The sequence below is a fragment of the Scyliorhinus canicula genome, chromosome 11 (genome assembly GCF_902713615.1).
Source record: "Scyliorhinus canicula chromosome 11, sScyCan1.1, whole genome shotgun sequence".
Taxonomy (NCBI): Eukaryota; Metazoa; Chordata; class Chondrichthyes; order Carcharhiniformes; family Scyliorhinidae; genus Scyliorhinus; species Scyliorhinus canicula.
In genome coordinates this window covers 100,181,757-100,320,302 of record NC_052156.1, presented here as the reverse complement: position 1 = coordinate 100,320,302, position 138,546 = coordinate 100,181,757, and the positions used below count along the sequence as shown (strand labels likewise).

General features: G+C 48.7%; 1 protein-coding gene across 7 annotated transcripts; it reads left to right on the top strand.

Annotated features, from left to right (window-relative positions):
- The first annotated feature begins 33,944 nt into the window (after nucleotides 1-33,944).
- On the top strand, nucleotides 33,945-112,108 carry nedd1 (NEDD1 gamma-tubulin ring complex targeting factor). 7 transcript variants are annotated; one of them, XM_038810890.1, is made up of 16 exons: nucleotides 33,945-34,292; nucleotides 48,249-48,392; nucleotides 50,333-50,427; nucleotides 50,591-50,707; nucleotides 52,772-52,912; nucleotides 55,025-55,254; nucleotides 62,902-63,103; nucleotides 69,919-70,129; nucleotides 75,546-75,689; nucleotides 75,786-75,833; nucleotides 85,511-85,719; nucleotides 87,374-87,451; nucleotides 98,645-98,786; nucleotides 107,703-107,853; nucleotides 108,119-108,185; nucleotides 111,006-112,108. In XM_038810890.1, exons 2-16 carry the CDS (start codon nucleotides 48,257-48,259, stop codon nucleotides 111,108-111,110), a joined length of 2,076 nt encoding a protein of 691 aa, XP_038666818.1. In that variant the 5' UTR covers nucleotides 33,945-34,292; nucleotides 48,249-48,256; the 3' UTR covers nucleotides 111,111-112,108. The 7 variants fall into 7 exon arrangements, 6 of the variants coding, with proteins under 6 accessions (XP_038666818.1, XP_038666821.1, XP_038666817.1 ...); XR_005462257.1 differs by lacking the exons at nucleotides 33,945-34,292; nucleotides 48,249-48,392 and adding an exon at nucleotides 49,220-49,431 and having other exon boundaries at nucleotides 50,338-50,427; nucleotides 107,703-108,001; XM_038810889.1 differs by lacking the exons at nucleotides 33,945-34,292; nucleotides 48,249-48,392 and adding an exon at nucleotides 49,221-49,431 and having other exon boundaries at nucleotides 50,338-50,427; nucleotides 98,666-98,786.
- Nucleotides 112,109-138,546: the final 26,438 nt, after the last annotated feature.

Below are 138,546 nucleotides of genomic sequence, written 5' to 3'. Positions count from 1 at the left end.
ATTTCATTTACCCATCTGTTGTCTATAAGTAATTCTGCAATCTCATAATTAAAACATCTGCGTTGTGAGACAGGTTAGTTTCACCCTACTGATGATTATTTGTGTCAGGGAAGTTTTAACCCTGAACTAATGAAACACCGGCTTGATCATATTTGTCATATGTATTTCAACTATCCTAACCTCCACTGAACACCATAAAACTAATATTTTCTTATTCTTACATACGTGATTTTGCACCCTGATTAAAATTCCTTGTGTATCAAAATTACCCTGGAAATGCCAATGATAGCCTTTGAAAAGAAAAAATTGTTAACCGTACTCAAACTATAACCTTTAAAGGCAATGCGTGGACAATTTGAAGCTTTCAAATAATCACAGCTCGTAACAAAACTTTTAAAGTCTGAATACAGAGACAGTGAATAGTTCTGAACAAAGTTTAGATGCCTAAAACTCCCTCTCTCTCTCTCTCTGTCTATCTCTCTACGTAACTCTGTCTGTCTCTGGAACTCTTGTCGCTCTTTCTCTTTGTCTAACTACCTCTCCCCGTCTCTATCTCTCCCTGACTCACTCTCTTTCGCTCTCTCAACTTTTGCTGTCTCTACCAGTCCCTCTCTCTGTCTCTGGGTCTCTCTCTCTCTAACCCTCTCACTCTTTCTCTAAAAATTTAAATTCTGTTTAAATTCTGAAGCAATTAGCTACTTTGTCGACTTCTCAACAATTACAGTCCATCAGAAATTGAAATTTTAATATTTCATTATTAAAATACTGAACAAAATTTTTCATTCTCCTTCGAAAACTTTATCTGTGCCATTCCATTTAAGTCAATTTCCACTGATTAATTTTAGAGGCATTAGCTATTCTTAGAGAGGTATATTTCTTTGTGCAGACGACCTGCTTGCTGAAATGGTTAAATTTTTGTACAGAATCGAAAGTGGTGGAGAACTTCGCATGATGCCATCTCCATCCGCTACGTGACCTCAGTCATTATCCATACTTTCTTTCAATTTTCAATGTTCGTTATTTAACCGGTTTTTGGAAAGAGACATTACTGGATGTTTATTTTTCTTTTATTTCAAATTAGTTGAATTACTGCCGAATTTATCTGGACGGCTTGAAACGATCTGAAGTTATTCTCGACATGTATCCATTGTTAAGTTTCTAACCGTAATCTTGTATTGATTTTCCTCCGCATTTTTTTGTTTTGGGAAGGGGGGATTAGTCATCCTCAGATATTCCTGAACAAAACTAATTGAGTGTTTTAGCCCCTTTCTGATCTTTTGGATTTCACTTAATTTGATTTTTTTCTCTCCTTGAGATATTCCGGGACAGTCGTTAGCCGTAATTGTTGGCAGTTTTGTGATGTCTTTTGCTAGTTTGCACAATCTGTACTGCCGCTATCTTTACCCGCTTTATTGCTACGCTTAAAGGAGTTAGAGCTCAATTCCTTTAAACCAGCCTGTCTTCCAAATGGTGTGAAGGTTTAATTTATGTCATTTGTGCTTCTAACTTTATTTGTCTTATCTTTACTTCTGTGTATCTCACCATTTTTCTCTGTTCCACAGAAATCACACCCATCTTTGATCATTGTTTTTTTTTGTCAGAGTATTTTGCTCTTCACAAACCAAAAAGAAAATGTTAAATTGACTCTTTTACTCATTTGGCCTTGATACCAGATTTATTGGATGTTACCTCACCGTCCATCTGCCTTGCCGAGTGACTCTAATTTTTGGCGGTCAAAGGTTTGACTACTCGTCTTGTCCACCGGCTCGAGCGGCGTCCAGCTCAGCAATATCCTTCCAATGTTAGGGGTGAAAATATTCACACAAAGGCCTGAGTATCAGTAACAAAGCAGTTTATTATGTCAGAATTCTGGGAGATAAGATCTGTGGACTCCGCAGTCCCTGACAGCACCTTATCCCACTAAAGCTTAAACTCACATGGATTAATATACAGATTCAAGGCGGATAGCCTAATGACTTGGTTCTTTTCCCATATGCGCATTCCTTTTTTTTAAGACCTTGGCTGTTTTAACTATTCCTTTCTCTGTCAATTTTATACCCAATTTTAATGCATTAGTTTTCCCCCCAGTGGCCATTTTCCTTCACCTAAATTTTTATGCAATTCTCCTGACAATTGTCTCAGTTGCTTGGATATTGTTCACACAAGGTTTGAAGCGTGCCTCCACTATCAGAGGTTGTATCTAACGTATTACCCATCTCTAACACTATTGGCAGTAAATGATCCTTGCGATTATCATTCATTTGGCGAAATGGTCCTGGACCACTTTATTCAATCATGAATTTAAATTGAGTTACCCTGCTCCGTTGGCCAATTCAGGCAGGCTCATCCGTGCCTGCAAGCCTACCTAACTACAAGGTTATGATGTCCTTGTTATGTTGTTGCCTTAGGGTTGATCGCGCACCCTTCTAAAGCAGGGGCACTTTTAGACAAAGGCAAGGATCATGATGATGCCGAAACCTCTTCTATAGCTATAACTGTAGGGGCTACACACCCTCCCTTAAAGCACTAGTCCCTGACTGTGCCTATAACTGTAGGGGCCACACTCCCTCCCTTAAGACACTAGTCCCTGACTGTGCCTGTGGCTATAACTGTAGGGGCCACACTCTCTCCCTTAAACGGGTTTGCCGGACTGACCTGGATTTCGTAGGAGCGTCCCTGAGCACTGGCAGTGGAGTCGAATCGCGGATGGTACAGCGGAGGGGAATACCAAAGAGGCAAACATTTTACTCACAATGGGGGCCCAATTCCTCCTTCGCTCCCGAACTCGATCAGTCGCTTATGCCGCCAGTCTCAGCGGAGACTCTTTGAAATCCCACCGCTGCCACCAAAATGTGAATGCGTCTCTAATTCACTTGTCTCTCAGTCCGGAAGAAAGTACTCTCAAACACGTTTGTACTTCAGAATATTCTTTATTACGATTGGGGCCGCTCTCTAGGTATTCCGGGGAACCACCTCGGAGAGTGCCAAAGTATTGCTCAAAACATCCTTTTTTTATATGTATTATTAGGGGGTGTCCCTTACATTCACTTGAGCTCGCCCCCATTACAAAGCATACATTTGTTATTGCCATAGTTCCAATACATGATTTTACAGACTTTGAGGTTATCTATTGGCACATGAGTATGTAGCAGTCTTAGCTTAAACAGCAGGTGTTAGCCATAGTTGCAAGCGGCTCCCACATTTCATACCCTGTCACCTGGCCACCTTCCTTGTTTCTCAAGGCTATTCAACTCCCTTATTTCAGCAAGTTCGTTCTCCTTCAATAACAAGCTTCTACACTTGTGATTTTCCACTAACATATCCCATTCATTCTGGCTCTTAAGCTTTGCTTCACATCTCAGTTCCAGGACATCACTGCAGGAGTTCACCAGGGTAGTATCCTACCCTGCTTCAACTGCTGCATCAACGACCTTCCTTCCATCGTGAGGTCAGAAAACAGGATGTTTGCTGATAATTGCACAATGTTCCGCACCATTCACAACTCCTCGGATACTGAAGCAGTTAATGTCCATAAGCAGTAAGTGTAAAATAAGGTTAGTGCCACACAAAGTGCCAGAAAATGACTATCTCTAAAAGAGAGAATCTTTTTTTTTTTTTTAAATAATTTTTATTGAAAATTTTTTTTACATGAAAGTATTTACCCCAACTAACTATAGAATATTACAAAATATTCCCTCTTAACAAATTTCCCCCCCCGCCCGAGCTCGCGCGCGCGTTGTCCCTCCCCCCTCCCCCCTCCCCAAAAACAAACAAAGCAACAATCAACATCAAACATGAACTGCGAACAAATTTGCCCGCATTACAACCGTACATAACCCACCACACCCGTTGTTGCCACCCCCCCCCTCCCCCCCCCCCCCCCCGGGTTGCTGCTGCTGCGACCTCTGTACCCTATCTTTGAGCCAAAAGTCGAGGAAAGGCTGCCACCGCCTGAAGAACCCTTGTACCGACCCTCTCAGGGCGAATTTGACCCTTTCCAACTGAATAAAGCTTGCCATGTCATTAATCCAAGTTTCCGCGCTTGGAGGCCTCGCGTCCTTCCACTGTATTAGTATCCTTCTTCGCGCAACTAGGGACGAAAAGGCCAGTACTCCGGCCTCTCTCGCCTCCTGTACCCCCGGCTCCACCCCAACCCCAAAGATCGCTAGTCCCCATCCTGGTTTGACCCTGGATCCCACCACCCTCGACACCGTCCTTGCCACCCCCTTCCAGAACTCCTCCAGTGCCGGACATGCCCAAAACATATGGACATGGTTCGCTGGACTTCCCGAACACCTGACACATCTGTCCTCACCCCCAAAGAACCGACTCATCCTTGTCCCCGTCATATGGGCTCTATGTAGCACCTTAAATTGAATGAGGCTAAGCCTTGCACACGAGGAGGAAGAATTAACCCTCTCCAGGGCATCAGCCCATGTCCCATCCTCTATCTGCTCTCCCAGCTCCCCCTCCCACTTGGCTTTCAGCTCCTCCACTGATGCCTCCTCCACCTCCTGCATTACTTTGTATATGTCCGATATCCTCCCCCCTCCGACCCAGACCCCCGAGAGCACCCTATCGCTCGCCCCCCTACTGGGGAGCAAGGGAAACCCTTCCACCTGGCGTCTAGCAAATGCCTTCACCTGCAAATGTCTAAACATGTTTCCCGGGGGGAGCCCGAATTTCTCCTCCAGCTCTCTCAGGCTCGCAAACCTCCCATCTACAAACAGATCCTTCAGCTGCCTGATGCCCACCCTGTGCCAGCTCTGGAATCCCCCGTCTATGTTCCCCGGGATGAATCTATGGTTCCCTCTTAACGGTGCCTCCATCAGACCTCCCACTTCCCCCCTGTGTCGCCTCCACTGCCCCCAGATCTTGAGGGTGGCCGCCACCACCGGGCTCGTGGTGTACCTCGTGGGAGGGAGCGGCCATGGCGCCGTTACTAGGGCCCCCAGGCTTATGTTGCCACAGGACGCCCTCTCCATTCGTTTCCAAGCTGCCCCCTCCCCTTCCATCATCCACTTGCGCACCATCGATACATTAGCCGCCCAGTAATACCCCGAAAGGTTGGGTAATGCCAGCCCTCCACTCTCCCTACTCCGCTCCAAGAAGACCCTCCTCACCCTTGGGGTGCCGTGCGCCCACACGTAGCTCATGATGCTGCTCGTCACCTTTTTGAAGAAGGCCCTAGGGAGGAAGATGGGCAAGCACTGAAATAAAAACAAAAACCTCGGGAGGACCGTCATTTTAACGGACTGCACTCTGCCCGCCAGCGACAGCGGCACCATGTCCCACCTTTTAAATTCCTCCTCCATCTGTTCCACCAGCCTGGAGAAGTTCAGCTTGTGGAGAGTCCCCCAGTTCCTTGCCACCTGCACCCCTAAATATCTAAAACTCTTTCCTGCTCTCTTCAACGGGAGTCTCCCGATTCCCTCTTCCTGGTCCCCTGGGTGTATCACAAATACCTCACTCTTACCCAAGTTTAGCTTGTACCCCGAAAAGTCCCCAAATTCTGCTAGCAGTTCCATCACCTCCGGCATTCCCCCTTCTGGGTCTGCCACGTATAGCAGCAGGTCGTCCGCGTATAGCGATACCCGGTGCTCCTCCCCACCCCTTGTCAGCCCTCTCCACCCCCCTGAGCCCCTCAGTGCCATCGCCAACGGTTCAATTGCCAGTGCGAAGAGCAAGGGGGACAAGGGGCACCCCTGTCTGGTCCCCCGGTGGAGCCCAAAATACTCCGATCTCCTACCATTCGTCACTACACTTGCCGTCGGGGCCGAATAGAGCAGCTTCACCCATTTAATAAATCCCTCCCCAAATCCAAACCGTTCCAGCGTCTCCCACAGGTACTTCCACTCCACCCTATCAAATGCTTTCTCCGCGTCCAATGCCACCACTATCTCCGCCTCCCCCTTCACTGCCGGCATCATGATGATGTTTAGCAGTCTCCGCACGTTCGTATTAAGCTGCCGCCCTTTCACAAAACCCGTCTGGTCCTCATGTATCACCCCTGGCACACAATCCTCTATCCTGGTAGCCAGGATCTTTGCCAGCAGCTTGGCGTCCACATTCAGGAGCGAGATAGGCCTATATGACCCACACTGCACGGGGTCCTTGTCCCGCTTCAAGATCAGAGAGATCAGTGCCTGCGACATTGTCGGGGGCAGAGCCCCCCCCCCCCCCCCATGCCTCGTTGAAGGCTCGCACCAGCACAGGGCCCACCAAATCCGCATATTTTTTGTAAAATTCCACCGGGAACCCGTCTGGCCCCGGCGCCTTCCCCGACTGCATATGCCCAATCCCCTTGACTAGCTCCTCTAACCCTATCTGCGCCCCCAGCCCCTCTACCAGCTCCTCTTGGACCTTGGGGAACCTCAGTTTGTTCAAGAAGCCCTCCATCCCCCCTCCCCTCGTCGGCGGCTCTGACCGATACAGCTCCTTATAGAAGTCTCTGAAAACCCCATTTACTTCTGGCCCCTTCTGCACTACGTTCCCACCCCTCTCCCTCACTCCCCCAATTTCTCTAGCCGCATCCCGCTTGCGGAGCTGATGCGCCAACATCCTACTCGCCTTCTCCCCATACTCATAAAACGCGCCCTGCGCCCTTCTCCACTGTGTCTCCGCCTTTCTGGTGGTCAACAGGTCAAACTTAGCCTGCAAACTGCGCCGTTCCCCCAACAGCCCCTCCTCTGGTGTCTCCGCATATTTCCTATCCACGTCCAGAAGCTCCCCCACCAGCCTCTCCCTCTCCTGTCTCTCCCTCCTTTCCCTATGTGCCCGTATGGAGATCAGCTCCCCCCGGATCACCGCCTTCAGGGCCTCCCATACCATCCCCACCTGCACCTCCCCCGTGTCATTAATGTCCAGATATCTTTCAATGCTCTTCCGGACCCTCTTACACACCTCCTCATCCGCCAGCAACCCCACATCCAGGCGCCACAGCGGACGCTGGTCTCGCACCTCCCCCATTTCCAAATCTACCCAGTGTGGCGCGTGGTCTGAGACCGCTATGGCCGAGTACTCCACTTCCCGTACTTTCGGGATCAGTCCCCTGCTCAATACAAAAAAGTCAATTCTAGAATAGACTCTGTGGACATGGGAGAAAAAGGAATACTCCCTCGCCCTCGGCCTCCCAAACCTCCAGGGGTCCACCCCTCCCATCTGCTCCATAAACCCCTTTAACACTTCTGCCGCTGCCGGCCTCCTACTCGTCCTTGAACTCGATCTGTCCAGCACGGGGTCCAGCACTGTGTTGAAGTCCCCCCCCATGATCAGGCCCCCTGCCTCCAGGTCCGGAATGAAGCCCAGTAGGTGCCTCATGAATCCAGCCTCGTCCCAATTCGGGGCATACACGTTAACCATCACCACTTTCTCCCCCTGCAGCCTACCCTTCACCATGACATATCTACCCTCTTTATCCGCCACCACCTCCGCCGCCACGAACGACACCCTCTTCCCTACCAGGATCGCCACCCCCCAGTTCTTTACGTCCAGTCCTGAGTGGAACACCTGTCCCACCCACCCCCTTCTCAGGCGGACCTGGTCCGCCACCTTCAAATGGGTCTCTTGTAGCATTGCTACATCCACCTTCAGTCCCTTCAAATGCGAGATTACTCTCGTTCTCTTGACCGGCCCATTCAGCCCCCTCACATTCCAAGTGATCAGCCGGGTCGAAGGGCAGCCCGCCCCTTTCCCCTGCCGACTAGCCATATCCTGTCACCTGCTCGCCCCGAGTCAGCCCTCCCTTTCTGACCCGCTCCCCATGGCGATGGCGCCCCACCCCCCACCCCTCCGGTCCTCAACTTCTCCTCCCTGGCCTTTTCAGCAGCAACCCGGTAGCCCCCCCCTTCCCCCCTCCCCCTCCCCCCCCCCCCCCCCACCCCCCTCCCCCCCCCCCCAGGCTAGGACCCTTCCTAGCCGCGATGCACCCTCCATAGTACTTCCGTAAGTCAGCTGGTTTACGCTGACCCGGCTGCCCCTGCCACACTCCGACTCCTCCCGGCATGGGGGACGTCCCCCCCCTTACCACCCCTCCTTGACCCCGCTCCAGCGCGGGAAAGGGAGCCATTGCTGACCACGCCCCTTACTCCCACCCCCCTCCCTCCTCTGCCCCGTGCGCGGGAAACCAGCGGAAAGCCCGTGCTTTCGCCCTGCCCCTCCCCGCCCCTCCATCTTCAGTTCCACCCCCGTCCCCGATCTCACACCGATAAATACAAAACAACCAAAAACCCCACAAGAAACACATACCCCCGGCACTCCCCCACCACCCCGCCCTCCCAACATAACATTATAAATAACAGAAAAAAGAGAGAAAAAACTGGTAGAGAGAAAAAAAGGGTCCAAAAATACGGCCAAGTGAAAATCCGACCAAAAGAAAGCCACGTGTCCAGCTTAAAGTACCAGAGCGGCAACGACCGCCAAGTATCCCCTGGTTCTAGTTCGAGTCCAGCTTTTCTTCCTGGACAAAGGCCCACGCCTCCTCCGGGGACTCAAAATAGTGGTGCTGGTCCTTGTAGGTCACCCACAAGCGCGCTGGCTGCAGCATCCCGAATCTGATTCTCTTGGCATGCAGCACCGCCTTCGTCCGGTTGAACCGGGCCCGCCGCTTTGCCACCTCCGCACTCCAGTCCTGAAAGATCCTCACCGTCGAGTTCTCCCATTTGCTGCTCCTCTCTCTCTTGGCCCACCTCAGCACCCTCTCCCGGTCACTGAATCGCTGGAACCGAACCAGCACCGCCCTCGGGGGTTCGTTTGCTCTTGGCTTCCTGGCCATTACTCTGTAGGCCTCCTCCAGTTCCAGGGGCGAAGGGACGGCCCCTGCCCCCATCAGTGAGCCCAGCATTTCTGCCACATACCCCGGGAGGTCCAACCCCTCCAGCCCTTCTGCCAGGCCCAGGATCCTCAGGTTTTTCCGCCTCATGCGGATATCCATCTCCTCCAGCCGGTTTTGCCATCTCAGGTGGAGTGCCTCGTGCACCTCCACCTTTCCCACGAGGACCGTGGCCTCCTCCTCCCTCACAGCCATCTCCTGCTGCAGCTCCCGAATTGACGCCTCTTGGGTCGCCTGTGCCCCCATCAGCCTGGTGGTCGTCGCGTTCATCGACTCCAGCAGCTCCACTTTCAGCTCCGTGAAAAAGCGCAGGAGAACGGCCTGCTGCTCCTCCGCCCATTTCCTCCAGTCCTCGGGTGCGCCGCCGGCCGCCATTTTGGATTTCTTCCCCCGCTTTTTTCGGGGAGCTGCTGCCGCTTTTTTTCCTGCCCCACTTCGGGTAACGACCATAAATTTTTCAGGGTTCTCCTCTGGGAACCTTCCCCCACCGGGAATTGCCGTTCCAGCGCCGTTAGGGGCCCTCCAATCGGCCCGAAAACACCTTCCTCGCAGGAGCAGCCAAACGTGCGACTTAGCTGGTCATAGCCGCAACCGGAAGTCTAAAAGAGAGAATCTAACCATCACCCTTTGACATTCAATTGCTGTATCCCCCGTTATCAACATCCTGGGGATTACCATTGACTTAACTGGACCAGCCATATAAATACTGTGGCTACAAGAACAGGTCAAAGGCTGGGAGTTCTATAGTGAGTAACTAACCTCCTGACTCCCAAAACCTGTCCACAATCAACAAGGCACAAGTCAGGAGTGTGACAGAATACTCTCAATTTACTGGATGAGTGCAGCTCCAACAACTCAAGAAGTTCAACATTATCCAGGACAAAGTAGTCCACTTGATTGGCATCCCTTCCACCACCTTCAGCAGTCACTCACTCCAGCACCAAAGAACAGTGAGTACCATCTAAAAGAAACAAAAGGGAAAATGCTGGAAAATCTCAGCAAGTCTGGCAGCATCTGTAGGAAGAGAAAAGAGCTAATGTTTCGAGTCCGATGACTCTTTGTCAAAGCTAACAGACAGAGAAAGTGGGAAATGTTTATTGCAGGGACTCTGATGCTAATTTTCAAAACCTCTCTGGTCACTGGAGAGGTGCATGAGGACTGGAAAACAGCTAATGTGGCACCATTATTCAAGAAGAGAAGTAGGGAAAACCAGGTCAGTGAGTCTAACATCAGTGTTAGGGAAATTATTGGAAAAAAGTCTGACACAGAATGAATCTCCACGTGGAGAATAGAGAATTAATCACAGATAGTCAGCATGGCTTTGTCGGGGGAGATCATGTCTAATAAATCTAACTGAATTTTTCGAGGAGGTGACTAGGTATGTAGTTGAGGGTAATGTAGTTGATGTCGTCTCCATGGACTTCAGTAAGGCTTTTGACAAGGTACTGCCTGGTAGACTGGTCAGGTAGGTGGGATCCAGGGCAATTCGGCAAGTTGGATCCAAAATTGGCTGAGTGGCAGGAGGCAGAGGGTTAAAGGCTGTGTTTGTGACTGGAAGCCTGTGTCCAGTGGTGTACTGCAGGTGCTGGGTCCCTTGCTGTTTGTGGTGAACATTAATGATCTAGATATTAATGTGGGGGGTATGATCATACGTTCGTAGATTACACCAATATTGTAGTGCTAAATAGTGAGGAGACAAGCGTTAGATTACAGGATGAAACAGGGACTGGTCCGATGGGCGGAACAATAGCAAATGGAATTTCACCCTGAAAAGTGTGAGTAGATGCATTCTGGGAGGAAGAATAAGACAAGGGAATACACGATGAACGGTAGGATGCTAGGAAATACAGAGGACCAGAGAGACCTTGGGGTACATGCCCAAAGATCCCCGAAGATAGCAAGGAGAGGCAGATGAGGTGATTGAGAGGACATGGAATTTTTTTTTCATAGAATCATAGAATTTACAGTGCAGAAGGAGGCCATTTAGCCCATCGAGTCTGCACCGGCCCTTGGAGAGCACCCTACTTAAGCCCCACGCCTCCACCCTATCCCCTTTATCCCCATAACCCAACCTAACCTTTTTGGACACTAAGGGCAATTTAGCATGGCCAATCCACCTAACCTGCACATCTTTGGACTGTGGGAGTAACCCGGGGCACCCGGAAGAAACCCACGCACACACGGGGAGAACGTGCAGACTCCGCACAGACAGTGACCCAGCCGGAAATCGAACCTGGGACCCTAGAGCTGTGAAGCAATTGTGCTAACCACTAAGATACCGTGCTGCCCCATGGAATATGGGATACTTGCCTTTATTAGCTGAAGCATAGAAGAAAAGAGCAGGGAGATTATGATGGAACTGTTTAAAATCATCATTAGGCCACAGTTAGAGTACTGTGTGCAGTTTTGGTCACCACACTAGGAAGGATGTGATTCCACTAGCTGGAGACTTTCAGCTATGAAGAGAGGCTAGTTAGGCTGGGGTTGTTTTCCTTAGAGCAGAGAAGGCTGAGAGGGGTGGGGGGGGGGGGGGGGGGGGCTGATTGAGATGTACAAAATTATGAAGGACAGAGATAAGGTAGATAGGAAGAAACTTTTCCCCTTTGTAGAGGGGTCAATAACTTGGCCATTATTTTCTGTGCCGTATGCTTTGTTGGCAATATCTTGTTTGTTCTCAATTCTATGCCTGGTGTTGCCAGTGCACTGCGAGTTTGGACTAGGCTGTGTCTTGTCGTGACTTCTGAATTGAGTTTCTTCATTGGCATGACTAATGCCCTTTTATACTACTATACTTTTCAGTGATCCTTGTTTGCTAGGTGAAACACAACTTGCCATCTTAGTTAATGTACTAAATGTTGAAGTCACATCGAGTGCTTGCAAACTGTAGTCTGAAAAGGTAGCTTCATATTTATGCCTGTCTTTTAATGGAACTTCAATATCAAGGCACTTTGGTTCTTCTAGAGGGTCTTTTTCTATAAAGTTTCAATGGGTATCAATGCTATTGTCAGCTTTGCGGATAATGCAGCGCCTGACAAATTGGTTAATTGACTCTTTCAGTTGTTGCCTATGTGGCATAAATGTCAACCAATGTATGCTGAAGTTGACTTAGTTCGTCTTGTCGTTCAGTCCATATTTGCTTGGGGTCTTTTTGATCATCTTTAGATAAGACTGAGCTATTCAACCTATTAAACGGAATTTTGGATAGCGTTCTTGATGCTTACATGGTTTTGATACAAGATTAAGGAACCACACCTCTATTTGTTTGAAAAGTTTGATTTCAGAAATAACACCCGCTGCTGTCCTTTTCATACATGTGAATTTACCAACATCTCATTGACCTTCCCCAGTTTCCTAGTTAACAAAAAGCTTTCCTGCTTTTCTTCCCAGAAAGGTTTCAATGTATTGCAGGTCTAGCTGCCTGTAGTAATTTTACTTGCCGCGCCCTGTTTCTTTAGGCCACGATTTACTGCCCCTGCCAGCGCCAACTGACTTTTGGCCCCTCTCCAAATTATCCTTCCCTATCCGGGACAAATCCCACCTCTGGCAGAATCGGAAAATCCTGCCCTTTGGCATTGTGGGTCTGTTGATCCCCTTTGCACGCTTTCATATGTCCTTCCCATAAAGATGTTCTTTGTTTCAAACTCCACCACTATAGAGTTTTTTTTAATTCATTTTTTATGGGATGTGGGCTTCACTGGTCAGGTCAGCATTTATTGCCTATCTCTAATTGCCCTTGAGAAGGTGGTGCTGAGCTGTCTTCTTAAACCGCTCAAGTCCATGTGGTATAGGTACACCTACTGTGTTATTAGGGAGGGAGTTCCAGGATTTTGACCCAGCAACAGTGACAAGTCAGGATGGTGAGTGACTTAGAGGGGAACTTCCAGGTGGTGAGGTTCCCAGATATCTGCTGCCCGTATCCTTCTAGATGGTCGTGATCGTGGGTTTATAAGGTTCTTCCTAAGGAGCCTTGGTGAGTTCTTGCATTGCATCTTGCAGCTGGTACATATGCTGCCACTGTTCATCGGTGATAGAGGAAGCGAATGTTTGTGGAACGGGTGCCAATCAACCGGACTGCTTTGTCCTGGATGGTGTCGAGCTTCAGTGTTGTTGGACCTGCAACTCTTCCAGGCAAGTGGGGAGTATAGATATTTAAATAAGAAAAGTTAACAAAGAGAGCGTTGGTCCTATAGGTGTGTCTGGGGAATTAATAATGGAAAATAAGGAGATGGCAGATGAATTGAACAGATATTTTGCATCAGTCATCAAAATAGAGGATACAAGCAAAATCCCAGAAATAGCTGTAAATCAGCAAATGCATGAGAGGGAGGTCAGGAAAATTACAATCACCAGGGAATTGATACTTGGCAAAGTGCTGAAGATGGAGGCTATCAAATCCCCAGAGCCAAAAGGATTTCATCCCAGATTCTTACAATAAGTGGTCAGTGAGATAATTGATGTATTGATTTTAATTTTCCAAAATTACCTAGATTTGGAAAGGATCTATTAGGTTGTGAAATACCAAATGTACTTTACAAAAAAATCTTTTTATTCTCACTTTCAACATTTTCATCAATAAACAACCAAAGAAAAAACAAAACAAAAGCAAATACAGTAACAATCTCCCACACACAAACCAACCCCCGCTCAATATACAGACCAAAACATCCACCCATACATTCCAGGTAAAAAAAAACACAAATTCATAATCAATCCGTAAACAGTGTAACCAAAGACAACAATACCGTCGACACCCTTCTCCCCCACTCAAATGTTCAATGGCAACCAATTCTCGGAAGTGCAGAACAAACAGTCCCCATGAATTGTGAAGCTCTTCCTTCATTCCCTTCAGCTGAGACTTCACCTTCCCGAGAGTTAAAGAAATATAAGTAGGTCCCCCCACCAAGCTGTCGCAGGATGGATACGCTAACCTCCACCCCAACAAGACCCGCCTCCGAGCAATCAGCGAGGCAAAAGCTAACAACATCTGCCCCTGCACCCAGAGTTCCCCTCTATGTCACTCACCATTCTGACCTGCCACCAGAGCCGGTCCAAACCCCTGATAAAGGCTTCTAGGGGCCCTGGTTCCAAGTTCACGGGCACTACCTCCGAGATGACCCTGAAAAACCTCCCTCCAACAAATCCCTCACGTAACTATCCTAACTGGGGGTCTCTCACACCCCCCTTCCCTCCTATCCACCATCCTCATAACTCCAGGCCCGCGCCGTCATTGTTACCATCGAGCCCCTCCCCGTCACAGAATCCTCCCATCCACTTTCTCCAGGAAATACCTCACCCAGCATCGGTCCCCTCCCCCAACTTTTCACACCTCCTAAGCCCATCAAAACCTGTTCAACCAGGCTCTGATGTCCGCAGCCCTCCCCCACCACACTCCCATTCACTGGCTAGCTTGAGCTAGCCAGTGAAGAGGCCCCTGCCCAGGCCTCACTCCCCTCCAATCATCCCCCCCCCGGACTGGTCCCAGGAAAACAAAGAAATCCCCTTCAACACACAACCCCCGTGTAAACATACAAACCTCAAAAAACCATCATTGCAAAAGAAATTCCCAACTCTTACCTTGTCCAAATAGGCAACTTCAACTCATTTAGCACATATAACATGCAGTGAAAAATAGAGCTCCATATACTCCTCCATCCTCCGACCCTCAGTCCAAGACCAATCCTCAGTCCCATTTCTCACTTCTGCCCCAATCCTCTTGCCTTCACAAACGTCTCCGCAGCTTCCACCGTCTCGAAATAAAAGTTTTTGGAGTTGTAGGTCACCCTCAACCTCGCTATACAATAACAAGAGCCGCACCCTGCTGTTAGACAGTGCCATCTTTACACGGCCGAAGATCGCTGGCCTCCTCACCATCTTCACGGTAAAGTGCTGGTACATACGTATACCAGCTCCAGCCCATTGCACCTCCCGCTTCTGCTTTGCACAACACAGGACCTTCTCCTTCATGCGTTACGTACGGAGACAAATAATCACTGCTCTTGGCGGCTCATTCGCCTTTGGTTTAGGCCTCCACGCCCTATGAGCCCGATCCAGTTCTTACTGAGAGGGATCTCCCCATGCCCCAACAGCTCCGCCAACATCTTGGCAAAATATTCCGTCGGTCTCGGGCCCTCCACCGCTTCGGGCAGCCCACGATCCTCAGAATGTTCTGCCTAGATTTGTTTTCCAGGTCCTCCGCTTTGGCTCACAGGCCTTGTTGGCCTCCACCACCCTCTGCAGCTCCTTACGCATCGAGGTGAGTTGATCACTGTGTTGTAACAAGGCCTCTTCCACTCCCTTCAGTTTCTCACCCTGCTCCCGTACCTCGGCTGATGTCCTCGACACTGCCGCCTTCACCGGGCAATCGCCTCCTCCACCAGCATCTTCAATGCTGCCATCATCTCCTTCCTCATCACCTCCATGTGCTTTGTGAACTGTTTTTCAAGTTCCATAACCATCACCTCGGTCATCTTTTCTGCCTTGAACCGTGCAGCCCCACCCAGCAACCCAGCCATCGACATCCTTCAATATAGTTTAAGGTACGAGGGGCAAGGTTTAGAGGAGATATACGAGGCAATTCTTTTACACAGAGGGTAGTGGGTGCCTGGAACTCGCTGCCGGAGGAGGTGGTGGAAGCAGGGACGATAGTGACAGTTAAAGGGGCATCATGACAAATACATGAATAGGATGGGAATAGAGGGATACGGACCCAGGAGTGTAGAAGATTTTAGTTTAGACATGCAGCATGTTCGGTGCAAGCTTGGAGGGACGAAGGGCCTGTTCCTGTGCTGTACTTTGTTCTTAATGGCGAACCTTAATTCGCCCCCTTCTTCATGGCAGCTTTCCTTTAGATATTGGGCATCTTTCTTCCATATGTCTTCCTGCACTTATTGAACCAAAAATTGCCCCTGGGATCGGGCATAAAATTTAAAAAAAATCAAGCCATGAGCAGGAGGCTCCTGCATGCCGCCACCGGTAGTCGTCCCAAATGTACTTTTACTCAAAAAGGGAGACAGAAAGCAGGAAATTAAAGGCCAGTTAGCTCAACATCAGTCATATTGGAAGCTGGTATTGAAGATGTTAGAGCAAAGCACTGAGATAAACTCAAGGTAATCAGGCAGAATCAACGGGAGCGATTCTCCGCCCCCCACGACGGGTCGGAGAATAGCGGGAGGGCCTTCCCGACATTTTTCCCGCCCTCCCGCTATTCTCCCCCCCCCCCCCCCCCCCCCGCCCAACTCCCAACACGAATCGCTGCCGCCGTTTTTTTACGGCCGGCAGCGATTCACAGCTGATAGATGGGCCGAAGTCCCAGCCCTTTACGCTGTTTTTACGAACGGCAAACACACCTGGTCTGGCCGTTCGTAAAAACGGCGGGAACAACTCGCTTTTTATAACCATGGCACCGATTGGCACGGCAGTACCAAGGCCGTGCCAAGGGTGCCATGGGCCCGCGATCGGTGGGCACCGATCGCGGGCAGCGGGCCCGATGCCCGCGCACTATTTCTCCTTCCGCCGCCCCGCAGTATCCATTCGCGGGGTGGCTGAGGGGCACCCCGGCCCGCGCATGCGCGGGTTTCGCGCAAATACGCGATGACGTCATCCGCGCATGCGCGGGTTGGAGTCTTCCAATCCGCGCATGCGCGGCTGACGTCATATGACGCGTCAGCCGGCGCTAACTCCGGCAAGCGGGCTTAACGAAATTCGTTAAGCCCGTGATGCCGGAGCTTACGGCGTCGGGCTGCTAGCCCCGACCGGGGACCAGAATCGGTTCCCGGTCGGGAAGGGGCGCGCTGGCGTCAAACCCGGGCGGGTTTGATTTTTTTGATTCAGCCTTACGATTTCTCCCGTTTTGGGAGAATCGCGCCCAACATGCTTTTGTAGAAGTTTAGCCAGTACATGTTTAGCCAGTTTATTGGAATTATTTGAAGGAGTCACATGCGCTGTGGATGAAGGGGAACCATGGATAGAATACCCACAGAATCTCTGTGGGTAGAGTTGAGGAATGGCATAGGTAAAAGACCCTGATGGGAGTTATGCACAGGCCCCCTAGCAGTAGTCAGGATGTGGAAAGGAAATAAATCAGGAGATAGAAAAGACATGTAAAAAAGGCAATATTACAATAATCATGGGGGACTTCAATATGCAGGTGGGCTAGGAAAATCAGGTTGGTAGTGGATCCCAAGAAATGGAATGTCTAAGAGCTGGGATTTATTGGAGCAGCTTGTGACAGAGCCTACTAGGGAACAGGCAATTCTGGATTTGGTGAAGTATACTGAGGCAGACTTGATTTGGGAACTTGACAAAGAACAAAGAAAAGTACAGCACAGGAACAGGCCCTTCGGCCCTCCAAGCCCGTGCCAACCATGCTACCCGACTAAACTACAATCTTCTACACTTCCTGGGTCCATAACCCTCTATTCCCATCCTATTCATGTATTTGTCAAGATGCCCCTTAAATGTCACTATCATAGAATTTACAGTGCAGAAGGAGGCCATTCAGCCCATCGAGTCTGCACCGGCTCTTTGAAAGAGCACCCTACCCAAGGTCAACAACTCCACCCTATCCCCATAACCCAGTAATTCCACCCAACACTAAGGGCAATTTTGGGCATTAAGGGCAATTTATCATGGCCAATCCACCTAACCTGCACATCTTTGGACTGTGGGAGGAAACCGGTGCACCCGGAGGAAACCCACGCACAGACGGGGAGGATGTGCAGACTCCGCATAGACAGTGACCCAGCCGGGAATCGAACCTGGGACCCTGGAGCTGTGAAGCATTTATGCTAACCACCATGCTACCCTACTACCTTCTCCACCTGTGTTGCCCTTTTCAGTGACCTGTGGATCTGTACACCTAGATCTCTCTGGCTGTCAATACTCTTTAGGGTTCTACCATTCACTGTATATTCCCTATCTGCATTAGACCTTCCAAAATGCATTACCTCACATTTGTCCGGATTAAACTCTATCTGCCATCTCTCCGCCAAAGTCTCCAAACGATCTAAATCCTGCTGTATCCTCCGACAGTCCTTATCGCTTTCTGCAATTCCACCAACCAATTCTCTCCAGTAATTTCCCTACCACTGACGTGAGGCGCAGCGGCCTGTAGTTCCCTGGATTATCCTTGCTACATTGGCTATTCTCCAGTCCTCTGGGACATCACCTGAAGACAGTGAGGATCCAAAGATTTTTGTCAAGGATTCAGCAATTTCCTCTCTAGCCTCCTTCAGTATTCTGGGGTAGATCCCATCAGGCCCTGGGGACCTATCTACCTTAATATTTTTCAAGACGCCCAACACCTCGTCTTTGTGGATCTCAATGTGACCCAGGCTATCTACACAGCCTTCTCCAGACTCAACATCCACCAATTCCTTCTCTTTGGTGAATACTGATGCAAAGCATTCATTTACTACCTCGCATTTTTCCTCTGGCTCCACACATAGATTCCCTTGCCTATCCTTCAGTGGGCCAACCCTTTCCCTGGCTCCCTCTTGCTTTTTATGTGCGTGTAAAAAGCCTTGGGATTTTCCTTAACCCTATTTGCCAATGACTTTTCGTGACCTCTTTTAGCCCTCCTGACTCCTTGCTTAAGTTCCTTCCTACTTTCCTTATATTCCACACAGGCTTCGTCTGTTCCCAGCCTTCTAGGCCTGACAAATGCCTCCTTTTTCTTTTTGACGAGGCCTACAATATCTCTCGTTATCCAAGGTTCCTGAAATTTGCCGTATTTATCCTTCTTCCTCACAGGAACATGCCGGTCCTGAATTCCTTTCAACCGACACTTGAAAGCCTCCCACATGTCAGATGTTGATTTACCCTCAAGCATCTGCCCCCAATCTAGGTTCTTCAGTTCCCGCCGAATATTGGGCAGGATTCTCCCCTACCCGGCGGGGGCCGCACCTTTGGGGGCCAAGCCCTCACATTGAGGGGCTAGGCCCGCGCCGGAGTGGTTGGCACCACACCGACTGGTGCCAAAACCGGCACAACGGCCTTTGATGCCCGCCGCCCGGGCTGGCCGAAAGGCCTTCGCCGGTTCGCGCATGCACCGGTGCGTCAGCTGCCGCTGACGTCACCACCAGCGCATGCGCTCTGGGGGATTCTCTTCTGCCTCCGCCATGGTGGAGGCCATGGCGGTGGCAGAAGAAAAAGAGTGCCCCCACGTCACTGGCCCGCCCGCCGATCGTGGGCCCCGATCGCGGACCTGGCCGCCGTGGGGGCACCCCCCGGGGTCCAATCGCCCCCCCCCAGGACCCCGGGGGCCCGCTCGCGTCGCCGATCCCACCGCCACCAGAGGTGGTTCAAACCACGGCGGCGGGATTGGCCTCTCAGCGGCGGGACTTCGGCCCATCGCGGGCTGGAGAATTGCCGCAGGTGGCTCGCTGATCCGCGCGGAGGTCACGCCGACGGCGGGGTGTGATTCCCGGCCCCGCCAATTCCCGGGTGGCGGAGAATTTCTGCCACGGCAGGGGCGGGAACTTCGCCGGCCCCGGGCGATTCTCCGACCCTGTGGGAGGTCGGAGAATTTCGCCCATTGTTACAATTAGCCTTTGCCCAATTTAGCACATTCACCCTATGACCACACTTATCCTTGTCCACCAGCACTTTAAAACTTACTGAATTGTGGTCACTGTTCCCAAAATGCTCCCCCACTGAAACTTCTACCACCTGGCCAGGCTCATTCCCCAATACCAGGTCCAGTACAGCCCCTTCCCTAGTTGGACTGTCTACATATTGTTTTAAGAACCCCTCCTGGATGCTCCTTACAAACTCTGCTAGAGAGGAAATTGCTGAGACCTTGACAAAAATCTTTGGATCCTCACTGTCTCCTTACAAACTCTAGTGTCTAAGCCACAAACACTGAGTGAGTCCCAGTCAATATTGGGGAAGTTGAAGTCTCCCATCACAACAACCCTGTTGTTTTTACTCTTTTCCAAAATCTGTCTACCTATCTGCTCCTCTATCTCCCGCTGGCTGTTGGGAGGCCTGTAGTAAACCCCCAACATTGTGACTGCACCCTTCTTATTCCTGATCTCTACCCATATAGCCTCGCTGCCCTCTGAGGTGTCCTCCCGCAGTACAGCTGTGATATTCTCCCTAACCAGTAACGCAACTCCGCCACCCCTTTTATATCCATCTCTATCCCGCCTGAAACATCTAAATCCTGGAACGTTTAGCTGCCAATCCTGTCCTTCCCTCAACCAGATCTCTGTAATGGCAACAGCATCATAGTTCCAAGTACGAATCCAAGCTGTAGGTTCATCTGCCTTACCCGTAATACTTCTTGCATTAAAACATATGCACTTCAGGCCACCAGACCCGCTGTGTTCAGCAACATCTCCCTGTCTGCTCTGCCTCAGAGTCATACTGGCCCTATTCCCTAGTTCTCCCTCAATGCTTTCACCTTCTGACCTATTGCTCCGGTGCCCACCCCCCTGCCATATTAGTTTAAACCCTCCCGTGTGACACTTTCATGTCCACAGAAGTGCCTATCTGTGCCCCTGACTATAGAGTCCCCTATGACTATTGCTCTTCTGCACTTAAGGCGAAGGAACCGTTAAGGAGCAGTGACAACAATATGATAGAATTTGACTTCCGGTGGCGGCGATGTCCGAGTGAGCCGCACATTCGGTGGGCTCTCACTCCGGCGGGCCTGAACAGCTGTTTCCCCGCGATAGCGGGACCACGGAGGCGGCAGAAAGGCTGCCGGGAATAGAAGAGGAGAGCGGGCTGCAGCAAATGGAAGTGTGGGAGGCCAGCAGGTGAGGAAAAAAGAGAGAGAGACGGAGGCAAGGAGGAAGCTGACCTGCAGGGTAAGATGGCGGACCCACGGACCTTCCTTCCTCCAGGACAAAGGGAAAAAAAAGTTTGGAGTTGCTGAGGAGGGACAGCTTGGACCCACTTCAGATGCCCAGGAGGGGGGAAAAATTTAAGGTGCTGGGCAAAGGAAAGCGGCAGCGAAGGCGCTGAGGAGCGGGCTGCGGCATATGGAACAGCGGGATTCCAGAAGGCAGAAGAAGAAGGAGAAAAAGGGACAGAGACAAGGACCTGAAGAAAATTACCTGGGACCTAAGATGGCGGACACACGGACCCCGGATTCAGCAATCCAGTTGGCGCTGGATAACATGCTCCAGGTAATGAAGTCCAGTTTTGAAGCGCTGAAGCGGGACAGCTTGGACCCAATCCAGAAAGCGGTGGATCAGCTGAACCAGAGGATGGACGCCCAGGATGTTAAAGTTAAGGAGCTGGGAGAGGCGGTGGAGGAGCAGACGGATGCGCAAACGGTTGCAGCGGTAGAAGTGGACGGCCTGAAAGAGCGGCAGAGAAGACTGCTGGACAGAGTGGAGGAGCTGGAGAATAGAGTCCGCAGGAACAATCTGAGGATGGTCGGCCTCCCGGGGGCGGAGGGAGCTGATGCTGCAGCGTTTGTAGCAGACCTGCTGAAGCAGCTGATGGGAGTCGAAGCCTTTCCACGACCGCTGGAGCTGGAGGGGGCACACAGAGTGCAGGCAAGGCAGGGGCGGCCGGGCGGACCCCCCCGCCCGATGGTGATTAGGTTCCACAGGTTCGTGGACAAGGAGCGGGTGCTGCAGTGGGCAAAGAGCGCCAGGAGCAGCACGTGGAACAACAGTGTTCTCCGCATTTATCAGGATCTAAGCCAGGAGGTGGCTCGGCGGCGAGCAGCCTTTAAGAATGTCAAGGAGGTGCTGTTCAAGAAGCACGTGAAGTTTGGTCTGCTGTTCCCAGCCCGGCTATGGGTCACGCACCAGGGTCAACACCACTACTTCTCCGAGCCCGAAGAAGCGATGGATTTTGTGAGGGACCTGGGGCTGGTCCCGAAAGGAGGCCCCAAGGACGCGAGTTAGGGCCCGAGGATTTTTGTGGGAAGGAACGCCGAATGTGCCTGGACCGCTGCTCAACGGTTTGCTGGGCCAAAGGGGCCAAGCGGAACATTTGAGACTCTTTCCTTTGTGCATGGACATTTATGTGCTTTTTCTCTTTTTTCTGTGGTTTTTTTTCCCTTTTTATGTTTTGTTTTTCCTGTTTGGGCTTTTTGTGCAGCTCGTGGAAGACACTGGAACCGGCTTGCCCCAGTGGGGGGGGAGGAGGACGGGGGAACAAGGGGAATGGGACAGGAAGGCGCCGGAGTGTTGAGTCACCGGGCTAGCAGATTGGCTAGTCAAGGAAGTCAGATGGGGGGGGGGAAGTTACAGCCAGTAGATGGCGGGGGTGGGGGTATCGGGGGATGGGGTTAGGGGAGGGGGGGTTGTTCTGCTGACGGGAGAGGGACTTGAAATAGGCACTGGAAAGGAGGTCGAGGGTGGAGGCAGCCAAAGGGCGGGCCAGGAATGGCGCGACGCACGGATCAGGGGCCGGCCCGAGAAAGGCTATGGCTGACCGGCGGGGTGGGGGGGGTGGGATGTGCCCCCCGACCAGGCTGATCACCTGGAACGTCAAGGGACTGAATGGGCCGGTTAAGAGGGCGCGGGTGTTCGCGCACTTGCGGGCCCTGAGGGCGGACGTAATTATGTTGCAGGAGACACATCTGAAAGTGTCAGACCAGACCAGGCTAAGGAAGGGCTGGATTAGCCAGGTCTTCCACTCGGACTTGGACTCGAAGTCCAGAGGGGTGGCAATCATGATCAACAAGCGCGTGCAATTTGAGGCAGAGGGCATATCTGCAGACAGGGGGGGCAGATACCTGATGGTACGGGGCAGACTGGAGGGGAGAAGGGTGGTGCTGGTGAATATATATGCCCCGAACTGGGATGACGTGGACTTTATTAAAAGAGTGCTGGGGAAGATCCCGGACTTGGATTCTCGCAAGCTAATAATGGGAGGGGACTTTAACATGGTCCTTGACCCGACTTTGGATCGGTCGTGTCCCAGAACGGGTAGACTCTCAGCAATGGCAAGGGAGCTGAAAGGGTTTATGGGGCAAATGGGGGCAGTGGACCCCTGGAGAGAGGGACAGCCAACAGGAAGGGGCTACTCGTTTTACTCGCACGTCCATAAAGTATATTCCAGGATAGATTTCTTTGTAATAAGCAGGGACTGTATGGGGGAGGTAAAGAACACGGAATACTCAGCAATTACCATTTCAGACCATGCCCCGCATTGGGTGGACCTGCAGTTCGGGGGAGCGAGTTATCAACTATCAACGCCCGCAATGGAGGCTAGATGTGGGACTGCTGTCGGAGGAGGGGATCTGCGAGAGGCTTCGGAAATGTATAAAAAATTACCTGCAGGTGAATGACACTGGGGAGGTCTCAGCGGCGACCGTGTGGGAGGCGCTAAAGGCAGTAGTTCGGGGGGAGCTGATTTCAATTGGGGCCCACAAAGCCAAGGCAGACCGGGCAGAGATGGATAGATTGGTCAGGGAAATGGGCCGGATAGATGAAGAGCATGCGGAGTCCCCGGGGGAGGTTTTACTCAGGGAAAGGCGGAGGCTACAGGCGGAACTGGGGGCACTATCCACGAGCAGGGCCGTGGAACAGCTTAGGAAGGCGAGGGGAGTGGTGTACGAGTATGGGGAAAAGGCTAGCAGACTGTTAGCGCAGCAACTCAGGAGGAGGGAGGCGGCCAGGGAAATAGGTAGAGTGAGGGACGAGGGGGGGCGCAAAGTGGAGGATCCGGCAGAATTGAATAGGGTATTCCGGGACTTCTATCGTAAGCTGTATACTTCGGAGCCGCCGGAAGAACCGGAGGGGATGAAAAGGTTTCTGGACGGGTTAACATTCCCAACAGTTGGGGGGGGGGCAAGTGGAAGAGCTGGGCGCCCCGATTAGAGTAGAGGAGGTATCGGGGGGCCTAAAGGCCATGCAGTCGGGGAAGTCCCCGGGGCCGGATGGATACCCAGTAGAGTTTTATAGGAAGTTCTCTGAGCTGGTGGGCCCGGTCTTGGCGAGGGTTTTCAATGAGGCAAGGGACAGAGGGACCCTGCCGCCGACAATGTCACAAGCCACCATATCTGATATTGAAGCGGGGTAAAGACCCGGAGGTGTGCGGGTCCTACAGGCCAATCTCCCTGATTAATGTAGACGCCAAGCTCCTGGCAAAGGTACTGGCGGGGAGAATGGAGGACGGTGTAACGGAGGTGACTGGGGAGGATCAAACGGGGTTCGTGAAAGGTCGGCAGCTGGCGGCCAATCTGAGGAGATTGCTCAACGTGATAATGATGCCCCCGGCGGGTAGAGAGGTGGAGGTAGTGGTGGCAATGGACGCCGAGAAGGCCTTTGACCGGGTGGAGTGGGACTATCTATGGGAGGTGCTCGGACGGTTTGGGTTCGGGGAGGGATTGGTGGATTGGATCAAATTATTATATCAGGCCCCGAGGGCCAGCGTCAGGACCAACAGAGAAGTGTCGGAGTACTTTAGGTTGTACCGAGGGACCAGGCAGGGCTGCCCGCTCTCCCCGCTGCTGTTTGCGCTGGCCATAGAGCCGCTGGCGATGGCGCTGAGAGCCGCAGAGGGTTGGAAGGGGATGGTGAGGGGCGGGGTTGAACACAGGGTTTCTCTTTATGCAGACGACCTGCTCCTGTACGTGTCGGACCCAGTGGCCGGGATGGGAACTATACTGGGAATGCTGAGGGAGTTCGGCCAGTTCTCAGGATACAAATTAAATACGGTCAAGAGTGAAATGTTTGTGGTCCAGGCAAGGGGCCAGAACAGATTGAGAGGGCTACCGTTTAGGCTGGTTGAGGAAAATTTCCGGTATTTGGGAATCCAGGTGGCACGAGACTGGGGCAGGCTGCATAAGTTAAATTTGGCCAGGGTGGTGGAGCAAATGAAGGGAGAGTTTCGGAGATGGGATGCACTCCCGCTGTCGCTGGCAGGGAGGGTGCAGACTGTAAAGATGACAATCCTCCCTCGATTTTTGTTTATTTTTCAGTGCCTCCCGATCTTTATCCCACAGTCCTTCTTCAAAAGAGTTAAAGGGCTGATCATGAGCTTTGTCTGGGCGGGAAAGTCTCCGCGGGTAAAGAAGGCGATGTTGGAGAGGAACCGCAGCGAGGGAGGGCTGGCTTTGCCGAGTCTGGTCAATTATTACTGGGCGGCCAACATTGCTATGATAAGGAAGTGGATGGTGGGTACGGGGTCTATTTGGGAGCAGGTGGAGGCGGCTTCGTGCAGGGGCTCCAGTTTGGAAGCCCTGGTCACGGCTCCTCTACCGCTGCCGCCGGCCAAGTACACCACCAGCCCGGTAGTGGTGGCGACCCTGCGGATATGGGGCCAGTGGAGGAGGCGTGTGGGGGAGATGGGGGTGTCTGTCTGGGCGCCAATCTGCGACAACCATCGGTTTGCCCCCGGCAGTATGGATGGGGGGTTCAGAGTATGGCGGCGAGCAGGGACGGGAAGGGTGGGTGATATGTTCCTGGAAGGGAGCTTCGCGAGTTTGAGGAGCTTGGAGGAGAAATTTGGGGTGGTAAGGGGAAATGATTTTAGATACCTACAGTTGCAGGACTTTGTTCGTAGACAGGTCCCATCTTTCCCGCGCCTCCCGCCAATGGGGATCCTAGACAGAATAGTCTCTGGGAGGGATGAAGGGGAGGGTAGAGTCTCGGGTATTTATAAGGTGCTCATGAGGGAGGAAGGGTCCCAGACAGAGGAACTGAAACTTAAATGGGAGGAGGAGCTAGGCGGGGAAATGGAGGATGGGCTGTGGGCAGAGGCCCTGAGTAGGGTAAACTCGACCGCGACATGTGCTAGGCTCGGGCTGATCCAATTTAAGGTCGTTCACCGGGCCCATATGACGGTGGCTCGGATGAGCAAATTTTTCGGGATAGAGGACAAATGCGCTAGGTGCGCGGGAGGACCAGCGAACCATGTTCACATGTTTTGGGCATGCCCTGAGCTGAGGGGGTACTGGGAGGGATTTGCGGGAGTCATGTCCCAGGTGCTAAAAACAAGGGTGGTGATGAGCCCAGGGGTGGCAATTTTTGGGGTTTCGGAAGACCCGGGCTTCCAGGGGGAGAAAGAGGCCGATGTGCTGGCCTTTGCTTCCCTGATAGCCCGGCGACGAATATTATTGGCGTGGAGGGACTCAAAGCCCCCGAAGACGGAGTGGTGGCTTGCGGACATGTCGAGTTTCCTGGGGATGGAAAAAATCAAGTTCGCCCTGAGGGGTTCTGTGCAGGGGTTCACCCGGAGGTGGCAACCATTTATTGACTTCTTTGCGGGAGAGTGAGCGTCAGCAGGGGGGGGGGGGGGGGGGGGGGGGGGGGGGGGGGGGGGTGGTTAGAGTAGAGTAGGAGGGAAAATATGGCGGGTAGTACCGGTGGGAGGGGAGCGGGCTTGTGCAATATGTTACGGTGGAAGTATTGAAAGTACGTGGATGTTTGCACATTTTTGCCTTTTTTGCTTCCTTTCTGATGATGTCTGTAACTGTTTATAAAGCCAAAAACTACCTCAATAAAATTGTTTATTAAAAAAAAACAATATGATAGAATTTACACTGCAGTTTGAGAGGGAGAAGCTACATTCAGATGTAACGGTATTACGATTAAATAAGGGTAACTACAAAGACATGTGGGAGGAGCTGGCCAGAGTTGATTGGAAAAGGATCCTAGCAGGGAAGACAGTGGAACAGCGATGGCAGGAATTTTTGGGGGTTATTAGGGAGGCACAACAGAAATTCATCCCAAGGAGGAGGAAACATGCTAAGGGGAGGACAAGGCATCCATGGCTGATGAGGGATGTCAAGGACAGCATAAAGGCTAAGGAAAAAGCATACAAAGTGGCGATGATTAGTGGGAAGCCAGAGGATTGGGAAGCCTTTAAAAGCGAGCAGAGGACAACTAAAAAAGCAATAAGAGGCGAGAAGATGAAATATGAGTGCAAGTTAGTTAGTAATATAAAAGAAGGTAGGAAGAGTATCTTTCAATATATAAAAGGTAAGAGAGAGGCAAAAATAGACATTGGACCACTAGAAAATGTGGCTGGAGAAGTAATAATAGGAAACAAAGAAATGGCAGATGAACTGAATATTTACTTTGCATCAGTCTTCACGGTGGAAGACACCAGTGGGATGCCCGAGCTCCAGGAGAACCAGGGGGCAGAGGTGAGTGCAGTGACCATTACTAAGGAGAAGGTTCTGGGGAAACTGAAAGGTCTGAAGATGGATAAGTCACCTGGACCGGATGGACGACACCCCAGGGTTCTAAAAGCAATAGCTGAGGAAATTGTGGAGGCATTAGTGATGATCTTTCAGGAATCACTGGAGGCAGGAAGGGTCCCAGAGGACAGGAAGGTGGCTAATGTAACACCACTGTTTAAGAAGGGAGGGATGCAGAAAACAGGAAATTATTTATAATAATTATAAATTATTAGCCTGACTTTGATCATTGGGAAGATTTTAGAGCCTGTTATTTAAGATGAGATTGCAAAGCACTTGGAAGTGCATGGTAAAATAGGACTGAGTCAGCACGGCTTCGTCAAAGGGAGGTTGTGTCTGACAAATCTGTTACAGTTCTTTGAGAAGGTAACAAGCAAGTTAGACAAAGGAGAACCAGTGGTCGTGATTTATTTAGATTTCCAGAAGGTGCCACATAGGAGACTGTCAAATAAGTTAAGAGCTCATGGTGTTCAGGGTAAGATCCTGGCATGGATAGAGGATTGGCTGACTGGTAGAAGGCAGAGAGTGAGGATAAAGGGGTATTTTTCAAGATGGCAGCCGGTGACTAGTGATGTGCCTCAGTGGTCTGTGCCGGGACCACAACTTTTCGCAATATACATTAATGATCTGGAAGTAGGAAATTAAGGCACTGTTGCTAAGTTTGCAGATGATACAAAGATCTGTAGAGGGACCGGTAGTATTGAGGAAGCAAGGGGGCTCCAGAAGGACTTGGACAAGCTAGGAGAGTAGGCAATGAAGTGGCAAATGAAATACAATGTGGAAAAGTGTGAGGTTATGCACTTTGCAAGGAGGAATCTAGGCATAGACTATTTTCTAAATGGGGAAATTCTTCGGAAAGCAGAAGCAGAGACCTTGTTCACGATTCTCTTCAGGTTAATGTGCCGGTTCAGTCGGCAGTTAAGAAGGCAAATGCAATATGAGCATTCATGTCAAGAGGGCTAGAATACAAGACCAGGGATGTACTTCTGAGGGTGCATAGTCTTCTGAGGGGCAGTTTAGCACACTGGGCTAAATCGCTGGCATTGAAAGCAGACCAAGGCAGGCCAGCAGCACGGTTCGATTCCCGTAACAGCCTCCCCAAACAGGCACCGGAATGTGGCGACTAAGGGCTTTTCACAGTAACTTCATTGAAGCCTACTCGTGACAATAAGCGATTTTCATTTCATTTCATAAGGCTCTGGTCAGACCCCATTTGGAGTATTGTGAACAGTTTTGGGCCCCATATCTAAGGAATGATGTGCTGGCCTTGGAAAGGGTCCAGAGGAGGTTCACAAGAATGATCCCTGGAATGAAGAACTTGTCGTGTGAGGAACGGTTGAGGACTCTGGGTTTGTACTCGTTGGAGTTTAGAAGGGTGAGAGGGGATCTTACTGAAACGTACAGGATACTGCGAGGCCTGGATAGAGTGGACGTGAAGAGGATGTTTCCACTTGTAGGAATAACTAGAACCAGAAGACACCATCTCAGATTAAAGGGATGATCCTTTAAAACAGAGATGAGGAGGAATTTCTTCAGCCAGAGGCGGAGAATCTGTGGAACCCTTTTCCGCAGAAGGCTGTGGAGGCCAATTCACTGAGTGTCTTTAAGACAGAGACAGATAGGTTCTTGATTTATAAGGGGATCAGGAGTTATCGGGAGAAGGCAGGAGAATGGGGATGAGAAAATATCAGCCATGATTGAATGGTGGAGCAGAATCATTTTAGTTAATATTTTCAAGGACCCCCTCTGGAATTGTTGAATCCAACAGGGATGAAATAGTTCCTTGATGGACTGGACATGCCAGACTTGGGGGAAGATGGGAAACGGGGGCTGGAAGCACCATTAGAATTGGGAGAAGTCATGGAGAGCATCAGCTCCTTGCAGCGGGGAAGGCACCGGGACCAGATTCCCAGCGGACTTACACAAAACATTTTCGACAGCACTGGTCCCGTACTTGGAAAAGTGGAAGGAAGATCTAGGGTTTGAAATAGGGTGGGGACTCTGGTGCGAAGCACTGCGCAAAGCCAGCTTCACCTCCACGTGACTAAGCCTAATACAGCTGAAAGTGGTACACAGAACTCACTTAACCGAATGAGCAGGTTCTTTCTCAAGGTGGAAGACAAATGCAAACAGTGCCAAGGAGGCCTGGCCAACCATGTCCACATGTTCTGGTCTTGCCCCAGACTTGTCGGTTTTTAGACAGCCTTCTCCGAGGCATTATCTAAGGCGGGGAGGATGAGAGTGGAGCGATGCCCGAGAGTGGTAATCTTCGGGGTATCAGAACAGCCAGATCTCTTCATGGGGAGCAGGGCCGACGTCCTTGCCTCCCTAATTGCCCGTCTGAGAATCCAGCTCAGCTGGCAATCAGCAGCACCACCCAAAGCTACAGACTGGCTGCCCAACATATTGGAATTTCTCCAAATGAAGGAAATTATATCTGCCTTCCAGGGATTGAAAGAGCGCTCCTACAAAACATGGGTACCATTCACCCAGTTATTCCAAGACGTCTTTGTAGCCAACAGCCAATAAGCCAGAGGGGGAAGCCACAGTAAAACAACGGACACAAATGAAAGGGGGGAATAAAGAGGCATGGAGTCCAACCATGCCCAACACATAACCAGATACACAGCATCACACCACCCCAACAGGAACAGGGTGAAAGAACAGAGGAGGTAAAAGATCACAAGAAGGGGATCGGGGTCAGTAAGAAATGGGGGAAGAGAGAAGCAGGGAATCCTACTAAAACTAATCGCCTACTAGAAAATGAAAAGCAAGAAACTGTAATCGATGTAAATAACGAAAGATGGGCATCACGGAAGACAACTAATGTATATGTATTTTTCCAGTGTTTGTTCACACTCATCTTTGCTCTGTTGAAAAACATTTTAAAAGATTGTTCGTCTTCTCGGATTATTTCCCCCGGTGAGCTTTGAGAGAAGATTCTTCACAGTTCCAATTTCTTATCTCGTAATTCAAGAGAGTGCAAATGTTGATGTCCTTCAGTCTACTCTCTTAGGTGAGTCTTGCATTGACAAAAGTCTATCATCCTTTCAGTTCAGTAGTCCTGCAGTTTAAGCTCTGCGAGCAATGCTGTAAATTTGCGGTCCCGTCATGCTGATTGAAGACTATGTCCTCAGGCATCTGGTGAAGAAGTCCACTGCATTCCAGTGGGTACCCACCCATCAAACAGAGTGGCTCGAGTTAAAGGCAAAGCTCACCACTGCTCCGGTACTAGCGTTTTTGACCCGGAGAGGGAGACAAAAATCTCCACGGACGCCAGCCAGGAAAGCATCGATGCGGTGCTCCTCCAGAAGGATGACTCCTTGTCCTGGGCTCCAGTGGCTTATGCGTCAAGGGCCATGACTCTGTTTGAACAGAGGTATGCTCAGATAGAGAAAGAGTGCCTGGGCCTCCTAACCGACATTGTAAAGTTCCATGACTATGTCTAAAGTCTACCAACCTTCACAGTAGAGACTGACCACAGACCCTTAGTCCATATCATTCATAAGGACTTGAATGACACCCAGGCTTCAGCACATTCTCCTTCGACTCCACAGGTATGATTTTGAGTTTGTATACACACCGGCAAGGAGCTAATAATTGCGGATGCCCTGTCGCGCTCCATCACCTCGCCCTGTAAACAGGTAGACTTCATCTGCCAAATTGAGGCACAGGTGCAACTGTGGGCCAGCAACCTTCCGGCCTCAGATGAAAGAGTGGTCAACATTCGTGAAGAGACTGCCAAAGACCCTCTTCTGCAGCGTGTAATGCACCACCTTGCAAATGGCTGGCAAAAAGGGCAATGCCCTCAGTTCTTTAATATCAAGGACGACCTGACAGTCTTCAAAGGGATCCTCCTCAAGCTAGATCGTATCGTTATTCCTTGCAGCCTCCAGAGCTTAGTGCTCAAACAAATCCACGAGGGACACCTCGGTGTCGATAAATGTAGGCACAGGGCCCGGCAGGCTGTCTATTGGCCTGGAATCAACCAGGACATATCCAACATGGTCCTCAATTGTGCGACCTGCCAGCATTTCCAGCCTGCGCAGGTCAAAGAAACACTCCAGCAACACGAGAATGTGACCTCTCATTGGTCGAAGGTGGGACTCGACCTTTTTCACGCCAATGGGCGTGACTATGTGCTCATCATAGGCAACTTCTCAAGTTACCCGGAAGTTGTGAAGCTGTCCGACCTCACATCAAGGACAGTCATCAAGGCCTACAAGGAGACATTTGTCAGGCATGGTATTCCGCTCACTGTAATGAGTGACAATGGTCCCTGCCTCCACAGCCAAGAGTGGTCCAGTTTCGCCAAGCTCTTCCAATTCAAACACATTACCTCAAGCCCACACTACCCGCAGTCCAACGGGAAGGTTGAAAAGGGGGTCCATATCGTGAAGCAACTGCTCTGCAAGGCTGCGGATTTGGCTTCTGACTTCAACCTTGCTCTGCTGGCATACAGGGCAACCCCTCTGTCCTATGGTATGTCTCCAGCACAACTCCTTATGAATAGAGACCTGCAGACGACTGTTCCGGCCATTCACTTACCAGACCTAGATCACCTCCCAGTGCTGCAAAACGTGCAGCAACTCAGGAACCGGCAAAAGCTGACATACGATGTTGTTTGCATCAAGTTACCTGATGGCGGCTGGTCAGCCCCAGCTGTTGTTGTTCGACAGGCTGCTCCCAGGTCGTTTGTGGTTCGTATGGCTGATGGCTCCATTGTCAGGCGCAACAGAAGGGCTCGACACAAACTTGCCTGCCCACCACCGAATCTCACCTTTCCAGCTGTTGTTATGCCTCCTCCGGACACCTCACTCCACGAGGCCACCAATCTGGCTGCAATCCCACCCGTCAAGGCAACGTCATCCCCACATCCACCTCTCAGCCTGTCGACAAGGATCCGACGCCAGCCCCAAAGATTGTACTTAGACATTTATCTTGTACATATTGTGCTGTATCTGCAGGCTAGACACCTTCCATGTACATATTCATTCATTCGCCATTTACTGTAAATGGTTATATAGAACATAGAACGATACAGCGCAGTACAGGCCCTTCGGCCCTCGATGTTGCACCGACATGGAAAAAATCTAAAGGCCATCTAACCTACACTATGCCCTTATCATCCATATGCTTATCCAATAAATTTTTAAATGCCCTCAATGTTGGCGAGTTCACTACTGTTGCAGGTAGGGCATTCCACGGCCTCACCACTCTTTGCGTAAAAAACCCACCTCTGACCTCTGTCCTATATCTATTACCCCTCAATTTAAGGCTATGTCCCCTCGTGCTAGCCACCTCCATCCGCGGGAGAAGGCTCTCGCTGTCCACCCTATCTAACCCTCTGATCATTTTCTATGCCTCTATTAAGTCACCTCTTAACCTTCTTCTCTCTAACGAAAACAACCTCAAGTCCATCAGCCTTTCCTCATAAGACTTTCCCTCCATACCAGGCAACATCCTGGTAAATCTCCTCTGCACCCGTTCCAAAGCTTCCACGTCCTTCCTATAATGAGGCGACCAGAACTGTACGCAATACTCCAAATGCGGCCGTACTAGAGTTTTGTACAACTGCAACATGACCTCATGGCTCCGGAACTCAATCCCTCTACCAATAAAGGCCAACACACCATAGGCCTTCTTCACAACCCTATCAACCTGGGTGGCAACTTTCAGGGATCTATGTACATGGACATATATCTGTATATACTCTAAGCAACCGACAATTTTTTTTAAAAAAAGGGGGATGTCATGATATGCACTCATGCACATGAGATCCAGACAGGCAGTGACAGACACCCAGTACAGCCAATCAACACACAGGACAGAACACAACCAATCACAAGACAGAACACAACCAATCACAAGACAGAACACTAGAGGGTCGTTTCCCACTATAAAACACACGAGGCATCAACACTCTGCCTCTTTCTACTGGTAACAACTGTAGCGACAGTTAGGGTCTATGTATCAGTTAGCACCTTCTACACGTGGCTCAGAGCTAGTCTGGTCTAGTTAGTTATAGTTAGCACACTAGAGTAGTAGAGTGTCAACCCACAGCAAGTGTGTGCACTGTTACAGTAGTTCAATAAATCGTATTGAACCAACGTCTAAGTTTGGTGTCTGCTTCCCAGTACAACTGCATGAAAATTAAACAAAATGAAAATCGCTTATTGTCACAAGTAGGCTTTAAATGAAGTTACTGGGAAAAGCCCCTAGTCACCACATTCCGGCACCTGTTTGGGGAGGCTGTTACAAGAATCAAACCATGCTGCTGGTCTGCCTTGGTCTGCTTTCAAAGCCAGCGATTTAGCCCTGTGCTAAACAGCCCGGTTGCAGTCCGTGTTACCCCAGGGTGAATAACACAGGGTGAGGAACTTCATTTGAGAGATTGGAGTGGTTCTGACAGTTTTCCTTCGAGGTGTTCCAACATCAGGAGTGAGTAGCCAGGAAGGAAGTGTTCCCAGAGTGAAGGATGGAGAAGCAGAGGGCAGAATGCTGGTGGTGATAGAGAAGACACAGCGCGCAGGTGGTGTGATCTGGAATGTTCTGCCGGACAATGCCATGGTGCCTGGTCAACTGAAGGATTCACGAGGGAATTAGTTCTCATCTGAAAAGGAAGGGTCGCTGAGAGAGTGTCTCAAGGTTCATCCCCAGCTGAGAGCCAGGACCAGCACCAATCTCCAAATGACCTCTTTCCTGCTCCGACTATTCATCAATTCTCCCGCTCCCGGCAGGCTCCTCCCCGACCCACACTGAGGCCAAGGGGCGGGACTTATGGAGGTGCGCGCGCTTCCGGGGGGGAAGCGGCGGGGGCTGGCCGAAGATGCGCGCGCAGCCCTGAGCTGGGGCTTTTGCGATATGCGCGCGCATCCCCTGGAAAGGAGGATGCAGGCACATACGCGTATCCCCCGGGAAAGGGGCGGGGCCTGAAGGAGGCGCGCGCGCGCGCTTCCCGGGAAAGGGGCGGAGCTTGTAGGAGATGCATGCGCACATTCCCGGGAAAGGGGCGGGGCTTGTCGGAGATACGCGCGCGTCACCGAGACGGAGGTTGTTGGCGCGAAGTGTCCGGCCCGGAGGAAGATAGAGCCCGGCTCAAACAGGAGCCTCCGAGTATCCGTGCTGAGGCCTCGCCTGGGCCATCTGTGTTACTCAGACCTCCCGGCTGCAGCAGGGCCTGTGTTTCCCCCTCAGCCGGTGGTCCCGGAGCCCCGGCCTATCATCCCCGGGGGAGTAAGAGTGTCCTGTAACTGGCCTGGGGTAATAGATCAGCTGCTGCATTCTCCAGCGGCTGGTGGACAGGAGCTGCAACTTTCCCCAACTACGGCTGTCTCCGAGATCAGGGTCTGTTTTTAAACATCTTTAACTCTTGAATGAGGATCAGTTGTTTAGTTAGAAAGACATTTCTGACTTTTAAGAGCCACAGGTGTCCCAAAATGCTTTAGTCAATGTGTTGTAATGTGGAAACCTGGCAACCAAATTATACACAGCAAGCTCCCACTGACAGCAATGTGGTAATGACTAGATAATGTCTTTGTGATGTTGATGGGGACATAAATGCTGAGGTGTAATTCCCCTGTTTTTTAGTGTCATGAGATCTTTACATTCATAAAGCCGAATGGAGTCTCTGTTTATGGTCTGTTCTATGTCGTCTCTGACAGTGCAGCACTCCCACAATACTACACTGTAGCTGTCAGCCTTGATTTTTGTGCTCTTACCCTGGAACCCAGAACTTTGAGATTCTGGGTGCTGGCAACTGAGTTATGGCTGCCAAACAACATGATAATGACAAATGGTCTGTTTTGGTGATGTTGATTCAGGGAAGCCAGGATGCCAGGGAGAATATATCTACTCTACTTTAAATAATCTTTATTAATGTCATAAGTAGGCTTACATTAACACTGCAACAAAGTTACTGTGAAAATCCCCTAGTTGCCACACTCCAATGCTTGTTTGGGTACACTGGGGGAGGATTCCGAATGTCCAATTCACCCAGAACTAACTCATGCCTATGGATGATGCTGCCTGTGCTTCCAAAGAATGAACAACACAGAAACAGGCCATTCAACCTGTTGCTGACTCTGCACAGACAGTGACCCAAGTGGGAATCGAACCTGGGTCTCTGGTGCTGTGATGCAGCAGTGCTAACCACTGTGCTAGTTAGTTTACTTTGAGAGCAGACAGTCTTAATGTGTTAAAGCAACAGAGCAGCACTCCCTCAGTACTCCATTTGAGTGTCTGCCTGGAATAAGGCACAAATTTCTGGAGTGGGATTTAAATCCCCATGATTCTGACTCTGACATGAGTGTCACCACCGATTGGGCCAAAATTATGGTTTTGCTTCTGATCACAAATCATTGTTACTGAAAGATTTTGAGAACAGTATGACCTTTTTGAAAGTTAATGTAAATTTGGAAAGCTGAAATATTGTCAAGAGACACTAAGATAAATTAAGTTATAACCTGTGGCATTTTAACCAACTGGTCACTTTAATTGTATCTGCCTGTTTGTATTCCTCAGTTGAAGCTTCACCCTCCGTCTAACCATCTCAGCTTCAGTAGCTCACGTGTTGAGTTTGTTAGTTTCTTTCTAGCAAGAGGTTATATATCACAGGTGTGAAGGAGAGATTTTGTTGACCACAAGACTGGAGGGGCCAGAGGGCTGGAGGAGCAGATGGTGCAATTAGGGGGAGGGTTGGGAAATAAATGGAGCTGAAGTGACATGCAGCTGCCAATGGTGTGTTGGGCTGCTGTGATTTGGTGCAAAATATGATTTGAATGGCAGAGTTTGTGGATGAATTCGTAGAGGGACATTGGCTACAAGAGCATTTGAGTAATTTGTTTGTAGTGTGAAAAAACCTTAATGACGATGTCAACAGCAAATGCTTAAGCCAGCGATAGGAGTTGGGTGATGCGAGTTGGATGGTGAAAATCCCTTCCAGTCTTAACTTTTGTCTCACACTTAATCAACCTGAAATTGCCAAAACGAGGGCCATGAATACAAGAAAGTCATTCATAAACCCAATATTTGGAATTAAGACAGACCATCTTTACTCTGATGAAAGTGGGGAACTCGATATACTTGGAGTGACATTCAACTGGATGTTGGATTGAAAACACAAGGGAGAAAGGAAATGCTGATGGGATTAGATTAAGAGGGGAGAGTTCTGTAGAACAAAGACTGGCAAAGACCTTAAAGGTTGATTGAGATGAACCACAATTTCTTGCATTTAAAGTGTGAAAACTAAAGACGTTAGCTCCCATGATAAACTCCATACTTGCAAAACTAACTTTATTCCCCTTTCATTAGTTGAAATGAATTCCATTATGATTTTTATGACTTCATTGACATGTGTTGCTATTTCTATTGATTTTCTGCTTGTAAGCAGAAGTAGATGAGGTTTGACTTTGTTCTATCAAATTTCCCTGTTTGTATAGGCCGTTTGTTGCATTGCGTGCTCCTTTTAAGATTTACATGCATGGCATCCCAAAGAAACCGCTGCTTCTGTACAGCCTGTATGGGGTCAGGCAATATTATGAGTAATGAGCCCTATTTTAGTAGTAGCCTAACTGTGTACGAACATTTATCAAATAGTGATCACAACATGATTGAATTCAGTGTAGCATCTGAAAGTGAAAGCACATTTTAGATACCAGAATTTTAGAATTGGGTAAGAAGGACTTTAATGGGATGATGCAGAGACTGTCCATGATAAACTGGTAAGATCTGTTAATGGGTCAAACGACTGAAAGTCAGTGGAGAATATTTTTAAAAAACATTTAACGAGATACAGAGCAAGTATACACCCCTGAGGGAAAAGGGTTCCGCTTCATTAAAAAAACAGCTGTGGACAACTAAAGAGATTGAGGATAGCATAATATTAAAAGAATGGGCTTACAAAAATACAAGACATAGCACAGATCCGGACGAATGGGATAGATACAAGGACCAGCAAAGGGTCACAGCAGCTTATAAGAGCTACTAAAAGGGATTATGAAAGGAAACTTGCTCAGTGCATCAAAAACAATAAGAAGAAATGTTAGTTATATAAAGGGAAAGCGGGGGTGAAGAGTGATGTAGGCCCACTAAAAGCTGAAAATGGAGATATTGTCAGTAATAATGGAGAAATGGACAACATGTTGAACAATTACGTTCCCTCAGTGTTTACTGTAGAAAAGGAGGATAACTTGCCGGAAGTCCTGAAAAAATGAATAGTCGACAGAGAACAGCGACTTCAGACAATTAACGTTAGTACAGCATCACTAATTAAGAAATTAATGGAACCTAAAGAGTGACAAATCCCCAGGACCTGACGGTTTCCATCCAAGGGTGTTAAAGGAAGTAAGGGAGCATTGTAGATGCCCTGACTTCCAGAGTTCCCTAGATTCAGGAGTAATCCCACTGGATTGGAAAATTGCACATGTCGCTCCACCTTTTAAGAAGGGTGAAAGGGGGAAACCAGGGAATTACCAACCAGTTAGCCTAACGTCTGTGGTGGGGAAATTGCTGGAGTCTATAATCAGGGATGAGGTAACTGAGCACCTTGAAAAATGTTGGTCAATCCGGGAGAACCAGTGTGGATTCGTGAAAGAAAGGTCATCCATTTTTGAATTTTTTGAAGAGGTGACTAAGGTAGTGGATAGGGAATGTCTGGATGTAATTTATATGGACTTCCAGAAGACAAAGAACAAAGTGAACAAAGAAAATTACAGCACAGGAATAGGCCCTTCAGCCCTCCAAGCCTGCACCTACCACGCAGCCTGTCTGAACTAAAACCCACTACCCTTCCGGGGGCCATTTCCCTCTATTAACATAGAACAGTACAGAACAGGCCCTTCGGCCCTCGATGTTGTGCCGAGCAATGATCACCCTACTTAAACCCACGTAACCCGTATACCCGTAACCCAACAATCCCCCCATTAACCTTACACTATGGGCAATTTAGCATGGCCAATCCACCTAACCCGCACATCTTTGGACTGTGGGAGGAAACCGGAGCACCCGGAGGAAACCCACGCACACACAGGGAGGACGTGCAGACTCCACACAGACAGTGACCCAGCCGGGAATCGAACCTGGGACCCTGGAGCTGTGAAGCATTGATGCTAACCACCATGCTACCGTGAGGCCCATAATATTCTCATCCTATTCATATATTTGTCAAGAAGTCCCTTAAAAATCATTATCGTATCTGCTTCCACTATCTCCCCCAGCAGCGAGTTTCAGGCTTCCACCACCTTCTTTGTAAAAAATCCTGCCTCGTACATCTCCTTTAAACCTTGCCCCTCGCACCTGAAACCTATGCCGCCGAGTAATTGACTCTTCCACCCTAGGAAAAAGCTTCTGACGATCCACTCTGTCCATGCTCCTCATAGTTTTGTAGACTTCTGTCAGGTCGCCCCTCCACCTCCGTTGTTCCAGTGAGAAAAAAACCAAGTTTCTCCAACTGATGATGGCCTCCATACCAGGAAACATCCTGATAAATCTTTTCTGCTCTCCAAAGCCTCCACATCCTTTTGGTACTGTGGCAACCAAAATTGAACACTATACTCCCAAGTATGGCCTAACTAAGGTTCTATACAGCTGCAACATGACTTGCCCATTTTTAAACTAAATGCCCCGGCCGATGAAGGCAAGCATGCCGCAAGCCTTCTTGACTACCTGCTCCATCTGCGTTGCCACTTTCACTGACCTGCGTACTTGTACGCCCAGATCCCTCTGCCTATCAAAACGATTAAGGGTTTTGCCATTTACAGTATATTTTCCATCTGTATTAGACCTTCCAAATCCATTACCTCACATTTGTCTGGATTAAACTCCATCTGGCATCTCTCCGCCCAAGTCGCTAACCGATCTATATCCTGCTGCATCCTCTGACGATCCGTATCGCTATCCGCAATTCCACCAACCTTTATGTCGTCCGCAAACTTACTAATCAAACCAGTTTCATTTTCCTCCAAATCAGTTACATATATTACAAACAGCAAAGCTCCCCGCATTGATCCCTGTGGAACACCTTAGTCACAGCCCTCCATTCAGAAATGCAACCTTCTACTGCCACCCTCAGTCTTCTATGACCGAGCCAGTTCTGTATCCAACTTGCCAGCTCACCTCTGATCCCGTGTGGCTTCACCTTCTGTACCAGTCTGCCATAAGGGACCTTGTCAAAGGCCTTACTGAAGTCCATGTGGACAATATCCACTGCCCTACCATCATCAATCATCTTGTCAATTCTTCAAAAAACTCGATCAAGTTAGTGAGACATGACGACTCATTCACAAAACCATGTTGCCTCTCGCTAATACGTCCACTCATTTCCAAGTGGGAGTAAATCCTGTCTTGAAGAAATCTCTCCAATAATTTCACTACCACTGACGTAAGGTTCACCGTTCCATAATTACCTGGATTTTTCTTGGTACCTTAAACATTGGCTATTCTCCAATCCTCTGGGACCTCCCCTGTAGCCAGAGAGAATACAAAGATTTATCTCAAAGCTCCATCAATTTCCTCCCTTGCCTCTCGTATTCTGGAGGACAGGCCCTGGGGACTTATCTACATGAATGTTTTTCACAACCACCTCCTATTTGATCTCAACATGACCCAAACTATCTACACGCCCTCCCCCAGACTCATCATCCACCAAGTTCTCTGGCGAATGCTGACGGAAAGTACTCATTTAGTACCTTGCCTATTTCCTCAGGCTACACGCATAGATTCCCTCCCCTGTCCTTGAGTGGGCCAACCCTCTCCCTGGCCAACCTCTTGCTCGTTATGTATTTATAAAAAAGCCTTGGGATTTTCCTTAATCCTGCTGGCCAATGGCTTTTCGTGACATTTGATAAAGTCCCAAACAGCACGGAGGCGCAGTGGGTTAGCACTGCGGCCTCACGGCGCCGAGTTCCCAGGTTCGATCCCGGCTCTGGGTCACTGTCCGTGTGGAGTTTGCACATTCTCCCCGTGTCTGCGTGGGTTTTGCCCCCACAACCCAAAGATGTGCAGGATAAGTGGATTGGCCACGCTAAATTGCCCCTTAATTGGAAAAAATGAATTGGGTACTCGAAATGTAAAAAAAAAAGATAAAGTCCCAAACAAGAGACTGTTAACTAAAGTGGAAGCACGTGGAGTTGAGGGCAAATTATTGCCATGGTTAAGAAATTAGTTAAATGGCAGGTGACACAGTGGGGGAATAGAATCATAGAATTTACAGGGCAGAAGGAGGCTATTCGGCCCATCAAGTCTGCACCGGCTCTTGGAAAGAGCACCCCACTTAAGCCCAGACCTCCACCCGATCCCCATAAACTAACAACCCCATCTAACCTAAGGGCAATTTAGCGTGGCCAATCCTCCTAACCTGCACATCTTTGGGCTGTGGGAGGAAACCAGAGCACCCGGAGGAAACCCACGCAGACACTGGGGAACGTGCAGACGCTGCACAGACAGTGACCCAAGCCAGGAATTGAACCTGGGAGCCTGGAGTTGTGAAGCAACTCTGCTAACCACTGTGCTACCATTAATTACTCTAATTGGCAGGAGGTGACTAGTGGTGTACCACAGGGATCTGTGTTGGGGCTTCAGTTATTCACTCTGCATTAATGACTTGCATGATAGCATAGAAAAGTTGTTTATTTCTATTTGGCACAAGAGTTGAAAGGGAACCGTGGCCAAACCATGGCTTACAAAGGAAATTAGAGACAGTATTAAATTCAAGGAAGAGGCATACAAGTCAGCAAGAAAAATCAATGGACCTGAGGATAGGGCACAGTTTAAAATTCAGCAAAGGCAGACCAAGCACAGTTGATAGCACTGGTGTTTCACAGCTCCAGAGACCCAGGTTTGATTCCCGGCTTGGCTCACTGCCTGTGCTGAGTCTGCACATTCTTCCTGTGTCTGTATGGGTTTCCTCCGGGTGCTCTGGTTTCCTCCCACAGTCCAAAGATGTGCAGGTTAGGTTGATTGGCTATGCTAAATTGCCCTTGGTGTCCAAAAAGTTCAGGTGGGGTTACGGGGATAGGGTGGAGATGTGGGCTTTAGTAGGGTGTTGGTGTCCGGGGGCCGGTGCAGACTCAATGGGCCGAATGGCCTCCTTCTGCACTGTAAATTCTATGATTCAAGGTATTGATTAAGAAGTGGAAAATGCAATATGGAGTAAACTGACTGTAAAAGGTATGTAAAGAGAAAAAGATTGATAAAAACAAATGTAGGCCCTTTGCAGTCAGAAACAGGGGAATTCATAACGAGGAACAAATAAACTAATTTCATACTTTGCTTCTGTTTTCACAAAGGAACACAAGAATAGTGTACTCAAAGCTCTGAGAATCGCATGTTTCAGTGAAGAGCTGGAGGAAATTGGTATGAATAAATTGTTTTGGAGAAATTAATGGGATTGAAGATAAATCTCAAGGGCCTGATCAGCTTCATCCCAGAATGCTTAAGGCAGATTATTATTTGAATGGGTGTAAATTGAAAGAGGTGGATACTCAGCGAGACCTTGATATCCTCGTGTATCATTCGGTGAAAGTAAGTGCACAGGTACAGCAGGCAGTTTTTTAAAATAAGCAAATGGTTTGTTGGCCTTCATAGCGAGAGGGTTTGAGTATTGGAATAAGGATAAGGATGTTTAACTGCAATTGTATAGGGCAGTGTTGAGGCCACACCTGGGGTAATGTGTGTAGTTTTTGTGTCCTTATCCGAGGAAGGATGTTCTTGCTATGGAGAGAGTACAGCGAAGGTTTACCAGGCTGATGCCTGGGGTGACGGGACTGTCATATGAGGAGAGACTAAGTCAGTTAGGATTATATTCATTGGAGTTTAGAAGAGTGAGAGGGAATCTCATAGAAACAAATGAAATTCTAACAGGATTAGATATGGTAGATTCAGAAAGAATGATCCTGATGGTGGGGGAGTCCAGAACCAGGAGTCATAGTTTGAGGATAAGGGGTAAACCTTTTCGGACTGAGGTGAGGAGAGAATTCTTCACTCAGAGAGTGGTGACTGTGGAATTCATTATCACAGAAAGTAGTTGAGGCTAAAACGTTGTGTAATTTCAAAAAGGAATTAGATGCAGCTCTTGTGGCTAAAGGGATCAGTGGATATGGGGAGAAGGTGGGATCAGGGTATTGAAGTTGATGATCACCCATGATCATAATGAATGGCGGAGCAGGCACGAAGGGCCGAATGGCCTCCTCCTCCTATTTTCAATGTTTCTATGTATAGAAAGTCATATATCCAAATTTGTGGATGATACAAAGTTAGGTGGCAAAGACAGCCCAGATGATAGCACAAAACTGCAAGGTGATATTGACAGACTAGGTGAATGGGAAATTTGTGACAGATGGTATTTAATGTAAAGAAGTGTGAAGTTATCCATTTTGTACCCAAAAAGGATAGAGTACTTTCTAAATGGAAAGCTAGGTACAGTGGATGTCCAAAGAGACTTGGGAGGTTCAGGTGCTTAAAATGCTAGGAACAAGTGCAGAAAATAATCAAAAAGGCAAATGGAATGCTAGCCTTTATATCTAGAGGACTGGAATATAAAGGCACTGGTTATACTGCAGCTTTACAAAACCTTGGTTAGACCCCTCTTGGAGTACTGTGAGCAGTTCTGGGCACCAGACCTTAGGAAGGATATGTTCTCCTTGGAGGGAGCACAGCGTAGGTTTATAAAAATCATATCTGGATTGCTGGTTGTTAGACCTGTTTTCGCTGGAATTTAGAAGACGAAGGGGTGATCTAATCAAAGTATTCAAGATATCAACAGGAAAAGACAGGGTTTATAAAGATACGCTATTTCCACTGGTTGGAGATTCTAAAACTAGGGGGCATAATCTAAAAATTAGGGCTAAACTGCTCAAGTTGTATGTTAATGAAATGAAAATGAAAATCGCTAATTGTCACGAGTAGGCTTCAATGAAGTTACTGTGAAAAGCCCCTAGTCGCCACATTCCGGCGCCTGTCCGGGGAGGCTGGTACGGGAATCGAACCATGCTGCTGGCCTGCTTAGTCTGCTTTTAAAAGCCAGCGATTTAACCCAGTGAGCTAAACCAGCCCCTGCAGCTAAACCAGCCGGAAGAACTTCTTCACTCATCGGGTGGTAGAGTTTTGGAACTCTTTCCCACAAACAGTAGTTGAAGTTAGATCAATTGTTAATTTTAAATCTGAGATACATTTTTGTCAAGCAAAAATATTAAGCGATTATGGGCCAACTGCAGATCTGTGCTGTTAGGTCACAGATCAGCCATGATCCCATTGAATGGCGGGACAGGCTCCAGGGACTGAATGGCCTATTCCTGTCCCTATCTGCGCAGCACTAAGTAGCTATAATTAGTTGGGTAAGAGCAGAATCGGGCACAGTTGAGGCATTGGGGTGGGTGGTGCAGCCGTACAACTCAATTGTGTACAGAGGTCAAGGAGGGACAATGTGTTACTGTATCTTGATGTGACTTTAGCTCGTTTGTTTCAAACGATGGTTGGTTGAGAATGTGAAAATTATGTACTTACAATGTTTAATAACTGGACCCAGCTCCAGTAGGCGTCAAACTTGTGAAATACTATGAGTTTGTATCAAATAATATTCGCTTTTAGTCTACCTTTAGAAATATGTTAAATGCACAATGTGAGACAGATCAACTGGATTACAGTAGCATTTATCATCCATTAAATTGTTCCAATGTCGTTTATTTAACTGCTTCTCAGCTCCATTATTCTCATTTCCTTTATTCAGTTCAAGCGCTTTCATTCCTGAGTCAGAGGATTGTGGGTTCAAGTCTCTTTCCACCTATTCCAGACTGCTATTTAAGTGCAGTAACCGAGGGCATGCTGCAGTCTTTCAGATGTGATGATAAATTGCCAACTCAGCTGGAGAGATAACAACAATGGCACTATTTTGAGAGGGATGGGGGTGTTGCTGGTGATTCATCCCAACATTCATCCCTTAACCAACATCAGAAAAACACGACTGAAGGATGCTGGAAAAAGTCAGCAGGTCTGGGCAGCATCCGTAAGGAGAGAAAGCAAAGTTAATGTTTGGAGTCCTTTGACCCTTTGTCAGAACCAAAGGTGTTAGAGCTGTAGAAACAGCAACAAAACAAAGCAACTTTAAAAACAAAAGCCGAGTGTGGCGGGGAGAGCGGTCGGTTGTATTGAGGCAATACGTAAATGGGATATTTTTTTGAAAGGTTGTTTAAGATGGAAGAGAAAGGTCACAATTTAAATCTGTCGAACTCGGCGTTTGAGTCCCGAGGGCCAGACAAAGGGTGACGTGCTGCTCCTCCAGCTTGCGCCAGGCTTCACCGCGGCAATGCCGATAGGCCCAGGGTGTGTAGGGCATGAGAGCGTAAATGAACAGAAATACATCAGAAAAACACCATCTGGTAGTTTCACTTTGCTGTTTGTGGGAGCTTGCTGTGCAATGTTTCCTGCATTACAATAGTGGCTACAATTCATTGGCTATGAGGCACTTTAGATCCTGTTGAGGTTGTGAAAGGTGCAAGTCTTTATCCTTCTACTGATGCTCTTTTATTCTTGTTAATATTTTGCTAAAATGATCAAACCTGGGGGGAGAAACTGCTATAAATTTGACTTTATTTAAAATATAAATGGTTTATCCTCTCATTGAACAAGTCTGTTTTTACACTGCAAGTAAGCATGTGTGTAATGCATAATTGCGGTTTTGAAGGTCTCCTTTTTGGCCCCAAGTATTTGATTTTTGGTCAAATTAGGTTCTTCCAGTTTGGAATCAAGGTATGAGACAAACAAAGAACAATACAACACAGGAACAGGCCCTTCAGCCCTCCAGGCCTGTGCTTACCATGGTACCTGCCTAAACTAAAACCGTCTGAACTTACGGAGTCCAGATCCTTCCATTCCCACTCTCTTCATATATTTATCTAGATGCCCCTTAAATGCCGTTATCATACCTGCTCCCACCACCTCCCCAGGCAGCGCGTTCCGTATATTTACCACCCACTATGTAAAAAAACTTGCCTCGCGCATCTGTTCTAAACTTTTCCCCACGCACTTTAAATCTATGTCCCCTAGTACTTGACTCTCCTACCCTCGGAAAGAGCATCTGACTATCCACTCTGTCAGTGCCAGTCATAATCTTGTAGACTTCTATCAGGTCGCCTCTCAACCTCTGTCGTTCCAGTGAGATCAGATCACGTTTATCTAACCTTTCATCATAGCTAATGCCCTCCATACCAGGCAGCATCTTAGTAAACCGATTCTGTATCTTCTCCAAAGTATCCACATCCTTCTGCTAGTGTGGCGACCAGAATTGTACACAATATTCCAAATGAGGCCTAACTAAGGTCCTGTACAGCTGCAACATGACTTGCCAATTTTTATATTCAATGCCCTGACCGATGAAGGCTAGCATGCCGTATGCCTTCTTGACCACCTTATCCACATGCGTTGCCACTTTCAGTGATCTGTGGAGATCTCTCTGCCTGTCAATACTCACACGAGTTCTACCATTTACTGTGTAATTCCTACATGCATTGGTCCTTCCAAAGAGCATTACCTCACACTTGTCTGGATTAAACTCATTCTGCCATTTCTCCGTCCAAGACTCCAACCAGTTTATATCTTGCTGTAACCTCTGACAATCCTCTTCACTATCCGCAACTCCATCAATTTTTGTGTCGTCTGCGAACTTAATCACACCAGCTACATTTTCCTCCGAATCATTTATATACACTACGAACAACAAAGGTCGCAAAACTGATCCCTGTGGAACGCCACTAGTCACAGCCTTCCATTCAGAAAAGCACCTTTCTGCTGCTACCCTCTGTCTTTTGTGCCCACGCCTGTTCAGTATCCAACTTGCCAGCTCTCCTCTGATCCCATGTGACTTCACCTTCTGTACTAGTCTACCATGAGGTACCATGACGATCAACCTTCTTAAAATCCAACTTTCTTTTTCTCATAACTTTCCGTCATCCTTCATAAACTCTGGCTCTGTGGTTGCCCCATTTAGTACAACTGCACAAAGGATGGTTTGTCTTTCTTAATGCCTTGGAATATGTCGATTGCTTTAGAAGGAAAGGCTGGACAGGCCAAGCTTGTGTTTCGAAGAGTGAGAGGTGACTTGATTAAAATGTACAAGATTCTGAAGGGACTTGATAGGTTGGATGTGGAGAGGATATTTTTTGTTAGAGAATTGAGAACCAGGGGTCACTGTTTAAAAATAAGAGGTTGCCCAATTAAGAGAGAGATTGGGCAGCACGGTAGCACAAGTGAATAGAACTGTGGCTTCACAGCGCCAGGGTCCCAGTTGGTGCGGAATCTGCACGTTCTCCCCGTGTCTGCGTGGGTTTCCTCCGGATGCTCCGGTTCCTCCCAAAGTCCAAAGACGTGCAGGTTAGGTGGATTGGCCATGATAAATTGCCCTTGGTGACCAAAAAGGTTAGGAGTTATTGGGTTACGGGGATAGGGGGGAAAGTGAGGGTTTAAGTGGGTCGGTGCAGACCCGATGGGCCGATGGCCTCCTTCGTACTGTATGTTCTACGAAGCAAAGCATTTTCTGAAGGTTGAGACAGATTGGAATTCTCTTTCTTCTGTCAGGGGAGTAATAATAATCGCTTATGATCACAAGTAGGCTTCAATGAAGTTACTGTGAAAAGCCCCTAGTTACCACATTCCGGCGCCTGTTCAGGGAGGCTGGAACGAGAATTGAACCCGCGCTGCTGCCTTGTTCTGCATTACAAGTCAGCTGTTTAGCCCACTGTGTTAAACCAGCCTCTATAATAATCGCTTATTGTCACAAGTAGACTTCAATTAAGTTACTGTGAAAAGCCCCTAGTCGCCACATTCCGGCGCCTGTTCGGGGAGGCCGGTGCGGGAATTGAACCCGCGCTGCTGGCATTGTTCTACATTACAAGCCAGCTATTTAGCCCACTGTGCTAAACCAGTTCCTTTAAGAATGTCCCTTTAAGAAAGGTTTTTATATTATCACATGGTTTCAGTGATGTCATTTTGTGGGTGGAGCTGAGCTGTGGCTGAGAGGTTTGTTTTACTTTCATTTTTGTTTTGATTGCTGTGGACAACAGCCAGAGAAAATAAGTGATTTGGCCTGTCTCTCTCTATTTTCATTTCAAATATCTGATCCAGAAAAAAACCCATTGATTATAGCTACCTGCTTTGGTAACTTAAAAGATATAGTTTGCTTTCCGGAAGAGATTAAACCTGCTGGAGAGACTGGGTCAGAATCTCAGGAAAAGCCAGTCTTATTCAAGTGAGAATGCAGAGTGCTGGGTCACGCCCTTGAAAAGGGTTTTTTGGTATTATGGGATTTTGAATTGGAACAGTTAAGGGGGTATTCAATAAGTGTTATGCATAGATTACTGTAGCTGGTGACGTATTTATGTTTGTAATTGATAAAAATTCTTGCTGTATGTTTATATAAATGGTAACTAAGTTCTTAGAATAAAGTTTGTTTTGATTAAAGTGTCTGGGAAAACTGATGAATAACACCTGAACGATAGCACAGAGGGTAGCACTGTTGCTTCACAGCTCCAGGGTCCCAGGTTCAATTCCCGGCTTGGGTCACTGTCTGTGTGGAGTCTGCACATTCTCCCGTGTCTGCATGGGTTTCCTCCATCAGTTCCCACAAATCCTGAAAGACGTGCTGTTGGGTAATTTGGACATTCCGAATTCTCCCTCTGTGTACCCGAACAGGTGTCGGAATGTGGCAACTAGGGGCTTTTCACAGTAACTTCATTGCAGTGTTAATGTAAGCCTACTTGTGACAATAAATGATTTTTATTATAAAAGGATAGGCTCTTGTACTCACCCTAGCCAAATTCATAATAAAGGTTGTAGGTCAGGTGGACTTAATAATATACTTTGGAGTTTCTAAACCCTGGCCCATAACACTTCCTCTAAAGGTGATGGAGGAACAGTTTTTGAAAGCCTGTAAGACACAAGCAGATAGATTCTTGACCAGTAAGGGAGTGAAAGGTTATCGAGGGTAGGCAGGAATATGGAGTTGAGGTTCAAATTAGATCCGTTGTGATCTTGTTGAATGGCAGAGCATGCTTGAGGGACCGAGTGACCTAGTCCTAATTCAAATATTTTAAAGGTTCTAATATCAATGCAAACTGTTACCTATTTGACTGCTGTTAGTGGTGAAATACAAGCACATTTGAAATGCTGAATAGTATAAATTGTGCATGTTTAAATTCTGTATGTTGCTTTTGCCTTCCCATTAATCTATATTCAGACCCAATACCTATTCAACATTTGAGAAACTGCTGTGTTCTTAATCTGGTGGCTCTCCTATCTCATCTTTATACTTTGCAGGATATACCATGCAGGATAGCATCAAATTAGCCTCGTGTGGGGATGACATTAAAATCTGGGATTCGGTTACTATGACAGTGGTGGAACAGTTTAACCCTCACAAGAAACCCTGCGAAGTAACGTCTGTTTGCTGGACTGTCGATAATATCCTTTGGAGCTCATTGCTGTCAGTAATTATTGCATTTATGTAAGTTAATCAAATGCACGATTAATCAGCTGCCATTGGAAAGTTGTGGCTATTGATTTTCTCGATGAAGGCAGTCCCTGGGAATCGAGGAAGACCCGCTGTCACTCCAGTTCGATGGGTTCTCAGATGGCTGATGAGTCCAGTGCCTGATCTGCAGACTCTGCCACCTAAGGGGCAGCTGGTGATTGAAGGCCTGGGTAGATGAGTTGTTGGAGGTTTGTGCGCTCACTCTCCAATGCCGCAACTTCACCTCTGCATGTTCCCAACTAAGTCAATGTGTTTGGTGCCTTCCTAAGTTAACGTTCCCCGTTTTGGTTGGTAACAAGCCAGGATCTCTTCAGGGATGTTTTGAGGGCATCTCTGAAACATTTCCACTCCCGCCTGGAAGTTTCCTGCTGTGGCCAAGGCTCCGGTGGAGCAGCTACTGTGAGGCTCTCATTCAGAAAGAATGAAATGTCCCACCCAGCAGAGCTGGTTTTGAGTGATTAGCACCTTGGTGCTGGGCATGTTGGCTTGGAAAGAGGATGCTATCTCTCTCACCACTGAATTTGGAGGATCTTGTGAAGGCACCGTTGGTGGTACTTCTCTAATGATTTGAGATCTGCTGTGAGTTGTCCAAGTTTCTGAAGCACATGGGAATGCAGGGATCACTGCTGCCCAGTCAACATTGGTGTTTGGTTTGAGATCCTGGTCCTCAAATACCCTTTCAGCTGGCTGAAGGCATTGGAGACAATGATGAATTTTGTTGTTTATGTCTGTTATCAAGAGGCTCATAACATTTGAAAAATTGTTTTATATAATGATTATAGGACCCTAAATTAGCAAACTATCATGAGAGAAACAGGTTTGCAAACAGCATCCTTAAGTAAGCAGGACGGAATTAATTTCTTCATGTTCAATTCCCAGGTTTCCTGTTGTCATAGAATCATAGAAAAGTTACAGCACAGAAGGAGGCCATTTGGCCCATCTTGTCCATGTCAGCCAGAGGACATCCAGGTACCCTTTCTAACCCCACCTTCCTGTACCCGGTCCATAGCCCTATAGCTTAGAGCATTTAAGATGCAGATCCAGGTACTTTTTTAAAGGGTTTATGGTCTCTGCCTCCACCACCAACTCGGGCAGCGAATTCCACACGCCCACTAACTTGCATAAAAAAGTTCTTCCTTATGTTCCCTCTACACCTTCTGCCAATTATCTTGAATCTCTGTCCCCTGGTTCTAGAATTCTCCACCAAGGGAAACAACTTTATCCTGTCCACTCTATCTCTTCCTCTCATAATTTTGTACACCTCAATTAAGTCATCCCTCTGCCTTCTTTGTTCCAAGGAAAATAACCTCAACCTATCCAATCTCTCCTCATAGCTACACTTTTCTAGCCCTGGAACATTCTTGCAAACCTCCTTGCGTTGGCATTTCAGGTTTCTTTCTGATCTTTGTGTTTCCTTTCCAATGCCAAAGTTTCTGCAGTCCCTTCCTGCCTCCATTCTTCTCTTTTACACCTCTTCACATTACAGCTGCTTGTTCCAGCGGTTTGATCTTATTAGTGGCTAATGCTTCTGTGATTACCCACTAATTCCCCGACGTCATTCTGAAATGCGCTTAAACTCTTCCTAAGTTTAGAGAAGTCATCCTTAAGCCTGTTTGGAATAGTCCAGAGACTTTCTAGTGGCTAAAATAAGAATCAGCAGAATTTGATAATTTTTTAAACTCCGGTTTCAACCTTAATAAAGCCCTTGTAAAACTTCAAGGATTTAAAAAATCTTCAGTATTTGAATACCACTGAATGTCCAAGTCATAACTTCATTTACAAAGCATTTTGTTGTTCACTTAGTAATTTTGCTCTTGTAATGAGGCAAAATAACGTCACTTCTGAAATCATTTTACCTTCATTCCTTTACATCAGTGTTTGGTGAGCTCATCCAGCAGTGGTGACAAGATAGTGCTGTCATCCTGCAGATCTACTCCAGTTCCTATAAAAGATCTTGCTGAAGGGGTAGGTAATTATTTGTTATTTAAAACTACAAAACTAACTCCAGGTTGGCGAATAAAGTTTGGAGAAATTCTTTTGCAGCCAGGCTTCATTAATTTAATTAAGATGTCTTCCATTTAATGTATGTGAATCTGTTTTTGATAATTACATTTTGTCTCTTCCACAGAAAAAGCAGACATGTCTGAGTCTGAATTCCACTTCCAAGTGTATTGTGAGTGGAGGCCTTGATAACACGGTCAACATCTGGGACATAAAGTCGAAGAGATCTCATAGGACACTTACGGTATTCTGTTCAACAATGGTTAAGAGTTAGTGGATGTAGGGGGCAGCACGGTGGCACAGTGGTTAGCATTGTTGCCTGCGGTGCTGAGGACCCGGGTTTGAATCCCGGCCCTGGGTCACTGTCCGTGTGGAGTTTGCACATTCTCCCCGTTTTTGCGTGGGTTTCGCCCCCACAACCCAAAAGATGTGCAGGATAGGTGGATTGGCCATGCTAAATTGCCCCTTAATTGGAAAAAATAATTGGGTACTCTAAATTTATATTAAAAAAAGAGTTAGTGGATGTTTCCGTTTGCTCTACCATGACAAAAATGTCACAGTTTCATGCTTATGATCCCCGACTAGAATTTGGGTGCGTAGTTTCAAAATAAGGAGTCACCCCTTATGATGGAGGTGAGAAGGAATTTCTTCTCTGAGAGGATTATAAATCTTTAGAATTCTCTATTCCAGAAAGAAGTGGAAATTGGGGCATTAAATATATTGGAGGCTGAGTGGGACAGATTTTCGATCTTTCAGGGAATCTAATGGTTTACATAGAATTTACAGTGCAGAAGGAGGCCATTTGGCCCATCGAGTCTGCACCGGTTCTTGGAAAGAGCACCCTACCCAAGGTCAACACCTCCACCCTATCCCCATAACTCAGTAACCCCACCCAACACTAAGGGCAATTTTGGACACTAAGGGCAATTTATCATGGCCAATCCACCTAACCCGCACATCTTTGGACTGTGGGAGGAAACCGGAGCACCCGGAGGAAACCCACGCACACACGGGGAGGATGTGCAGACTCCGCACAGACAGTGACCCAAGCCGGAATCAAACCTGGGACCCTGGAGCTGTGAAGCGATTGTGCTATCCACAATGCTACCGTGCTTTCCCCATTATGGGAAAGTGAAGTTAAAGGTCAAGATCAGATCAGCTGGAATCTAACTGATCTCTATAGTTGCACATGGGTACTGTATCTCCCAATAAGTGGTTGACACGTAACTAAATTATAATCTTGCCAGCAGTGCCAAAATCTTGTATAATGGTATATGAAGAATTTTAAATTAGACATTTTGACTTGTTTTTTTTTAAACATATTTTAAGTTTCACCTACAGAAAACAAGAGAAATGCATTGAGTTTTGTATTCTGATAATTGTAAGAAATATTTTGATGCGAATCCCAGAGTATGCATCAACGGTATTGAAAACTAATGTTGCATTATATTTTTGGAAAGTATTTTGTACCATCTTTCATTCTTTTTCCTTTTTTCTCTGGCTGTTTGGATAGAAGAATTTGCCGTTTTAATATGAAAGCTTTAATTCCGACACCAATAGCTCTGTTTATTTAAGTCAGTCCAGATTTTTTTCTTTATTATTTCATTGGATGTGAGTCAGCATTTGTTGTCCACCCCCAGTAGCCCTTGAACTGCGTGGTTAGCTAGGTCATTTCAGAGTCGGTCACATTGCTGTGGGTCTGGAGTAGAGTGTAGGCCAGACCAGGTAAGGATGGCAGATTTCCTTCCCTGAAGGACATTAGTGAACCAGATGGGTTTTGGATTTCCAGCGAAAAGTGCAAATAATTTATACCCTCACCAAGTGTTTGCTTGTTGTGCCTTCATAAAGAATCGAAATGAGATAGACACTAATATCTAGCTCTGCTTGTGAGAATGTTAGAATCCTAGGTCGGTCTGTTGTAGAAATAGATAGTGTGAGTCAGATCCCACAAAAGTAAATGTTCTGACTGCTTATCAGAGTGGCTGACTCCACGGGATTTGAGAAGAGACAAAACCGATCTGAGTATGTATTATCCCAGCTATTTTTTCTGAGCTTTGGAATATTTAGCTTTCTGTTCAGGGTAAGCGTTTTGGTGTTTGAGTGTTTTAAAGCATCTTCCAAACTGCATTACTTTTGTGTGTACTAATTTTTCGTGAACATTTTAACAAATTAATATACTATTCTTAGTACTATGTCAGTGTCACCTTCTTTGATGTTTTTGTACTGAATATATATTTTTTACAGTTTTCAGATATAAAAACAGCTTCCATTTTAATGGCTTTCTACTAATCAACAATGTGCATTGCAGGATCACAGGGAAGAGGTCAATAGTGTATGTTTCAATTGGAATGACTACTATATAGCATCAGGTTCACGCAGCGGCGATATCATTGTACACAGTATCACAACTAATATTTCCAGTGCTCCATTTGGTCACGGTAAAACACAGGTAAGTAGTTTTTTTCAGCTAGTGCTTTGACATTTTAAATGTTGTAAAACTGGCTGTTTATAGGGAAAATGAGTTAGCTGTTTGGTTCAGAAAGATCATCTTGATTTGAGGTTTCATTGACATGAATTACTGGATACATGGAATCGTAGTAACATTCGCAGGGAATTGGATTCATACTTGAAGGGGGTGAACATTGCAGGGCTCTGGAGAAAATGCAGGGAATGAGACTAAATGGGTAGCTCTTGTTGATTTGAAGCTGGTTTAATGTGTAAAATTGTGTTGTATTACACTTGCTCATTGGTGTCTCTTTTAAAACTTTAGCTAACGTACCAAGCTGGACTTCAAATAAGTGCATCAGTTGTCTGTTCAGCATTGTTTTCTCTGCAGTTGTATCCATCTCACTTTCTAACCATCTGGTGATAGGCCCCTACCATTTAGGTTTGCTCCTCTGGGAGCTGTGAATTAGACACTAGCTATTATTCACAAGGCCAGAGATGAAAGCCAGCACAAAGATTCAGTTAAAAATCTTCTGTACCTGATGGCTATCAGCCTACATGAAATGAGGTTGTACACTTTTTTTGCATTTATAAAAGAGGTAACTTAATTTGCCTGGTTTTATATGAGCAGTTTGTGGTTAAGACTGTGATCAAACATAGAATAATACTTGGTGTTTGCATTACAATTGTAAAACTTAAAAAAATAAAGATTGTTGACTTTTATCTTGTTGCTGAATGTGTTTGAAGGAGTTGGGAGAGGGGTTTGCAGTTGAGATGCAGCGCAAGAATGGGGGGGGGGGGGGAGAAAGAGTCCCTGGTTACTGATCTGTATTGTGTTGTAATAATTAATGGATACTGATATCCAGGGGAAATCGCATTACTGTTTTTTTTCAGATAACTACTGAACTCTGAGAGAAAGAAAATTGTGTTTGTGTTAAAATTCAGCTCAGTCCAAAAATCAAACTATTCTGAATTAACTAAGTTCAGATATGTATTCACCTCATTTGTCCTCCTCTCCCTATCCTGCAAATAAATAAATGATTTAAAGAAAAAAGTCCTGAAGACATGGCGTTAGTTTTCACATGTACACTGATGATACCCAGCTCTACCTCACCACCGTCTCTCTCGACTCTTCCGCTATTGCTAAACTATAAGATTGCTTATGCAGCATCTAGTACTGGATGAGCAGAATTTTTCATCCAAGTAAAGACTGGAAAGACTGAATCCAATCCCTGCCTCAAACTGCATTCCCTAGCCACCAACTCCATCCCGCTCCTTGGTAACAGTCTGAGGTTGTCAGTCTTTTCAAAACTTTGGTGTCACATAGATACATAGAAGATAGGAGCAGGAAGAGGCCTTTTGGCCCTTCGAGCCTGCTCCGCCATTCATCACGGTCACGGCTGATCATCCAACTCAATAGCTTTGATCACAAGATGAGCTTCCTACTTCCACGAGCAACATCACCAAGACAGCCTACTTCCACCTTTGTAACATCGCTCAGCCTCCTCGCCCCTGTCTCAGCTCATCTGCTGAAATCCTCACTTTAATAAGAAGTTCAAGTTATTGGTTTTATTTCAGTTAATGAGCACCAGTTTCACCATCTTATTGCTCCCAACAAAATGTTTTAAAATATTGATACGGCAACATCTGCATGTTGATCTGTCAGCAAGTTGGATTTGCTCGCTGCTGTACGTGGAACCAGAATGTACGCAAATCACTTCAAAAATCTTGAATTTAATCGCGCTTTCTTTTGCCTCAGTGCCACAATTAGTGACTGGTTAGATGCTGCTTCGCGTATAATGTCGAACTGAAACTTAAATTGGCATGACAATGTATTTAATGTGAAATGTTTTCTTCACGAGAAGGGAATGCCTGAGATAATCAGCAGTCAGGCAGCATCTGTGGAAAGCGATACAGAGTTAATGTTTCGGGTCAACAACCTTTTCTCAGAACTTTAAGCACTATTCTTTGTCCGAATAAAATGATTAATTGATAAGTCAAACGTTAGAGAGCTGAAGCAAAGTATATTTTGCTGGAGAAAATTCTCTCTTTCGACCTCCTTCTGTGGCTCCACATTTCAAGTGTTCCTGCTTGATTTTATTTTTCCTTTTTCCAGCCAGTGCAAAATCTGAAGTATTCCATCTTTAAGAAAGCTTTACTGGGAAGTGTCCATGACAGTGGAACTGTAACCCTTTGGGATGTTAATACGCAACAACCTTACCATACCTTTGAAAATGCTCACAAGGCTCCAGCATCTGGACTGTGCTTCTCACCAGTGAATGATTTATTGTTTGCCACAGTTGGTTTGGATAAAAAGATCAACTGCTATGACTCATCCAGCAAGATGTGAGTATTACATAGAATTACATAGAACATCCAGTGCAGAAGGAGGCCATTCGGCCCATCGAGTCTGCATCGACCACTTAAGCCCTCACTTACACCCTGCTTTGGGATGTGTGGCAACATCTCTTCATTGTGTATTGTCAGCGTGATGACCATGGCTTTTATTGAAATATGTTAATAACTTGGACTCGGGTGTAAGGGCACCAACTCAAAATTTGCAGATGAAGCAAAATTTGGATGTATGGTGTACTGTCGGGAGGATAGTAATAGACGTTGAGGACACGGACAAGGCTGGTGGAATGAGTAAATGTGTGGCAGGTTAAATTTGGTGAAGACAAGTGTGAAGTGCTACATTTTGATAGGAACAAGGAAGAGACACCTGGGGACATGTGTACAAATTGTTGAAGATATCCTGTGATACGGTTGACAACTCCATCCTTCGCCGCCACTGTCCGGCTGGGTGGGACAGCTGTCGTGTGATTTCATTCTTGTCTATTTAGTGGTAGCCACTGAGTCAGTTGCAATGGCTTCTCTTCCTGTTCCTTGGTGTTCGGTATCTTGTCTTGTCATCTGATCCAAAGGCAGCTCAAGTGAAAGTAGTTGAACTTCTTGCTATGACATTGGGACACAATCTAAGTCACGCATGTGTAGAGCAGATTTCGGTAGAACTGTTACTCTATAGACCTGCAGTTTGGAAAGCAGATTTACTGCACAATAGCTTCACAGCGCCAGGGTCCCAGGTTCGATTCCCGGCTTGGGTCACTGTCTGTGGACATTCTGAATTTGGACATTCTGAATTCTCCCTCTGTGTACCCGAACAGGCGCAGGAATGTGGCGACTAGGGGTTTTTCACAGTAACTTCATTGCAGTGTAAATGTAAGCCTACTTGTGACAATAAAGATTTAAAAACAGGCAATGGACTAAATGGACTGCTTTTTCGAAGAGCCAGTAGTCTTGTGGCCTCCTTTTGACATATGATTCCAAGACTATTGCATGGAACGTTTAAATATTTATGAGCAGCTCGTGGTGTATTGGTAATGTTTGTATTGGTAATGGTAGTGTATTGGACTAGTTATCCAGAGGCCTAGGTTAATGCTCGTGGAATTATTAAAATATGGAATTAAGAGCGAGTTTCATAGTCGACATTAGAGACTACCATTGCTTGTCATTAAAACGCATCTGATTCACTCGTGACCTCACCTGACCTGAATTTGATGTGGCTCCAGACCCACAGCAATATGGTTGATGCTTATTTTTTAATAAACATTTTATTTATGGTTTTACAACAACAACAAAGTAAACAATGTACATGAATTTATAAACATAGTGCAAAAGCCATCTTCCTCCCTTACTAACTCCCTACTCTAAACTAAGCTACCCCCCCCCCCCCCCCCCCCCCCCTTCTGCTGACGATTAATTTGCCGCAAAGAAGTCGACGAACGGCTGTCAGCTCTTGGCGAACCCTAACATTGACTCTCTCAAGGCGAACTTGATTTTTTTCCAGACAGAGAAAGCTAGCTATGTCAGATAGCCAGGTCTCGGGGGCTTTGAGTGCCTCTAAGCTTATAATATCCATTTCCGGGCTACCAGGGATGCAAAGGCCAGAACGTCTGCCTCTTTCTCCTCCTGGATTCCTGGATCTTCCGACACTCTGAAAATCGGCACCTTTGGACTCATTGCCACCCTTTTTAACACTGTGGACATGACATCTGCAAACCCCTGCCAGAATCTCCTAAGCTTTGGGCATGTCCAAAACACGTGGACATGGTTCGTCGGCCCTCCCACACACCTTGCGTACCTATCTTCCACATTATAGGAAGGATGTGGAAGCATTGGAAAGGGTACAGAGGAGATTTACAAGAATCTTGCCTGGTATGGAGGGAAGATCATATGAGGAAAGGCTGAAGGACTTGAGGCTGTTTTCGTTAGAGAGAAGAAGGTTAAGAGGGGACTTAATTGAGGCATACAAGATGATCAGAGGATTAGATATGGTGGACATAGAGAGCCTTTTTTCTCGGATGGTGATGTCCAGCACGAGGGGACATAGCTTTAAATTGAGGGGAGATAGATATAGGACAGATGTCAGAGGTAGTTCTTTACTCAGAGAGTAGTAAGGGCATGGAATGCCCTGCCTGCAACAGTGGTGGACTCGCCAACACTAAACGCATTCAAATGGACATTGGATAGGCATATGGACGATAAGGGAATAGTGTAGAGGGACTTTAGAAGGGTTTCACAGGACGGTGCAACATCGTGGGCCGAAGGGCCTGTACTGCGCTGTAATGTTCTATGTTCTAAAGAACCTGCTCAACCGGGTCACTGTCATGTGAGCGCAGTGAATTTAAACAGGTCAACAAGGTAAATACTGGCTTTGTATGGGCGGGTAAGACCACGCGAGTAAAAAAGGGGATGTTTGAGCGGAGCCGGGGGGGGGGGGGGGGGGGGGGGGGGAGAGAGTGCGGGCTGGTCCTACCAGACTTCAGTAATTACTATTGGGCAGCGAATATAGGCATGATCAGGAAGTGGGTGGTGGGAGGAGGGTCGGTGTGGGAGAGAGTAGAGGCGGCTTCATGCAAGGGCATCAGCTTGGGGGCGCCTCCGCCGTTCCCACTGGCACAGTACTCCACCAGCCCCGTGGTGGTGGCGGCCCTGAGGGTCGAATTGAACAACCTTGGATTGTATCAGGCTGAGTCTGGCACATGTTGTGGACGCATTGACTCTACTCAAGGCGTCCGCCCAGAGACCATCCTCTATTTCTCCTCCCAACTCCTCTTCCCACTTGCACTTCAGCTCCTCCATCAGCGTCCCCTCTGACCCCATGAGTTCCTTGTAGATGTCAGGGACCCTCCCTTCTCCCATCCATACTCTGCAAAATACCCTGTCCTGTATCCCCCTTGGTGGTAGGAGCGGGAAGGTTGAAACCTACATACGTAGGAAACCCTGCACCTGCAGGTACCTAAATTTGTTTCCCTTCGCCAATCCAAATTTGTCCTCCAGCTCCCTCAGGCTAGGGAAGCTCCTCTCTATAAACATATCTCAATCCCCATCCTCTCAATCCCTGCTCTCTGCCATCTCCGAAACCCTCCATCCATCCTTCCCGGGACAAACCGGTGATTATTACAAATTAGAGACTACACCAATGCTCTCTCCGCTCCCATATGCTTCCTCCATTGCCCCCAGACCCTCAGGACCCTCCTTTACCAGTCGGTCCGTTTCTGCCCTGTCTACCTTCTCCCTGTGGGCCCGTATCGAGATCAGCTCCCCTCTAACCACCACCTTCGATGCCTCCCAGACCACCTCTGCCGAAACGTCCCCCGTATCATTGACCTCCAGGTAGTTCTGAATACATTTCCTCAACCGCCCGCACACCTCTTCGTCAGCTAAAAGTCCCATGTCCAGTCTCCAGTGCGGGCGATGGCTACTGTCCTTGCTAACCTGTAGGCCAATCCAGTGCGGTGCATGATCTGAGATTGTAATCGCAGAGTACCCCGTGTCCACCACCCCCGTCAGTAGAGCCCTGCTCAAAATTTAAAAATCAATCCGGGAGTGCACTTTATGCACGTGAGAGTAGAAGGAGAACTGTTTCACTCTTGGCTGCCCGAATCACCATGGGACCCACTCCTCCCATTTGCTCCATGAACCACTTTAGCTCCTTTGCCATTGCTGGCACCCTTCCCATCTTTGAACTCAACTGGTCTAGACCAGGGTCAATAACTGTGTTGAAGGCTCTTTCTCCCCCCCCCCCAATGACCAACTTATGCAAGTCCAGGTCTGGTATCTTCCCCAGCATCCTCTTTATAAAGTCCACATCATCCCAATTTGGTGCACAAGCATTTACTAATACCACCTATACCACCTCCAGCTTCCCACTGACCATAATGTACAGGCCCCCCACATCTGTAACTATTCTTCCCGCCTCAAACACCACTCGCTTATTAATTAGGACCATGACCCATCTCGTCTTTGAGTCCAGCCCCGAGTGAAAAACCTATCCGACCCATCCCTTCCTCAATCTGATCTGATACTCTTGTTCCTCCTGCTCAGCGACTTCTCTACTTTCTGGATCGCCCGATCTTGGGCATCCAATCAGAGCACCAGCCACCCAATTGATTCTTCAATCGGGTCCAAGCAGTCCTGCTTCTGCTTGGCGAAACCCTCCTGGATAAATCAGCTGCTCCGTTGACCACTGGGTCGACAAGCCAGGACTCTGGTCATCCGCCATGCTTTCTCCCGCTGCAGCTTCAGCCCAGCCTTCTCTGTTCGTCTGTTTCTTCCTTTGCGAGCACTTCTCGTCTGCTTCTCCATGCATCGATGTAGGAATCCAATCAACTATTATCTCTACCATCAATTATCCAAATCAAGTCCGGTAAAAAATCAGGGGAAAAGGTCCAAAAGTCCGACCCGAGCTGGAGCCGCCAAATATGCGACCTGCTCCTTCATAGCCACCACCGGAAGTCCAATATGGTTGATGCTTAACTGTCCTCTGAAATGACCTCGCAAGCCACTCCGTTCAAAAGCTGACCTTGCCAGCAATGCAAACATGAAAGAACAGTCCAGCCTTTCAAGTAAAGTTACCAATTCTTACACGATGCCACAACGCATTTGACCATTTTTTCCAATTGCTAATGGATGGTAGGCAGGAACTCGGAGTGAGACTGTCATCCAGCCGTATCTGCACCTCAACATCGTCACTGTCCTCCAGACAGAGTGGAAGAAAACTGATATGTTTAACAAACAATTGTAGACAGTGATTCTATTGTTATCGTGAAATTACAATGCCTTCATAGCTCTAACAGCACACAGCACCTCATCTTTTCAAAATTAGGTCATCATTATGTGCACAAAGGGTCTAATTATAAATCCATTCCTTACTCTTCAGCTATGTCAGCTATGATTCAGTTGGTAGTAAACCTGCCTCGGAATCCTCTGAATCGCAAGGTTCTGGGTTCAGGTCTCACTCCAGATGTGAGCAGAAAATCTAATGCTAACACTCCAGTGCAGTACTGAGGGTGCACTGCATGTCATAGAATTGATAGCACCATCCAATCGCTCACGTGGATGTAAAAGATCCGAGGGCACAAAATCGAATAACTGCAGTGAGCTCTTTCCTACTGTCCTGGCCATTATTTACCCCTTAATCAACATTACAGCCAATGATCACCTGATCATAATCTTCAAGAAGTATTTCATTGGGTTTCCTCTTGTTTCCCTTTCATGTTGCGGGTGACTGTTCACCATCTGGGGTGTTTGGTGGGGTTCTGGTAGATACGTAGGTGCGCGCTGAGGCCAATCTGCACCCTGAAGTTTCAGTCACAATTAGGACAGGATACCCCAGACAACTGAGTTTTGGACAAGTAGCTGGCTTGGGATTACCACTCCATGTTTTCTCTTTGCTCTGATATAAGCTCGCTTTCAGAGGAGGCTACATCATTTATTTGGTTGCCCCCAGGCCCAGCAAATCCTCGGCGAATTTCTCCCAGACTCAAAAGTTGAGATCAAAACTCCTAAATGAAACCTTCGGAGTGCCCTTGCAGGACTTCCTTTGATCGCCATGAGATCGCACCCAAAGCTCAAGCTCTTCATAAAGGATTGTCGGGCATTCTGCCTACATGACCAGCCCAACTCAGCTGTCTCAATGTGGATGCATGTTCGTCATGTCAGCTCGCGTGAGCACCTTGGTGTTCGGTATCTTGTCTTGTCATCTGATCTAAAGGCAGCTCAAGTGAAAGTAGGTGAGCTTCTTGCTATGACATTGGGACACAATCCAAGTCACGCATGTGTAGAGCAGAGTTCGGTAGAGCTGTTACGCTATAGACTTGCAGTTTGGTAAGCAGATTAACTACACTTCAGTCCCAGGGGTTCAAAGCCTGCCGAACTCTTTGACGGTTCCTGCAAGTGCCTCATGAATATTTTGGAAAGCGTTCTGCTGAGATAAATGAACCTGTCCACTGCTGATCGGTTCTGGTCAGGGACTGAAACCTTGATGTGACTTTCCTGAAGCAGGGTGGTACATTACTTTAGTTTCCTTCATGATGATGTAGTAACATGCATTAGAAAACCAAATCCATGCTACATTGCATGTCCAGACCTGGGCTGGTAGCTTTGTGCACAATCATTGGCAAACAGGAAATCACAAAGTATGCCCTTTAAGACCCTGACCGTTGCCCGGATTCATCTCCAATTGAACAGCTTCCTGTCCATTTGATATCTTATTTTCATACCAGCATCACCATCATGAAGGCATCGAGAGAACGTTAGAGAGAAAAATGCTGAAGAGAGTTAGTGCGAGCATGCAGACCGTTTAACTCGGTTAGTAACCGCGAATAGGTAGAAGACTCACCATCATCCATGGACACATGCAAGCATGTTGTCGAACTATTATAACATTTTCCACAACCTTCCAATGTTTTGTCAAAGGCATTGGACAGATCAACAAACCTTGTGTGGCGGTCCATGTTCTGTTCCTGACAGTTCTCTTGAAGCAATCTCACTGTAAAGACCATGGCCGGAATAGTCTGTCCGTTCATGCAGATGGGATTCTCTTGTCCCGCCAGTAGTCCACCCCGTCCTGCCAGTTTCCCGGTGGCGTGGCTTCGATGGGAATTTCCATTGACTGTGGCTGGAGGAGAGAATCCCACCACCAAACAACGACGAATCAGACTACACGGGAGAGACAAATCACTTGGTTGCACGGTATACCGAAAACAGCCTCTCTCTAAATGTTGGGAAGACCAAGGAACTGATCATAGACTTCAGGAAGCGTAGCACGACACACACTCCCGTCTGCATCAGTGGCTCCGAAGTAGAGATGGTCGATAGCTTTTAAGTTCCTGGGGGTCACCATTACCAACAGTCTGTCCTGGTCCATCACGTTGATGCAACAGTCAAGAAAGCCCAATAACTCGCTACTTCCTTCAGAAGCTTAAGAAATTTGGCATGTCTGCATCGACTCTCTCAAACTTCTACAGATGTGCGATAGAGAGCATCCTACCCGGCTGCATCACAGCCTGGTACGGCAACTGCTCGGTCCAAGATCTCAAGAAACTGCAGTGTGGTGAACTCAGCCCAACACATCACACAAGCTTGCCATCCCCACATTCATTACGTATACACCTCCCGCTGCCTCAGGAAGGCAGACAGCATTATCAGAGACCCTTCCATCAGGGAGAAGGTACAGAAGTCTGAAGACTCGCACATCCAGACATAGGAACAACTTCTTCCCAACAGCTATAGGACTCCTCAACGACTCCCCCTCGGACTGATCTGTTCCCTGTAAGAACACTATTCACGATGCCCTATGCTGCTCTTGCTCATGTATTTGCTTTGTTTGGCCCCTTGTTCCGCAATGTAACCAATCACTGTCGATGTACCATTTGTAAATGTTCTCTGTTGATTATTCTTTTGTCTACTATGTACGTACTTGCAGATATAATTTATTATTTGAATTACGTTTCATATTTATAGACCACAACTTGTGCACAGATATGCAACATTTAAAATGCAATGATAAAACATTTTTAAGCTAAGAATAAGCTAAAACTTTCATCATCTTGTCCAATTTAATTTTTTTTAACAAACATTTTATTAAGACATTTATGGTTTTATAACAAAAGATACAAATACAAATGATCCAATTTAATTTTTACACAGGCTGTTGAGAACTATTTCTGTTGAAGCTCCTTTGACTGCGATAGACTTTATGACTGATGGAGCAACTTTGGCTGTCGGATCCATCAGGGGCAAAATTTATGTCTATGATTTACGAGTGACAACTTCACCACTAAAAATTGTCAGTGCCCACAAGAAATCTATACGCTGCTTAAAGTTTCAGAATGGTTCTACGCAATTCAAGGTAGGTCGGCTATGATCTTACTGAATTCACAACGTGTGTAACGTCGCTTTATTTTTAAATCTAAGAATATTGAAGTGCAAAACGCTTAATTATCACCACGGAGTGCATGTTTGTTACATTTAATAAAAGCAACAGGCAGTCTGTTCACAACTAGTATCACATTGGTCCCGGAATTGAACTTCTGACCTTATATTTTGTGCCATCACTATCACTGCCTATTTCCATCTCTCTAATCAGACCTAATATCTCCTTATGTGACAGATGTCTGCTTTTGCGAAGTGCCTTGGGGCATTTCATTTCCTCAAAGGTTGCTATACAAGTTGTTTCATTCAAGAAGTGTAGATAATGTGATGCAATGCTTTGGTTGAAAGGTTAAACTCAGGCTCCATCTGCACTCTTGGGGCAGAAAAGATCCCGTGACGGACGCTCTTGAAAAAGAGCAGGGGAGTCATCCTCTGTGTCCTGGCCAACATTATCCCTCAATTAACATCACTAAAACAGAGTTATTATCATATTGCTGTTTGTGGGCCCTGGCTGTGTGCAGCTTTGCTGTTGTATTTCCTACATTTACAGCAATGAGTATTGTGCAAAAAATACTTGATTTTCTGAAAAAAACACTTTTTAGGATGTCCTTTAGTCCTGAAAGGTGCTGTATAAAGTGTCCCAGGATAAATCATTCATGAGATTAGATCCAATCCATTATTTTCTTATAATCTAACATCTGAGTTCACCTCTGCAACTCTGTAAATATTTAACAGCAACTTGCTTTTATATAGTGTCTTCAACATAGACACTTCAAACAAATTGTCAGACAAAACTTGCTACTGAACCACAGATATTAGTGGTAGGTTGACATTACTTGGGCAAAGTGGTATGTTTTGAGATATGACTTGAGGAGAGTGAGGGAGGTGGAGGCACAGAGAGGTTTAGTGAAAGAATGCCAAAGCTTGGGGCCAGGCAGCTGAAGTCATGGTCGCTAATGGCGATGAAAGTCAGGGATGCACACGAGGCTAGAATTGGAAAAGCTTTGCGATCTCCAATGGCTGTGGGTCTGAAGGAAAGTCCAGAGATAAGGCAGATGAGGAAGCTGATAACACACCTGAGAATTTCAAAATTGAGCCATTGCTGCACCAAAAGCCAGTGGAGGTCAGCAGCATGTGGATAGTGGGTGAACAGGACATGGTGCAAGTTCGGGCACAGGCAGAGGTTTGGAGGAGTTAAAGTTTACAAAAGGTGCAAGGTTGGTAGGCTAGCCAATAAAGCATTAGAATAATAAAGCCTGGAGTGTTTTAGCAGCAGGTGAGCTGAGATAGGTGGGGAAAATTGGCTGAGATAGAATACAGTCTTTGTGATTGAAGAGGGTTGAAAGGCCGGACCAAGGTGAAATACGATTGCATGTTTCCAAATGGTCCAGTTTACCCTCAGTCAGTGGCTAGGAAGTGAAATGGAGCCAGTGGGGGGACGGACTGAAGACAGGGGCTTCAGCCTTTCCAATGTTTAATTGGAAGAGATTTTCTCTGATATCGGAGAAGCGGTGTGACAAATTAGAGTCAGTAGAGGAATCGATTGAGGTGGAACTGGGTGTCTGTTCTATCTTGAAATGAATAGCAGACCCACCTAACTGGGAAATGTTGAAGAGGTGTTAGAGAACCATGGCCAAAGGAGCAAGATGAATTAGGAGGGATAATTCACAGTCACAATTCCAGCGAATGTCATTTGTGAATTTGAAAGCCGTTTTGGGGATGCAGCATGGGTGGGAACCTGATTGGAAGGATTCAAACGTGACCAAATAATAGCACCAAAGTCTTACCCGGTACCTTTGAATTCTTGCCTCCCACATTATTCTGTTTACATTGATAGAGGCTCAGCATTTTGAACAATACAAAATGTTAACAACCTGTAAACAATGACGGTAGTACCGTAATGGGCTTCAGAAAGACACATCAACCAGTGAAGCGGACAGAAATATGGCAAATTCAACTTGGTATTTGCATGTAAGAAGTGGTGCACTTTGGGGGGAACAATTTATACAACCGAAAAATACAATTTTGAAGGGGTGCAAAGGCAGTGTGTCTGGGTGTGCCTATTCACAAATCATTGAAGCTGGCAGCAGGGCAAACTGATCAGGCAGTTAGCAAAGCAAAGGGACATTTGGCTTTATGAATAGAGGCATTCGATACAAAAACAAGAAAGTAATTTTCAGGTTTACAAATCGCCTTGTTGAAACTCAGCTGCAGCATTGTGCACAATTCTAAATTCCCCACCTCGGGAAGGGCGTTGAGATCCTGCGGAAGGTACGCAGGAGGGGTACCAGGGATGAGGGATTCTACTTGTGTATCGAGCTTGGAGAAGCTGGAATTGTTCTACTTGGAGCAGAGATGGTCGGGGAGAACAAATGTACGTAGTCAAAATTATTAAAGCTGTTTCTTTTGGCAAGTGAGTAGATATAGAACATACAGTGCAGAAGGAGGCCATTCGGCCCAATGAGTCTGCACCGACCCACTTAAGCCTTCACTTCCATCCTATCCCTTAACCCAATAACCCCTCCTATCCTTTTTGGTCACTAAGGGCAATTTATCTTGGCCAATCCACCTAATTTGCACGTCTTAGGACCGTGGGAGGAAACCAGAGCACCTGGAGGAAACCCATGCAGACATGGGGAGAACGTGCAGATTCTGCACAGACAGTGACCCAGCGGGGAATCAAACCTGGGACCCTGGTGCTGTGAAGCCACAGTGCTAACCACTGTGCTATTGTGCTGCCTTAGATTTAAAATAACGGATAAAAATGGGGAGTTGAGAAGTTCATTCCTTCTGATTTGCGATGTGGAAACACAACTTGAAAGGTTGGAATCAAATTCCATCAGAAATTCGAGTGCATGTCCTTTGAAGATGTCTAATTTGCTGGTTAAGGAGTGAAAGCTAGAATAGATAGATAGAGAAATACAGCACAGAGCAGGCACTTCGGCCCACGATGTTGTGCCGAACTTTTGTCCTAGGTTAATCATAGAATTTTGGACACTAAGGGCAACTTATCATGGCCAATCCACCCAACCTGCACATCTTTGGACTCTGGGAGGAAACCGGAGTACCCGGAGGAAACCCACGCACACACGGGGAGGATGTGCAGACTCCGCACAGTTAGTGACCCAAGTCGAAATCGAACCTGGGACCCTGGAGCTGTGAAGCAATTGTGCTATCTACAATGCTACCTTGCTGTCCTTAAGAAAAAATTAATCTACACTCCATTATTCTACCCTAATCCATGTACCTATCCAATAGCCGCTTGAAGGTCCCTAACGTTTCCGACTCAACTACTACCACAGGCAGTGCATTCCATGCCCCCACTACTCTCTGGGTAAAGAACCTACCTCTGACATCCCCTCTATATCTTCCACCATTTACCTTAAATTTATGTCCCCTTGTAATGGTTTGTTCCACCCGGGGAAAAAGTCTCTGACTGTCTACTCTATCTATTCCCCTGATCATCTTATAAACCTCTATCAAGTCGCCCCTCATCCTTCTCCGTTCTAATGAGAAAAGGCCTAGTACCATCAGCCTTTCCTCGTAAGACCTACTCTCCATTCCAGGCAACAGCCTGGTAAATCTCCTTTGCATCTTTTCCAAAGCTTCCACATCCTTCCTAAAATGACGCGACCAGAACTGCGCACACTACTCCAAATGTGGCCTGACCAAGGTTTTGTACAGCTGCATTATCACCTCACGGCTCTTAAATTCAATCCATCTGCCACTTCTCAGCCCAGCTCTGCATTCTATCTATGTCTCTTTGAAGCCGACAACAGCCCTCCTCACTATCCACAACTCCACCAATCTTCGTATCATCTGCAAATTTACTGACCCACCTTTCAACTCCAAGTCGTTAATGAAAATCACAAACAGCAGAGGACCCAGAACTGATCCCTGCGGTACGCCACTGGTAACTGGGCTCCAGGCTGAATATTTGCCATACACCACCACTCTCTGTCTTCTATCGGTTAGCCAGTTTGTTATCCAACTGGCCAAATTTCCCACTATCCCATGCCTCCTTACTTTCTGCACAAGCCTACAATGGGGAACCTTATCAAATGCCTTACTAAAATCCATGTACACTACATCCACTGCTTTACCTTCATCCACATCCTTGGTCACCTCCTCAAAGAAGTCAATAAGACTTGTAAGGCAAGACCTACCCCTCACAAATCCGTGCTGACTATCCCTAATCGAGCAGTGTCTTTCTAGATGCTCAGAAATCCTATCCCTCAGTACCCTTTCCATTACTTTGCCTACCACTGAAGTAAGACTAACTGGCTTGTAATTCCCAGGGTTATCCCTATTCCCTTTTTTGAACAGGGGCACGACATTCGCCACTCTCCAATCCTCTGGTACCACCCCTGTTGACAGTGAGGACGAAAAGATCATTGCCAACGGCTCTGCAATTTCATATCTTGCTTCCCATAGAATCCTTGGATATATCCCGTCAGGCCCGGGGGACTTGTCTATTCTCAAGTTTTTCAAAACGCCCAACACATCTTCCTTCCTAACAAGTATCTCCTCGAGCTTATCAGTCTGTTTCACACTGTCCTCTCCAACAATATGGCCCCTCTCGTTTGTAAATACTGAAGAAAAATACTTGTTCAAGACCTCTCCTATCTCTTCAGACTCAATACACAATCTCCCGCTACTGTCCTTGATCGGACCTACCCTCGCTCTAGTCATTCTCATATTTGTCACATGTGTAAAAGGCCTTGGGGTTTTCCTTGATCCTACCCGTCAAAGATTTGTGGGATGGAATGCGTAAGTTGGAGAGCACTTTCAAAGAAACACAGCATGGACTCCTTTTGTTCTAGAAGATTGGGATCTTCGTGTGCAAGATCTGGAGAAACCTGATTAGTTTTGGTCTGGCAGATATATGATGTGCTTTTCCTGCAGCTTTAATCTTGTCTTAGCACTGCACCAGGTTTCCCACTTTGCGTTCTCTGTGCTTTTTAGTATTATTTGTTTGTAGATGGAAATTGCGTGAATAAAGAAAGTATTTATTGTTCACACAGACGTCATATTTTAAATTGAGTTCTGCTGAAAGGACAACTTACTGGTGGTCCTGAAAGGGATCAGAACCTGGAATTGCTGAGACAAAGTGGTACCCCACCCCTCCTTTGTCCACATCACAAGCATTCAGGATGGTGTCATTTGATTAGCTGTGAAGGTCGCTATGATACAAAGATGCCCTTGCAGCAGCTGCAGAGAATTGAGCAGATCCTCTGCTATAAGGCCGAGTGTGGTCCTCCAGAGGCTCTAATACAGGCCGGTCCACCGTGCGGCTCAAGGGCTGTGCAGCCCACAAAGCCCCTCTATGTGGCCCCGGAGCCAGTTTTCAAAATACTGATCAAAGAGGCAGGTTTGAATGGAAGATTCTGCATGAGCTGCTCCTCCAATCATCAGTCATTCCTTTCACTAGTAAGCTTATCAGCAGCAAATGTGGGAAAGACCCAACCTGTGATTGGAGGAGCGGCGAAAACCAGTGCCGGTGAGTTCGGGCCGTGGGGATTCGAGGGTCGGAGTTCTGAGGGCAGGGCGCAAGGCCCAGGAAGTGGGTGTGACAAGGCAATGGAGCAGAGGTGCCAGGCATCCTGTATGGGGCACGAGTATGCTGGAGCACAACACGGGACAGCTGAAGCAGGGTATTACTGGTTGGGTGAGTGACTGGGGTGTAGGGGGGAGGGTGAGTGGGCGGAAGGGGAACGGATGGCAAGAGGGGGAAGGATGGGGCGGGCGAGAGGGGGGAGGGCAAGTGTGGGTGAGGGGGGGAGGGCAAGTGTGGGTGAGGGGGGGAGGGCAAGTGTGGGTGAGGGGGGGAGGGCAAGTGTGGGTGAGGGGGGAGGGCAAGTGTGGGTGAGGGGGAGGGTTGGTGTGGGCGAGAGGGGGAAGGATGGGGCAGGCGAGGGCAAGTGTGGGTGAGGGGGGAGGGGGAGGGTGTGGGCGAGAGGGGAGGGCGAGTGGTGGGGGAGTGGGCGAGAGGTGGGGGGGGAGGGCGTGTGGGCGAGAAGTGGGGGGGCGAGAGGTGGGGGGGTAGGGCGAGAGGTGGGGGGGTAGGGCGAGAGGTGGGGGGGAGGGCGAGAGGTGGGGGGGGAGGGCGAGAGGTGGGGGGGGAGGGCGAGAGGTGGGGGGGGGGGGGCGAGAGGGGGGGGGGGGAGGGCGAGAGGTGGGGGGGGGAGGGCGAGAGGTGGGGGGGAGGGCGAGAGGTGGGGGGGAGGGCGAGAGGTGGGGGGGAGGGCGGGAGGTGGGGGGGAGGGCGGGAGATGGGGGGGAGGGCGCGTGTGGGCGAGAGGTGGGGTTCATTTGTATTTGGAGGATAAACTACTTTGAAAGAATCAAGAAGGTTTCACTGAAGTTTAATGTAGCTTTATCAAAGGGCAGCACGGTGGCCTAGTGGTTAGCACAACCGCCTCACGGCGCTGAGGTCCCAGATTCGATCCCGGCTCTGGGTCACTGTCCGTGTGGAGTTTGCACATTCTCCCCGTGTCTGCGTGGGTTTCGCCCCCACAACCCAAAATGTGCAGAGTAGGTGGATTGGACACGCTAAATTGCCCCTTAATGGGAAAAAATAATTGGGTAATCTAAATTTTTTTTTTTTAATTTTAAAAAATGTAGCTTTATCATTATTGAAATCACCAGTTCTGTGCCAATTGTATTGGGTTTTATTGGTTCAGTACACTTTAATGGGTGCTGCACAGATTGCTTCGAAATAACATTTTCAGCCTTTCGATTGTCAGTGGCAGGTTTGTTCCACTTTGTAAATGCGTCTTTTCTCTCTTCTAGTCAAATGGAGGTAAAAGCTTTGCAAGCAGGGGGTCATCCTCATTGTCCACTGCGGCTGCTAAGAGGATTTCAGCTAAGGTGAACAGTGCCTCAGGTAGCGGCAGTACAAAGGAAATCCAGGAGCTTACTGCATTGATGTCTGCACCAGCTGTCAAAGTACCTCCTGCTATTATAGAACAAAAAGGAACTGAAGCTAATCTGGATGCAAAAGGTAAAAGGTAGAATTATTTCAATTTGAATTAAATGGACAAGAACGTACAATGAGGTTAAAAAGAATTCTTATTGCAGCCAGAGGAGCATGTTAGCCTTGTTTATCCATACTTTGCCTATGATGTCTTCCTTTCACCCCCTTGCATACCTTCTCCTTTGAATCACAAATGCCCATTGAAATCTATTCCTGTTCTGTAATCATCCTTGCTAAATTACCTTTGGTAAGCATCTGTTTGAAGCATTGCTAGGTTTGTTAACATACCAAACCTGCATTTTCAAGCCACACCATGACTTTACCCCTTGGTTTAATTACCATTCAAATACCCCAGCAGTTTAAAAATATGACCAAATTACCAACAGAGAAAATATTACAAATGTTCGGGTTTTGAGGCTGGTGTTCTTGACACAGTGGTTTGGTAGTTGAGTGGCTCTGGACTGGATGACTATCCCGAGGTCATTTGTTTATAACCTACCGTGGCAAGTTGTAGCATTAAATTCAGGATGTCAAGCACGCAAAGCTAGCCCATTAACACCTTTCAGAAAAAGTAAGTTGCCACCTCTGTCCCACTCTGCTATGTACATGATTCCAGCCCAGTGCTATAGGAATATAGGAATTCGGAGAAGTAGGCAATTCAGCTTTTTGAGCCTGCTCCACCATTCAATCAGATCATGGCTAATCTCTTCTTGGTCTCAAATCCACCTGTTGCCTATATCCCTTTAACGCATTTTTTATCAGAAATATATCTAACTCCTTGAAACCATTTAATGACTCCGATTCCACTGCATTATGGGGCAACAAGTTCTACTGCCTCTCGACCTATATCCGTGACTTCTTATTCTAGATTGTCCCACAAGGGGAAACATTAGTTCTATGTTTACTTTATCAATCCCATTTAGTATTTTATACCTCGATTAGATCCCCTCCCATCTTTCTAAACTCCAGCGAGTATAAGCCCAAACTGTTTAATCTCTCCTCGTACCTCAATCCTTTTATCCTTGGAATCAATCTGGTGAACCCCCTCTGAACTGCCTCCAATGCCACCAGATCCTTCCACCAATAACAAGACCAGAACTGGACACAGCACTCCAGATGTGGTCTCACCAACACTCTATGCAATTGCAACAACACTCTTTTATATTCCAATCCTTTTACAATAAACACTTAACATTCCATTTGCCTGTTTAATTACATGCTGTACGTGCATACCGACTTTCTGCGATTCATGAACAAAGGCTCCCAGAAATCTCTGCACAGGCACGATTCAAATCTGCTTTTCATTTAGATAATTTGCCTTTCTATTTTTTCGGCCAAAATGGATAACCTCACACTTATCTACATTAAACTCTATCTGCCAAACTTTAGCCCCATCTCCAACCCATCTATCTCTGTCTGTCTGTAAAATTGTTATATCCTCTTCACTGCCTGCTTTCCCACCTATTTTAGTATCATCTACAAATTTTGCTACGTTACACTCTGTTCCTGCTTGTAGATCATTTATATATCTAGACTTCCAGAAGGCGTTGATAAGATGCTGCATAAAAGGCTGATCCAGAAAGTGAGATCCGAGGACTGACCCCTGCGGCACACCGCTGGTTACAGTTCGCCAGCCAGAGAAGGGCCCATTTATCCCCACCCTCTACTCAGTCAGCCAATCCTCAATCTAATCTAGTATTCTACGGTCAATCCCCTGCGTTCTCACTTTCTGGATCAGCCTTTTATGCAGCATCTTATCAACGCCTTCTGGAAGTCTAGATATGTCACATCCATAGATTTTGCTGGTTAGGTCCTCAAAGAACTCAAGCAAGTTTGTCAAAATTGACTTCCCCTTCATTTTCTTTATAAATTTAGAGTACCCAATTATATATATTTTTTACAATTAAGGGGCAATTTATGAAAATGAAATGAAAATCTCTTATTGTCACGAGTAGGCTTCAATGAAGTTACTGTGAAAAGCCCCTAGTCGCCACATTCCAGCGCCTGTCCGGGGAAGCTGGCGCGGGAATCGAACCGTGCTGCTGGCCTGCCTTGGTCTGCTTTAAAAGCCAGCGATTTAGCCCAGTGAGCGAAACCAGCGTGGCCAATCCACCTAACCTGCACATCTTTGGGTTGTGGGGGTGGTACCCACGCAGACATGGGGAGAATGTGCAATCTCCACACGGACAGTGACCCAGGGCCAGGATTGAATCCGGGTCCTCAGCGCCACAGTCCCAGTGCTATCCACTACACCACATGCCGCCCTGAGTTCCCCTTCCTAAAACCATGCTGACAATGGTGGATTGAGCTTTGTCTTTCCAAATGCTCAGTCATCTCCTCCTGCAACAAAGAACATACAGTGCAGATGGAGGCCATTTAGCCCGTCGAGTCTGCACCGACCGACTTAAGCCCTCACTTCCACCCTATCCCTGTAACCCCTCCTAACCTTTTTGGTCACTGAGGGCAATTTATCATGGCCAATCTTCCTAACCTGCACGTCTTTGGACTGTGGGAGGAAACCGGAGCACCCGGAGGAAACCCACGCACACACTGGTAGAACGCGCAGACTCTGCACAGCGACCCAGCGGGAATCGAACCTGGGACCCTGGCGCTGTGAAGTCACAGTGCTATCCATTTGTGCCACCGTGCTGCCCACAAAACTGCATTCACTGGCCGGGAATGCTTAATGATTGATTCCAGATGGGCAGCACGGTGGCGCAGTGGGTTAGCCCTGCAGCCTCACGGCGCCGCGGTCCCAGGTTCGATCCCGGCTCTGGGTCACTGCCCTTGTGGAGTTTGCACATTCTCCCAGTGTTTGCGTGGGTTTTGCCCCCACAACCCAAAGATGTGCAGGCTAGGTGGATTGGCCATGCTAAAATGCCCCTTATTTGCAAAAAATTAATTGGGTATACTAAATTTATTTTAAAAAAGGTGATTCCAGCAACATCCCACCATAGAGTTCAAGCTAACCGGTTTATAGCTTCCTACTTTTGCGTCTCTTCCTTTTTGAATAGGAGCATCACATTAAAGTGTTTCCAATCCACTGGGATTCTTCTAGAATCCAGGAAATTCTGAAATACCTTCCTTTATTATAATTATAATAATTATTATTATTATAATCGCTTCTTGTCACAAGTAGGCTTCAGTGAAGTTACTGTGAAAAGCCCCTAGTCGCCACATTCCGGCGCCTATTCCGATAAGCTGATATGGGAATTGAACCCGCGCTGCTGGCCTTGTTCTGCATACAAGCCCACTGTGCTAAACCAGCGCCTTAATACCGAGGGTGCAGGCCATCCGGTCACAGAAACATACCTGCCCTTAATCCCATCAGTTTATTCAATACTGTTTCCTTAGTGATGGTTATTGCACCAGGTTCCTCTGAATAAACTGTAATTTTTAGAAAATCTTTATTAACTTCTACCATGAAGACAGAGGCAAAATATTGGTTCAGTGCCACCGTCATCTTTGTGTTCCTCATTGTTACCTCACCAGAATTGCCCTCTAAAGCACCAACATGTACTTGAGCTATTCTCTTCCTCTTTATATACTAATGGAAGCTTTTGGTATCAGTGTTTATGTTGTCTGCTTCTCTGTTACATAATACTAAATCTACAAAAGCCTGCTCCCTAGTTGTCTCCATGACATATTGCTCGAAGAAATAATCCCTCACACCCTATAAATTCTCCCTCAAGGCTACCCTTGCCAATTTAATTAATCCAGTCAATATGCATATTCAAATCATCCATGATTACTGTTGTGCCTGTCTCACAAGCCCTCATTATTTCATGGTTTATACTAGGCCCCACTTTGGAAGTATTGACCAGGGACCTGTAAATTACTCCTGCAAAGGAGTTTTTCCCCTTGTTTTTTATTTCCACCCAGACGATTCAACATTTTGTCCTTTAGTGCCAATATAATTTCTTCATGCAGCCTTGATGCCGTCTTTAACCAATAAAGCAACTCCACGTCCTGTTCCATCCTGTTAATCCTTTCAGAATACTAAGTAACCCTTGGACATTCAACTCCCAGTCCCGGACCTCCTGCACCATGTTTCAGTAATCCCCACAAAATCATACCCTTTTGTCTCTATTTGTGCTGTCAGCGCATTGATCTTATTCTGAATACTGCATGCATTTAGGTACAAGGTTTTTAAATATGTCCTACTGATATGCCTTTCCCTTGCAGGGTTTTCAAATCCACTACACTTTCACACATTCTGACCTCCTTTATTAATCCCTGATAACACTCAGCCTCATCCCCAACTTTCGCTGCCACAGTCAGTCACCTTACATTTTGACTTTTTACATTTCCTTTCCCCTCCTTAGTCGTTAGACTGGTCCTGCCTATTCATCCTAATAACCTCTACAAGTCTACATTCTCCTCACCTGTTGCTGCGCTGGCCCCTATTAACCATTATACTTCTTGTAGCTTTACCCCCCTCCTCCCTATGCTAATTTAAAGTCCTTGTGACCACCCTATTTATCCTTTCCGCTAGAACAGACCCCATCTGCCCTAATACTGATGCCAGTGCCCCATGAAAGGGAACCCCTCTTTCTGGACCATTCCTTTAACCATTTGTTTACTTTGCTAATTTACTCATCCCTCTGCCAATTTGCATGTGGCTCGGGTAGTAATCCAGAGATTATAACCTGTTCTTTAATTGACTGACTTGATGACTAGTGATTGCCAGTGTTACCAATATCCCACAATCACTAAATGCTTAACCGTGGCAATATACTTACCCTTAGCCAGAATAATTTAAAATATTGGCATTGGAAGCTCCGTGTATTGGTATATTTAGTCTAAGCAAGCGAGTTAGAATATAGGACATACAGTGCAGAAGGAGGCCATTCGGCCTATCGAGTTGCACCGACCCACTTAAGCCCTCACTTTCACCCTATCCCCGTAACCCAATAACTCTTCCTAACCTTTTTGGTCACTAAGGGCAATTTATTATGGCTAGTCCACCTAATTTGCACGTCTTAGGACTGTGGGAGGAAACCGGAGCACCTGGAGGAAACCTATGCAGACATGGGGAGAATGTGCAGACTCTGCACAGACAGTGACCCAGCGGGGAATCAAACCTGGGACCCTGGCGCTGTGAAGCCACAGTGCTATCCACTTGTGCTGCCCGTTGAACAATAAATTAACATTTTCTGTTAATGGCAGTGAATCGCTTAAACAGTTCAGGAGAGAAATAGATTTATTTTTTCAGAGAAAAGAACTGATAGATATTGTGGAAGGCAAGTAATCAAAATACTGTTGGACTGGATGCCCTTGTCTCCTGTTTTTGTCACATAAGTGCTTAAGGAATCTAGTTTAGAGATTATAATAGCAGTGTTCCTTGGATAGATGGATGGTTTTTTCAACAATTTGGGTCAAACCGAATTTTCATTCATCAATTTTTTAAAAACTTACTTTTCTACCTATGTTTCATTTGTAGGTTTATCACACAGCACCAGTTTGGATGTCATTCCATCCAAAGAGACAGAAAATGCAAGAAGAGCAGACAACAGTGGCAACTTAAAAAACCTTGATTGTGTGGGTAGAAACAGCTTTGGGGACGTGTTCTCACCAATCAGAGATGGTAAATTGGTTTAAATTAGCATTCATGGGTATTTATTGAATTGTGAAAACTGTTCATGAAGGACACAGCATGATGGTTTATGGTTTGCGTTTATAGATGTTGCAGAAACAAAGACTGGTGAAGACAGCATTGCAAAAGGAAATGGTAAGATAAGCTTCCTTGAATGGCAATTAATTTAGTTAACTTGGGTCTAGACATTCACTAATGGACTGGGGTTTGGATGTGAATGGAGTTGGGACTAAGGGGATCAAAGCTGCAGCTGCCTACAGCTGTGTCAGATGAAGCTAATTCCTACCAATTGCAATCCCATGTCAAAGCTACTTAAAAAATTGGCATGTTGGATGGGATATGTTGATTTCATTGGTAGTAGGAGGAACTAACGTGACACATCAAATTAGACCTCCAGGTAGGCAAGTGAAAAATCCATATTGGCATATTGGTGACACATCGCTGGTTGGGAATCTCAATCCTGTCACATCAGTCACCACTGTACAAAGAGAATAATTTGTTTTTTAAAAATAAATTTAGAGTATCCAATTATTTTATTCCAATTAAGGGGCAATTTAGTGTGGCCAATCAATCTAACCTGCACATCTTTGGGTTCTGGGGGTGAAACCCACGCAGACATAGAACGGTACAGCACAGAACAGGCCCTTCGGCCCTCGACATGGGGAGAATATGCAAACTCCACATTGACAGTGACCCAGGGTGGGGGTTCGGGGGTTCGAACCAACATGTTGGCCAAAGAAAACAATTTATACCTCCTGTTCACGTAAGGTTTGAACATAGTATAGAACATACAATGCAGAAGGGGGCTATTCGGCCCATCAAGTCTGCACTGACCCACTTAAGCCCTCACTTCCATCCTATCCCCGTAACCCAATAACCCCTCCGAATCCTTGTGGTCACTGAGGGCAATTTAGCATGGCCAATCCACCTAACCTGCTCATCTTTGGACTGTGGGAGGAACCCGGAGGAAACCCGCGCAGACACGGGAAGAACATGCAGACTCTGCACAGACAGTGACCCAGCGGGGAATCGAACCTGGGACCTTGGCTCTGTGAAAATACAGTGCTATCCACTTGTGCTGCCCTTGACTGTCATGAATTGATGAACTGCAGTCTCAGAACTGCAACTAAAGTCTGAAATCCTTGTTCTATCACTCGTCCATTTCTCTTCAAGTTTTCAGTTGTGGCACCTTGTGACATTTTATTGTTCATGATGTGGAGATGCCGGCGTTGGATAGGGGTGAGCACAGTAAGAAGTCTTACAACACCAGATTAAAGTCCAACAGGTTTGTTTCAAACACGAGCTTTCGGATCACTGCTCCTTCCTCGGGTGAATGAAGAGGTATGTTCCAGAAACATATATATAGACAAAGTCAAAGATGTCAGACAATTCTTGGAATGCAAGCATTTGCAGGTAATCAAATCTTTACCGATCCAGGGATAGGGGTAATCCCACGTTAAAGAGGTGTGAATTGTCTCAAGCTAGGACAGTTGGTAGGATTTTGCAAGCCCAGGCCAGATGGTGGGGGGTGAATGTAATGCGCCATGAATCCAAGATCCCGGTTGAGGCCGCACTCATGCATGCGGAACTTGGCTATAAGTTTCTGCTCGGCAATTCTGCGTTGTCGCGTGTTCCCCGACTGGAAGGGAACATTGCTGCCTGGTGATTGTCACACGATTCCCGTTCATTCGTTATCGCAGCATCTGCATGGTCTCGACAATGTACCACGCTTCGGAACATCCTTTCCTGCAGCGTATGAGGTAGACAACGTTAGCCGAATCACAAGAGTATGTACCGCGTACCTGGTGGGTGGTGTTCTCACGTGTATTGGTGGTATCCATGTCGATGATCTGGCACGTCTTGCAGAAATTGCCATGGCAGGGGTGTGTGGTGTCGTGGTTGCTGTTCTGAAGGCTGGGTAGTTTGCTGCAAACAATGGTTTGTTAGAGGTTGCGTGGTTGTTTGAAGGCAAGTAGTGGGGGTGTGGGGATGACCTTGGCAAGATGTTCATCTTTTTTTTAAAAAAAATTTTTATTAAGATTTTCACAAAATATAAACAACAAAACAATATTAACAAAACAACCATAATAAAAAAGAACAACACCCACCCAACTACAAAAGCAACTGCAAACAAAAGAGAAAAAAAAAACAACAAAAGGGAAAGAGATAACACCCGCCACATCCCACAAACCCATGTACACAGTTCTCCCTCCCTCCGAACCAAACCCCCCCCCCCCCCTCCACTGAAGAAGAATCCTCCGCCGGGCTACTGGGGACGCAAAGGCCAGGACACCGGCCTCTTTCGCCTCCTGCACTCCCAGCTCCACTGCAACCCCAAAAATTGCGAGTCCCCAGCCTGGCTTGACCCTGGAACCCACCACTCTTGACACCGTCCTTGCTACCCCCTTCCAAAACTCCCCCAGCGCTGGGCATGCTCAAAACATATGGGCGTGGTTCGCTGGGCTCCCCGAGCACCTAATACACCTGTCTTCGCCCCCGAAAAACCTACTCATCCTCGTCCCAGTCATTTGGGCCCTATGCAGCACCTTGAACTGTATGAGGCTAAGCCTCGCACAGGAAGAGGAGGAATTCACCTTTTCCAGGGCATCCGCCCACGTCCCCTCCTCAATCTCCTCACCCAGCTCCTCTTCCCATTTACCCTTCAGTTCCTCCACCGAGGTCTCGTCTACCTCCTGCATTACCACATATGTCCGAAATCCTCCCTCCTCCAACCCACACCCCTGAGAGCACCCTGTCCCATACCCCACGTGGGGGCAACAAGGGGAACCCCTCCACCAGCCGCCTGGCAAACGCCCTAACCTGCATGTACCGAAACATGTTCCCCGGGGGGAGCCCAAACGTCCCCTCTAACCCCCCCAAGCTCGCGAACCTCCCCTCCACAAACAGGTCCCTCAACCTCCCAACCCCTACCCTGTGCCAGCCCAGAAATCCGCCATCAATGCTCCCTGGAACAAACCGATGGTTCCTCCGTATCGGGGCCTCCATCGAGCCCCCCACTTCTCCCCTATGCCGTCTCCATTGCCCCCAGATTTTGAGGGTAGCCACCACCACCGGGCTCGTGGTATACCTCGTTGGAGGGAGCGGCAACGGCGCTGTTACCAGCGCCTTCGGGCTCGTGCCCACACAGGACGCCACCTCCATCCTCTTCCATGCTACCCCATTACCCACTTACGCACCATCGCTGCGTTGGCAGCCCAGTAGTATCCGCAGAGGTTGGGTAACGCCAGCCCCCCCCCTATCCCTGCCCCGTTCCAAGAACACTCTTCTCACCCTCGGAGTCCCATGCGCCCACACAAATCCCGTAATACTCCTGTTGACCCTCCTAAAAAAGGCCTTCGGGGTAAGGATGGGGAGGCACTGGAACAGGAACAAAAACCTCGGGAGCACCGTCATCTTAACGGACTGCACCCTCCCCGCCAGTGACAGCGGTAACATATCCCACCTTTTGAACTCCTCCTCCATCTGCTCCACAAAACCTTGTGAGGTTGAGCTTGTGCAGGGCCCCCCAGCTCCCAGCCACCTGGACTCCTAGGTACCTGAAGCTCTTCCCTGCCTGCTTCAGTGGGAGCCTACCAATCCCCTCCTCCTGATCCCCCGGGTGCACCACGAACAACTCGCTCTTGCCCAGGTTCAGCTTATACCCAGAGAAACCCCCGAATTCACTAAGAATCCTCATCACCTCCGGCATCCCCCCCACCGGGTCCGCCACATACAGCAACAGGTTGTCCGCATAAAGCGACACTAGATGCTCCTCCCCACCCCGCACCAGGATCCTCCAGTTCCCTGACTCCCTCAACGCCATGGCCAGGGGCTCAATTGCCAATGCAAAGAACAAGGGGGACAGGGGACACCCCTGTCTCGTCCCCCGGTACAACCGAAAGTACTCCGACCTCCTCCTATTTGTGGCTACACTCGCCATTGGGGCCTCATAGAGCAACCTCACCCAACGGACAAACCCCTCCCCAAACCTCTCCAACACCTCCCACAGATACCTCCACTCAACCCTATCAAAGGCCTTCTCCGTATCTAATGCCACCACTATCTGCGCCTCCCCTTCCATAGCCGGCATCATAATAACGTTGAGGAGCCTTCGTACGTTTGTATTCAACTGCCTTCCCTTAACAAACCCCGTCTGGTCCTCATGAATGACCCCCGGCACACAATCCTCTATTCTTGTGGCTAGGATCTTTGCCAGCAGCTTGGCGTCTACATTTCGCAGCGAGATCGCCCTATAAGACCCACACTGCAGAGGGTCCTTGTCCTGCTTCGGGATCAAGGAAATCAGCGCCCGTGACATAGTTGGGGGCAAAGCCCCCCCCCCTCCCTTGCCTCGTTAAAGGTCCGGACCAACAGGGGCCCAACAGGTCTGCATACCTTTTATAAAATTCGGCCGGAAACCCATCCGGTCCCGGCGCCTTCCCCGACTGCATGCTCCCTATCCCTTGAACCAGCTCCTCCAGCTCAATCGGTGCCCCCAGTCCCTCCACCTGCCCCTCCTCCACCCTCGGAAATCGCAGCTTGCCCAAGAAGCGCCCCATTCCACCCCCCTCCACCGGGGGTTCAGACCGGTACAGATCCCCAAAGAAGTCCCTGAAGACCCCATTAACATCTACCCCCTCCGCACCACCTTCCCAGCTCTATCCGTCACTCCCCCAATCTCTCTGGCCGCGTCCCGCTTTCGGAGCTGGTGTGCCAGCATCCTGCTCGCCTTGTCCCCATATTCATACACCGCCCCCTGTGCTTTCCTCCACTGAGCTTCCGCCTTTCTGGTAGTCAATAGGTCGAACCTGGCCTGAGGGCTACGCCTCTCCCCCAGCAATCCCTCCTCTGGGGCCTCCGCATATCTCCTATCCACCCTCACCATCTCCCCTATCAGTCTCTCCCTCTCCCTCTGCTCCCCCCTCTCCCTATGGGTTCGGATGGAAATCAACTCCCCTCTAGTCACCGCCTTCAATGCCTCCCAGACCATCCCCACTCGGACCTCCCCGTTATCGTTGGCCTCAAGGTACCTCTCAATACACCCCCGAACCCTCTCGGCCACCTCCTCATCTGCCAGCAGCCCCACCTCCAAGCGCCAGAGCGGACGTTGGTCCCTCTCTTCCCCCAGCCCGAGGCCCACCCAGTGCGGGGCATGATCTGAAATGGCAATGGCAGAGTATTCAACATCCTCCGCCCTCGAAACCAGCCCCCTGCTCAGGGCAAAAAAATCAATCCTAGAATAGGCCTTATGCACGTGGGAGAAAAACGAGTACTCCCTGGTCCTTGGCTTCGCAAACCTCCAGGGATCCACCCCTCCCATCTGGTCCATAAATCCCCATAACACCTTAGCCGCCGCCGGCCTCCTACCCGTCCGGGACTTGGATCGATCCAATGGGAGATCCAGCACCGTGTTGAAGTCCCCCCCCCCCATAATCAGGCCCCCCAGCTCCAGGTCCGGAATGCGGCCCAACATACGCCGCATAAACCCCGCATCGTCCTAATTTGGGGTGTAAACATTCACCAACACCACCCGCTCCCCCTGCAGCTTACCACTCACCATCACATATCTCCCGCCACTGTCAGCCACCACATTTAACGCCTCAAACGTCACCCTCTTTCCCACCAGGATCGCCACCCCCCCGACTCTTCTCATCCAGCCCTGAGTGAAATACTTGGCCCACCCATCCCTTCCTCAGCCGAACCTGGTCTGCCACTTTCAGGTGTGTCTCTTGGAGCATGGCCACATCCGCCTTCAGCCCCTTCAAGTGCGCAAACACCTGGGCCCGTTTGACCGGCCCATTCAGTCCCCTCACATTCCAGGTTATCAGCCGGATCAGAGGGCTCCCTCCCTGCCCCCCTCCCCTGCCGATTGGCCATAATCCATCCACTGGCCAGCGTCCCCCGCTCGGCCAGTTCCCCACGCCGGCAACTACCCCCCCCCAGGCTAGGACCCCTCCTAGCCGCGCCCCTCCCTTCATAGCACTCCCGTGAGCCAGCTAACTTCTGCTGACCCCGGCGACTCCTGCCCGACCTCCGACTCCTCCCCACGTGGGACTACCCCTCCTCCTTCGTGCCAATCAGCAGGCCCTCCTCCCCCCGCTCTTGCGCGGGAAAATAACAGCCAGCAACAGCCCGCGCTTCTCAGCCCCGACTCCGCCCCCACCATCCCACAGCGCGGGAAACCAGAGAAAAGCCCGCGCTTTTGCCCTGCCCAGCCCCGCCTCCTCTAGGGCAACTCCCATTGCCAGTCCCCCCCACCAACTCCCCGCACTCCCCGTTTACCTCCCTGCCCGAACCCGTCCACCAGATCTATACAAAAAGACATAACGACATCACCCCACCCACCCTAAAGCCAACCCACATCTTGCATTAAACAGAGCAAACATAAGTACATTATCATACAAAATCCTCCATCTTAGACCCTCAGTTTGAGTCCAGTTTCTCGGCCTGCACAAAGGCCCACGCCTCCTCCGGGGACTCAAAATAATGGTGCCGGTCCTTGTAGGTGACCCACAGACGCGCCGGCTGCAACATGCCAAACTTCACGCTCCGTCTGTGGAGCACCGCCTTCGTCCGGTTGAACCCGGCCCTCCGCTTAGCCACCTCCGCACTCCAATCCTAGAAGATCCCCACCTCCGTGTTCTCCCACTTGCTGCTCCGCTCCTTCTTGGCCCACCGGGGCACGCACTCACGATCCACGAACCGGGGAAACCGCACCAACACCGCCCGCGGCGGCTCGTTCTGCTTGGGCCTCCTAGCCAGAATTCTGTGGGCCCCCTCCAACTCCAGGGGCCCCTGGAAGGACCCAGCCCCCATCAGCGAGTTCAGCACAACACGTAGACTGCCAGGTCCGACCCCTCCAGCCCCTCCGTGAGGCCCAGGATCCGCAAATTCTTCCGCCTCGACCGGTTGTCCAGCTCCTTGAACCGCTCCTGCCACCTTTTATAGAGCGCCTCGTGCATCTCCACCTTCCCCGCGACGGCCACGGCCTCATCCTCCCTTTCAGAGGCCTGCTGCTGCAGCTCCCGGATCGTGGCCCCCTGGGCTGTCTGAGTCTCCATCAGCTCTCTGGTGGTAGCCTTCAGCGACTCCAGCAGCTTCACCTTAAGCTCCTGGAAGCAGCGCAGCAGAGTCGGCTGCTGCTCCTGCGCCCACTGCCTCAGCTCCTCAAGGCCTCCGCCGGCCACCATTTTGTTTTTCTTCCCCCGCTTTTCCAGTGGTGCTTCCACCGTTTTTCTTCTTACCCTACTCCCGGTCCGGACCATAGGACCGTAGGAATCGACTCCAGTCCCCTTCCCACTTCGGGATTCGTTGACGAAATTCCGTTGGGGGCCCTGAAAAGAGCCCCAAAGTCCGTTATTCGCGGGAGCTGCCGATCTTGCGGCTTAGCTCCGCATTGCCACCACTGGAAGTCCAAAATGTTCACCTTCATCGATGATGTGTTGAAGGCGGCAAAGAAGATGTCGTAGCTTCTCCGCTCCAGGAAAGTACTGGACGACGAAGGGTACTCTGTCGGTTGTGTCCCATGTTTGTCTTCTGAGGAGGTCGGTGCGGTTTTGTGCTGTGGCGGGTTGGAACTGTCGATCGATGAGTCGAGCGCCATATCCTGTTCGTACAAGGGCATCTTTCAGCATCTGTAGATCTCCTTAAAGAAGCCATCCCCTATGGACAAGCTCTCCGTATACACAGGATCTGCTCAGATGAGGAGGAGCGTAACAGACATCTACAGATGCTGAAAGATGCCCTCGGACGAATAGGATATGGAGCTTCACTCATCGATCGACAGTTCCAACGCGCCACAGCAAAAAACCGCACCGACCTCCTCAGAAGACAAACACGGGACACAACCGACAGAGTACCCTTCGTCGTCCAGTACTTTCCCGGAGCGGAGAAACTACGACATCTAATTTGCAGCCTTCAACACATCATTGATGAAGATGAACATCTTGCCAAGGTCATCCCCACACCCCCACTACTTGCCTTCAAACAACCGTGCAACCTCAAACAAACCATTGTTTGCAGCAAACTACCCAGCCTTCAGAACAGCGACCACGACACCATACAACCCTGCCATGGCAATCTCTGCAAGACGTGCCAGATCATCGAAATGGACACCTTTACATGTGAGAACATCACCCACCAAGTACGCGGTACATACTCGTGCGACTCGGCCAACATTGTCTACCTCATACGCTGCAGGAAAGGATGGCCCGAAGCATGGTACATTGTCGAGACCATGCAGATGCTGCGACAACGAATGAATGGGCATCGCGCAACAATCACCAGGCAGGAATGTTCCCTTCCAGTCGGGGAACACTTCAGTAGTCAAGGGCATTCAGCCTCTGATCTCCGGGTAAGCGTTCTCCAAGGCGGCCTTCAGGACACGCGACAACGCAGAATTGCCAAGCAGAAACTTATAGCCGAGTTCCGCACGCATGAGTGCGGCCTCAACAGGGACCTGGGATTCATGTCGCATTACATTCACCCCCCACCATCTGGCCTGGGCTTGCAAAATCCTACCAACTGTCCTGACTTGAGACAATTCACACCTCTTTAACCTGGGATTACCCCTCTCTCTGGATCTGTAAAGATTTGATTACCTGCAAATGCTTGCATTCTAAGCATTGTCTGGCATATTTGACTTTGTCTATATATATGTTTCTGGAACATACCTCTCCATTCACCTGAGGAAGGAGCAGTGCTCTGAAAGCTAGTGTTTGAAACAAACCTGTTTGATTTTTTTTTGTTCAATAAAGAAAGTTCAGTATTTTCAGGTACCTCTCAGAGAAAAATCCTAGGTGTCATTTTAATAGAAAATCAGTGCCAAAGGAGTTTTGTGCTCTGTCAATTTTGCTGTCATGTGTCATAGAATTGATTGAGTGCAGCTTCACATTTGGATATTCTGATCATAGACTCCTTATAGTGCAGAAGGAGGCCAATCGGCCCATCAAATCTGCACCGACGCTCTAAAAGAGCATCCTAACCCCGCCCGATCCTTGCAACCCCGTAACTCTACCTAAACTGCACAACCGTGCACACTAAGGGATAATTTAGCATGGCCAATCTACCTAACCTGCACATCTTTGGACTGTGGGAGGAAACCGGAGCACCTGGAGTAAACCCAGGCAGACAAGGGGAGAAAGTGCAAACTCCATACAGATAGTCACCCGAGGCTGGAATTGAACTCTGGTCCCTGGCGCTGTGATGCAGCAGTGCTAAAGACTGCCACTGTGCTGCCCAGTAGATCAGTAGAGAGCAGTTAAGTGAGAAACTAGGGATACAACTTTTGGGCCTCTGGATTGCTGCACTGGTGGCATTGCCACTACACCATCTCCTATGCGATGTCGGTGTTGCGGGCATGGCCAGCATTTGTTGCCCATCCCTAATTTCACCTTGAGAAGGTGGTGGTGAGCCTCTGCATTGAATCGCTGCAGTCCCTGTGGTGTAGGTACACCCACAGTGCTGTTTGGGAGGAAGCTCCAGGATTTTGACCCAGCGACAGTGAAGGAATGGTGATAGATTTCCAAGTCAGGATGGCAAGTGGCTTGTAGTAGAACCTGCAGTTGGTGGCATTCCCATGTGTCTGCTGGCCTTGTCCTGGTAGCAGTCACAGATTTGGCAGATGCATCGAAGAAGGCTTGGCGAGTTGTTACATTGCACCTTGCTGTAGCCGCTATGTTGCCTATGGTGGAGGGAGTGAATGTTTAAGCTGGTAGATGGGTGCCAATGAATTAAGCTGCTTTGTGCTGGATGATGTTGAGCTTCTTGAGTGTTATTGGAGCAAAAGGCTCAAGTATATTTTTCCTTTGTAGGTTCGGGCTTTTTGCCACAGTTGAACACCATATTTTCCACAAGAAGTAATCCCGTGGGTGCCAGTACACAGGAAGAGTTGAGCTCGAACTCCTTACAGGGTTTTGGATCTCCATCTCCCATTAAAGAACAGGCTTCACAACGAGACATGATTGCCATATTTAACAAACTGCAGAGTGCAAGACCAGATTTAAAAGAGCCAGTTGGCCAGGTACTAAATCTATATCAACAACACCCATTTCTGTTTGCTTTTATGAGGACAAGTCACAAATTTGTTTTGTACCTTTTGTTTAAAAGATTAAGCAGTGACCCAATTGGGGTATTCTATACTGTTTAAGGATTTCAATACTGTAGGTAGATATAGAGAAGCTATTTCCTCTTGAGGTCGGGTGGGTGAAATCCAAAACAAGAAGGCATGACCTTAACATTAACTAAACAATCTAGGGCTGAAATATGAAAGCACTTTTTCCACACCGAAGGTAATAGAAATCTGAAACACTTCTTCCCACCCCCTCCAAAAAAAGAAGAATTGTGGATGCCGAGATAATTGATATCGCTATCCCTGAGATTAATAGAATTTTGACTCTTCAGGATATCCATGGGTATGGAGCAAAGATGGGTAAATGGAATTGAGGTACTGATTAAACTTGAATGACTGAATGACCTACTCGTCTTCCTGAATTAAAATAGCTTGCCAGTTTACACAGTGAATAGCTGACTGGATCCTTGGTCGACACTGAGTTGGCTAATCCCAATGAGGAACACTAGTTAATGGCAGAACCTCTGGGCTTTAGAAGCAAAAATGTTAAATGTCCTGCTCCTGAGGACTATCCAAATATCCCCATTGGAAGTGTGCACGGTTTGGCTGTGATGGTCCCTATGGTAAATTAATCTGACAACGCTCATTGTCAAGGCAAATACTGTCTAGTTGAGTTATCGGTACTGTGGAACTGCAGAAAGAGAAGTGTTTTTGTGAGGAGGAAAACTTTGTAAGTAGGTGACGTACCCAGCACGGGACTTAAGAAGTGGCAATGATTAAACTCTCCGTGAGCTTTGCTGAATACAAGCTCCCCCGTTAAAGGGGGCGGGGATCCCTAAACAATTTATAGCTAAACGTCTGTATAAGGATGACCAGTCTGGGTGCCGCGTAAATAATAGTTATTCATCTATTCCGAAAGTTCAACTGATTTTGACATATGGAAAATCTGATCAGCTCTGTGAAGCACTCGAGTACTGCAGTGGAATCAAAATTATAAGGATAATGACATAACCTGATCAGTTCTCTATTTGTTTGCTACAACAACAAAAAATCTGTGATGGCAGACCCCTCTTGTACAAGGCCCTTTTACATTTTCTTCCACCATATCTTGGTTGCAAAATACCAGTTCAGCTCGCAAGCCTTTCGAGTCATCTTTTTGCATTTCCACTTTACACAATGAGCGACAGACCTTGGGTGTGATTTATCTGCAGTGTTTTCATTATTCTTTTGGGAGTATCTGTCTCAATGTGTTTATGGTATGGTTGCAAGAAAATCTTGCATATGAAGAATTGATGTCTTGAATCTACATGCTGCCACTCGGGCACGGAGAGTATTGATGATGTAATGTGACATTGTCTTCTTTCAAGGTGCATTTTCCAGTAGTTTCCTATAAATTGGGTTTGAGCATACTGTACTTTGCACGTACCAGGCTTGCTATGACCATTTTCTTTCCTTTGAAAAGATAGGCCAGTAACTGTATTTGTTGTACAGAATAGTTTTTGTTTGCCTCTCCTGGGCGTTGATTTTGGTAAATGTGACATTTGGTGGCATGTTAACACAAGAATGCTCAATCTACAATGATGTACATATTCCAAATCCTCAACAGGATAATGATGTCGTAGGAATGAGCAAGTCCAATATGATTGAGCACAATGGTCAGTTGGAAACTGCAAGGCTGGATCAGGTAGGTGTTGCTCAGGCTATGCAGGAAATGGTGGAATTTTAAAATTGTGTAAATCTTTATATTCGAGGAAATCAAAGTTGGAAATTTTGAAATGCCATATTAACATCATGTGAATAAATCATTGAAAGTAGCGGGGCAGGTTGAAAAAGGAGTTAATAAAGGATGCGGCATCCTGTGCTTTATTAATAGGGCAAAGACTATACAAGCAGTGAATGTATGTTACACTTGCATTGAATATTGGTTTGAGCTAATTGTCCAGTTGTAGGCATCGTACTCCCAGGAAAGACGTGAAGGCATTGGAGAGAGTGCAGAAAAGATTCACAAGAATGGTTCCAGGGATAAAGAACTTGGTTATGAGGATGGATTGGCAAAATTCGGACTGTTTTCCTTAAAGCTGAGCAGATTGAGAGGGGATTTGATAAGTGGTATTCAAAATTATGAGGTGTCTGGATAGAGTAGATGGGTAGAAACTGTTCCCATTGGCTAAAGGATCGAGAACAAGAGGACACAGATGTAATGCTTGACAAAAGGAGCAGTGGTTGGGATTCGGAATGTGCTGTCTGGGAATGTGGTGGAAGCATGTTCAATTGAGACATTCATGAGGGAAGTGGTTGTTGTCTTAAAATTAAGAATGTGCAGGACTATGGGGAGAAGGCGGGAGAGTGGCACTCAGTAACTTGCTTTTGCAGAGAGCCGGCATAGACATGATGGGTGAATGGTCTTTTATGTTATGACAATTCTGTGGTTCCGTAAAGCTGACCTTGAGATCTGAGCTGATCGTTTTCTACGGCCTGTGTTCCCAGCAGCTTGCTGAATGGCTGTGAAAGATGGATAACTTACAGCTAGCAACAGTTTTCCATCTTTGCTATCTGTGATGCTTTATGGGTATATCCTGGCAGGACAAAAACAAAAATGTGGCCGCACGCTAGAAGACCACGCGTTCAAGTTTGTTAGTGGTCACCGAACATCGGCAGCTTCAGTGGATCAGGCACATTCTCAGGATGGAAGATGGACTTTCTATGTTTTGGGGTTACCGGAGCCACAAGACTAGTGCAACACTGAGAGTTCCACTGCAAGGATGCTTGCAAGAGTGACATGAAGGCCCTCAGCATCCATTACCACAGCTGGAATCACTAGCCGATGACAGAGGGAAATGGTAACGCGTCATGTGGATGCTGTACATGTCATCCATGTTTTCTAAACTGTTCCTAAATAACTGGTAAATGGAGCTTCGTTTCTCAAAGACTTTTAACAGTAGAAATACTTCATTATTAAAAGCCATTAATAAGGGTTTATTTCCAATTTATAAACCTATTTTTATTTGCGGTCTCAGTTCAGCATTAAAAAAGAAAACAATCAGAGTGGAAGAATTGGGTCCGAAAATAAACGCTGGATAAATTTGGAGGAAATGTGTGGAATCCAGTTTTATTGGGAACATCGCTAGAGGCCAACAGAACAACTATGGCACTTTACTTAAAAAGGCATATTAAGTTAAATGTCAGCAAACTTCAGTAGCAGCAACCTCATAGATTTAAAGCTCCCTCCTACACTGGTGCTTAAACTTCATTGCAGTGTTGAGAGAGTTCTACACCTTTGAAGATGCTATTTCAGATGAGATATTTGTGGTACATGGCAGTGTTAGAACAAAGAGTCTTGCAAGTATATCTTAGAGAGCAGTTAAGAGTCAATTTTGTTGATGTGGGACTAAAGTCAAGTACAGGGCAGACTGAGTGAGCACGGCAGATTTCCTTCCCTATAGGATATTTGGCAACCGACTATTTTTTTCCCCCGCAACAACCTTTGTGTTGACTTCTTCTGAATCCAAATTCTCAAGCTGCCACAGTGGGAATTTAACTCTGTGCAATTACTGTAGATCTCTGCTAGTCCAGTAATATAGCCGCTGCACTACCGTACCTAGTTGTGCACTTTGTGACCATGTTGAAGTCACCAAGTCATCCAGATTTCTCTTGACTTCCTCAAAAAATATTTTTCTGGAAGTTTTGAATGAAGATGGGTGCCACAGTGGTTAGCACTCTCGCTCTCTCGCAGCGCCAGGGACCAGAGGTTGGATTCCGACCTCTGGTGACTGTGCGAAGTTTGCACGTTCTTCCCGTGTCTGTGTGGAGTTTCTCCGGGTGCTCTGGTTTCCTCACACAGTCCAAAGATGTGCAGGTTAGGTGGATCAGCCATGCTAAATTGCCCCTGAGGGTGGAGATTCAGGAATAGGGTGAGGTATTGGGCCTAGGTACGGTGGTCTTTTAATGGGTCAGTGCAGACTCGATGGGCCAAAGGACTTCCTTCTGCAATGTGGGGATTCTACGATTCTAAGACAACATTTTTTTGATTGGAAGCATTGAGATAATTGAAAAATGGTCTAAAAGTTATGATGGAAGCAGGTCTAAAAATAGTCAACATTAATAATCTCTATTTGCAATGTAAAATGCAGGAATTCACTTATGGGGACACTTGATATTACAGAGGATAGTATTTCCAGGGAAATTAATAATGAATCAAAATCTGGAACTCAAGTTAATGGAAACAAGAAAAACTTATTGAAAAAAGTAATAGCACAAAAATCTGACAATTCTACAGGGCCCAATCGTTTTCGCCTCCGGTTCTACATAACATAATAAGAACTGACAACCATTTAGCCTTTGAGCTGTATGATATTATTTTGTAACTTTGCATCAATTTTAAAAATGTAAATTCCTACATTGAGTATTCTGCCATTCAATGGAATAATGATTGATCAACTTCAATACGTTTTCCTTGCGCGATCCCCAAACTCCATGATTCCATTAGTATCCAAAAATCTATCAATCTCTTGTATATACTGAATATCTTGCATAAGTTGCAATGCTGATTCTGCCCAATCATATTATGATTTTCTAAGTGCCTTACTATTTGTAATGCAGAACAAGGCCAGCAGCGCAGATTCAATTCCCATACCAGCTTACCCGAACAGGCACCGGAATGTGGTGACTAGGGGCTTTTCACAGTAACTTCATACTTGTGACAATAAAAGATTATTATTATGTCCCTAATGATGTTCTAGAATCCACGGTCCGCTGAGATAGAGAATTCCAAAATGTCACAGCCTTTGAGTGGAATCTCTTAATTCATTTCAGTCCTTTATTCAGGAATTATGACTCCCTTGTTCCACACTCCCTATCCAGGGAAACATCTTTCAAGCATCTACCCTGTCAGATCCCCAGGAATTTTATAAATTTCAAAAGATCATCTCTTGTTCTTCTGAAATCTCGGGAATATAGGCCAAGTCTACTAAATCTCTTTTCATAAGACCATCTCTTCACTCCAGGATCAGTCAAGTGAATCTTTGTTGCACCCACTTCTCAGGAAAGTAGATCCTTTCCTCGGTGAGGGGACCTAAACTGTATCCAGTACTCCAGTTGGAGTCTCCTAAAGCCCTATACGTAGAACAGTACAGCACAGAACAGGCCCTTCGGCCCTCGATGTTATGCCAAGCATTGTCCGAAACCAAGATCAAGCTATCCCACTCCCTGTCTTGTAGGGGCAGCACGGTAGCATGGTGGTTAGCATAAATGCTTCACAGCTCCAGGGTCCCAGGTTCGATTCCCGGCTGGGTCACTGTCTGTGTGGAGTCTGCACGTCCTCCCCGTGTGTGCGTGGGTTTCCTCCGGGTGCTCCGGTTTCCTCCCACAGTCCAAAGATGTGCGGGTTAGGTGGATTGGCCATGCTAAATTGCCCGTAGTGTAAGGTTAATGGGGGGATTGTTGGGTTGCGGGTATGGGGTGGATACGTGCGTTTGAGTAGGGTGATCATTGCACGGCACAACATCGAGGGCCGAAGGGCCTGTTCTGTGCTGTACTGTTCTATGTTCTATGTCATTCTGGTGTGCTCCATGTGCCAATCCAGTAACCGCTTGAAAGTTTCTAAAGTGTCCGACTCCACTATTCACTTGATGCCAACTAGTTTGTTTCTCCTCTCAAAAATATAAAACCTGGAACAAAATGTCCTGACAAGCAGGCTGCTTCAGCTTGAGAGCTCTTCTTAAAGGCACGTTCATACAATTTAGTAAGACTATGTTACTTTTTGTAATAAAGATTGACCTGCCGTTTGTTTTCTTATTTGTTTGCTAGACCTGCATGTTAACTATCTGATTTGTACTGTGGCAGCCAAATCCACCTGTTCTTTATACATGGAGAGGGTGGGTACAGAGGGATACGGCACAAGAAGCTACTGAGGGTCAGGCTTGGAAGGCATTTCCCATTCTCTCATTCATTTAAAAAATATTCTGCTTGTTTATTTTTCCTTCCCAAATGAATAAGTTTACATTTTTGTTCTATTGATTTACAGAATGTGGGTGTCGCTGGCTAGGCCGTCATTTATTGCACATCCTTAGAAGCCCCTCAAAAGGTGGTGGTGAACTGCCTTCTTGAACCTCTGCAGTCTCTGAGGTCTAGGTACACCTACTGTGCTGTTAGTGAGGGAATTTCTGGATTTTGTTTCATAAGTATATTTATTAGGATTTTATATTTTGGCAATTGATGCAAAAAAGTTACAAAATAATACCGAACAGAGAATCCATATGCAGTACATACTCCCAACTTTTCAGGCAGGCTCCCGAGACACACTAACGAGGAGGACAGATCCCACTTCAACCTATTCTAAGAACAGGCAATCTTAACATAAAATCTAAAAGAAAAACTCAAAACGGATTAGCTCTAACTTGGGGAGGGGGGGGGGGGGGGGTGTTGATCACAGCGAGGGCACACTAACCCTACCAACCTCAATATTCCACCCCACTCCGGCTCCACTCACCTTCCTTTAAACGAGACGGGGGTGATAAAGAGCATCCCTTTCTCCAAACCATGAATGATAAGATGCTATAAGGTGTAAAGGACTGAAAGTGTGCACAAATCCCATTTCCTAAATAGTGATAACCAACAGTACTGGCCATCACACCAATATTTCACACTCCCCTGGAGGAAGGAAGGAAGACCGCATCAAGAAAACAACAACATGCTCAACAGGGAATAATGTTCAGGATAGCAGACGAGATGCAGGTGGAAGCGAGAGAACCTAGTGGAATGGTGCAGTGACAAAAATCTCTCCCTCAATGCCAACGAAACTAAAGAGCTGGTCATTGACTTCAGGAAGCAAAGTACTGAACACACCCCTGTGTATGGGTCCAAGGTGGAGATAGTTAGCAGCTTCAAATTCCTAGGGGTGTACATCTCCAAAGATCTGTCCTGGTCCACCCACGGCGACGTTACCCCCAAGAGAACACAACAGCGCCTATATTTCCTCAGGAAACTAAGGAATTCAGCTTGACCACATTAACTCTTACCAATGTTTACAGATGCACCATAGGAAGTGTCCTATCGGGCTGCATCACTGTTTGGTATGGCAACTGCTAGGCCCAGGACCGCAAGAAACTTCAGAGAGTCGTGAACACAGCCCAATCCATCACACGATCCTGCCTCCCATCCATTGACTCCATCTACACCTCCTGCTCCCTGGGGAAAGTGGGCAGCATAATCAAAGACCTCTCCCACCCGGCTTACTCACTCTTCCAACTTCTTCCAACAGGCAGGACATACAAAAGTTGAGAACATGCACAAGCAGACTCGAAAACAGCTTCTTCCCCGCTGTTACCAGACTCCTAAACTACCCTTTTTTGGACTGACCTCATTAACACTACACCCCTGTATGCTTCACCTGATGCCGGTGTTTATGTAGTTAAATTGTGTACCTTGTATTGCCCGATTATGTATTTTCTTTTCATGTACTTAATGATTTGTTGAGCTGCTGGCAGAAAAATACTTTTCACTGAACCTCGGTACACGTGACAATAAACAAATCCAATCCAGATGTAGGGACGTCTTCAGGATAAACTCATCTTCCCAGTCACATGAAGAAAGCAAAAGCCAAGGATGAAGCGGGATCAATGAGCACTCTTTCGGATCTCACAAGGATTCTGGCGATCGAAGCATGAGACACCATTACTTCCGCCATGTCATCTCGCCAACACCGAGATGGTCAGCAACCCATGTGCTCTATCAAATTTGCTGCGCCCAACCTCCAAATCAAGATTACCAAAACGTGGCAGCCAAATTTCGAATTCACTTGAGAACTCCTCTACCACCTCTCGGCAGGGGCTGGGCACCAGGTTATATCTTGTTGGTCTCCTACCTCTCCTGAACCCTTGATGGATGACAATCCATGTAGCAGGATCGCGACAACACCAAGGCGTGCTCCCACCAGGGAAAATCCTGTCTGGAGTACAAGAAACTCCTTGGGCACCTCCACCGCCTCAATAAAAGTACCCTGCAACGCTTGAACCTGCAGGGTAGGCAGGTTCAAGTCATCATATGATTCACACAGCACTGCCAAGGCGGAAGCTTGGTCAGCAGCAACTGCTGAAGGGCCTCATCCCAGTCCACACCAGCTGCCGCAAACAAATGAGGCGTTTAACATTTCATCTCTGCTCTTTCTCACAAACACGTCAACACTTCCTTGGACAGAGTACAAGCCATGTAACCCAAGAAAAGGCAAATATAAAATGTGCACTAGGATGAAAAGACTGATTAAAAGACGAGCAGAACTTACGAAAATGCAGCTGCTCCCATGCTCGCATCACGTGACCCCTGAATTACTGGAATTCGACCCAGCGACAGTGAAGGAATGGCAATATGTTTCCAAGTCACACTGGTGAGCGACCTGGCGGGGTTCTCTGGCATCTGCAGCCCTTGTGCTTCTAGATGGTAGTGGTTGAGGGTTTGCAAGGTGCTGCCTAAAGAACCTCGGTGAGTTACTGCAGTGTATCTTGTAGATGGTAAACACGGCTGCCTCGTGGGGCTTTTATGTCCTGGATGGTGTCGAGCTTCTTGAGTGTTGGAGCTGCACTCATCCAGGCAGGTGGAGACTATTCCATTACACTCCTGACTTGTGCCTTGTAAATGGTGGCCACACTTTGGGGAGTCAGGAAGTGAGTTGTTCACTGCAGGATTGCTTAATTTTGACCTGCTCTGGTTGTCACAGTATTTATATAGTTAGTCCAATTCAGTTTCTGGTCAATGTTAACCCCTGGGATGTTGATAGTGGGGAACTCAGTAATGGTAATAGAATCCAAAGAATCCTTGCAATGCAGAAGGAGGCCATTTGGCCCATTGCACCGACCCTCTGAAAGAGCACCCTACCTAGGCCCACTCCACACCCCAACCACATCTTTGGACAGGAACAGGAAATTTAGCATGGCCAATCCAGCAAACCTGCACATCTTTGGACTGTGGAAGGAAAGCGGAGCGCCCGGAGGAACTCATGCAGGCAGGGAGAGAAAGTGCAAACTCTACACAGTCACCAAGGCTGGAATTGAACCCGGGTCCCTGACTCTGTGGGGCAGCGGAGCTATTGTGCCACCATGCAGCCCACTCAATGTCATTGAATTTCATGGGCGATGGTTAATTCATTTTTCTTTTTTTTTTAAATTTAGAGTACCCAATTATTTTTTCCAATTTAGGGTGGCCAATCCATCTATCCTGCACATCTTTTGGGTTGTGGGGGCGAAACCCACGCAAACCCGGGGAGAATGTGCAAACTCCACACGGACAGTGACCAAGGGCCGGGATTCGAAACCGGGTCCTGAGCGCCACAGGCAACAATGCTAACCACTGTGCCACCGTGCTGCCCTGGTTAATTCATTTCTTGTAGGAGATGGCCATTGCCTGGCACTTGTGTGGTGCGAAAGTTACTTGCCACTATTTGTCCAGGTCTTGCTGCATTTGGACTTGAACTGCTTCAGGATCTGAGGAGTCACAAATTGTGCTAAATATTATGCAGTCAACAACTAACATCCCCACTTCTGATCTTATAATGGAATGAAAGTCATTGGTGAAGCAGCGGCGGATGTTTGGACCTAGGACACTAGCCTGAGGAACTGCCGCAGTGATGTCCTGGAGCTGAAATGTTTGACCTCCAACCACCACCACATCTTCCTTTGTGCCAGATACAAATAAAACCAGCGGAGAGTTTCCCCCCTGATTCCTATTGACTCCAGTTTTGCTAGGGCTCCTTGATGCCATAATTAGTCAAATGCTGCCTTGATGTCAAGGGCAGTCACTCTCACCTTATCTCTGAAGTTCAGATCTTAGTCCATTTTTGAACCAAGTCTGTAGTTAGATCGGGAGCTGAGTGACTCCGGCAGATCCCAAACTGAGTGTCTGCGGCCGGGTTATCTCTGCGTTAGTGCTGCTCGATAGCATTGTTGATGACCTCTTCTATCACTTTGATGATGATCCAGAGTAGACTACTGGGGCGGTTATAGGCTGGATTGGACTTGCCCTGTTTCTTGTATACAGGGCATACCTGGACAATTATTCCACATTGCTGGGTAGATGCCAGTATTGCAGCTGTACTGGAACGGCTAGGCTAGGGGTGTGGCAGGTTTTGGAGCAGAAGTCTGCAGGACTGTTGCCAGAATATTGTCAGGGCCCAAAACGTTTTGCGGTATCCGGCGCCTTCAGCCATTTCTTGATATCATGCGGAGTGTGGCTGAAGACTTGCATCTGTGATGCTGGAGGGAGGCCATGATGGATCATCTACTGGCACTTCTGGCTGAAGGTTGTTGCGAATGCTTCAGCCTTATCTTTAGCGCAGTTGTGCTGGGCTCCTCCATTGTTGAGGATGGGGGTATTTGTGGAGCCTCCTCAAGTTAGTTGTTTAAAGGGTAGCCCGGCAGTGCAGTGTTTAGCACTGCTGCCTCACGGCGCCGAGGTCCCAGGTTTGATCCCGGCTCTGGGTCACTGTCCTTGTGGAGTTGCACATTCTCCCCGTGTTTGCGTGTGTTTCGGCCCTACAGCCCAAAGATCTGCAGGCTAAGTGGATTGGCCATGCTAAATTGCCCCTTAATTGGAAAAAATGAATTGGGTACTCTAAATTTTTTTAAAAAGTGAGTTGTTTAATTGTCCACCACCATTCACGGCTGGATTTGGCAGGAGCGCTTAGTTCCGTCTATCACTTGCTGCTTGGCATGCAAGTAGCCCTCTGTTGTCGCTTCACACTTTAACATCTCATTTTTAAGTATGACTGCTGCTGCTGGCATGCCCTCCTGCACTACTTAAACCAGAGTTGATTCCTTGGCTTAAAAGTAAAAGATGGAGGGGGGATATTCCATGCCATGAGGCTTCAGATTGCGTACAGTTCTGCTGATGGCTTGAGTTTTGAGTTGCTAGATCTGTTCTGAATCTATCCCATTTTGTATGGTGGTAGTGCTACACGGCATGGAGGGTGTCCTCAATGTGAAGGTGGGACTTTGTCTTCACAAGGACTGTGCACTGGTCACTCCTACCGTGCTGTCATGGACAGATGCATCTGTGGCAGGCAGATTAGTGAGGGTGAGGTCAAGTATGTTTTTTCTCTCTTGGTTCCCTCACCACCTGCCGCAGTCCCAGTGTAGCAGCTATATCTTTTAGGACGCAGCCAGCTCAGGCTATGATGGTACTATTGAGTCACTCTTGATGATGGACTTTGAAGTCCCCAAACAGAGTACATTCTGCGCCCTTGCCACCCTCAATACTTCCTCCAAGTGGTGTAGGCAGGTCCACATCCGGAGAGGTGAAGGGTCCAAAGGCTATGTCCAGTAATTGTCCTTATTCATCTGGGGGGTTGGATGGGGCCCACATGGCGGTTGATTGGCTGGTTCTTGTCTCGTAGTTATATCTTGGGGAGTGGTTTGTGGGTCGCAGGGGTTAGCACTGACAGTTAACTCTTCCTCTGACTTTGAGATTTGTTGGAGGTGTTGCTTCTACTTCTCTTTGTTTTGGTGCCTCTGAGGGAAGACCATGAGCTGTTGGATGATGAGCCTTGGAGTCATGGGCGTTCTGTTTCAGATCTATGTCGGCCTTTGTGTGGCTTAATCCTTCTTTTGCATCATCTGGATTGGGCGGCACAGTAGCACAGTGGTTAGCACTATTGCTTCACAGTGCCAGGGACCAGGGTTGGATTCCCAGCTTAGGTCACTGTGTGGAGTCTACACATTCTCCCAGTGTCTGCGGGGGTTTCCTCCGGGTGCTCTGGTCCCGAAAAGGCGTCCTTGTTAGGTGAGTTGGACATTCTGAATTCTCCCTCTGTGTACCCGAACAGATGCCGGAATGTGGCGACTAAGGGCTTTTCGCAGTAACTTCATGCAGTGTTAATGTAAGCCTACTTCTGACACTGATAAAGATTTTTTCATGGTGGGAGGGGCTCTCGTGGTTCTGGAAAGGATGAAGGTTGGCCCTCCCTCTCAGGGCCCACCCTGGTTTGGGGGTTGCTCTGACGACCCTCCTGTTCTGGAGTGGGTTTTCCCCCCCTGTTTCATGATTGGGACCACTTTATATTCTTGGCCTTGAGGTATGATATTGTCCAACTGGTGCTGTTGGTCCGGTGATCTGTGTTGTCCTTTGGACTGGGAATGGGAGAGGTGATTGTGGAATTTCGGATTCTTGCTTTTGGCTCTTGTCCTTGCCCTTGTTCTTGCCAGGGGCTGGTTTAGCACAGTGGGCTAAACAGCTGGCTTGTAATGCAGAACAATGCCAGCAGCGCGGGTTCAATTCCCGTACTAGCCTCCCCGAACAGGTGGCGGAATGTGACGACTAGGGGCTTTTCACAGTAACTGAATTGAAGCCTACTTGTGACAATAATTGTTATTTTTACTTCTGCTGTGGGTGACCTTAGACTGAGTATTGAGGTTTGGTTGTGCCCAGTCCTCTCTGTCCTTGTTTTTGTCATTTTGATATCTCAATGATCTAGGATGGTTGCCTTTCTGCTCTGGATCTGGAGAAGAGTTTAATCCGCACTGTAAGAGTTAGTCGATTCCCTGTATACCCTTAAGTGTATTGTTTTCTCCTTCTGCCATGTTGGAACTATGGGTGAGATGTTGGTCGATGATGAAGCCTGTATCCTGTCTGGGTGCAGGCAGGTTATTTATCTGTGGAAGGAACATGTTGAGAATTTTGTCTCTGAATCATCCTGTCTTATTTGATCCCATAATGATCCCATAATGATCCCATAATGAGATAAAATAGACCAAACCATGAATGTTAGTATATATGAATATAATGAAACATCTTTCTGTTTCGATTTTTTAAATCTTGCTTCAGTCCTCAAAGGCATTAAATGTTTCTCTTTTAAAGATGTTAATTTGTTTATGGTTTCAATATGTTTACAAAGTTAAACTCTTCTGTTGCTGAGTGTGGGACCTTGGGGACACCTCTAACATCTTCCATGGTGAAAACACCTGATGTATGTGAAAGAAAAGGAAGAGAAATTCAGTTTCCTCAGGGATGCCTGGAGCACGGGACCACTACATCTGGTGAGCAGTCACTGATTTATATTTGTAACCTGTTCCGAAAGACATTACTGGATGAATAGAATGACCGGTGTCTGTGCGATATATTCTATGAATTCAACAGTTAGAGAGCATAGAGGAATACTAAGGAGATTGAAATACAGCTAAATTGATTTTTTTAAACCAATTTTTTAAAAACAGAACTATTTTAGTTTAATGAGAAGATTTCAGTGTACTTTACGTAAGACCTTATTTCATTCTTTTAAAGCGTGACCTGCATGAAAATGGTGAGTTTTATGTGGTTCCCTCCTCATATATCTTAACATAACTTGTGTTTCAAAAATCTTGCCTTAATCCAAATCATAATGGACCAAATTTGCAACTTAACCACATATGCTGCTGTGTGGATTTTCACCGCTGTTTGACGGTTTCACTTTAACACCAGTCTGTTAAAATTGGCTTATATTCTTGTTCAGCAGCACAAGATTTGTTTTAGCGTTGTTCTGCACTGGTCTGATGTAGGGCTGCATGACCTGATCAGCACAATTTTTGAGCAGCATATCCCGCTCCCGAACCCACCATTTTTCTGACAACCTTCTAATTTCCAGCGCAATGGTTAGCACTGCTGCCTCAACACCAGTGACGCTGGTTCAATGCCGACCTTGGGTGACTGTGTGAAGTCTGCACGTTCTCCCTATTGTTATGTGGTCCAGTCTTGTCATGTCTGGAGCTCATTCCTTCTCTCCTCAGTCCTTCCCTCTTCCTCATTGTTATGTTGCCCTTGACGTAAACAGTTGCAGGTACAAGGAAATGTGTACACTGGAGACATGCAGCAGAGTTCTTCGATTCTGAAGTTTTTACTTATATTTGCTTATGGGATGTAGGTATCACTGTCCATGCAGTGTCCTAGGGGCTGGTTTAGCTCACTGGGCTAACTCGCTGGCTTTTCAAGCAGGCCAACAGCACGGTCCGATTCCCGTACAAGCCTCCCCGGACAGGCACCGGAATATGGCGACTAGGGGCTTTTCACAGTAACTTCATTGAAGCCTACTCGTGACAATAAGCGATTTTCATTTCATTTCCTATCCCTAATTGCCCTTGAGAAGGTAAGCTGCCTTCTTGAACCTCCGCTGTCCATATGTTGTAGGAACACCAAGAGTGCTGTCAGGAAGGGGGTTCTTATATTTTGGCTTATCAACAGTGAAGGAACAGCGATATAGTTCCAAGACAGGATGGTTTGTGGCTTGGAGGAAAACTTCCCGGTGATGACGTTCCCATTCATCTGCTGCCTTTGTCCTTCTAGATGGTAGCAATTGTGGGGTTGCAAGGTGCTTCCTAAGGCACCTTGCTGAGTTCCTGCAGTACATCTTATAAATGATACATATGGCTGTCACTGTTGAAGGTGGTGAAAAGTGAAGTGGGCTACTTTTGTGCTGGTTGGTGTTGAGATTTGTGAGTGTTGCTGGGGCTGCACTCACCCAGGCAAAGGAGAATATTCCATTGCACTCTTGATGTATGCTTTGTATGTGATGGGCAGGCTTTGGGGAGCCAGGAGATTAATTACTCACTAGGATTCTCAGCCTCTGACCTGCCAGAGTATTTATATGACTAGTCCAGTTCAGTTTCTGGTCAATGGTCACCCCCATGGTGGTGTTCGTGGGGGATTAGGTGATGGTAATACCATTGAATGTCATGGGGCGATGATTAGATTCTGTCTTGTTGGAGATGGTCATTGCCTGGCACTTGTGTGGCAAAAATGTAACTTGGTACTCGTTAGCCAAAGCCTGGATATTGTCCAGGTCTTGCTGTAATTGGATATGGCCAGTTTTATTATCTGAAGAATTGCAAATGGTGCTGAACATTGTACAATCTTCCTTTTAAAAAAAAAAAAATAATAATTTAAGAGTACCCAATTATTTTGTTTCCAATTAAGGGGCATCATTGGGTTGTGGGGGTGAGACCCACGCATACACTGGGAGAATGTGCAAACTCCACACGGAAACATTGCGCAACCTTTAGCGAACATTCCCACTTCTGACCTTATGATGGAGGGAAGGTCATTGATGAAACAGCTGAAGGGAGGTTCAAGCAAATAAAAATTCCCTGTCATATGTTGGGGAGGATGGAGAAATTGAAATGCGAACAAGAGGAGGAACGTTGCGAGACCAAGCCAAAGACATTGGTTGTGGGTATAAAACCAGATCGCTGAACTATCCTGCAAGATGCATAGGCAAGGATTGTGCACAGATAAATTTCCCTTATTGAATGTGTTCCTGTGTGTAGGGAAATTAAAAGTTATTGCCATAACAAAATGCCATTGATTGCATTACTCTGTATTAAGAAATGCTATAACTAGGGATCTCTTCCCCCCCACCCACAGTTTTAGATGTGAAATGCCCAGAATCAAGAAGGGCACTAGTTTTCTAACTTGAAAATAATTTAATTTGCCAATCAGACTTGGCAGCTTTCACTAGAAAGAAAGTAGCTTCTTCTGAGTGAGCAGAAAGCTTAACAAAGGGCTTGCTGTCAATTAGACAGAATGTCAAGTCCACAATTCGTTTCTCACTCGGTTTTGCTTGACTTGTATTTCATTTCAAACAGAAGTGCTGGAACATGTAATAAAAGCAGGAGCCAGAATTCTACAGTCTCTTCATTAGTATCTGTTTGAGTTCAGCAGCAGCTGTCTCCTCAGTAACCTCGAAGAATCTCAGTGTTTAATTAATACCAGTTAGACTTTGCAGCCTGCATGATGATAGATAATATAAAATTCTTGGTGAGATTTACCAGAAGCAGCAATGAGAAACAGGCTGATAATTCAGAAACAGGAAACCCAAAATAGAAGTATTCATAATAGAATGATACAGCATTAAAAAGGCTATTCAATCTATTCAGTTTGGTAGAACTATCCAGTTAGTCTAATTCTCCTATACTACTTTCTGCATAGTTCTCTTTTTTTTCTTTCAAGTATCTATATAATTCCATTTTGAGAACTTATGTTGAATCTAGTTCCAAGACTCTTTCAGGTGGTGCAATTGAGATAATAATTCACTCTAGTTTTTCCCAGATTCTCTTGTCTCTCCAAGTAGCTGAAGTCCCTCATCCCTGGTACCATTCTAATAAATCTCTGCGCCAGTGACGGATTTACATCACATCAGGGACTGGTTTAGCACACTGGGCTAAATCGTTGGCTTTCAAAGCAGACCCAGGCAGGCACAGTTCAATTCCCGTATCAGCCTCCCCGAACAAGTGCCGGAATGTGGCGACTAGGGGCTTTTCATAGTAACTTAATTGAAGACTACTCGTGACAATAAGCGATTTTCATTTTTCACATTTGGTGGAGCCCTGTGCTCATCTTTTTTCGAAGCTCCTCCGAAGGCCAAAATCAAGAAAATGCACAAATTGGTCAGTGCTTCTTCACTAGTAAAAACATTCCTGTTTGAATAATTGCCTTGTTGAAATCTAAGCTTATCTTTTGTCTGAATGCCGGATATTGTGATGGGAGACAAGCAAACGTGAAAGTCAGGCCTCCTCAAAAGAGGCAGGGCTCCGGCTGGATCTCCAGCTGGCAAAGAAGACCCCTGTCATCTCTATTAAAGACCGCCTGTTAACCGTTTCTCTCACCATAGATGCTGAGTATTTTCTGATTTAATAAACCCGTGCATATGTAGGTAAAATGGTCATCATTAGATCAAAATCCATACAGCAACACTGAAGTCATATGAGACATCCATAAAACACCTTGAATAAAAAATCCTCAACCAGAAAATGATAACACTGCAGAGAATGTGTGCGTAGGGTCTTACTCGTTTTTACTAGTTGCAAGGTTTTATTCTCTCCCAATCCCTAACCACGTCAAAGATTTTCAGGTTATTTTTAAATACTGTTCACATATTTGATGTCTATCATTTGTCAAACACTTTGAGTAGTTCATTAGTAAAATGTTTTACCCGGTGCTCTTATTTGAGAGATGAACAAAGGGCAAACGCAGGTTCACAATTCAACCCAAATTTATTCACAGGCACAATAAAACAGTTGTTGTCCCAAATTTTATCTGCACAAGATTCCCTTACCACCTGTGCTGATGAACTTGATCGAGCTGTGGATCCAATCCTCTGAGCCTGTGGCCGGATGACAGGGGAAGTCGTTCTAGACGACCCCGACCCAAAAAGCCCAAAGGCAGTAAGTATGGCCTGTATTCCCTGTCGTTGTGGTCGTATGGGGAACCCACCAGACCTAGAAAGGAGTGCAACGAGCTCACGTCCTCTGACAGGGGAAGGCTTCCTTTCTATTTCATACTTCCCCTCGGCCACGACTGTCCTCAAATATGGGTCCTGCAATCTCATAACCTGGGCTTTCTTGGGATTGTTCTTTAGGTGTGGCATAGTGAGGTGATTCAGCAATTCCTTCAATAGTTTCCCCCCCCCCCCCCCGGTTTTGGTAGGAAGATATCGTCCACATACTGCACCAAACATTCGGGTTTTGAAACCCTTACAGACCCTTTGTGAGTCTCTGATAGAATATGGAGGGTGAGTTATGAAAGCCCAGTGGCAGGCATGTCCAAGTATATTGCTGTCCCTGAAAGCTGAATGCAAACTTATACTGACATTATTGGTGGAACTCTGCTGTAATAAATTGTTGATGACTTTGGCACCTCCCCCTCTGCTTGCTTGGGGAAGCCATACTTACTGCCTTTGGGGTTTTGGATCGGGACCTACTATAATGACTTCCCCTGTCATCCGGCCACAATCATGTTTATGGCTTGTGCTTCTCAATGATTCCCTGTGCCACCAGGTCATCCATCACGTCTGTGGGTTTCATCCATAGCTCCCCCATAGTGGAAATTCTATCTGCAGTGCTTTCCGTGACTACTTCTGTTGGTGCCATCATCCATATACAGCAATTCACTGCGTCAAAGGAGAGATTACATTTCCCCATTAAATCTGAACCCAGGATATGTTCAGCCTCGTGGTGGAGGTTGAACAAAATGGCTCAATGATACACCCCACGTCTCCCAACCTGAATTCTAATTCACCGGGCCAGGGGCCAGTGTTCGAGTTTGTTCAAATGGGATTCCTTTTCCCGCCTCCATGGGTTTGGGCTTGCCTAGCTCCTGTACCACCAACTCCCAGGAGCAGACCATCCTCCGGGTCACCCATGCCTCCTTATGCATGCCGTCAGTTGAGTCAAAATTCTTGCATGCCTTCCAACTCCCTTCAGTGACATACGAGACTAGTGTTCGGATGCAACTGTCCTGGTTCTGCTCCTTTATCTGGGCTCTGTCTAACTTCCCAAAAAATCTGTAAATTGTGTCTGTAAATTGCAAAGCATTCCAATTAGTGAACACAAGGCAAGGCAGACTTCTCAAGTGCAAATGTGTGTAACGTTTTAACTGTGCAGTGAGTATCTGAGCTGCTGCAGGCGGGAGGGCAGGGCCACACTTAAGGAAGCGGCCAGGAGTGGAAATTCCAGTGCGCTCCAGTGTTCCTCCGCTATGCTCAACAATACGAGGCCAAGCCTTGCATGCCCCACTCACTCAGTCTCTCACCCAATCAGAGCACAAACAGCATAAAGGGCACGGTAGCTGCAAGTTCCGAATAAAACTGTTGAATCCGTTTGTACCACAAAATTCAAATAGGACAAACCCAGGATTAAGAAGTAACAGTGCAAGTAGAAGCTTGTGCTTCATATACAGGTTGTCAAGTTTTCTGACGGAGCTGCTCTCGTACAAAGCCAAAACTGAACATGTCCATAAAATGCATCATACTCAGTTGTACTTTCATTTTCTGCCCTCATTTCCTTCCCTCTCTTGCCCCTGCACCTATCCAAGCCACAAATCATCCCCAGTCTGAGGTCACCCTTTTCAACTGGTCGTAATCTAATTATCTTTACTGTTGAATTCCTCTTCAGACAGAAGTTTTGCTTCTTCCCTGCAGTTTCTATTGGCAAGGCAAGGCCACAACTCTCTCCATCACCGTCCTTGTCAGCCTCACAGCTGCTCGAGACTTGCACTCCCTGGAACCATTCCGTCAGCTCAGTATTCGTTCAAGTTGCGGGTGTCAAGGCACAGCTTTCACAGCATCTGGTGTAGCTCAGTTTCCGCTTTTTCGTGTCTTCAACATATCATGACAATAGAATTCCTGTCAATCTACATAAAATATTGCATTGTCAGCATGAATGTGGTGCCCTCAATCTTTGTGTTATCTCCCTGCAAAAAAAAAAACTCACTTTCATGGGGAGGTTAATTTACAAGTTGGCTTTATTAACTTTTTGCACATTTGATTCACAGTGACCGTGACTATTGGCATAGTCATTTAAAAAAAATGAAAATAACATTAAGATAATGAGAATCATATCATAGAATCCCTACAGTGCAGAAAGAGGCCATTTGGCCCATCAAGTCTGCACCGAACCTCTGAAAGAGTATTCCACCCAAGCCCACTGCCCCACCTTATTCCTATAACCTAATCTACACATCCCTGGGCACAAAGGGGCAATTTATCATGGCCAATCCACCTAACCTGAGTATCTTGAGGTTAGGGAGGAAACTGGAGCACCCGGAGGAAACCCATGGAGACTCGGAGAGAAAGTGCAAACTCCACACACACACCTGAGGCTGGAATTGAACCCAAGTCCCTAATCTAAAGGTGGATTAACAATGAAGCCATCATCCCCTGGGAAGGAGGGTGCATGAGGCTGAACAAGGGCGGGGGGGGTGAAGGAGAGGGAATGGAGGAGGTTAATTACTGCAATCCTGGTACCTACCACCTGGGGCTGGGATTCACAGGTGCAGCACCACCATTTCCAGCCCCGCCCATGTGACAGCTGTTCCTGCTCTCACTTTCTCAGATTGGAGCTCTCAAATGCTGGGCGCCAAAATTTCCCATACATGCATTGTCTCAATGCAAAACATCAGGCACCACGGGAAGGTCTTCCCCGATTCCGTACTCGATGCACAGATGCTTGGCCGCATGGACATGGTAATTCCGAAGAGCTGAATTTCTCCACTGCGCCTCCACAGAACTGAGTGCTGCAGCGGATCCGATAAATCTCGCCCTCTCATCTGTCCTTGGCTGGCGCTGGTGATTGACTTTTGGTTGTCAGCAAGTTTGCAATACATGTCTGTACCTGATTGGCTGTGAGAAATATGAAGTACAGAGAGCCTGTATTTTGGAGGCTTCCGTGCGAGTGTGTTTCATTGTAAATCTGCTCCCCGCCCCCTGTAAGACCTTCAGTATGGCACCCAGAATTGAACACTCCTCCAGCTGCGGCCTAACCAATGCTTCACAGAAGCACGGTAGCATTGTGGAAGGGGAGCACGGTAGCATCGTGGATAGCACAATCGCTTCACAGCTCCAGGATCCCAGGTACGATTCCGGCTTGGGTCACTGTCTGTGCGGAGTCTGCACATCCTCCCCGTGTGTGCGTGGGTTTCCTCCGGATGCTCCGGTTTCCTCCCACAGTCCAGAAATGTGCAGGTTAGGTGGATTGGCCATGATAAATTGCCCTTAGTGTCCAAAATTGCCCTTAGTGTTGGGTGGGTTAACTGGGTTATAGGGATAGGGTGGAGGTGTTAACCTTGGGTAGGGTGCTCTTTCCAGGAGCCGGTGCAGACTTGATGGGCCGAATGGCCTCCTTCTGCACTGTAAATTCTGTGAAAACATAACTTCCTTGTTTTTGGACATAAGCCTCTATTTCTAAAACCAGGGATCACATATGTTTCTTCAAGGCCTTCTTGGTTTGTCCTGACACCTTCAGAACTATGTAAAGATATACCCCCAGGTGTCTTCTGCTCCTGCTTTAAAATTGTACCATTTGATTTATACTGCCTTTTCTTATTCTTCCAAAATGTATCATGTCGCACTTAATAAATGTGTCTCCTCATTTCACCAATATCCGTGTCCTCCTGAAGTCTGTTACTTTCCTCTTCATCATTTACTACATTTGAGTTGTGTGATCTGCAAACTTGGAACTAAACAATATCTCCAAATCCAGACCATTAATATATAACAAAAAGATGCAAATGGTCTTGATACTTATCTGTGAAGGACACCTGCAGCCTGGAAAGCCAGCCTTTGCTTTCAGTCCCTTATCTAATTTTGTGTCCATGCTGCCACTCCTCCAATTGCACCAACCAATCTATGTGCTATTCTTTCAAATGCTGTTTGAATGTCTATCAACATGTCAAGTGCACCACCCTCATTAACCCTGTCTGTTAATTCATCAAATAACGTAAATTCAACCAATAGTTTGGAAAGTTACCCAAACTGAAAAATATATCACAGGAACAAAGGGCACTGGAGAAACTCATCAGGTCTGGCAGCATCTATCAGGAGGGAGACCGAGAAAATGAGGGCTTCACTGTAGCACTGCAGCAGGCCCAGAAATGAGAACAAGGTGCATGAGTTCCAGTTGGGCACATTGCAGCCCTCCGAAGTCAACATTGAGTTCAGCAACTTTAGATTTTGACCTTTCTCTTCCATCTTAACCCAACCCCTTTCTTTTAATATCCCATTCATGCATTGCCTCAATGCGAAACATCTCCCTCCCCCTCTCACACCAGACCATCTGTCAGTTATTCTTACAGTTGCTACTTTTTGCTGCTGTTTCCACATTCTCCCTCCTTTCAGTTCTGACACAAAGCCAAAGGAATGTTAACTTCGTTTCTCTCCTGAAGGATGTTGGCAGACCGGCTGTGTTTTCCAAAAATCCTCTGTTCCCTTGTTTCAGATTCCAGCATCCGCAGTATGTTGCTTATTGAGAAATATTTTAAGTTTGATGAAGTAAGGACCAAAACTTTTAATGCATTTTGTTTTATAAAATATCCACAAGTTCGACAGAATTATATTCCGTACACCAGAGTTTTAATGTGTCACTAAAAAGTGCAATTTCTGCCACTTGTAAAGAATGTTACAAAAGTTTGTGTGTGCACTCATTTTGCAGGTGCCAAGATGATGATGCCTACATCAGGAGTTCCGAAGGTGTCTGACAAAATTGTGGAGACTTTTGGAAGTGATGGCATTGGGCAACAATTAACATCTGTTCAAATTCAGTTAGTCAGGACCATTATACAAGAAACTTTGGAGGATTACAAGTAAGGAATGTTGAGACTAAATAAACTTGCAAAAGATTATTTTTAGGAGATCAGACTATTTTCTTCTGTTTTTCAGTGTTGAAACCAGAAGTAGCTCTTTTCACTGTTGACATTCCGTGTTTTAATAAGAAAAGTGATAAAGAAGCTGGTAATTTTAGTTATTTTTCACCTTTACCTGTTTTGTTCTAGAACTGTTTTAAACTCTTTTCTCACTCCTGTCGAATTATGCGATTGAAATCCTAAACTTTTTCTTTCTTTAACCCAGAGATGCGTGGCATCGAGACATTGTAAACTTGCAGCTGGAGATGATCAAGCAATTCCAAATCCAACAGGTACTTGACAATAATTGAACTGTTGTGTTCTTTATTTCTAATGGTGTAGCATGTTCACCAGTAGAACAAGATGTAGTTGGGGATAATTGAATTAGTAACTGAACTTCACCTCAGTGATTGCTGCGAATTGGCCTATTAGTAAAAAAATGAAAAAATATTTCCAGAGCTGCACGAAACTATGCAGGTGATTTCAGCATACCTGTGTGTAGTACCTTGGTGAAGATCAGCTTCTGAATCTGAAATGGTCCAGATTAACAACAAAGAACAGTTCGGCACAGGAACAGGCCCATTGGCCCTCCAAGCCTGCGCTGATCATGATGCCTGTCTAAACTAAAATCTTCTACACACTGGGGTCTGTATCCCTCTATTCCCTTCCTATTCATGTATTTGTCAAAATTCCTCTTAAACACTGCTATTCTATCTGCTTCTACCACCTCCCCTGGCAACGCGTTCCAGGCACTCACCACCCTCTGTGTAATTTTTAAAAACTAGCCTCGCACATCTCCTCTAAACTTTCCCACTTGCACCTTAAACCTATTTCCCCATGTAATTGAATTTTCCACCCTGGGAAAAAGCATCTGACTCTCCACTCTGTCCATACCACTCATAATTTTGTAAACCTCTATCAAGTCACCCCTCAACCTCCTTCGTTCCAGTCAAAACAATCAGGGTTTATCCTGCGCCTCCTCAAAGCTAATACCCTCCAGACCAGGCAACATCCTGGCAAACCTCTTCGGTACCCTCCCCAAAGCATCCACATCCTCTGGTGGTGTACCGACCAGAATTGTATGCAGTATTCCAAATGTGGCCTAACAAAGTTTTTTACAGCTGCATCATGACTTGCCAATTTTTATACTCAATGCCCTGACCGATGAAGGCAAGCAGGATGCAGTATGCCTTCTTGACTACATTAGCTCGGTTAATTTCGACCCATGCCTTTTTTGTTTAAAAATGCATAACGCAAATATTATGTCTAGTCTGTCTTAATATTTGAATAATAAGAACCTGTTTAAACTTTTGAATTTTAATTGTGTGTGGCCCAAAAGCATTGAGTCCCTTGCAGAAATTCTTAATCCACAGTGCTGCAGGGCAACACTCCAGTTTCTAAAATATCACTCTGTGACACCTGAGCAATTCAACGTCACTGAAAGCAGCTTCTGGACTATCCATCCTTTCGCCATGCCCTCTGTCCTCTTGTTTTTCTTTTGTTCTTTTCTCCTTCTTTCCAGTGTTGATATTTGATTAAAACCTGTTACATCTCTTAACAACTTCCAGTTCTGTTGGAAAGTCATTGATCTGAAATGCAGTTTCATTTTGCGCAGATGAGTTGCTGAATATTTGCAACATTTTCTCTATTTAATGTGCTGAATTCAATTGATGAGTCTAGACTGTTTTACTTTCATAAGATTAAATTTGGCGTTACAAGTAAATATATGGAATGACAGCGTGTTAAGTGCCAAAGAAGTGAAATTAGTTTTTATTTTGAATTTTCGCAAGGGACTGTCACGCTCTTATTTTCTCCATCCAATCCTTGCTGTCAGAAACGCTTCTCCATCATCGGATCTCGATTATTTTATCTCTCCTGTGCAATGAGAGGAATGTTTTCCTGAAGAATGTTTGCATCCCACATTAATCAGATTTATATTTTGCTCCGTGCTATTTACACTATTTTAATAAACTGAAACCCATAAATTGTCTTTTTCCGAATTAAAGCTGGAATGCATTGCTTGGGAGGGGTGGTAGAGGTGGATTGCCTCACGTCCTTTAAAAAGTACTTGGATGAGTACTTGGCACGTCATAACATTCAAGGGTATGGGCCAAGTGCTGGCAAGTGAGATTAGGTGGGCAGGTCAGGGCCATTCAGGTGTCGGTGCAGACTCGATGGGCCAAAGGGCCTCTTCTGCACTGTAGTATTGTGTGAATCTGAAAAATTTAATTTGCATAAGTGTTTAAAGTTGAGCAAAATATGACCCATGTTGCCTCACTTTACCTAAAGAAGACTGAAATTGCAGCCTCTCAGCCGGAAAGCCAAAGAGGGTAAAATCGAAACAAAAAAATAAGACGTAATCCATCTTCTCTTCAAAACTAATGTTTAGAATAATCCTCCTAACAAACAGTTGTGCTGTTGTTTTGGAGAGGTCTTTGTACAATTGCCTCAGTATCTTTGGGTTAAGAAGGGGAAAAGAAAATCAAGCACGGTTCCAGGTTGTGATGACTAACCCCCCTGCGTGCCTGATGAATACAGGATTGCATATGGCTTTGATGCCCACCCTATGGTCAGTTCACCTGTTGCCACTTATTTGGTAATGTACTCGAGTATCTCAGTCACGGTGTAACTACACACTATAAAGGAATTAATGCCTTACGAAGTGGAGAGAAATAATGACTGGTGCAATAGGAGTATTTTTCTAAATTTGGGATTGAGTAAAGGAAGCCTTGGTCTGCTACTGGCTATGTTATGGCGACAAAAATGGCACAATGGATTGGTCCCCAGCATTGCCTTCATCCACTTGTGGAGTGTGAAGTTCAGCCTCCTCTAAATGAACTTTAGGGCAAATGAGAATGGTAAGAAATCAAGAAGGGAGGTATCACATAATATAGGAGAACACCGAGGAAATAGGAAGAAGCCCGCGAACTGAAATGGAAACTGAAAGGAATGGCACAAAGGAAAATGGCATCCTTTCATTTTCAAAGCAGTCTTTGTTGTTTCTTTATAACCACATTGTTTATCTTAGCCGGTATTTAATTCCCATTTTTCAACAGAGGTTTTCTGATGTAAGCTCGTCAATTGACTCAAGAAATATTGCACTCTCCTTTCAGAATGAAATCCATGGTTTACTTGAAAAGTATTCTGTTAATGAAGCTTTGGTGGCAGAAAATGAGAGATTACGAGAAGAGAATAAAAGGCTGCGTGCTACATTTTAACGATACAGTTCTGCACACTCACTGTAGCAAGAGTGTTCCATGTCGATGAGACAAAGCAATAACTTCATTTGCAGCAAGGAAGACTCAGATGGCGGACACTGATTTCGACCTGTCTCAAAATAATTATTTTCTAAAACAGGAAAGTTCCTCCTTTGTTCTAAAGAACGATTGCCATTCTACTAAAAATGGTTGGAATAAAAGCATTGGAGGTCTGTAATGAGCTGAATTTTCAGAAGCAAAACAGCTGAATTCGAGTGGATATCTAGCTAATCTCCCAAGGAACGTGCTTTCATCAAGACTACTACATAATGCGGCTGAATAAGGGACATAATTGAAATTCAGTGTGTGAATCAGAATAAAGATTGGATATGCATTTATCCAAATTCTGCTGTACTCGGATTTTTCAAACTAAATTAACACATTAAACTTATCAGTCCAGGAAAAGGGCGGTCCTGAGCAGGGACTGTGGAGTGTTTTCTACTCGAGATCCTACTTTTATGATTTTATGTTTTTGTCATGCAACAAGTGGCCATAACTGTTCAGATCCTTAATTGTGATTGCTTGTCAGAGGTATCTTTGAGTATTTCATGTATTTTAAAAAACAAGATGACAGCAGTATCTTTTGTATCTGTTTCAGTTACAAGCAGTATTTTCAGGATTCTGGAGAAGTGAAACTAAATTTTAAAGTACTGCATCATTGCTGAAGGAATGGTCTCAAGTGCCTTTTTTTTTAGATCTAGTGGGTTTCCGGACTACGGTTGATCAGTCAACAGTAATCCAGTGATTCCGGTACACTGTCCTTGCTTGACCTGATAGTCAACAGTTGTCCAGAATTAAGTAAATGTTTATATGAAACCTTACACACTGTTGTAGCACTACTATTTTATAAAATAATTCCTGTCTGGATTTGGTTTTTGAATTAACAACTATATTGCAGTATATTTTTGATGAAAAATATACTATATTAAACATGTTATGTAATAAATATATCGAGAGGCTTTTTGTGTATTTTTAAATATTCGAGTGCTGCTAAAGATTTTCCATCAAGGAAAATCATCCCACAATGATCGATCATTAAGAGGTTTCGACGAAAGAAAACTTGGATTTAATAGTCATATGCATCTTGGAAGAGTTGAAAGCTACCACATGGTGAATATATTCTGCTTTTGATATGATTTACTGCATTGTAGGTAATTGCAGAGGGAAATTTAGTTTATTACTTTCTGGATGGTTTGATAAAGGCTAATTAAAGAAATTGCACTCCCTTTTTTAAAAAAAACGTGTGTTTAAACAAGCCAAAAGGTGCTTAAAATTCTTAGAGTTGGACAGGTTAAGAATAACAGTTTTTTAAGGAGATGGAAAATTTGGACATTAGTTGTGTCCTCCTCTGAAATGAGTTGCCGTATTTTTAATTTATGGAGTTTGTATCCTGGCTGCTCAGAATGAGTTCAGTTCTCAACGTGACATTGGCAGAAGTTAAAACTAATGAAGCAAGAATCAAAATTCTTTGTAGAGCTTCGGAAACCTTTCTGCATTTTACTCCAGATGCTGAGAAAGTTCCACTTGTCTAGAGCTAGGGGCATAGTTTAAGAATTAGGGGTCACCCATTTACGACCGATATTACAAGACCAGACCCCAACAGTGGCTAGGATACTGGACAGAAACGCTAATATATTTAATTTTGTAAGACTGTGAGGAAAGGATACCTCGCTCCAGGAGTAATTGCAGGAAGAATGGGGTACGGTACATTGAAGCAAACTTTATTACTAACACGGTATTAAAATCTTCAATATCACACCAGAAAATCACTTACAATTACTCAATTTCTACCTAATACAGTGAATACGACACCCTTAACTGCTATCTTTATTTTCACACGGGTGAAAACATTTCAGCTCTTAATCCATTTTTAAAAACCACTGACACTCATGTATGTTCTTTGAGAAAGAGAGATCTCTTGACACCGCTTTAAAGACCAGATCTGACTCCTGTCAGATCCATGCAGAAAGTCTGGCTGTATGTCTTCAGAAGCTGTTTCTCGGCTTGTTTCAGCTTCCCCTTTGCACTCAGACAAGTCTACACTGCTTTAAATTCTGTTAATCCTTTTTAACTGAACTGCATGGAGCAAAACCAGACTTGTGGTCATAGATTTATCCAGAACTGCACTGATCTTTTCTTACAAAATGCCTGATACCTTAGCTCAATCCAATAACAGCATCACCATACAAAGCTGAAATCTAATTAACTCCACAGGGAATCCCTTTAATCAAAACAAAGTTCCAATAGCCCAAGCTTTTTACTCACATGGCTCCCAACCTTTCAAACTAGGATTTCCTTTAAAATATGACTGCAGCTGTCATGCACACTAACCCAGCTGTCATGCACACTAACCCAGGTTTTAACCCTGATTGCACCAAATACCTATAATACAATACATCTGAAATCCCTGCATTCATCACACTGAGATAAGGATAATGTTTTTCTCTGAGGGTTGATAGTTTGGAAACCTCTTCCTCAGAGAGCGCAGGCAGAGCCATTGAATGTTTTCAAGGCTGTTAGGTAGATTCTTGATTGTCGAGGGTTACAGCAGCCAGTCAGGAAAGTGGAGTTGAGGCCACAATCAATCAATCAATCAAGCAATCATGATATCAAATGGCAAAGAAAGTTTGAGGGCTGTATGGTCAATTCCTCCTAATTCTTGTCAGTAAACTTCAAATAAAGAACCAGATCATTGGTTTTGGTTGAGGAATAAATATTGGCCAGGATTCCTGAAAGAACTGCCCTGCTATTCTTCCGTTAAAGCCACATGATATTTTCTGCCCTCGTGAACAAGCAACTATATAATTTGTTAAGGGAAGGTCGTATTTGACAAATTCAGTCACATTTTTTGAGGGGGTAACCAGGAGTGTGATAAAGGCAATAGATTTGATATGGTCTGGATGGACTTTAGCAAAGCTTTTGATAAGGTCCCTCTTGGCAGACTGGTCAAGAAGGTGAGGGCCCATGGGATCCAAGGCAAAGTGGCACATTGTATCCAAAATTGGCTGAAGGGCAAGAAGCAAGAGGTAATGGTAGAGGGATGTTCCAGTGACTGGAAGCCCATTTCCAGTCGGGTTTCAAAGGTCTCTGTGCTGGGGCCTTGCTAATTGTGGTGTACATTAATGATGTGACTTAAACGTAGGGGGTATGATCAAGAAGTTTGTGGATGACCCAAAATTGGTAGTGGTAAGCAGTGAGGAGGGTAGAAATAGACTGCAGGAGGATCTCAATGGACTGGTCAGGTGGGCAGAGCAGTGACAAATGGAACTTAACCCTGAAAAGTGTGAGATAATGCAGTTGGGGAGGGCTAACAAGGTAAAGGATTACACAGTGAATGGATTTTATATCGTCTGGATGGTCCCTGGAATGTACAGATGGTTAGAGGGGCCTTATAATGCATATCCACAGTTCCTGAAGGTCGCAGGGCAGGTAAATAAGTTGGTTAAGAAGGCATATGGGATATCTGTCTTTATTAGCCGAGGGATTGAAACAAGAGCAGAGAAGTCATGTTGATACTGTATGAAACACTGATTAGTACACAGATAGAGTACTGCATGCAGTTCTGGTCACTATGAAGCATGTGTTTGCAGTGGAGAGGGTGCAGAGGAGATTTACCAGAATGCTGCCTGAGCTGGAGAGTCTGAGCTATGAGGACACATTGGATAGGCTGGGGCTGTTTTCCTTTGAGCAACAAAGGTTTAGAGGGGACTTGATAAAGTTGAGGGACATAGATAGGGATGATAGGAAGGCACTTTTTCCATTAGTGTGGGGGGGGGGGGGGGGGTGAATAATCAGGGGGGTTTAAGGTGAGAGTTAGAATGCTAAAAGGGGAGTTGAGGAGAAACATTTCACCCTGAGTGGTAGGAGTCTGGAACTCACTGCCTGAAAGGCTAGCTGAGCCAGAAACTATAGTAACATTTCCGAAGTATGGTGGTGCCTTGTAGAGAGCAGTTGGATAGAGGAGGCTCCCGCCAGTTTTTGAAGGCAATTTGGGGATGAAGTTGGTTAGTTTGGGCTAACCACCCACATAAAAGCAATGGCCAATAAGTATAAAACCAGGCAGCAGCAAAGTGAACATTGGTCTCGAGAGCTTCAAAAGCTGCATCTGCTCCTTTTGTCTTCGGCTAGTCTGCTGCCCTCTTGAGATTTTTACAGGCATCTTGGTGGGGGAACTTCAGTAACTCTGGCAGGCTGCTTCAGAAGACCATGACAGAGCGATCAAATGGGCCCTGTCTCCTATCTGTGCAGCCTTGGAAAGAACCGATCTGACAGTAAAGGCGCAAGGCGTGTGCTACAGGATGTGGAGACAAACCTTTCAAGGCAGATCACCTCCCTGGAAGCGAACTTGACAGGGACAACAAGGTCGAAGGTCGATGATCAGGAAAATCGCTCCAGACGTCAGAATCTGAGAGTCGTTGGGCTGCCGGAGTGTCCAGAAGATCCGAACCCAATGAAATATACGTTGCAGCTGTTTGGGAAGATCGGGTGGGGGGGGGGGGGGAGAGGAATGGCATCCCCCTCCTGAGTTGGATTGTGCCAACAGGTCGCTCAGGCAGAAACCCCAGTCTGGTGAAATTCTGCTAGGATGTCATAGAACAGTACAGCACAGAACAGGCCCTTCGGCCCTCGATGTTGTCCCGAGCTTTGTCCGAAACCAAGATCAAGCTTTCCCACTCCCTGTCATTCTGGGGTGCTCCATGTTCGTATCCAATGACCGCTTGAAAGTTCCTAAAGTGTCCGACTCCACTATCACAGCAGGCAGTCCATTCCACACCCGAACCACTCTCTGAGTAAAGAACCAACCTCGGACATCCATCCTATATCTCCCACCCTGAATCTTATAGTTAGGCCCCCTTGTAACAGCTAAATCCACCTGAGGAAATAGTCTCTGAACGTCCTCTATCTATGCCCCTCATCATCTCATAAACCTCCATTAAGCCGCCTCTCATCCTCCACCATTCCAAAGAGAAAAGCCCTAGCTCCCTCAACCTTTCCTCATAAGACCTATCCTGCAAACTAGGCAGCATCCTGGTAAATCTCCTTTGCACCCTTTCCAATGCTTCCACATCCTTCCTATAGTGAGGTAACCAGAACGGCACACAATACTCCAAATGTGGTCTCACCAGGGTTCTGTACAGTTGCAGCATAACTCCGTGGCTCTTAAACTCAAGCCCCCTGTTAATAAAGGCTAGCACACTATAGGCCTTCTTCACGGCTCTATCCACTTGAGTGGCAACCTTCAGAGATCTGTGGACATGAACCCCAAGATTTCTCTGTTCCTCAGAACCCTGCTGTTGACCCTGTAATCCGCATTCAAATTTCTCCTACCAAAATGAATCACCTCGCGCTTAAAACTGGGTGCATGGTAATGTGGCCCTTCCTATTACACTTGAAGCAAACAACATCTTCACAATGGCACAGTCTTGAGCGTGGTCTCCCCGCATCTGTAAAACTCATCAATATTGCTGGGCTGATGGTCCTCTTTTCTACCTGGCCTCTGTCCATGATGGTCGAATTACATTTATACCCCTGCAGCAAAAAGGAGGGTCTGGACTCTTTCTCAAATATCACTAATTGGTCAAATAATATTGTGCCTGGGGCCTCCAGGGACGTTAAATTTCTATTGAGGTTATAAGACTTGGGTCTAAATGCCATTAACAAAATTATCTTTTGCTTGTCTTCCCAGTGATCTCATTGGTAGTAAAGACAAAGAACAAAGAAAATTACAGCGCAGGAACAGGCCCTTCGACCCTCCCAGCCTGCGCCGATCCAGATCCTTTATCTAAACCTGTCTCCTATTTTCCAAGGTCTACTTCCCTCTGTTCCCGCCCATTCATATACCTGTCTAGATGCTTCTTAAATGATGCTATCATGCCCGCCTCTACCACCTCCTCTGGTAAAGCTTTCCAGGCACCCACCACCCTCTGCGTAAAAAACTTTCCACGTGCATCTCCCTTAAACTTTCCCCCTCTCACCTTGAAATCGTGACCCCTTGTAACTGACACCCCCACTCTTGGGAAAAGCTTGTTGCTGTCCACCCTCTCCATACCTCTTATAATTTTGTAGACCTCAATCAGGTCCCCCCTCAACCTCCGTCTTTCCAACGAAAACAATCCTAATCTACTCAACCTTTCTTCATAGCTAGCACGCTCCATACCAGGCAACATCCTGGTGAACCTCCTCTGCACCCTCTCCAAGGCATCCACATCCTTCTGGTAATGTGGCGACCAGAACTGCACGCAGTATTCCAAATGTGGCCGAGCCAAAGTCCTATACAATTGTAACATGACCTGCCAACTCTTGTACTCAATACCCCGTCCGATGAAGGCATGCATGCTGTATGCCTTCTTGACCACTCTATCAACCTGTGTTGCCACCTTCAGGAAACAATGGACCTGAACTCCCAGATCTCTCTGCACATCAATTTTCCCCAAGACCCTTCCATTGACCATATAGTCCGCTCTTGAATTTGATCTTCCAAAATGCATCACCTCGCATTTGCCTGGATTGAACTCCATCTGCCATTTTTCTGCCCAACTCTCCAATCTATCTATATTTTGTTGTATTCTCTGACAGTCCTCCTCGCTATCTGCAACTCCATCAACCTTAGTATCATCTGCAAACTTGCTAATCAGACCACCTATACCTTCCTCCAGGTCATTTATGTAGATCACAAACAGCAGTGGTCCGAGCACGGATCCCTGTGGAACACCACTAGTCACCCTTCTCCATTTTGAGACACTCCCTTCCACCACTACTCTCTGTCTCCTGTTGCCCAGCCAGTTCTTTATCCATCTAGCTAGTACACCCTGAACCCCATACGACTTCACATTTTCCATCAACCTGCCATGGGAAACCTTATCAAACGCCTTACTAAAGTCCATTTATACGACATCTACAGCCCTTCCCTTATCAATTAACTTTGTCACTTCCTCAAAGAATTCTATTAGGTTTGTAAGACATGATCTCCCTGCACAAAACCATGCTGCCTATCACTGATAAGTCTATTTTCTTCCAGATGTGAATAGATCCTATCCCTCAGTATCTTCTCCAACAGTTTGCCTACCACTGACGTCAAGCTCACAGTTCTATAATTTCCTGGATTATCCCTGCTACCCTTCTTAAACAAAGGGACAACATTAGCAATTCTCCAGTCCTCCGGGACCTCACCCGTGCTCAAGGATGCTGCAAAGATATCTGTTAAGGCCCCAGCTATTTCGATCCTCGCTTCCCTCAGTAACCTGGGATAGATCCCATCCGGTCCTGGGGACTTGTCCACCTTAATGTCTTTTAGAATACCCAAAACTTCCCCCTTCCGTATGACAACTTGACCGAGAGTATTTAAACATCCATCCCTAGCCTCAAAATCCGTCTTGTCCCTCTCCTTTGTGAATACCGATGCAAAGTACTCATTAAGAATCTCAGCCATTTCCTCTGAGTCCACGCATAAATTCCCTCTTTTGTCTTTAAGTGGGCCAATCCTTTCTCTAGTTACCCTCTTGCTCCTTACATACGAATAAAATGCTTTGTATAAATAAATAAATAACATACTGAGCCTCTCGATATATTGGCTCCAGCATTCGGCACCCTGGTCGAACAGATCGATTTTCCCTATCATAGGCATGATTTATCACTCACACTTGTTTCTGCTGACCACCACATTTCTGATGCAACTCCTTGAGATCGTTGTCTAATTTACTCGTCACCAGTGTAAAGACGCAAGGTATCACTAAGAAGGCTTCTTATACAACCGAGTGTGGTAGTATGACTGGAGGTATTACGGTAACTAGCAATGCCGAGACACCATTGGTGGAGAAGGCTCGCTGCTCATTGGCCCAGTGGTATGTAACACTAGTCACCCATTGATTAGAGCTGTAAGGTAGCTCCGCCCTGTAAGGCGGGGTATAAGAGCCCGTGTGTTCCCCACAGCTTCCTTTCTGTACCTGAGCTGCTGGGGAAACATCTTGTCTATTAAAGCCTTCAGTTTCGGACTACAACTTCGCTTCTGTGGTCAATTGATAGTGCATCACAGAGCTTTATTGGTAACAACATAAACTTTATCATTGTCACAAGTAGGCTTACATTAACACTTCAATGAAGTTACTGTGAAAATCCCCTAGTCACCACATTCCAGAGCTTCAGGTACACTGAGGGAGAATTTAGAATGTCCAATTTACCTAACAGCACGTCTTTCAGGACGTGTGGGGATAACCGGAGCTACGGAGGAAACCCACGCAGACATGGGGTGAACGTGCAGACTCCGCACACAGTGACCCAAGCCGGGAATCAAACCCGGGTCCCAGGTGCTGTGAAGCAGCAGTGATAACCACTGTGCTACTATGCCGCCAATGAGGTTTAACTCTATACAGACCCAGAGATATATCATACAGATCTTTACTCCTTGTCTCCTGGGTCCACACTGCCGAAGCCCCTGCTCCCAGGGCCCTGTGCTTTCTCCCCTTGGTCGGGATTCACATGCTCCCACACAATAGGCCCTGAGCGGGTCATGCGGCCCACGAAAGATCTTACCTTAATGGGGCCAGTCTACCACAGGAAGTAACTTTTCAGTGGATACTGAAAGATATAATTTGAACTGAATGCTACATTGCACCAAAAATTATGGGGATCTGAATTTTAAAATATCAATGTGATAACAGAAGCAATGTGTGATAGCTATGGGTATCCGTGATGTTTTAACTCTGTATCAAAGTCACAAAATAAGTACTGCACTTGATGGAAAGATCTCACCGTTACCATTTCACACTGCCAGGTATAACGAGAATGGAGATGAGGGTTAAATAAACTATTCCAATCAGCCCTGACTGTGAGTGCCCTGTTGTAGCAAATTCCTGGGCTATTATACATTCAAAACATTTAGCTGAGGCAAGATGGGAAGAACTCAAATAGCTATAGTTTGTAAGTGTATCAGTCATTGTAAACACAATTTGCTGATTCCAAGACAGGAACAGTGGGTTTCTGAGAGACATTGTGATTATTTGCCAGAATGAATTATTTATCTCCCTATTACTACTGAAACCACACTGCCCACGTCCAGCATCCTGTATTTATCTAATTGTTTGCCAGTGAAAGGAACTATCATTTTGGTATTGAACTGAGCTTCAATTTTCCAGATACAGGTAAGTACATTTATTTCCAAGATACTGTTTGTTATTGAAATGAAATAAGTTGAAGGCCACAAACAGACTGTTGAATTGGATTTTGGAGTAAATCTCCATGCATCATTTTCTTGTGAGCGGATAAGGGGGAAGCGTTAAATTCTACATATTCTTGTAAGCTAAGATTGAAAAACGATCATTCACAGGGTGCGGGACTCATTGGCCAGGCCAGCATTTATTGCCGATCCCTAGTTGCTCTTGAGAAAATGGTGGTGATCTGTGATCTTGAACCGCTGCAGTCCATGCAGTGTAGGTACATCCACTGTGCTGTTAGGGAGGGAGTTCCAGGTCAGTTTGCCTGACATTTGTGTTCCGTGATTGCTACTTGCCATTTGTCAGTCCAAGCCTGGATATTGTCCAGGTCTTGCTGCGTTTGGACATGGGCTGCTTCATTATCTGAGGAGTTGAGAATGGTGCTGAACATTGTGTAGTCATATGCAAACTTCCCCACTTCTGACCTTATGATAGAGGGAAGATCATTGATGAAACAGATGAAGATGGTTGGGCCGAGGACACTACCCTGAGGAACTCCTGCAGTGATGTCCTGGAGATGAGATGATTGATCTCCAAAATCCTACTTCCATCTTCCTTTGTGCCAGGTATAATTCCAAACATTGAAGGGTTTACCCCCTGATTACCACATTGACTCCAGATTTACTAGGACTCCTTGATGCCCTACAGTGACGCAACGATAGCACAGTGGTTAGCATTGCTGCCTCACAGCTCCAGGGTCCCAGGTTCAATTGCAGCCTCGTGTGACTCTCTGTGTGGAGAGTCTCACGGCAATTCTGTCAGCAGTCAAGGGCATTCAGCCTCTTTACCTCCGGGTAAGCGTACTCCAAGGCGGCCTTCAGGACACGCGACAACGCAGAATTGCCAAGCAGAAACTTATAGCCAAGTTCCGCACGCATGAGTGCGGCCTCAACCGGGATCTTGGATTCATGTCGCATTACATTCACCCCCTACCATCAGGCCTGGACTTGCGAAATCCTAGCAACTGTCCTGACTTGAGACAATTCACACCTCTTTAATCGGGGATTACCCCTATCTCTGGATCTGTAAAGATTTGATTACCCGCAAATGCTCGCATTCCAAGCAATGTCTGGCATCTTTGACTTTGTCTATATATATATATATATATATATGTTTCTGGAACATATCTCTTCATTCACCGGAGGAAGGAGCAGTGCTCCGAAAGATCGTGTTTGAAACAAACCTGTTGGACTTTAACCTGGTGTTGTCAGACTTCTTACTGTGCTCACCCCAGTCCAACGGCAGCATCTCCACATCATAGAAAATAGAAGCAGGAGGAGGCCATTTGGCCGTTCGAGCCTGCTCTGCCATTCATTATGATCTTGGCTGATCATCAAGTCAATACCCTGATCCTGCCTTCCCCCATATTCGTTGATCCCTTTAGCTCCAAGAGCCATATCTAATTCCGTCTCAATATTACACAATGTTTGAGCCTCAACTACTTTCTGTGGTAGTGAATTGCACAGATTCACCACTCTCTGGGCGAAGAGGTTTCTCCTTACCTCAGTCCTAAATGGTTTACCCCTTATCCTCAAACTATGACCCCTGTTTCTGGACTCCCCTACCATCGGGAACATTCTTTCTGAATCGACCCTGTCTAATCCTGTTACAATTTCCTATGAGATTCCCTCTCACTCTTCTAAATTCCAATGAATACAATTCTAGCTGATTTAATCTCTCCTCAAATGACAGTCTCGCAACTCCAGGAATCAGCCTGGTCAACCTTCACTGCGCTCGCTCCATAGCAAGAACATCCTTCCTCAGATAAGGACACCAAAACTGTACACAATACTCCAGGTGTGGCCTCACCAATGCCCTATACAATTGCAGTAAAACATATCTATTCCTACACTCAAAATCTCTCGCTATGTAGGCCAACATACCATTTGTCTTCTTTACTGCCTGCTGTACCTGCGCGCTTACCTTCAGCGGCTGATGGACGAGGACGTCAAGGTCTCACTGAATTTCCACCTCTCTCAATTTACACCCATTCAAATAATAATCTGCTTTCCTATTTTTGCTACCGAAGCGGATAACCTCCCATTTATCCACATTGTACTGCATCTGCCATGCATGTGCCCACTCATTCAGCCTGTCCAAATCCCGCTGAATCATCTCTGCATCCTCCTCACAGCTCACCACCCCACCCCACCCAACTTTGTATCATCTGCAAATTTGGAGATCATACATTTTGTTGCCTCGTCCAAGTCATTAATATATAACACAGATCCCTGATGTTGGGATTGAGATGGATCATCCACTGGGCACTTCGGGCTGAAGATTATTGCAAATGCATCAGCCTTATGTTTTATGCGGATCTGCATCAATGAGGATGGGGATATTTGTGGAGCCTCCTTCTCCAGTGAATTGTCCACCACCAGTTATGACTTTCTAAAAATTAATTTACGGGATGTGGGTGTTGCTGGTTAGGACAGCATTTATTGCCCATCCCTAGTTGCCCTTCAGAAGGTGGTGGTAGGTTGCCTTATTGAACCGCTGCAGGCCTTGAGGTGTGTAGGTACATCCACTGTGTTAGGGAGGGAGTTCCAGGATGTTGCCCCAGCAACTCTGAAGGAACGGCGATATATTTCCAAGTCAGGATGGTGAGTGACTTGGAAGGGAACCTCCAGGTGGTGGGGTTCCCAGGTATCTGCTGCTCTTGTCCTTCTAGGTGGTAGTGGTCATGAGTTTGGAAGGTGCTACCTAAGGAGCCTTGGTGAGTTACTGCAGTGCATCTTGTAGATGGTATACAGTGCAGCCACTGTTCATCGCTGGTAGAGGGTTTGAATGTTTGTGGAAGGAGGAGCAATCAAGTTGGCTTCTTTGTCCTGGATGATGTTGAGCTTCTTGAGTGTTGTTGGAGTTGCACTCATCCAGGCAAGTGGAGAGTATTCCATTACACTCCTGACTTGTATCTTGTAGATGATGGCAAGGCTTGTGGGGGGGGGGGGGGGGGGGGGGGTCAGGAAGTGAGTTACTCACCGTAGGATTCCTAGCCTTTGACCTGCCCTGGTAGCCACAGTATGGCTAGTTCAGTTCAGTTTCTGATCAATGGTAACCCCCAGGAAGTTGATTGTGGGGAATTCAGCGATGGCAATGCCATTGAATGTCAAGGGGCGGTGGTTCGATCCTCTCTTACAGGAAATTTTCATTGCCTACCACTTGTGTGGCGCAAATGTAATTTGCCACTTGTCAGCACAAGCCGGGATGTTGTCCAGGCCTTGCTGCATTTGGACATAGAACATACATACATACAAAAAATTTACAGTGCAGAAGGAGGCCATTTGGCCCATTGAGACTGCACCGACACTTGGAAAGACCACCCCACTTAAACCCACACTTCCACCCTATCCCAGTAATCCCTCCTAACCTTTTTGGACACCAAGGGCAATTTAGCATGGCCAATCCACCTAACCTGCACATCTTTGGGCTGTGGGAGGAAATTGGAGGCACCCGGAGGAAGCCCACGCAGACACAGGGAGAACGTGCAGACACCACAGAGACAGTGACCCAAGCCGGGAATCGAACCTGGGACCCTGGAGCTGTGAAGCCACAGTGCTAATCACTGTGCTACCGTGCTGCCCACATGGACTGCTTCATTATCTGAGGAATCGCGAATGGTGCTGAACATTGGGCAGTCATCTGCAAACATCTCCACTTCTGACTTTATGATAGAAGGGAGGTCATTGATAGTTGGGCCTAGGACACTAGCGTGAGGAACTCCTGCAGTGATATCCTGGAGCTGAGATGATTGATCTCCAGCCACCACAACCATCTTCCTTTGTGTCAGGTATAACACCAGCCAATGGAGAGTTTTCTCTCTTATTCCCATTACTCCAGTTTAGTTAGGGCTCCTTGATGCCACACTCGGTCGAATGCTGCCTTGATGTCAAGGACAGTTAGTCTCACCTTACCTTTGGCATTCAGCTCTTTTTTACATGTTTGAACCAAGGCAGTAATGAGGTCAGGAGCTGAGTAACCCTGGTGGAACCCAAACTGAGCATCCGTGATCTGAGTAAGTGCCACTTGATAACACTGTTTATGACTTCTTCCATCACTTTGCTGATGATGGAGAGTAGACTGATAGGACAGCAATTGGCTGGGTTGGATGTGTCCTGTTTCTTGTGTACAGGACACACCTGGGTAATTTTCCACACTGCCAGGTAGATGCCAGTGTTGTAGATGTACAGCTTGTACAACATGGAACAGCTTGGCTAGGGGTGCGACATGATCTGGAGAACAAGTCTTCAGCACTATTGCCGGAATATTGTCAGGCCCATAGTCTCTGCAGTATTCAGTGCCTTCAGTCGTTTCTTGATATCATGTGGAGTGAATCGTATTGGCTGATGGCTGACATTTGTGATGCTAGGGACCTCCGGAGGAGTCCGAGATGGATCATCCACTTGGCATTTCTGGCTGAAGATTGTTGTGAATGCCTCAGCCTTGTCTTTTGCACTGATGTGCTTGGGCTCCTCCATCATTGAGGATGGGAATATTTGGGGAGCCTCCTCCTCTAGTGAGTTATTTAATTGTCCACAATCATTCACGGCTGGATGTGGTAGGACTGCAGAGCTTAGATCTGATCCATCGGTTATAGAATTAGTCTATCACTTGCCTTACTTGCCTGTGTTGTTGCTTCACCAGGTTGACGCCTCATTTGAGGTACACGTGGTGCTGCTCCTAGCATGCCCTCCTGCACTCTTGGGTTGATCCCCTGGCTTGGTAGTAATGGTAGAGTGGGGGACATGCCGGGCCATGAGATTACAGATTGTGGTTGAATACAGTTCTGCTGCTGCTAATGGCCCACAGCACTACATGGATGCCCAGTATTGAGCTATTAAATGTGTCCATTTAGCACGGTGGTAATGCCACACAACATAGAATCATAGAATCATAGAATTTACAGTGCAGAAGGAGGCCATTCGGCTCATCGAGTCTGTACCGGCTCCTCGAAAGAGCACCCTACCCAAGGTTAACACCTCCACTCTATCCCCATAACCCACTAACCCCACCCAACACTAACGGCAATTATGGACACTAAGGGCAATTTATCATGGCCAATCCACCTAACCTGCACATCTTTGGACTGTGGGAGGAAACCGGAGCACCCGGAGGAAACCCACGCACACACGGGGAGGATGTGCAGACTCCGCACAGACAGTGACCCAAGCCGGAATCGAACCTGGGACCCTGGAGCTATGAAGCAATTGTGCTATCCACAATGCTACCGTGCTGCCCATGTTGAAGAAATAATAGAAAATTGGAGAGGAATCACATTGGACTCCAAATGTTTTTCTGTCCATAGATGCTGCCAGGGTTGCTGAGTATTTCTAGCACTCTCTGCTTTTATTGCGGAAAGTTCAGAACTTTCTTACTGATGGGGAGTAGATGGGTCTCCACAGATTCTCAGCAGAGGGCGCTGTTGTAATGTTCTGGCGAGATCTATACTGTCCCTGCAGTATGTGTAGTGATTTTGTTATCATAAGAAATTTATTGTGGCCATCTTTCTTCTAAATCTTTATATTCTGTTTCAATGGTTTGCATAAAGTAATTGAAACACTCAGATTTATGAGTTTATGCACTTGAAAGCTTGCATTCAAATTTCTTGTGTCAAATGCAACATATGTGAGGAATCAAAATATTCCTTGTCAATATTGCAGACTCTTCAAATAATGCCCAGTAATCCGTCGGTCTGGGATTTCACGTGGGATAGTACTGGGCGGAATTCTCCGCTCCCCACATGGCGTGGGAGAATCATGGGAGGGCCTCCCAACATTTTTCACGACCCCCTGGCTCCCCCAGCGATTCTCCCCCCCCCGCTTGAAAAAATCGCCGCTTGCCATTTTTCACGGCGAACGCCGATTCTCCGAGCCCGATGGGCCGAGTGGCCAGCCCTTCACGCCCGTTTCACCACGTTTGGGGCATCTAGGAGCCCGATTGGGACGGGAGCTCCGCGACTGTGCTCGGGAGGGGACAGGCCCGCGATCGGTGCCCACCGATCGTCGGGCCAGGGTCCAAAAAGGACGCACTCTTTCCCCTCCGCCACCCGGCAAGATCACGCCGCCACGTCTTGCCGGGCGGCAGTGGAGAAAGACGGCACCGCGCATGCGCGGGTTCGTGCCATCTGCGCGCTGATGTCATCCGCGCATGTGCGGGTTGGAACCAGCAACCCACGCATGCGCGGATGACATCAGAAAAGCGCTGTTCCCGCGTCATTTCTGGCGTGACGATGTCGCGGCTGGGAAACACACGGGGCCCGCTCCTCGCCCGGCCGATTTCATGACGGCCATCCCGATTATTATTGGGAGCAGAGAATACCGCCCAGTGCTTCCGACAGTGTCGGCCGAGGTTACATTTCGGCCTTTGGAGAGGCGAGAGCGCGATCCCACAGACACTAAATTAGCATCTCACTCGACCCCTGTCGAGAGTCAAATAAAAACGAGCTGTAAATTGCAATGAAGGCAATGACTGAAATAAATACTGCTAAAACTAACTTCCCATTTCACCCTCCATCACTCTCCCTCTTCACTGGAAATGTTCAATTTCTTTGCATGCACTTATGCCAATACTACAGCATACTCACCTCTTCACCTACAGTCTAAGGGTGGGATTTGCTGCCCCCTGCTTGCCCCCACGGTGCATTTCGTGTTGTTGGAGGGCTGCTAGTGGCCAGGGTGAGGTCCTCCAATTCTGCCTGTTCGTACCCTCTGCTGCCAGGTGGTGGTGGGGGGGGGGGGGGGGGGGGGATGTAGTCATCAGCAGAACTGGACGATCTCACCGGCAGGAACAGCTGGAAATGTGGGGCCTTAATGTCCGAGATCAAGGAAGGAACAACAAAACTGGACAGTTTCAGTTTCAAAAGGCTAATTCCCAGTCCCAAAGGTTGAATTGGACTTCGCCTTCTCTAATTGTAAATATGCTGTGTTCCCAAAACACTGACAAGGATTTATAATGAACATTAGTTTATTTCCCAGCTGAGCATCTCCTTCATTCCCATGTTCCCGAGGAGAATTCCCGCACTCCCCATCCCTCTGACCCCTTTTGTTCTCAGTCGCAATGTGACCACTCGGTCCGCACCAATCGACAGAGGTTCTGGGGTAAGCTGTTGTCACAACTCTCCCTGCCCTCAACCAGCCTGATCAAGCAGACTATTTAAGTGAATAAGGTTTTTAAAATTTTAAGCAATTGATACCTCAGGGCTTTGAATTTTATTCACTATCGCAAACAGATAGACAGAAAAATTTTGGTTGTGGTGGTTCACCCTCTGGTGTCCCGGCAACGCACCCGCACCCTCTGGTGTCCCGGCAACGCACCCGCACCCTCTGGTGTCCCGGCAACGCACCCGCACCCTCTGGTGTCCCGGCAACGCACCCGCACCCTCTGGTGTCCCGGCAACGCACCCGCACCCTCTGGTGTCCCGGCAACGCACCCGCACCCTCTGGTGTCCCGGCAACGCACCCGCACCCTCTGGTGTCCCGGCAACGCACCCGCACCCTCTGGTGTCCCGGCAACGCACCCGCACCCTCTGGTGTCCCGGCAACGCACCCGCACCCTCTGGTGTCCCGGCAACGCACCCGCACCCTCTGGTGTCCCGGCAACGCACCCGCACCCTCTGGTGTCCCGGCAACGCACCCGCTGGTTTCCCGGCAATGGACCCTCTGGTGTCCCGGCAACGCACCCGCACCCTCTGGTGTCCCGGCAACGCACCCGCACCCTCTGGTGTCCCGGCAACGCACCCGCACCCTCTGGTGTCCCGGCAACGCACCCGCACCCTCTGGTGTCCCGACAACGCACCCGCACCCTCTGGTGTCCCGGCAACGCACCCGCACCCTCTGGTGTCCCGGCAACGCACCCGCACCCGCTGGTGTCCCGGCAACGCACCCGCACCCGCTGGTGTCCCGGCAACGCACCCGCACCCGCTGGTGTCCCGGCAACGCACCCGCACCCGCTGGTTTCCCGGCAACGCACCCGCACCCGCTGGTTTCCCGGCAACGCACCCGCACCCGCTGGTTTCCCGGCAACGCACCCGCACCCGCTGGTTTCCCGGCAACGCACCCGCACCCGCTGGTTTCCCGGCAACGCACCCGCACCCTCTGGTGTCCCGGCAACACACCCGCACCCTCTGGTGTCCCGGCAACGCACCCGCTGGTTTCCCGGCAATGGGCCCCCTGGTTTCCCGTCAGTGCGCCCGCTGGTTTCCCGGCTGTGCGCCCGCTGGTTTCCCGGCAGTGCGCCCGCTGGTTTCCCGGCAATGCGCCCGCTGGTTTCCCGGCAGTGCGCCCGCTGGTTTCCCGGCAGTGCGCCCGCTGGTTTCCCGGCAGTGCGCCCGCTGGTTTCCCGGCAGTGCGCCCGCTGGTTTCCCGGCAATGGGCCCGCTGGTTTCCCGGCAACGCACCCGCACCCTCTGGTGTCCCGGCAACGCACCCGCACCCTCTGGTGTCCCGGCAACGCACCCGCACCCTCTGGTGTCCCGGCAACGCACCCGCACCCTCTGCTGTCCCGGCAACGCACCCGCACCCTCTGGTGTCCCGGCAACGCACCCGCTGGTTTCCCGGCAATGGACCGTCTGGTGTCCTGGCAACGCACCCGCACCCTCTGGTGTCCCGGCAACGCACCCGCACCCTCTGGTGTCCCGGCAACGCACCCGCACCCTCTGGTATCCCGGCAACGCACCCGCACCCTCTGGTGTCCCGGCAACGCACCCGCACCCGCTGCTGTCCCGGCAACGCACCCGCACCCTCTGGTGTCCCGGCAACGCACCCGCACCCTCTGGTGTCCCGGCAACGCACCCGCACCCTCTGGTGTCCCGGCAACGCACCCGCACCCTCTGGTGTCCCGGCAACGCACCCGCACCCTCTGGTGTCCCGGCAACGCACCCGCTGGTTTCCCGGCAATGGGCCCCCTGGTTTCCCGGCAATGGGCCCCCTGGTTTCCCGTCAGTGCGCCCGCTGGTTTCCCGGCAGTGCGCCCGCTGGTTTCCCGGCAGTGCGCCCGCTGGTTTCCTGGCAGTGCGCCCGCTGGTTTCCCGGCAATGGGCCCGCTGGTTTCCCGGCAATGCGGCCGCTGGTTTCCCGGCAGTGCGCCCCGCTGGTTTCCCGGCAGTGCGCCCGCTGGTTTCCCGGCAATGGGCCCGCTGGTTTCCCGGCAACGCACCCGCACCCTCTGGTGTCCCGGCAACGCACCCGCACCCTCTGGTGTCCCGGCAACGCACCCGCACCCTCTGGTGTCCCGGCAACGCACCCGCACCCTCTGGTGTCCCGGCAACGCACCCGCACCCTCTGGTGTCCCGGCAACGCACCCGCACCCGCTGGTTTCCCGGCAACGCACCCGCACCCTCTGGTGTCCCGGCAACACACCCGCACCCTCTGGTGTCCCGGCAACGCACCCGCTGGTTTCCCGGCAATGGGCCCCCTGGTTTCCCGTCAGTGCGCCCGCTGGTTTCCCGGCAATGGGCCTGCTGGTTTCCCGGCAATGCGGCCGCTGGTTTCCCGGCAGTGCGCCCGCTGGTTTCCCGGCAGTGCGCCCGCTGGTTTCCTGGCAGTGCACCCGCTGGTTTCCCGGCAATGGGCCCGCTGGTTTCCCGGCAATGCGGCCGCTGGTTTCCCGGCAGTGCGCCCGCTGGTTTCCCGGCAGTGCGCCCGCTGGTTTCCCGGCAATGGGCCCGCTGGTTTCCCGGCAACGCACCCGCACCCTCTGGTGTCCCGGCAACGCACCCGCACCCTCTGGTGTCCCGGCAACGCACCCGCACCCTCTGGTGTCCCGGCAACGCACCCGCACCCTCTGGTGTCCCGGCAACGCACCCGCACCCGCTGGTGTCCCGGCAACGCACCCGCACCCGCTGGTTTCCCGGCAACGCACCCGCACCCTCTGGTGTCCCGGCAACACACCCGCACCCTCTGGTGTCCCGGCAACGCACCCGCTGGTTTCCCGGCAATGGGCCCCCTGGTTTCCCGTCAGTGCGCCCGCTGGTTTCCCGGCAATGGGCCCGCTGGTTTCCCGGCAATGCGGCCGCTGGTTTCCCGGCAGTGCGCCCGCTGGTTTCCCGGCAGTGCGCCCGCTGGTTTCCCGGCTGTGCGCCCGCTGATTTCCCGGCAGTGCGCCCGCTGGTTTCCCGGAAGTGCGCCCGCTGGTTTCCCGGCAATGGGCCCGCTGGTTTCCCGGCAACGCACCCGCACCCTCTGGTGTCCCGGCAACGCACCCGCACCCTCTGGTGTCCCGGCAACGCACCCGCACCCTCTGGTGTCCCGGCAACGCACCCGCACCCTCTGGTGTTCCGGCAACGCACCCGCACCCTCTGGTGTCCCGGCAACGCACCCGCACCCGCTGCTGTCCCGGCAACGCACCCGCACCCTCTGGTGTCCCGGCAACGCACCCGCACCCTCTGGTGTCCCGGCAACGCCCCCGCACCCTCTGGTGTCCCGGCAACGCACCCGCACCCTCTGGTGTCCCGGCAACGCACCCGCACCCTCTGGTGTCCCGGCAACGCACCCGCACCCTCTGGTGTTCCGGCAACGCACCCGCGCCCGCTGGTTTCCCGGCAACGCACCCGCACCCTCTGGTGTCCCGGCAACGCACCCGCACCCTCTGGTGTCCCGGCAACGCACCCGCTGGTTTCCCGGCAATGGGCCCCCTGGTTTCCCGGCAATGGGCCCCCTGGTTTCCCGTCAGTGCGCCCGCTGGTTTCCCGGCAGTGCGCCCGCTGGTTTCCCGGCAATGCAGCCGCTGGTTTCCCGGCAGTGCGCCCGCTGGTTTCCCGGCAGTGCACCCGCTGGTTTCCCGGCAGTGCGCCCGCTGGTTTCCCGGCAGTGCGCCCGCTGGTTTCCCGGCAGTGCGCCCGCTGGTTTCCCGGCAATGGGCCCGCTGGTTTCCCGGCAGTGCACCCTCTGGTGTCCCGGCAACGCACCCGCACCCTCTGGTGTCCCGGCAACGCACCCGCACCCTCTGGTGTCCCGGCAACGCACCCGCACCCTCTGGTGTCCCGGCAACGCACCCGCACCCTCTGGTGTCCCGGCAACGCACCCGCACCCGCTGGTGTCCCGGCAACGCACCCGCACCCTCTGGTGTCCCGGCAACGCACCCGCACCCTCTGGTGTCCCGGCAACGCACCCGCACCCTCTGGTGTCCCGGCAACGCACCCGCACCCTCTGGTGTCCCGGCAACGCACCCGCACCCTCTGGTGTCCCGGCAACGCACCCGCACCCTCTGGTGTCCCGGCAACGCACTCGCACCCTCTGGTGTCCTGGCAACGCACCCGCACCCTCTGGTGTCCCGGCAACGGGCCCGCTGGTTTCCCGGCAATGCGCCCGCTGATTTCCCGGCAATGGGCCCCCTGGTTTCCCGGCAATGGGCCCGCTGGTTTCCCGGCAATGCGCCCGCTGGTTTCCCGGCAATGGGCCCCCTGGTTTCCCGGCAATGGGCCCCCTGGTTTCCCGTCAGTGCGCCCGCTGGTTTCCCGGCAATGGGCCCGCTGGTTTCCCGGCAATGGGCCCGCTGGTTTCCCGGCAATGGGCCCGTTGGTTTCCCGGCAGTGCGCCCGCTGGTTTCCCGGCAATTGGCCCGCTGGTTTCCCGGCAATGGGCCCGCTGGTTTCCCGGCAGTGCGCCCGCTGGTTTCCCGGCAGTGCGCCCGCTGGTTTCCCGGCAATGCGCCCGCTGGTTTCCCGGCAATGCGCCCGCTGGTTTCCCGGCAATGGGCCCGCTGGTTTCCCGGCAGTGCGCCCGCTGGTTTCCCGGCAATGGGTCCGCTGGTTTCCCGGCAATGCGCCCGCTGGTTTCCCGGCAATGGGCCCGCTGGTTTCCCGGCAGTGCGCCCGCTGGTTTCCCGGCAATGGGCCCGCTGGTTACCCGGCAATGGGCCCGCTGGTTTCCCGGCAATGGGCCCGCTGGTTTCCCGGCAATGGGCCCGCTGGTTTCCCGGCAATGCGCCCCCTGGTTTCCCGGCAATGGGCCCGCTGGTTTCCCGGCAATGCGCCCGCTGGTTTCCCGGCAGTGCGCCCGCTGGTTTCCCGGCAATGCGCCCGCTGGTTTCCCGGCAATGGGCCCGCTGGTTTCCCGGCAGTGCGCCCGCTGGTTGCCCGGCAATGGGCCCGCTGGTTTCGCGGCAATGGGCCCCCTGGTTTCCCGGCAGTGCGCCCGCTGGTTTCCCGGCAATGGGCCCGCTGGTTTCCCGGCAATGCGCCCCCTGGTTTCCCGGCAATGGGCCCGCTGGTTTCCCGGCAATGGGCCCGCTGGTTTCCCGGCAATGCGCCCGCTGGTTTCCCGGCAATGCGCCCGCTGGTTTCCCGGCAGTGCGCCCCCTGGTTTCCCGGCAATGGGCCCCCTGGTTTCCCGGCAATGGGCCCGCTGGTTTCTCGGCAACGGGCCCGCTGGTTTCCCGGCAATGGGCCCCCTGGTTTCCCGGCAATGGGCCCCCTGGTTTCCCGTCAATGGGCCCGCTGGTTTCCCGGCAATGCGCCCGCTGGTTTCCCGGCAATGGGCCCGCTGGTTTCCCGGCAATGGGCCCGCTGGTTTCCCGGCAATGGGACCGCTGGTTTCCCGGCAGTGCGCCCGCTGGTTTCCCGGCAATGGGCCCGCTGGTTTCCCGGCAATGGGCCCGCTGGTTTCCCGGCAATGGGCCCGCTGGTTTCCCGGCAATGGGCCCGCTGGTTTCCCGGCAATGGGCCCGCTGGTTTCCCGGCAATGGGCCCCCTGGTTTCCCGGCAATGGGCCAGCTGGTTTCCCGGCAATGGGCCCGCTGGTTTCCCGGCAATGGGCCCGCTGGTTTCCCGGCAATTGGCCCGCTGGTTTCCCGGCAGTGCGCCCGCTGGTTTCCCGGCAATGGGCCCGCTGGTTTCCCGGCAATGGGCCCGCTGGTTTCCCGGCAATGGGCCCGCTGGTTTCCCGGCAGTGCGCCCGCTGGTTTCCCGGCAATGGGCCCGCTGGTTTCCCGGCAATGGGCCCGCTGGTTTCCCGGCAATGGGCCCGCTGGTTTCCCGGCAATGGGCCCGCTGGTTTCCCGGCAGTGCGCCCGCTGGTTTCCCGGCAATGGGTCCGCTGGTTTCCCGGCAATGGGCCCGCTGGTTTCCCGGCAATGGACCCGCTGGTTTCCCGGCAATGGGCCCGCTGGTTTCCCGGCAGTGCGCCCGCTGGTTTCCCGGCAATTGGCCCGCTGGTTTCCCGGCAGTGCGCCCGCTGGTTTCCCGGCAATGCGCCCCCTGGTTTCCCGGCAATGGGCCCGCTGGTTTCCCGGCAATGGGCCCGCTGGTTTCCCGGCAATGGGCCCGCTGGTTTCCCGGCAGTGGGCCCGCTGGTTTCCCGGCAGTGCGCCCGCTGGTGTCCCGTCAATGGCCCCGCTGGTGTCCCGTCAATGGCCCCGCTGGTTTCCCGGCAATTGGCCCGCTGGTTTCCCGGCAATGGGTCCGCTGGTTTCCCGGCAATGGGCCCGCTGGTTTCCCGGCAATGCGCCCGCTGGTTTCCCGGCAATGGGTCCGCTGGTTTCCCGGCAATTGGCCCGCTGGTTTCACGGCAATGGGCCCGCTGGTTTCCCGGCAATGGGCCCGCTGGTTTCCCGGCAATGGGTCCGCTGGTTTCCCGGCAATTGGCCCGCTGGTTTCACGGCAATGGGCCCGCTGGTTTCCCGGCAATGGGCCCGCTGGTTTCACGGCAATGGGCCCGCTGGTTTCCCGGCAATGCGCCCCCTGGTTTCCCGGCAATGGGCCCGCTGGTTTCCCGGCAATGGGCCCGCTGGTTTCCCGGCAATTGGCCCGCTGGTTTCACGGCAATGGGCCCGCTGGTTTCCCGGCAATGCGCCCCCTGGTTTCCCGGCAATGGGCCCGCTGGTTTCCCGGCAATGGGCCCGCTGGTTTCCCGGCAATGGGCCCGCTGGTTTCCCGGCAGTGCGCCCGCTGGTTTCCCGGCAATGCGCCCCCTGGTTTCCCGGCAATGGGCCCGCTGGTTTCCCGGCAATGGGCCCGCTGGTTTCCCGGCAATGGGCCCGCTGGTGTCCCGGCAATGGGCCCGCTGGTGTCCCGGCAATGGGCCCGCTGGTTTCCCGGCAATGCGCCCCCTGGTTTCCCGGCAATGGGCCCGCTGGTTTCCCGGCAATGGGCCCGCTGGTTTCCCGGCAATGGGCCCGCTGGTTTCCCGGCAGTGCGCCCGCTGGTTTCCCGGCAATGCGCCCCCTGGTTTCCCGGCAATGGGCCCGCTGGTTTCCCGGCAATGGGCCCGCTGGTTTCCCGGCAATGGGCCCGCTGGTGTCCCGGCAATGGGCCCGCTGGTGTCCCGGCAATGGGCCCGCTGGTTTCCCGTCAATGGGCCCCCTGGTTTCCCGTCAATGGGCCCGCTGGTTTCCCGTCAATGGGCCCCCTGGTTTCCCGTCAATGGGCCCGCTGGTGTCCCGGCAACGGGCCCGCTGGTTTCCCGGCAATGGGCCCGCTGGTTTCTCGGCAATGGGCCCGCTGGTTTCCCGGCAATGGGCCCGCTGGTTTCCCGGCAATGGGCCCGCTGGTTTCTCGGCAATGGGCCCGCTGGTTTCTCGGCAATGGGCCCGCTGGTTTCCCGGCAATGGGCCGCCAGGTTTCCCGGCAATGGGCCCGCTGGTTTCCCGGCAGTGCGCCCGCTGGTTTCCCGGCAATGGGCCCGCTGGTTTCCCGGCAATGGGCCCGCTGGTTTCCCGGCAATGGGCCCGCTGGTTTCCCGGCAATGGGCCCGCTGGTTTCCCGGCAGTGCGCCCGCTGGTTTCCCGGCAGTGCGCCCGCTGGTTTCCCGGCAGTGCGCCCGCTGGTTTCCCGGCAGTGCGCCCGCTGGTTTCCCGGCAATGGGCCCGCTGGTTTCCCGGCAATGCGCCCGCTGGTTTCCCGGCAAAGGGCCCGCTGGTTTCCCGGCAATGCGCCCGCTGGTTTCCCGGCAGTGCGCCCGCTGGTTTCCCGGCAATGGGCCCGCTGGTTTCCCGGCAATGGGCCCGCTGGTTTCCCGGCAATGGGCCCGCTGGTTTCCCGGCAAAGGGCCCGCTGGTTTCCCGGCAATGCGGCCGCTGGTTTCCCGGCAATGGGCCCGCTGGTTTCCCGGCAATGGGCCCGCTGGTTTCCCGGCAATGGGCCCGCTGGTTTCCCGGCAATGGGCCCGCTGGTTTCCCGGCAATGGGCCCCCTGGTTTCCCGGCAATGGGCCCGCTGGTTTCCCGGCAATGCGCCCGCTGGTTTCCCGGCAGTGCGCCCCCTGGTTTCCCGGCAATGGGCCCGCTGGTTTCCCGGCAATGGGCCCGCTGGTTTCCCGGCAATGGGCCCGCTGGTTTCCCGGCAGTGCGCCCGCTGGTTTCCCGGCAATGGGCCCGCTGGTTTCCCGGCAGTGCGCCCGCTGGTTTCCCGGCAATGGGCCCCCTGGTTTCCCGGCAATGGGCCCGCTGGTTTCCCGGCAATGCGCCCGCTGGTTTCCCGGCAGTGCGCCCCCTGGTTTCCCGGCAATGGGCCCGCTGGTTTCCCGGCAATGTGCCCGCTGGTTTCCCGGCAATGTGCCTGCTGGTTTCCCGGCAATGGGCCCGCTGGTTTCCCGGCAATGGGCCCGCTGGTTTCCCGGCAATGGGCCCGCTGGTTTCCCGGCAATGCGCCCGCTGGTTTCCCGGCAATGGGCCCGCTGGTTTCCCGGCAATGGGCCCGCTGGTTTCCCGGCAATGCGCCCGCTGGTTTCCCGGCAATGGGCCCGCTGGTTTCCCGGCAGTGCGCCCGCTGGTTTCCCGGCAGTGCGCCCGCTGGTTACCCGGCAATGGGCCCGCTGGTTTCCCGTCACTGCGCCCGCTGGTTTCCCGGCAATGGGCCCGCTGGTTTCCCGGCACTGCGCCCGCTGGTTTCCCGGCAATGTGCCCGCTGGTTTCCCGGCAATGCGCCCGCTGGTTTCCTGGCAATGGGCCCGCTGGTTTCCCGGCACTGCGCCCGCTGGTTTCCCGGCAATGGGCCCGCTGGTTTCCCGGCAATGGGCCCGCTGGTTTACCGTCAATGGGCCCCCTGGTTTCCCGTCAATGGGCCCGCTGGTGTCCCGGCAACGGGCCCGCTGGTTTCCCGGCAATGGGCCCGCTGGTTTCTCGGCAATGGGCCCGCTGGTTTCCCGGCAATGGGCCCGCTGGTTTCCCGGCAATGGGCCCGCTGGTTTCTCGGCAATGGGCCCGCTGGTTTCTCGGCAATGGGCCCGCTGGTTTCCCGGCAATGGGCCGCCAGGTTTCCCGGCAATGGGCCCGCTGGTTTCCCGGCAGTGCGCCCGCTGGTTTCCCGGCAATGGGCCCGCTGGTTTCCCGGCAATGGGCCCGCTGGTTTCCCGGCAATGGGCCCGCTGGTTTCCCGGCAATGGGCCCGCTGGTTTCCCGGCAGTGCGCCCGCTGGTTTCCCGGCAGTGCGCCCGCTGGTTTCCCGGCAGTGCGCCCGCTGGTTTCCCGGCAGTGCGCCCGCTGGTTTCCCGGCATTGGGCCCGCTGGTTTCCCGGCAATGGGCCCGCTGGTTTCCCGGCAATGGGCCCGCTGGTTTCCCGGCAAAGGGCCCGCTGGTTTCCCGGCAATGCGGCCGCTGGTTTCCCGGCAAAGGGCCCGCTGGTTTCCCGGCAATGGGCCCGCTGGTTTCCCGGCAATGGGCCCGCTGGTTTCCCGGCAATGGGCCCGCTGGTTTCCCGGCAATGGGCCCGCTGGTTTCCCGGCAATGGGCCCGCTGGTTTCCCGGCAATGCGCCCGCTGGTTTCCCGGCAGTGCGCCCCCTGGTTTCCCGGCAATGGGCCCGCTGGTTTCCCGGCAATGGGCCCGCTGGTTTCCCGGCAATGGGCCCGCTGGTTTCCCGGCAGTGCGCCCGCTGGTTTCCCGGCAATGGGCCCGCTGGTTTCCCGGCAGTGCGCCCGCTGGTTTCCCGGCAATGGGCCCCCTGGTTTCCCGGCAATGGGCCCGCTGGTTTCCCGGCAATGGGCCCGCTGGTTTCCCGGCAGTGCGCCCCCTGGTTTCCCGGCAATGGGCCCGCTGGTTTCCCGGCAATGTGCCCGCTGGTTTCCCGGCAATGTGCCTGCTGGTTTCCCGGCAATGGGCCCGCTGGTTTCCCGGCAATGGGCCCGCTGGTTTCCCGGCAATGGGCCCGCTGGTTTCCCGGCAATGCGCCCGCTGGTTTCCCGGCAATGGGCCCGCTGGTTTCCCGGCAATGGGCCCGCTGGTTTCCCGGCAATGCGCCCGCTGGTTTCCCGGCAATGGGCCCGCTGGTTTCCCGGCAGTGCGCCCGCTGGTTTCCCGGCAGTGCGCCCGCTGGTTACCCGGCAATGGGCCCGCTGGTTTCCCGTCACTGCGCCCGCTGGTTTCCCGGCAATGGGCCCGCTGGTTTCCCGGCACTGCGCCCGCTGGTTTCCCGGCAATGTGCCCGCTGGTTTCCCGGCAATGCGCCCGCTGGTTTCCTGGCAATGGGCCCGCTGGTTTCCCGGCACTGCGCCCGCTGGTTTCCCGGCAGCGTGGGGAGGTTACAATGGGGAATTTCATTGACAAGTGGTGGGAAAATAAAATCCTGCTGCCAGCAAATGGTGTTCGGTCAAAAGAACCTCACAAGCTCATATTTGGACTTCTGCACATCCACAAATCCATTGGGCGCGATTCTCCGACCCCCACGCTGGGTGGGAGAATCGCGGGTGTGCCAGGCGATTCCCGCCATGCCGCCCTGGCACCCAACGCGTTTCTCCCCCCCCAAAACCATTGCTAGGGGTCCAAAGAATCACACTGACGGTCTCTGATCTCATGGCTCTCTGCGCAACAGCACGTTTCCTCACACTGAACCTAATGGCTGTTCCCAGTTAGACATCTCTTTTTGGGGCTCTCCTGAACTTCCTCTTCCACCGCCCCCTCCCTCCCTCCTCCATTCTTCCTCTTCAAATCCTCCTCCTCCTCCATTCCCCATCCTTCCTCCTCCTCTTCCTCCTCCTTTCCCCTCACTCCCTTCTCCATTTCCCCACCCCTGGTGCTCGATCCTCCCTCCCCCCCCCCCCCACAGGCCGCACACGCAGCGTTCGTGCGCTGTTCACGCCAGCAGCAATCAGGTGTGGTTGGACCCGGCGTGAACCCGTCGGATTGGGCAGGTCGCTCGGCCCATTCAGGCCGGAGAATCGCTGCACGACCGTTAGAAACAGCGAGCGGCGATTCTCCGAGCGGCCTGTCATAAAACGCGGCACGCCGTTTGGGGAGGGGGGGGGGGGAGAATCGCATGCG

Coding starts and splice junctions, on each gene's coding strand:
- nedd1 (XM_038810888.1), top strand. CDS start 49,267: ATGAGAGAAACAGGTTTGCAAACAGCATCCTTAAGTAAGCAGGACGGA. Junction 70,130..75,545: donor AGCTAATCTGGATGCAAAAG/GTAAAAGGTAGA, acceptor TTTCATTTGTAG/GTTTATCACACAGCACCAGT. Junction 108,186..111,005: donor AGCAATTCCAAATCCAACAG/GTACTTGACAAT, acceptor CTCTCCTTTCAG/AATGAAATCCATGGTTTACT.